The sequence below is a fragment of the Diadema setosum genome, chromosome 7, assembly GCF_964275005.1.
Source record: "Diadema setosum chromosome 7, eeDiaSeto1, whole genome shotgun sequence".
In the NCBI taxonomy this organism is placed as follows: domain Eukaryota; kingdom Metazoa; phylum Echinodermata; class Echinoidea; order Diadematoida; family Diadematidae; genus Diadema; species Diadema setosum.
In genome coordinates this window covers 33,887,838-34,032,016 of record NC_092691.1, presented here as the reverse complement: position 1 = coordinate 34,032,016, position 144,179 = coordinate 33,887,838, and the positions used below count along the sequence as shown (strand labels likewise).

At 37.4% G+C, this 144,179-nt stretch overlaps 3 protein-coding genes across 4 annotated transcripts; all 3 read right to left on the bottom strand.

Moving 5' to 3' along the window:
* Window positions 1-11,891: 11,891 nt before the first annotated feature.
* On the bottom strand, window positions 11,892-19,094 carry LOC140230773 (uncharacterized). 2 transcript variants are annotated; one of them, XM_072310912.1, is made up of 7 exons: window positions 19,014-19,094; window positions 17,506-17,979; window positions 16,241-16,384; window positions 15,287-15,397; window positions 14,279-14,482; window positions 13,573-13,692; window positions 11,892-12,707 (listed from the first exon to the last, which is right to left on the bottom strand). In XM_072310912.1, the coding sequence occupies exons 2-7, from the start codon at window positions 17,969-17,971 to the stop codon at window positions 12,514-12,516; spliced, it is 1,239 nt and encodes a 412-aa protein (XP_072167013.1). In that variant the 5' UTR covers window positions 17,972-17,979; window positions 19,014-19,094; the 3' UTR covers window positions 11,892-12,513. The 2 variants fall into 2 exon arrangements, with proteins under 2 accessions (XP_072167013.1, XP_072167014.1); XM_072310913.1 differs by lacking the exon at window positions 19,014-19,094 and adding an exon at window positions 18,886-18,943.
* Window positions 19,095-26,309: 7,215 nt separating this feature from the next.
* LOC140230741 (ubiquitin-like modifier-activating enzyme 6) lies at window positions 26,310-57,243 on the bottom strand. Its single transcript, XM_072310877.1, has 27 exons — window positions 57,112-57,243; window positions 56,636-56,730; window positions 54,954-54,982; window positions 54,438-54,532; window positions 53,901-54,093; window positions 52,581-52,703; window positions 51,554-51,677; window positions 50,646-50,755; window positions 49,914-50,047; window positions 48,444-48,657; window positions 47,539-47,606; window positions 46,996-47,149; window positions 46,122-46,199; window positions 45,564-45,612; window positions 44,638-44,667; window positions 43,418-43,523; window positions 42,591-42,786; window positions 41,507-41,587; window positions 39,801-39,929; window positions 39,201-39,252; window positions 38,349-38,412; window positions 37,861-38,002; window positions 36,637-36,763; window positions 35,373-35,566; window positions 34,016-34,234; window positions 27,842-27,936; window positions 26,310-26,496 (listed from the first exon to the last, which is right to left on the bottom strand). Exons 1-27 carry the CDS (start codon window positions 57,156-57,158, stop codon window positions 26,358-26,360), a joined length of 3,087 nt encoding a protein of 1,028 aa, XP_072166978.1. The 5' UTR covers window positions 57,159-57,243; the 3' UTR covers window positions 26,310-26,357.
* An 18,285-nt stretch (window positions 57,244-75,528) lies between these two features.
* LOC140230739 (myosin-IIIb-like) lies at window positions 75,529-143,822 on the bottom strand. Its single transcript, XM_072310875.1, has 30 exons — window positions 143,712-143,822; window positions 142,390-142,455; window positions 141,525-141,658; window positions 133,560-133,662; window positions 132,748-132,850; window positions 131,715-131,871; window positions 128,047-128,152; window positions 127,130-127,249; window positions 115,063-115,171; window positions 113,420-113,539; window positions 110,104-110,204; window positions 107,258-107,344; window positions 105,861-105,926; window positions 101,900-102,016; window positions 98,003-98,114; window positions 96,744-96,820; window positions 94,931-94,984; window positions 93,264-93,383; window positions 92,800-92,885; window positions 91,799-91,894; window positions 91,036-91,127; window positions 89,823-89,987; window positions 87,474-87,574; window positions 86,797-87,008; window positions 85,732-85,821; window positions 84,859-84,982; window positions 82,389-82,436; window positions 81,908-81,979; window positions 80,846-81,070; window positions 75,529-75,606 (listed from the first exon to the last, which is right to left on the bottom strand). The coding sequence occupies exons 1-30, from the start codon at window positions 143,820-143,822 to the stop codon at window positions 75,580-75,582; spliced, it is 3,201 nt and encodes a 1,066-aa protein (XP_072166976.1). The 3' UTR covers window positions 75,529-75,579.
* Window positions 143,823-144,179: the final 357 nt, after the last annotated feature.

The window sequence follows — 144,179 nt, the reverse complement described above, 5'->3', positions numbered from 1 at the left end:
TGCCAAATTCGAAGACGGCGGGTTTACTGCCCGATACCAGTCGTCCGAAGCATCAGTGGTGGAGCAGCAATGAGGCCTCCAGAGCGAGCGACGGTTGAGCTGACGACCACTTCTAGCAGCCCAAGAAGAAACGGTGAGGGTCTGGATGGTCAACCAGCCGCCAACCGAAGCCACATTGTCGCAATCGCACAAAGAAACGATGCGGATTCACCTCTAGCTCAACCGAGCATATTAACACTCTCATCTAGTGTGCGGAATACAGGACGCACCCATTGTCGCGATGACAGCAAACACGGCGGGGTGACCACAGAGATGCAAATGATGGAAGAGGATGGTAAAAAAGGAGCAAGGGTGCTCCTCCCTCCGCCTCCACGCAATAACATCGCTTCTCGTGAATGGGAAGATGTGTACAACATGGTAGACGACTTTACAGGTTCCTGCACTGTTCATGATGAAGGCTATGCATCTGCTGCACTTCCCTTGGGTGCAGTACCAGCAGCTTGCCACCAGCCTGTCAATTCAGAGCAGGTTGATCCAGATGCGATTATATACAATACTGTTGGTGACCTGGAAAATGACGTCTTTCCCAACCAAGACAAGTGTTTCAGCATCCCCTGTAATAACTCCTTTTCTCAAAACAACCAAATTCTTGCTGTCAAAAGTTTGCGCGGAAAGTCTCGAGAGGAATGTACATCTTCGGCAAAGAGTTCATCCGCAGTCGAGAATGATTTGTGTGCTATGTCCGTCGAGGCAGAGACGACGCAATTAAGTAGTGACGAACCTTCGACCAAACAGGCCACCTCATCTGCCATGGTGGGAAGCGGTCAATCGTCGAGTTCAGTTCTATTGGGAGACCATTTGTGTCGCCAGAAATCATGCCATGACTATGAAGTGCTCTGCGATACTGACTACGAGGAGCGGGTATTGCCGCAAGTCGATTCCCTGTACTCCTCCATCAGCAACACGACCACGGACCGCGACGCACGCACTACGAGCGGGCGCGACACAGCAGCCGACTACGACAGGCTGCAAAGACCCACATGCGAAGAGCAATTGGGCTCGGACCAGGCTGAAACAGTCGACTGTGTATCACCGGCAACGAGCGAAGCTGCCCAAGAAATGCAAATGAAGCTTTTTCTAGTAGCCGATTACAATAATTATTCCACTCTGGATGAAATGTAAATAAAAGGTGTTAAAAGATGATTTAGCTCATTGTAGCAACTGATTATAATGATCAGTTAGAACACTGCATATCATAGATAATGTTTAAAGGGCATTCCAGACGATTTTTCCTAATTTTACACATTATGTTGTACATAAATCAACTGCTCCATATATGGATTTGTAGAATTTATTGTGGTCCTTGAGCAGAGAAATCAATTCTCTGAATGATCTAGAACAAATGGCACTGAACAGTGTTGACGACATAGAGCCTCATATTTCAGAAATGCAGCAGTGTAATTCCATGACAATGCCGCTTGCTTAACAAGTTCACCTGTGTGGAATCTATGCATGCCTTCTTCTTTTGTTCTGCTTCCTTTCATCATCTTTGTTCATTGCAATTTGTTATAAATTTTGAAAACGTTCTTATTCCCAATCCAAATCACTATAAATTCTGAAACTCTGTATTCAGTATTGTATAACTAATTTATAGTTGTTCAAATGTAAAAGTCTGAAAATCATCTGAATGTCTCCTTTAATTGTTTAATTGCACGCAAGATGAAATGGATATTAAATCCTCCAGTGTTGTACTTATTTGTAATTATGATATTTTGTAGATCTGTGCATACGGACATCTTAAATTTTGCGTGAATATGATATCAGACTTTCACGAAAAGTTACCTACAATGTAATGTGTTAAAAATTTGGTCACCATAATAACTATTTGATTATAATGCCCGCAAATCCTGTTATACATAATCACAATGCACCGTGTTGTAAATAGTTGCAATAGGGACATTCTGTGAGAAAATCAGATTTCATGTTCCTGGTTAAAACTGACCACCCTCTGCAATCCGCGAAGTGGCATGAGTTTCGTTTGATGGATACTCGCGTGTTCAGTGAAATGAGAGAGGATTTACTTCGAAATGTCACTTTGCGCAAACTATACTTCACGCTGTCAATCTGTCAATCAAAGACGGAGTACGTGTGCAACTGCGTGAAGTGAAGTAGTGATTACACACTGAGTAGCAAGTTTGCTTGTAGAGACCAGGAAATAGTTTTTTAAAAAAATCATATTTGTCTGTAATCTTCTGTAATGGTTTCTCTGCCATGTATGGTATTACTTTACAATTACATTAATTTTCAGCAATTTCATTGACGTCATATGTACAAATATTGCATTTCACAGTATGATTATGTTGTACGATATCAATAATTTTCGTGACATGTATGCATCAGTAAACGCATGCGTTATGTCGAAAAATTTCATACAAAACGATCAACAAGAATAAGCACAAAGCTTGACTGTTTGGCAACCGATAATACAAAAGGATGCTTAAGAGATAGCGCGCAACGCTATATAAACCTTGAAATACACCGTATACACTCTAGGAGTAGAACATTAGAATGTCTACATTCTTAAAAAACAAAAATATGCACTGACCCCACCCTATTGTGTATATTTACAACGTCTTCTTAATTGCCAGTTATGTGTTCCAAATTATGCTAAATCAAAGTTTCTATGATTACTATGGCTGATTCAAATAGTGATTGTAATTTAAAATTGAAATGTAGCAATATCTTGTCATCATAAGGCACGTCTATAAAAGATTACGTAGGACACATTCATACTCGTGAGACCACTAGTTGGGAAAGGAGGCAAAATGTCATTACGAAAGTAAAAGTCTAAAAAAAAAAACTAAAAAGACTAAAAGGACTAATCTAGATTTTGAGAGAAAATGCTAAAGTTCGTTAGCCCATTTAGTTTAAACACACACACACACACACACACACACACACACCATCCCTATCTCGCCCCCCCCCGTATCTCTCTCTCTCTCTCTCTCTGTATACAAATTACAATTTATATAATACATTATATCGCCTAAAGATGCAAGCCTGTTTGGGATCGGAACTGATACCACATATTATATCATCCGACAATCTCATCGTTAAAGTCATTTTAATTAGATTGTTTTAAATATTGCAGTTGTCTCGTCCCTGTGGTAATGACTTCTTTCTACAAGTGGTCAAGGTGGAGTCGAGGGGGAAACCGAAACGAATTATAGCCAGCACACATTACGGCCCTGCGGCTTGTCATGTTAATAAGATTGATGATGGGAACGACAATGATAATTATGCATCTCTTAAAGACAGCGATAAAATTAATGTCGTCCTTCTTGACTATTTTGCACCTCTTCAGCGCATTTATTTCTCCTCTGTTAGATTTAAGTAGGTCTCAGTATTATTATTGTAGCACTGCCAGGTACTTATCTATATACCACTTGCTCCAGAGAAAAACTTGGATAAACTATTCCATGTCATCTTAATCAGAACCTTTAAAGAGGAAATCCATCCAAAAAGATAAATAAACTAAAAAAAAAAAAAAATCCCTACAAATTGTTCAAAAATGACAAAAGTCCAGTAGGAAATGAAAACATACGGCCTTTTGAAATTTAATTTTTTTTTTCGGAAAATATTTCTAGACGTGTCCTCATCTAGTTGATGCTGTCGCGCCATGACATTTTTTTATGTATGTAATATATGAAATTCGAAAAAAAAATCTTTTTAGCTAATACAGGTGTAAAACATATTGCCATGCCAACATTATAATTCAATATTTTTCCCTTTTATTTTTGGTGGTTTTTAATTTCTTACATTCTATATTTGAAATGAATAAGAATTATGAGAGCATGACATCAACTTGCTGATTTGAATATTCGTAACTGGTCAAGAAGCGTTTTCTGATTTTTTTTTTTATTTCAGAATGAGTGTCATTACTTCCTTAGCTTTAAATTCGATCATATTTGCATTGTTCTGCAGGGAATTTTATCCCCTTTCTTATGAAATGTATAACATTTTGGAATGAATTTCTTCTTTAATGCATATTTTTCTCACCTTTATTTGTACTTCAATGATATTATAAGCACTGAAGCTGTTCATATTCCATATATAGGTGCAACCTCCATTATAGATAGATGAGAAATACCATCAACATGCAACCAAATGAATTACAATTCACTCGTATACATGTACGTTTTCAGGTAAAAATCGTTTTATATCAGGGACGCTCTCTTCCTTTGACTGCGCGCAATCGAGTACAAAAAAAAAAGGAGAAAAAAATCACATCACAGTATTGCTTTATCTGCGGAAAATAAAGCACGTCATATCAAGTATACCTAGTAGTGGACAAACGGAAGCATCACATAAGATTCACTGTAACTTACTCCCCCCCCCCCCCCCCAAAAAAAAAAAAAAAGAAAAAAAAAAATATATATATATATATATATATATATATATTTTTTTTTTTTTTTGGGGGGGGAGCAAAAACTCGTTTTGCCCCCCCCCCCAAGTGCCCCCCTGTAACAAATTATTAATCAATTATTTAAAGACCAAAATGAACAATAAAGGTATTTTTCTTGTCTAAAAGTTGTCACTTTCATAACTGAAAATGCGAAATTTTCGCCCCTTACGGGGCGAAAATCATAATGGATAATTAATATACATTATAATATCTATACACTAAACTTATGAGTAAATTGAGTGTATAGATGGTAGCCTTGCGTCCTCGAGTGTGCCCCCTGAAACATACCTTTAGTAAACCTTACATTTTTCCTTTTCTTCTATGTTTTTTTTTAGCAATATAAGAATAATTTTATTGCTCGAACAATGCGATCACGTTTAAAGGGGATGGCTAGTAACTGATCAGTGGGAATGTTGGGGGATGATTGTTCCAATCCTTTCGGGGATGATTGTTCCAATCCTTGTGGGATTCATTTAAGAGTACATTTTATCTATTCTTGTGTGAAAATTATTTGCTTCAGAATGGTCTCATATTCAAGTAATGTGCAGTTTAATCGCCCCGTCACTGTACAGGCATGCTAACCTGGAAACATTAAACTGCACATTACTTGAATATGAGACCATTCTGAAGCAAATAATTTTCACACAACAATAGATATATATAATGTACTCTTAAATGAATCCCACAAGGATTGGAACAATCATCCCCAGCATTCCCACTGATTCCCACTGATCAGTTACTAGCCATCTCCTTTAAACTTTTAATGAATACATTTGAGACGAATGGCAAAGTAAAAGTGGCTCGCTCGCTCTGCCAGTACGTATAGTAAAATGAACAGTTTTCATAAGTTCTGATCATAGTCCTTCGCAGTGTTTTTTTACTACGTTCAATTCCCTAGAAATTTGAATAAACGCGACTTTTATACTCTGTTTTTTACAAAAAGTCCCTACTCCCTCCCCCGCTCGGTCGCTTCGCTCCCTCGACAAGGATCTCACACCGTCACATAATGTACCCCCGTATGTTATAATCGTAGTCCTTCACACTAATTTTTTTTCAATATGTTTAATTTCCTAGAAATTTGCTTATAAATGCTCTATAAACGCGACTTATGTACTCTGTTTTTACAAGAAGTCCCTTCCGTGGTACCCCCGCTCGGTCGCTTCGCTTCCTCGCCGAGGATTTCACAACGTCACATAATGTGCCCCCGTCGAGATTTCGCCCCCCCCCCCCCCCAAGAAAAGAAACCCAAACAAGAGTGTTCTGGCGCGCTTGTTTTATTATATAGGACTAATCATGTAAGCCCGCAAATCATCTGAGAAATCTGATTATCTCAGAAATCATGATTGCCGCATCCTAGATGGTAATATTATATCAGGGCTGATTTCACTCTCACTTTTGCTTCCCATGCTCTGAAGAGTGAAGAATGAAATTAAGTTCAGTGCGTGGGTGTAAATCCCGGGGATGGGGTGGGTGGGGGTGCATTCCCCCCCCCCCCCCCTCCTCCCTGCTCGTGGATGAGGAGGATGGCCTGAAGTCCCCCCCCCCCCCCCCATTTTTGAAAACGTGGCGCCGGCCATGCAATATACCTGCTATGACGTGCGCCACTCAGGACCATCTACAAATTACCTACGAAAACAAAACAAAACAAAACTAAACTGGCAGAATTTAACCCTCTCCCTAACCCCATTTCCTGAATCATTGAGCAAATGGTTATTTTAACTCAGTAAAGGATATATCTGAGGGCACCCAGGGATAATCAGGGGCAGTTACCAACTCCTTATGATAATGTTTGGAGCAAATCTATCCCCACACCCCCACACCTCCCCCCCCCCCCCCATCATGTAATTCCGAGTTGAGGAAAAATGTTAAGGTTTTTTTTTTTTTCATGGAAAATTGTCCAAATAGAAAAGCTCCGTCGCTCGGCCCCTTTCCACAGACTTTGTACACTTTTGAAAGTGACAAATTTCTGAATATTTAATCAAAAATGTGCACCAGGATTTTCACTTACCAACGCTCACAAAGTACAAAAGTTCCCTTGTGAGGGAGGGTGGGATCCCATTCCATTTTTCCATTCTGCCTCTCGGTTCCCATGTCATGCTTACATAGATATAGTACACTTTGACTGACGATTTTGCATATCATATTCGATCAAAAATGCGCATGAAAATGCAAAAATCCCCTTCGTGTTGGAGGGGTTGCGATAGCAACTCTTGCTGGAATGGCAAATTCAAATAGCAACAGCCAATCAGGAAGTATTTTATGTCTATCAGTTTTATGTATATCAGTCAATCGATCATATAATTTCTTGTATTACGTGTGGGGGAATGCACCCTACAAGCCAAGCTTTTTAGCATTCCTCCCCATTTCCAACATTTCCGTATACGTTTTTTTTTTTACTTTTTTGTGAACTTTTTATTTTGCACTGTGATGAAATCTATGTATTCAATTTCTGTAATATATTTATACGTTTCTGTTGGAAATGAAAAAATTAAATGAACGAATGAATGAATGAATGAATGAATGAATGGCTATTTGTCGTTATCATGACAACTGACATTCCAGCAAGAGTTGCCATCATAGCAACTTTTTTTTTTAATGAAATGGGGCCCAGATCTCTGAATTTCAAGTCTGAACAAGGAGGTTTTATACATGGAGTTCCAACTGGCTGTAATTATTCAAACAGTTATCAGATTTCAATTGATGTACAAAAGAATTCCACGGGTGCACTTGTGCCTTTGATGATGGATGTTCCAGGCCGCCGTCTAAACTCTTGCTGAGCAATCTGAAGATTCATTTTGAACGTTATCATGATGTTGGCCATATTTTGCTTATCTATCTATTAAATGAAATGAAATTTCACTTAGGCCTAATGATAAACCATGTAAAAGAAAAGTCAGTTCCGTTCAGAAATTTGCGCAAAAGTGTAAATCAGAGCTGTATTATGTGAAAATGATTAAAACTGTACCATCCTGGAAAGCTGGTTTTATCAATTTTCCGCTTAATTTCCACAAATGAAACTAATATGGAATAATCTTCAAGTATAATTCTTTATTGATAGATATATCAGATTAGTGCCCGGGTATGCCCAGTCGAGTAATTTTCATCTTCATTTCAGGATTTTTTTTTTTTTGCTCAATTTCTATTCGCGCATCCTCATGTCTGTACCACCTACCTTTTATAAGAAGGGACAGCGAAAAGTAATTACCATCACAAAGATATTTTGCTTTGAAAGTGGCTGGTGATTATGCAATGAGACACGAGTCAATTGTCTTCGTATCTGCGGGGCAGATCCTGTTTGGCACATGCTTGAAATATTTTTGAGCGGCGGCTTCGAACATGGGATCAAAGAGAATAACTCTGTTGTTACTCCATCTCTTCAACCTCCTTGGTCTGACGATGCCAAATCTCCATCGTGTAGGAGGGGGTACCCTCTCCCACTCGGTTGCTCGATCCACCCCCTCGCACATATCTTCCAAGTTTTGCCCCCTTTTGTTTAATACATTATGATACAATATATATATGACTATTTTATCTATTCAACTTCATTTAATCTTTGTAGTACACATCTATCACGTAAGCGTATTATGGGGTTGTACTCATGATAGTATGTGATGACTATCACCGATCACCCCCCCCCCCCCCCCCACTCTTCGGTAAGGATTTGCTAGTTCGCCTGTGATTCATCGATGTTAAAAATGAGAAAGATAGAAACTTGCGTAGGCCTATGTGATTGCATGAATGTCCACATCGAAGACACTGTACGCCCAGTATGTAAAGACTCCAAAGCTAACTAATGTCAAATACAGCTGTAGGCCTACTTGAGTGAATGGGGTTGTGGTTTTCAGTTGCAAACTTGGACAGCAAAAGCATGTCGCACGTTTACCTTGTGGTAACAGTCAAACTGGTATCGAAACAAAATACCGCCCCCACCTCTCTCACTCCTCGGTTTCCTGGCAGTCATAAACATAATCATCTTTAGTTTTCATATAAATGCAAACATACAGTTAAAGCCGAAGTACAGTTTCGAGAAATCGAACAATGATACCATATTACACAAAATATCATTTTGATTTGGCAGTGCTTCACACACACACACACACACACACACACACACGACACAGACACAAAAATGTGTGTATATATATATATATATGTATGTATAAATATAAACATGTTGGGAATTCACGTATTGGCTCCAATATAACGAAGAATCAAGAAATAAACTGGTAATGCTTTTTTTTTTTTTTTTTTTTGCCAATAAAGAATGAGTTTATTCGACTCGAATTTTCGGTGGCCTCCACCTTCATCAAAATGCATTACCAGTTTATTTCTTGATTCTTTGTTATATATACATATATATGTTTACATCAAATGCATTGGAACATTGTAGATCCCCCAACACAAATAAACAAACTAGAAAAACATACTTTTTTTTTTTTTTTTGGGGGGGGGGGGGGGGGAAATGCATCATGCATTAAACAGCCAGTACTAGTGTTTTATTTGCTTCTAAGCATTGATCATATACATGTACGTACACCAATTCTCCACATGTGACCCTTTTTCACATAATCGAAAATGCCAGTAGTTTCCTTTTGAACTTCGTTTCGCTATCAAGGAGTGCCTTTGGGATTCCATTACATAATCAAGAATGTGATTCTTTAAAACTTTCTTCAATCAGTTGGTGCTTTTCATGTGTTAAAGCAATGATACAGCTTTATCATGGGGCTATGTACCTCCATGGTATTTTTAATTATATACTTTTATCATGCTGCCAATCTTATTGTTGATGTTAAAAAAAAAAAAAAAAAAAAATCTACTCTCGCAAAGAAGCTTGTACACATAACAAAAATAGGCTTCCAGATTTGCGGATTTGCAAAAATACATGTTACCTCTTTCTAATTCTTTGGAATAAAATGAAACTACAAGATGATAACATCAACAAAGTTATGGCTATTTCAGTATACATTCTTGTCTTTTCTTTTCAGTTGGACTGCTCTTGAAATATCCTGGTTTTGTAATATGCGTTGACTTGTGCTTTGCCAACCCAAGCAAAAGTTTTCATGGGAAAGTGGGCCATGTAAATTTGTTCAGATATCAAGTAAAGAAATCATGGGTATATCATGAGTATATACAAAATATACATGCATTTCTAATAGTATGCAAACATATTTCCTTTCTTGCATTGTTAAGAAACTGTGATTGTCTCTAGCTAAGCAAACTGAATGTCCCTCCTCCATCAATTGACAAATTACAATTTAAATGTGTATCGCAATGAAGCTATAAGGCACAAAATAAATTATGATCAACCTGACCATTGGCATACACATGATTACAATGAATACTTTTACTGTACATCCCGTGCACCATTGCAACAGTAAATAAAGTGTTGATCTTTACAATAAATAACTACTTTTCAAATGAATCAATATGTCTTTACTCTTCCTTGAAAATAATACAGGCCCATCTACAGTATATCAAGATAAGTAGAGAGGAGATAAAGAATATTTGAATGTGAGGGAGAGATGTGTGAAAAAATAAGGAAGGACAGATTATGACCATCACACAATGTGCCTTTTCCAGTTCACGATATGACTATATTTTAAGATGAAGGAATAGATTATTAGAGAAAGTGCAAAATATGCCACGGAAAAACAAATTACCATATGTGATTCGACTCAAAATATGAGACACTGCTTCTATCGTCACAGTTTGCAACATCAAAGCTGCTAAAATTCAAGAAGGATACAGAGTTCACCATAATTTATTCAAGTCTTACACTCACTCCCATGTTCATCAAGTCAAGATTCGTGAGTGTGAATCAAGACGTCAAAACACTTGTAGCTAAACTGACAGGAGGTAAGCAAAGTGTACTAGGCTAGGACATGAGACACACAGAAAATCCAACAAATCAGGTAGGTAGGTCAGACGAAGATGAATTTGGCTAGAAAGAATACAGAGCCAACTTGGATTTGGAACGGCCAAGCACTCAAACTTTGGTAGACAAAGACAGTAATTAATTAGTAGCTTGGAAAATTAATCATATTTCAAACTTCACTCAGCTGTAAACTGACAGCAGCAAGTACACATTGGCATATACATGTAAATACTTGATTTTGTATTAAAATTATATATATATATATATATATATATATATATATATATATATATATATATATATATATATATATATATATATATTATATATATATAACATATATAAAACATATCACATACTCTAAAACAAAAACTGGCATAGACAAAGATATACAGTAGGCTATACAAAGATAAATATAAAATTTGTATACAAGGTTCATTTGCATATTTCGAATAGATGGATGAAAGACTGTCCTCTTGTCTTACATAAATTTCTCATAAAAATGATAAAAGTGATACAAATAATGACTTCGATATGTGTCCTTGGGTCTCTGAGGGAATGAGAGGAATGCAGACTATGCAACCAGGCTGATGACAATTACTAGGAGGAAATGGCAAAAAAAAAAAAAAAAAAAAAAGGCCTTAGGAGCGAAACCGGAGTGTGGATGGGTTTCGCTTGCAGAGAGCGGAGCACTGTCTTATACTGACTCGTCATTTCGTTGGATATTCTGGGTAACACGACCACATTGACAATGTTGGTTTCAATGTGCTCAGACTGCAAACCACCAATGCAACGTGTATTTGCAAAGCATACACAATCCTCCGTATACCTGTGGCGTTGCCTTTCTCCAGTATCACCCTCGGTCTCGCCCCTCATACTGCACAATATCTCCATTTCCACACTTTATCTGTGACCCTCCACATCAAAAGGATCCAAAAGTCATTGACGGCTAAGCCGAGAAAACTGAGTTTGAAGTCAGATCATCAAATTGGGCAAAACCATCAACATTCTGTTTTTGACATAATTTTGTTGTCTAATATATTTCATCTGTCATCTGCCGGAATTTAGAAGGTAAATGATCACAGGAAAGGGAAGAAATCAGCGTTTTTCTAAACCATGATTTTAAGAGTTTAAACAGAGCAGTAACATGTCCGAAAATTTGGATTTAGTGCCACAGATAGACTCTGCCCCCAGCAATGAGGGAGTGATATAATTGGTGAGTGCACGGCATCCTGGTTACTGATTGGTTGTGCATAGACCACTCGACATGCTCCCTTAACCCGTTGAGGACGAGTCCCGAGTATACTCGGGCAAGTGTCTATGGGGAATGCGTGTTGTAGCAAAATCAGCCCGTCCTCAACGGGTTAAAATCATGAGTCGTGTTACGTATGCAATGAAAGCCAAAGAGTAAGGGAATAATGTCATATCATTTTCAGGAAGTCAAGCTCCTTCAACTTTCGGATCCTTTTGTTGTAGCAGGTCACATATCATAAGCACAATCAATGCTAGTTCCAAGATTTCATTACCAGGCATGCACTTGTTATGCTGCTGTTTGGTTGCACGTGGTGTACTCATATTTCTTTCCTATAATAGGACCGAGGGGATGGAATGGTAATAGGCACCTTTTTTCATTGCATCTTTCTCAGTGTAGCATTATGACATTAGTGCACTACATCAGCTAGAACTTGAACAGCTTTGAAAACAAGTTTCCTCTTACCTGGTCATCACACAATGAAATGCATGCAAATTTTTACTAAGACTATCAAAGTGACCTGCAGTATACTTCCTTGTCTACTTACTGTCAAGCAACATATGTCTCACATTGTTGTTTCGTAAAATTTTACCTTCATGACTGATTTTGATTAGCGTCGCTACCACTACCATCAGAACTACCATGCCTCCTTCGCAGTACCTTCATCTAAACTGTTCAAAAAGGAGGCACTGTACCATGCTCATATCTTTTCGGGCATTGCCAAATTCAATTCATTCACAAGAACGCTGGTCAAAGAAAGTGAAGACGGCATCAATGTATCTCACCACAGCCTTACATTATGCTCAGCAAAAAAGACTACTACATCATGGGTTGCTTTTCTGTGCCAGATGGTCTAGTCTCATATAAGGAATATCACAGCCTCCACAGTAGATTAAACATCCTTTTCCTGGGAGTGATCATTCAGTCCCACACTGGGTTAAATCCTGATCCTGAGGGGGGCATGAAGGGGGTGTCCTGTGTTATTGCACGCTGGCTCCTGGGAATAGCGCCCTCGCCCTCCACAAGGGCAGTATAGATGCCCGGGTCATCGTCCACCCCAGTCAGAGCCATATTCCGGAGGTTGGGCATCTCGGCAAATGGCAAGTAGTCCTGGCCTGTTGGCAACACAAAGAGTAAACAGTTTGCAATCTTGCATATAAGAAATCAGACATTCCATGACATGGCAGAAGATGGACAGGGCTATATAATACTGGTATGCTGTCCCCCTCCCTTATTTTCATGCAACAGTTGCAACAATAATGGCATGTGAAAAGTAAATTTCTAGGAGGCACTACAAAACATCATTATGACCAGTAGGGTATACCTTATTCCATTGAAGGTCAACCTTTGTCTAGCTATGAAAATTCCACTCAATGTGAGCACTGCACGTACAAAACATAACGCAAAAACAAACAAACAAAAACAAACAAACAAACAAATCAAATAATATCAACTTTTCAAAGCAAAAACGTATGAAATAATTTTAGTTAAATAAGGACTGCAGTTAACTTTGGGTGTAAAATACTAACCTGAAATGCATATCCTAGTTCAAGTGTGAATTAGACTAGTTCTGTCCAATAAAACTGGACATATCATGTACATGCAACTATATCATGCCCATATGTAAATGTTACATTAATTGCATAGCATAACATTTTAACCCGTTGAGGACGGGCTGATTTTGGTACAACACACATTTCCCCACAGACACCTGCCCGAGTATACTCACGACTTGTCCTTAACGGGTCAATATATACGCTTCAAATGTTGGAACACATTGGGCCATGTGAACTTTCTTGTGTGGACCCATTCGAAAGAGTCATAAAGAAGTAAGCTGGCAGGTGTGCGGTGTTCAGGTTGAAGGATATCATAAGTTGTAATGTCATGTCATGTCATGTCATGTCATGTCATGTCATGTCATGTCATGTCATGTCATGTCATGTCATGTCATGAGTTGCATAAGGATGTCTCATTTCTTACCACAGGGGATGTTTTTCTTCATCCTCTCTGTCTCTGTCTCAAACACAGTCTCATGGTCCTCCCAGTGTCTGTCACACGCCGCACACAAGAAGTTGGAGTTGAACGCTCCACAGCCGCAACCTACCACAAACAAAATCAAAAGATACCAGCCATGAAAAGGTGTTTTTCCTGATCTTCTCTTGTTCCGCTGGTGACATGTACCCAATACCTGTGTAGACAAAACTACCAGTGCAGCACATTTTTCTTCACTTTCCTCATCACCAATCTGTTCCTCTTGCTTTCTACTCTCCTTTCATTTCTCAAGCAGTTACATCCACAAATACTTCTCCCATTCTCCAGGCGATGCTTGGATAAGATGGCACCTTCATGATTTTTCTCTCACTTTTTCTATGTGCAAGCTGTCTGGCGTGTCATATCTTTCAGTTAGAATGCAACTAATAGCTGCTAAACTATCAAATATACAAAAGCTTCATCTGTTCAACGTATGTCACAAATTAATAATATAGGAAGAAAAACAATACTTCAAGCAAGCTATACTCTTCAAATTTCCTCTATCTCAGTTTCTTGTTGTTAAATTAAGTGGTATAGGAAGAGATGCCTAATTCTAAATCACATTGTGAGTGGTGGAATGAAACCAAAATACATACGTTCACACCTTCACACTGCTTTTAATAATGAAGGTTGCTTTGTGAAGAAACTGACATACCTCTTGCCCTGCATCTCCTAAGGCCAGTCACATCATGCTGCTCGTGGGTGTGTTTACACCTGCACTTGGCCCGCCACGTGGAGGGGTCAAAGTTCCTTCGGCGCTGAAACCAGAATTCTCCGATATCCTCCGGCCTGCCTGGAATGAATGCGAATGCAGGGCAGCGACAGCCACTCTGCGCACAAGGAACTTTCACACTCCGTCCTAATGAAGTAGAAAAACAAAAAAGAAAGAATATATTGCTTCATCACTCAATACATTTGAGACAACTATTTCATCATGCTTGCCTGCATAATCTGTTAATTCTTCACTGAACCTAATCTTGACAGAATTCAAGTCTCACCCTTTATGACAGTGCTAAACATTGTACTCTTAAGAATTCACGTTTTGTCAGCGCACATGAGCAGATGGTTTGAGTGGAACATTCCTGACACATAGAATTTTGCTTCCCATGAGTTGATATTCAAATCAACAACAAAGATATAATGAATTAATATCCCAATATTGACAACGCTTGCAACACAATGTTTGCTTCACCTAATTAAGTTTGACAAGGATGATTTGTTTTTTATTTTAAATATCACAGCATCCAGTAGCAGGCTGAGAAACCAAATCATCCCAAGCAGTACAACTGTAGCTGTGAAATCATAATAAAAAATCAACAGCAACAACAAATATGCACGCTATACTACCGTAGGTAATTTACAATTAATAACAATAACTATGTGCTGCATTGTCTATTCACAAAAACGTTAAAGCTGATGATGCTGTAAATGATATGATACAAATAGAAGTACATTGACATTATAAAAAATAAAATAAAAAAACGACATGATGTAAAGCAGCACCACTGCATTTTGTTAAAAAGTTTATAGTAGTCCAGCCATTCAACATAGGGTAGTTGATGCAAAGTATCTGAATTTATGGAAAGATTCAAATACTCAATTTGCAAAGAGCGTGACTTTATGGAAAGATTCAAATACTCAATTTGCAAAGAGCGTGACTCACCATTGTAAGGTGCATGTTCCTGCAAGAGGTGTCCGCAGAAACACCTGGACAGACGTCCCACCCTGATGCAATCCCATGTGAATTCTGGACAGCGCCACCCAATGTACACGCCTACACCAGAGAGTGGCCAGAAAAATGATGGTGCATAAGTATAAACCTGTCATGCTTTTGTAGACCAAGCTAACACAGATGGAGATGGATACTTTGAGACTTTGATTACTACAAAATAATGCAGTGTGACACAACTCTATTGTTTGGCTCTCTCTTTGAGTCATAGTTTAACCAACAGCTGTCCTATCTGTGCTTTTGTTCCAGTGCAAAATAAGAGAGTTCGGTGCCAAAAGAATATACATCATCACTCCTAAAGTTATATTTTGTACTCTTCCTCACTCCATCTACCAATGTCCATATTCAATCACTACATAGTCACTCAGAGGCAATCACATGAAACACGCCTGCTACATTTGTATCTGTATTTCCAAAGAGACCAAACTGTGATAAATTAACAGTCGCTCTGCTTTCATCTTTTAAGGAATGAGAAAACACACATTATTTTCTACCTGAGGGTGATGAAAATTAAAATATTCTTACAGCCTAAGCCAACATTGTCTTCCCTTTATTAATGAAGTGAAATACACTGTACAGCTGTACAAATGTGATGTCAAATACATACTGATTAGCGACAGTGGATACTGTACGAGCTGAAATTTTTCGCGTACAGATATTTTCGCGAATTGCTACTCGGAGGACATTTTCGCGTGTTGTTAATTTCGTGGTTGCGAGGGTCTAACTGAACTTACTTATTTGCGCGTTGTTATATTCACGTGTTGTTATTTTCGCTGTTCAAGGCGATTTGCGAAATTCGCGAAAATAAAACCACCGCGAAAATTTCAGCTCGTACAGTAATAGCTTACAAAGACAAAATGACATGTGATGACTTAATTAAGAACACACCTGACTTGATGGCTTCTGTGGCTGCTTGAGTCTCTGGGTCAAAGAGTTTCTTGACTCGGGGCCCAAACTCCTCACGGTTCATCGCCCTAGCAACATCGATGAGCTCCGCCTTCTTGGCAGGAATGATGGGACGCAGAGTGTATCCTGAAATGGTGATCAGACAACCAATTTCAATTGAATGCTTTCAAAGCTACACTGTATCTATGTGTGAATTACTTTCTGCTCGAATCTATTGCATTTTCAGGCCGGAAAAAGTACAAACTGTAGGATCCATTTTGCACAAATTACACAATCTAATGCTTTCTTCAGGCAAACGAGTGATAACTTCTGCAATACCCTTAGTACTTATTGGCACTCTTTTACCTGTGTGGGTAACTGTGGAAAACTGCGATGCTCTATTTTGATTTGCGTTCTCTCTGGCTGTAACACCTCAAATGGATCAGTGCTTGACTATTAGTTTGGATATGACATTCCATTGTATAAACTTCTTTTCACGTAACTATCCATTCACTATATCCTCCTAGGCAATTACAATGTACTGTGTTGCCCCTGAAGGCTCATGATATTGCCCCTTTTCAGAAATTGGAATAATTAATCCATCCCTGCAAATATTACCACCAGTACAGCAGGAAACATTATCAAATAAGAAAGATGGTTTGAAATACTTACAAGTCATAGTTACAGTGCATGAGCGTCTGTTTGGATTAGTGATACCAAAACAGTCATAATGATATTTACATGTACCTACATGTACATATGTATGTTTCCATTGTATTAGTTACTAATTTTAGTGTACAGCCATTATTGTTTATTACAGGTCAGTTAAAGCCTATGGAACTAGCACTTTACCCCACTTGTGAATCAAACCCATCATATCAAGTGCTTAACATGAAATTCAAGCTATCAGACTTCATCTAAATGAAAATAGATGACCTACACTTGTACAATGTACCTTGATTAAACAGTCTGGTTTCACTTGCCAAATATTTTATGTTAATTACACAAAGCTGGAGCAAGATTATGCTCACCTTCTGTTATTTACATGAAATGTTCTATGAAATGTTATATTGTAACAACTTTGACTTGTTTTCATTCCCACATTGACACATTGGCCACTCTTTAAAAAAACAAACAAACAAATTAACAAACAAAACAGAGATATACATGCAGACATACAATGTACATAATGCTTGTTTTTAACCCTCCCCATCTAAATACCAAGTCAGATTCATAAATGTGAGTGCTCAAAATAAATGATTTGCTACCTTTTGGAAAGTACATGCCATCTTTCTTGACTATTGGCATGGCCTCCTGAGCAGTCTTCAGGGCTGCTAGTGTTCCTGCCGACTTTGGCACCACAGCCTTTGACCCAGACTTCTGTCTTGGAGATGTCTGCTTTGCCGATTTCTTCTTGGACGCCGGCGGTGTGACTGGGGGAAGCCTTGCTCTGTTGCTACCTTGCAAGCTGCTAGGGGAGATTCTGTCAAGAGCACTTGGTGATGCAGCCTCAAGATTAAGAGGAGTCACCCTACCATAGATTTGCGGGGCGGGAGAAGTTCTAGTAAATGGCTGGCCACCATGGGGAACAGCTGATAAGTTTCGAGGAGACAGGCGACTACCGCCAGCACTTCGTGGAGAGGTGCTGGTGCTGGATACACGAGCCCTGTTGGATGATGGCCTCCCCATCAGAGGTTTTGGTTGTGCTCCCGACCCTGGCGCACCTTCATCCATGGTCAGTTCTACATAACAGAGGCAATGAAATCCATGGAATTGCAAAAGGTTATCATTACACCTAGAATTTTAGGTTCTACTTCTAACTGGTAAGTCTGGTAGACTAGACTTAGACCTGAAAGACAATGAAAGACTTTGGAAAAGGTCCACATCAACCACATTTGAAGACTCGCCAGTTTTCATCCACTGTCACTCTCTGTATACACTGTGCCAATACAGTATTTACTGGATAGGCGAATTGGACAGGCATTGCATCGAGGGCTCTCGTCTATATTCCTCTCAGACTGGAAAAAACCCCTCCCTATTTAGATCTTGGATGAGTAGAACAAACATCCAAACATCTCAAAGGTGGAGTTTTAACTGGAGCTTCATAATCTTTCTCTGAGCTTTCTTCTTGACATAGACACTACATGTAGATTCTAGAACTTAGAACTCAAGTGTCTACATACCAATCATACAACTGTAGGCCTATAAATTTTAGGCCTAGACCGTAGTATAATTACTATCGGCAATTGTGCATTACTGGCAACTGTTCACTATCATTGGTGAATTTGTAAATCCTGTGACCTTATATTCTAGGTTTCTAGACGGTCTATAGGGTTCTAAGCTATGGCCTAACGTTAGTAGAAATATGGTCTAACGTTACACAGAAAACTAACGTGTTTACGTTAGAGTGTGTCTATTCATTCAGTGACATAAACTCTTTGTTTTTTAAATTCACATTCATAATGATTCTCTAGAAGCAATGAGAGATGTGAGTGTATATAACTCTGTCTGGCAGTTCTTCTGACTGGAGGAATTCAAGCAAAGAAGAAGATGCTCTCAGCCAAAAATCTGTCCCAGTCCTGGACCTTGGATTGGCGAGATAGACGTCTCCAACTTCATTTTAAGTACGTGGGGCTCACGTAACTTACGAACACGGCCTTATGAAACTTCCAACATGTGAATGTGCTATCAAACATCGAAGACGGTCATTTTTACTAACTGATTCAAAATCATAATGATTCTCTAGAAGCAATGACAGCTTTGCGTGTGAACATACCTTGACAATATCATGTAAAAAACAGAAATTCTCATGCATGTTTCAGGTATCTAAGTACGCCATTCTCGTTGCCATAGAGCGCCATCAGCGTTCATGGACGTCGGACAGAGGTTGTATACGGTGCACACACCACAGAACTCTTACGTGAGAGTTCTGTGACACACACTCACAGAACTCGAGTTCTGTGCACACACTGCAGTTGACAGCGCTACTCTGACTATGACGTGAGCTGGCGCTCTCGCCAATTTCTGGACGTCCCTTTCTTGACTGTTTCAATTCTGTGCACAGTAGCGCAGCTTTCACACTGGAGTCAAACTTTATGTCAGACTAAATGCAATATAAGAAGGATCCAAGAATTCCGTGGGGGAGGGGTGGGCGCAAAAAAAAAAAAATATTTCTGGTGCCACTTCCGGGTTCAATCAGCTGACAAGTAAAGAAATGAAAAGGCTTCAGCATAATTTTCTGGTGCCACGACTATAATCGAAAATTAAAGTTAAAGGGTCATACACCCCCTTTCATTTTTTCATTTTTATTTCTTTCATTCTAAGAAAAATTAAATGCCCCCCCCCCCGGATCCGCCACTATAGTGTCCCATAGAAATCTGGTAGGGGCCTACTAGTGCTTCCAAACTAATGGGCAGCATGACCACCCTTCCTACAGATAATTAAATTCTTCATGAGAAATCAGTTACAGGGCTAACCTTAATAGTCTCTGTTAAGCTCGTGTTTCCCCATCCTTTTTCTGAAGAAGATAGAAAGAAGGCGACTCCAGGGTGATTAAAAGATGTCTCCAAATATGGTGAAAATTTTTATTTGAGATTCGGGGGGGGGGGGGGGGTCCAAGGCAGGAAAAGCCTGTAAAAAGCCTAGGGAGTATAGATGTTTTGGTAGTCCAGAGCTAGAAGGATGCTTTCGAAGGGAGGGAGTAAATATAATCTATGTGTACCCTAAGTAACATCAATATATATATATATATATATCTATATATATATATATATATTTTTTTTTTTTTTTTTTGGGGGGGGGGGGGTGCATGTACCCTAGTCTAGTGTAGCGTTCATATACCTCTTGTCATGTGCACCTGCTTGCATGGACATGTTTTGGCCAACATGCTCCTGAGCAACAGCTCCGCAATCCAAATTTTATTGCTGTGCCAACCTAGCCCAACATGCAGCATTTTCCTCCCCTTATTGTCCTGTGCTATTCTCATATGTAACGTATCAGGAAATGTTGATATTTGTACTGTTGTACTCTATTGTTTGCTTCTTGGTCAAATAAGCAATCATGAAAATACCTCTTAATTTGTGCTATATCTCTGTGTACCGTATGCAGTATCCATGCTTCTTCTTATGTGTCGATATTGCAACATGTTAGATGGATAGATAGATAGATAGATAGATAGATAGATAGATAGATAGATAGATAGATAGATGATAGATAGATAGATGATAGATAGATAGATAGATGATAGATAGATAGATAGATAGATAGATAGATAGATAGATGATAGATAGATAGATGATAGATAGATAGATAGATAGATAGATAGATAGATAGATAGATAGATAGATAGATAGATAGATAGATGATAGATAGATAGATGATAGATAGATAGATAGATGATAGATAGATAGATGATAGATAGATAGATAGATGATAGATAGATAGATAGATAGATAGATAGATAGATAGATAGATGATAGATAGATAGATAGATAGATAGATGATAGATAGTAGATAGCAAAGAGAGAGAGGAAGGGAGAGCACGAAGGAGAAACCCCCTGCTGGTACAGGGATTACACTCTGCTGTAGATATCATATTACATTTGTAGTAGATTAGTAGATATTGGGGAGCAGTAACCCGTTTTCTACTCATTTCTAAACTCTTCATGGACTTGCCACAATACCCATCAAGTTGCCAGAAGCAACATGTTAATTATGAGAACCAGGACATTTGCAGTCTTTGTTATGTGTTGTGGTAGTTTTATGTGGAACAGATTATAGAAGGAATCGCACTGCACTCTTCAGTATCATCTTCTGTCATACTTCAGAAAAGGAGCCAAAAAAAAAAAATTGATGGCTCATCACATATACTAGTATTACTGCTTGGTATATCACATGCATATCATACATATTAGCTTCTAGGAAGAAATTTGATGAAAATATTACTGTCATCATTACCTGTGGCACCACTAGAATAATGCACTGAGCTGTACAAACCAAACAGGGAACATAATCTTACCTGCCTTGCCTGCACCAATGTTGATTTGAAGATCTGCACTTCACTGTATGACACCAAGCATGAATTACAGAATAAATGAAGGATCAGTCTATTTTCATTTAATTTGCAGGATTACAATTTTATTTCACTCATAATCTTTTGAGCACAAACAAGATATCAATATAATGCAATCAATACACCAATGCACCCTATACTTACATCAGGTGCAACCTCAGTTTGGGCTCAAATTCTTTGACCTCAGAGAGGATACTAATTAATATATTTTGGATAAATGTATGATCTCCACAGTAATATAACACATACATCATTGTATCCTATGATTCCTGTAAAGGCATTGTATAACCAATGATCACACAATTAAAGTTCCGTGGTTGATATACAGGAGAATTTGATAACTGCTTTACATAATTATCATACAATATTCACAAGGGTACAAGGGTTGTTTTTACCTTTTTTGAGGGATTATACCACACAGCTGTATTAGAAGGCTGCAATTTGCATTTTGAATTGTTACCCTTCCTTTGTAGTAGTTTTATAACTACTGTGATTCTATGGACATACATTTCCTTTATTCATACACATTCAGTCTATCAGAGCCAGATACGATGAGGACATCTGTAATCACTTAGGCAAATTATTAAAAAAAAAGTAAAAAGTGAACAGTTAAAGATGTATAAATGTTCTACCAGATACAAAGCAAAGTTTCTTAAAAGATTTAATCTTTACCACGACTGATAAACTCCCTTGCGACTTGTGAAAATCTTCAAATCGAAGTTTATGAACACTGAGCAATTCCGTTTGCATAGCAGCATTCTGGTAAGGAAGGAAAAGCTTAATACCAGTTGAAAGATTGCAATTAAGGCAAACTGTACTTTTTAACATCACAGCTTTCATAATTCTAACTTGTTCTACCTTCTCAACAGAGAAGAGAAACACAAATAGACCGTTATCCATGTGATTAACCTATAGAATAGGATTTCATTTACTAGAGCTTCTAGTCTTGTCAATTTGCTACAGTATAAAGAAAATAAAAAAGATAAAAACAGTCCATCCTTGATTATTCGGCTATGGTGGGACCGGCAACCATCCCATATAGACCTAAGTGATGTAGCCAGAGTGAGATACACTCAAGCTCGCCACTGTCTATGAAGTTGACTTCACGGTATACACAAGCAGTGTTTAATTTACGATTAACATAATCACTCACATGATATTTTGATGTTTTATCGCTCACACAATGCGTCGCCGGTCACACGAACCGACGAATCACTCGATTTTGGGTCAAATTTTCGATTTTGAGATTTTTACTCATTTCGATAGTAGATATTCCATACTACATATTCTGAAATTCTCAGTGTGTAATTCGGTGTAATTTTTACATAGTTATCACTTTTGTAGAAGTATGTAATTCCATTTGTGAAAATTATCTGTTTTCCCCATAGACGCGTGTGTTAAACAATCGGGCGATTCGACGCTTCGGTGACCGCGCGTAATAGTACGCGCGGTCACCGAACCGACGAATCAGTGCGCATTGACTTACGTGTAGTTTTTGAGATTCAACAGTTCATTGACCGCGCGCACAGTGCGCATACTATGTAATACATGCGTTGACAATGACAACGCTCAATGTACATGTACATATGGACACACATGGAAAATGACCTTCTTTGCAGACCGAAAATACATGCATGCAGCTCTTTGACGATTTCCCGCTTATTTGTTAACAATACAATTTGATAAAAACTTCACAAGTTAGAGCAAGAATTGAAGTCTGATGTACTACAAAAATAATTGGAAATTATAGACATGAAAGTGTAGCAACCATAAGTCAAAAATGGCTTAACTTCAAACGCGATTTTCTTGAATTGTCATTCTTTTGCAAACCTGAGGGATTCGTCGGTTCGTGTGACCGGCGACGAATGTGGAAATGACATGAAATATGAGTAAATTAATACCCTTTCTTGGAATTTGCTCACAAGCAAAGACATTTCAAAACTGGGAGGTCTGTCTCCCTCCCTTCTCCCTGATCAGACCACCCATGGAGGCTGCATACTTTTTTTTTCTAGTAACAGCATTGTGGGCGGTATGGATAATACATCATATCACAGTAACAGGAATTTATGATGGGCACTTGCAAAGTGAATTGCGAGTTTTTAGTGTTTTTTTTTTTTTTTTTTTTTGGTGAGACTCTGCACGGAAAACACACATGTATGTCCAGATAATAGAAATTCAGGAAAAGTGATGGCCAGATCAAAGTGAGTTTGGACTCTTACACAAATAATTCCATTACCACTGTAGAATGGGTCAAAATGCAAGCACGTCTAACATGGGTGCCACATCTGTTGACAATGAAAAAAAAAAAAAGAATAATTCACGGCATGCCACATCTTGATAACAACAGCAGAGTCAGAGCAGCCTTCTACATTGGTTTAGACTATATCCTATACTTACAACTTTATGCAACAATGATTATACAGAGAGGTAATACAAGCACTATTGCACCTTTTCATTTTTCTAACAAAGATTCTGCAGCTGCATTAACAAGATTATGTTGTTTGTGGGATACACCTTCCCATTATGTAAACTGGCAACTTCTGCGAATCAACTCACACTGGACTTCATAGTCTAAATTTGTACCAAAACCATGGACAAAATTACAGCCAAGAGGTGTATGGATCCCTCTGATATAAGCACTTTTGGCATGCCGGCTTGGAATGTTCCACTAATCATTGCAAATGGGGAAATCAACGATGACCTTGTGTTTTCAAGTGCAGTATAAATATCAAGTAACAACTTCACATGGTAACTTATAAATCCTACAGTAATAGGAGGGCAGTTCATTTGACCAACCCTCAATAATGCAGATCTCAACTGTTTGTGGAAATCATCATAAGCAGGAACAGAAGCCAGGTAATAGGGTGAAAAAGAAGAACACACTTCATAAATCTTGGCAGACCTCCCTTCCTTTCCTACCTTATTACATACCATTTGCAAAAGTGCTGTGTATATTTGGGGGAAGGGACAAGTTTACATATCCATAATAAATCATTAATATATCAAAGACAGCAGAGCAAATGAACCCCACGATGTATTCTGCAGAAGAAAAATGTGAGCGAAATTATACATCTCTATTAAATGAAAAACACATATTCATCTTTTAAGTACTCCAAACATTGCATATCACTGTAAACCTGCTCTGTCTCAGCGATTGATATACATAATCTCTCACATTTTTTGTAACCAACTCTATCATGATCATATCACGAGGTCTCAGAGGCAACAGGGCAAATAAAAGCAAAGTTTACAAACAATTGAACATCTTGAAAGATAACAGGAACTAATATGTTCTGCTGTAAGTCACAATTAGACTGTTCTGCTTGGCACTGGGAAACAGTTGTCAATCATTTTCCTCTCTTTAACATCATAGTACCGTACGTACCTATATCTGAAATACAAATCTGTATATCTGTCTTGAAAAGAAATATATCGAGGGCACTCAAGAAATCACTATTAAATACATCAACATATCACAGATCTGATCTCATACAGAGCTTATTCTCTGTCTGGGGAGACAGAGAATGAAGATAATTTTTTCAAACATGGTTTGGCATATACTTCATCTGCCACGCTTACTGATAACATACTTGAAAGCCTTCCAAACTTGCTAAGTCCCACACAGTGGGAATTTTTGTTTCTGTTCCAACAAGAAATCTATATCTTTACCACTGATGTATTCATCATTGCAACATGGCTTAATCTGTTAATACCAATGAGAATCATCCACTGGCATATAGGCATTCTCTTTTGCTTTTTGAGAATATACAGTTAAGTCTTCGCACACTCCAATAAATTAATGTGCAAACTATTTGTTTTGGTTCGATCACACATTTAGATTACAAGTCAGCAGATCTACATGTATCTCTTGGAGATGATTTACATGTTTTTTTAATTTAATAGCATACATTACATAAATTGGTCTCTTAGTACATTTAATCATATTAGAAGCATCTCAGTCAAAATTGACTCTAACCACCAAACTTTGTAGGAATTACGGAGATCCGAGAAGGCATCTTCATTTCACCACAGATGACTTCTCACAGAGTGACAGAGAGCATTAGCACTTTACACACACACACACACAACAGGAAAACATTTGTCATAGACATCATACAAATTATTGTGGCTTTTTTCATCTGTTGATACACTGCTGCATCATGCCAGACTGTTGTTGCAGTTTAATAGCTACAGCGTGGCTCATACTTGAAGAATGGCTTTCCTTTGCAGAGTCATAAAACTAAAAACAAGTTTCTAACTATCTTAAATAAAGGTATCACAGCCAGCCTGCGATACTTACTGTGAACCAGGATATTGATGTTTCCCTATTTCAGAGCATAAAATAGAACAAATTTACTTGCATGGTTTACCAATTGAATATTGACACACCCTCATCCAGATGCAGACAAATACCAATGTCTTTACTCCAACTCTGACCATAGCACTCATGAATTTTGGACATGGCTAACTCCGACACTCGAGGCTCCAAAGGAAATGGCCCTCATGGATGGCACAGGTCTATTAGAAAACATCATGTACAACACAGGACAACCATGGGACAACATGATGAAACATCAGAGCTCAAGCACTAGACAGCAAGGCACACCAGAGGTCTTGCATCAGACAAGACAAACCCAGGCCCGATTTCATGAAAAGTTGATGTGACAGCAACTCTTGCTGGAATGGCAATTGTCATGGAAACAAGAATCCAGCTTCCCGATTTGCTGTTGCTATGGGAAATTACCACCATTCCAGCAAGAGTTGACATCCTAACATCTTTTATGAAATGGGGACTAGATGTCAAGAATGAGACCTCAACAAAAAACAAAAAACAAACAAACAAACAAAAGCAGAGGTCAAACACTACAGACAACATGAAACAAGAGTGGCCAGGAATTCGAGAACACATCACAACAACATCAGGTTCAACATTTATTCAACCAATAAACATGAAACAGATGAAAGCTCTGAGTTGTCGTGGCTTCTCTTGACCTTTTTTTGTTTTTGTATTTTGCAGATGAACATTCTTCAAAAAGAGTGGGATCAACGTTAGAGACCGAAGAAGTATCTTATCGGTGGAATGCCCAAATCCTCCCCCTCCTCCTCCTCTTCCTTCTCTAGCTGCTCAAAGCTGGTGGTGAGGTCGACGTACTTGACTCCCGGCTCCACCTTGATTAGATCCACCATCCTGGAAATGTACAGGGAAGTTGAAAGAAGCAATACACGTCAAGAAGGGTTGACTGCTATCTGTCATGCGTCACTCATGCATGATGAGCATTTGTCAGAGACTTTCATCAGAACGTTTCAATTTGGTGCATAGATAGAACAAAAAAAACCCCAACAAACGAAGGGTATAGAGTACTGGATCTTGGACTTACTTCAGAAAGTTTGGAAACATTTGATCTCCAAAGGCATGAAATTGTTCCATTGAGATGTTTTTATTGCAACTGATTGACAAACTGTCATACAGCGACGTAAATAAGCACTGATCAATTCAGTGCTTAATTACGTCGATGTAGGGCAATTTGTCAATCAGTTGCAATAAAAACATTTGACCCGCTGACAGTTGGGGGAACATTACTGAAAGCCGTTGTGTTTCAAAATACAAAATATGATTTAAAAAGAATCTACAGCATGCTTCATCTATAGACATTCATCCACTACATCATCCAAGTACTGTATACGCCATATATTTTGCGAGTCTAAATTTTCGCGAATCGGAGCTTCCCGACGATTTCGCAAGTGGTTAAGTTCACGATCGTGGAGTCCTGGACCGAATGGAGAAATACACGCGTATGTCACACTCATAGCTTGATCAGAGTCAACATTTTCGTGTGTCTTTAATTTCGCGAATAGAACCCGATTCGCAAAATTTGCGTGTGACTCGCGAAATTTGCGAAAATAAAAACCTCGCAAAATATTCGGCGTATACAGTGCCATTGATACAGAATGTATTTAGGCAAATAGGCAATATGAAAAGTGTCCTTGATTTTCCACATTAGTAAAGAAGACATTTTACCATGCAATTAAGACTGTAAATATGGAATGATTCTATTGCATTTCTCACAGAAAAGAAAACATGCTTTACAGAATTTGAGTGATTTAGAACATTTTCATATCATTTTTGACAAAACTTCTGGACAACTGTTGACAATGAAATGATGGAGACAAGATCTGTAAAAACATTATCTGGTAATTGTTATTCAGGTACTGTATAGGAGTGTATACGCCATATATCTATTAAGTCTAAATTTTTGAGAATCGGGATTTCCCAATGATTTCGCCAGTGGTTATATTTGCGATCATAGAGTACAGTACTGAATGGAAAAATGTATGCATGCACGTCACATTTTATGTCAGGATCAGAGTCAATATTTTTGCATGTCTTTAAATTTGTGAATAGCACCTGACTTGCAAGATTCGCAAAAATGAAAAAACCTCGCAATATATTTGCCGTATACATTAGTCAATCTTTACAGGTTCGTAAAATAGTCTTTAACAAGGAAATGACAACATATAGTAGAGTAACTCACTTGTGCTTGAGTCTCTTCACGTGACCAGGCATAATGGGAAGATAGATTACCTTGGCTCCGATGGCTACCATGGATACATCCAGGTCATACGTTGTCTGGAAGAAAAAAATAAAATTGAGAGAGTAGAAAGTTATAAAATGTTGAAGAGTGCATTTGGCACCACCTTGTGGATCTCTTGCACAGGTATGACTTCCTAATCCTCTGCAAAATGTACCTTTCTCGCTCAAAATAAAAGACCATCATATCAGCTGGAAAATCAGGAATACAGTCATATCCATACAAGCCCACATTGCACATTTGTCAAATAATGAGCAGTCAATGAAAAAAAAAAACCAGAAAAAAAGACACAACTTATTTACATTCATGGCCTTGAAATTGTTAGTCCTCTGTGGACATGGAGTCAACTATCACTTAAGTCGAACTGTTTTCTCTAGTCCCATCAAGATTGATTTGACTTACACAGAGTTCACTGTATATGGCTGTTAGATTTACAAGTCATCACTCAATGAAAAGCATATCTTCACATAGGCAAGCAAAATTCAGGGCTGCACACTGGCGCCGGTCCGACGGTCAAGACCGGCAAAAGTCACTGTCGGACCGGTAACTTTTCAGGAAATCCACAAGTTACCGGTCCGACATGACCAGTAAAAAAAAAAGCATTGGCGGGGTCAGTAGAAAGAAAAAGATCAGCCCCGATCAGGGAGAAACAGAATGCAAGATATCGCATTGTTCAACACGTTTTACGCAAGTTTTCGAATATGTCTACCGGTGCAATTCGTAAAGTAAACATACAATTGTTTATTAGTTTTGAGCACTAGCAGTCGACCAGTTATTCGCGCTCGCTTGCGCATTGGCGCTGCTCACGCACTGCCATGCTATGCAATACATGCAAAGGATGTACGGTACAATGTAACTGTTGAAATGCATGGTTGTTTCCCCGATCCCGTTTTGTTTGTTCGTTTGCTTGCGATCGGCGGTCATGCCAGACAAGAAGCATTGATAGAAGCGCACGCATTTGGGTGGGATTTCACGGAGCACGCGAACGATTTGCGAAGGACGCGAATGACTAAATCATACATTCGGAAAATTGCGGAAATTGCGCAAGAATAGTTTTCGGCTTCATTGTCGGAAAACATTCGGAGAAAAACTTTTCCGAATGCTGGATTTTGTTATTCGCGTCTTTCGCAAATCGTTCGCGTGCTCCGTGAAATCCCACCCTTTCTGGGTCATTTTACTCATGATTTTTTTTTTTTTTTTTTTTTCTTTTAACGCAAGGTCGATCCGATCCCGGCTTCGCAGCTGCGTGGCAGTTGACATGTTAGAACTATTTTACTTGTGCCGATTTTTAGAAAAAGTAAAAACATATTCTATATTCAGCGATACAGTAAATGAATATTTTCATTCGTTCAGAATGGTCTCATAATGAAGATAGGCGCGAAAAGGATCACGAAATCGGCCCTTAAAAAAATGTAAAGAGATAATACAAGGGAGAAAAAAAATCATGAAATCATCGCAGTCCCGCTTACATATTTCAGGTAGAAATCGTCCCAAAAAGGATCATGAATTCGGCCGCGTCGTACACCTTTCAAAAGCTCATACAAGTACGAAATGCGAAGAGATTATAGAGGAGAAAAAAAAATAAGGACATATTAATTTGGTGCGTGCATCATAAAAGATTACAGCCGAATAACAAACAATTCATGAAATCAACGCAAACCCGTTGAAATTTGAGGAAATAAATAGGCGCAAAAAAAGATCTTGAATCCAGTCCTGCATGCCGTGTCGGTTATCAAAAACGCATGCACAAATGCAACGAGATTATCGGGAGAAAAATAAAGGACACATTACCCTTCTGGTGCGTGCATTACAAAAGATTACATCCGAAGTAATTCATGAATTCGCCACAATCCCGCTGATATTTGAGGTAGAAATAGACGCAAAAAGGATCGTGAATTCGGCCGTGTCGTATACCTTTTAACAACGCATGTACTAAATGGTAGGAGATTAGCGGGATAAAGATAATGTACACATTTTCAACCCCTTTTGGCGCTTGCATCATATAGATTACAGCCAAAGAGTAATTCATGAAATTATCGCAATCCCGTTGAAATTTGAGTGAACAATAATAGGCGCAAAAGAATCTCGAATTCGGCCCTGCGTGCAGTGTATAATTTTGAAAACGCATTCACAAATGTGAAGAGATTATCGGGAGAAAAATAAAGAACTTATTTTCAACCCTTCTGTCGCGTGTATCACAAAAGATTACAGCCGAAATAATTAATGAAATATCGCAATCCCGCTGATATTTGATGTAGAAATAGGCGCTAAAAGGACCGTGAATTCGGCCGTGTCGTATAGGCCTACCTTTTAAGAACGCATGTATACGATATGTGAAGAGATTATTGGGAGAAAAATACAGGACACATTTTCAACCCGTTTTGGCGCGTGCATCATAAAGATTATAGCCGAATAATAATTCATAAAATCATCGCAATCCCGTTGAAGTTTGAGGAGACAATAGGCGCAAAAAGAATTATGATTTTTGGTCGTGGCGTATATCTTTTAAGAACGCATTTACGAAATGCGAAGAGAAAAAAATAAAGGACACATTTTCAACCCATATTGGCGCGTTCATCATAAAAGATTACAGCCGAAGTAATTCATGAAATAATCGCAATCCCGCTGATATCTGAGGTAGAAATAGACGCAAAAAGGATCGTGAATTCGGCCGTGTCGTATACCTTTATGTATACGAAACGCGAAGAGATTATGGGGAGAAAAATAAAGAACGCATTTTCAACCATTCTAGCTGGTGCGTGGATCACAAAAGATTACACCCGAAGTAATTCATGAAATCGTCACAATTCCGCTGATATTTGAGGTAGAAATAGGCGCAAAAAGTATCATGAATTCGGCGGTGTGGAACATCTTTTAAGAACGCACTTACGAATTCGAAGAGTTTATTGGGAGAAGATAAAAGGACACATTTTCAACCCCTTTTGGCGCGTGAATCATAAAAGAGTACAGCCGAAATAATTCATGAAATCGTCACAATCCCGCTGATATTTGAGGTAGAAATAGGCGCAAAAAGTATCATGAATTCGGCTGTGTGGTACACATACATCTTTTAAGAACGCACTTACGAAATTCGAAGAGTTTATCGGGAAAAAATAAAGGACACATTTTCAACCCCTTTTGGCGCGTTCATCATGAAAGAATACAGCCGAAGTTATTCATGAAATCATCGCAATCCCGCTGATATTTGAGGTAGAAATAGGCGCAAAAAGGATCGTGAATTCGGCCGTGTCGTATATCTTTATGTACGGAATGCGAAGAGATTGTGGGGAGAAAAATAAAGAACGCATTTTCAACCATTTTAGCTGGTGCGTGCATGAGATCACAAAAAGTTACACCCGAAGTAATTCATGAAATTGCCACAATTCCGCTGATAATTTGTTTGAGGTAGAAATAGGCGCAAAAAGTATCATGAATTCGGCGGTGTGGAACATCTTTTAAGAACGCACTTACGAAATTCGAAGAGTTTATCGGAAAAAAATAAAAGGACACATTTTCAACCCCTTTTGGCGCGTGAATCATAAAAGATTACAGCCGAAGTAATTCATGAAATCGTCACAATCCCGCTGATATTTGAGGTAGAAATATAGGCGCAAAAAGTATCATGAATTCGGCGGTGTGGAACATCTTTTAAGAACGCACTTACGAAATTCGAAGAGTTTATCGGGAAAAAATAAAAGGACACATTTTCAACCCCTTTTGGCGCGTTCATCATGAAAGAATACAGCCGAAGTTATTCATGAAATCATCGCAATCCCGCTGATATTTGAGGTAGAAATAGGCGCAAAAAGGATCGTGAATTCGGCCGTGTCGTATATCTTTATGTACGGAATGCGAAGAGATTGTGGGGAGAAAAATAAAGAACGCATTTTCAACCATTTTAGCTGGTGCGTGCATGAGATCACAAAAAGTTACACCCGAAGTAATTCATGAAATTGCCACAATTCCGCTGATAATTTGTTTGAGGTAGAAATAGGCGCAAAAAGTATCATGAATTCGGCGGTGTGGAACATCTTTTAAGAACGCACTTACGAAATTCGAAGAGTTTATCGGAAAAAAATAAAAGGACACATTTTCAACCCCTTTTGGCGCGTGAATCATAAAAGATTACAGCCGAAGTAATTCATGAAATCGTCACAATCCCGCTGATATTTGAGGTAGAAATATAGGCGCAAAAAGTATCATGAATTCGGCGGTGTGGAACATCTTTTAAGAACGCACTTACGAAATTCGAAGAGTTTATCGGGAAAAAATAAAAGGACACATTTTCAACCCCTTTTGGCGCGTGAATCATAAAAGATTACAGCCGAAGTAATTCATAAAATCGTCACAATCCCGCTGATATTTGAGGTAGTAATAGGCGCAAAAAGTATCATGAATTCGGCGGTGTGGAACATCTTTTAAGAACGCACTTACGAAATTCGAAGAGTTTATCGGGAAAAAATAAAGGACACATTTTCAACCCCTTTTGGCGCATGAATCATAAAAGATTACAGCCGAAGTAATTCATGAAATCGTCACAATCCCGCTGATATTTGAGGTAAAAATAGGCGCAAAAAGTATCATGAATTCGGCCGTGTGGTACATCTTTTAAGAACGCACTTACGAAATTCGAAGAGTTTATATCGGCAAAAAAATAAAGGACACATTTTCACCACTTTTGGCGCGTGCATCATAAAATGTTACAGCCGAAGTAATTCATGAAATCGTCACAATCCCGCTGATATTTGAGGTAGAAATGGGCGCAAAGAGGATTGCGAATTCGGCCCTGCATGTCGTGTACCTTTCAGAACGCATGCACAAATGCGAAGAGAGTGTCGAAAGAAAAATAAAGAACCCCTTGTAGCTCGTGCATCAGAAAATATCACAGCTAAAATAATTCATTAAATCACGGTTATGCAGCAAGTTCGTGCGCCGATGTTTAGAAAAAGTCACAAACGCATGATACAATCTGATTTTTTTTTTCATTATCATTTTACACTGTAATTCACGAACAAACATTCTATTTTTTTTCTCATTTTTTTTTATTTCTTGTGCAATAAATAATTCAAGTTTAAAAAGACATTAATCAGTAAAATGTACATGGGGGGGGGGGGGGGTTACGTCCATAAAAACAAGAAAATAAGTTTGCAAGTAATCTAATGTTTTTTTTAGGTTGCCGTTGTTGACCGGTAAGTTTTCTGTTCGGACCGGTAAAAAATGGTAAAATGGGGCATCTACCGGTCCGACAGAGACATGTCGGACCGGCAGAAAAAATGGGTTAGTGTGCAGCCCTGCAAAATTGATATCAAATAATCTGTAAATACAACATTCCCTATTACCCCTTCATTCCCAACTCCCTCCCCCCCCCCCCCCCCCCAAGAAAAAAAAAAAATCTACTGACAAGGGAACAAAACACATAAGAAAGGATATCGTTGTGATTCTAGTACTCACGATGCACTACAAGAAAATGGGTTCATTGTATATAGGTTCCTTGTTCAAACAGATTATAATGAGGCACATATTAAACAAGGTTCTAGCATTGTAACACTGCCAAGTTTAAAAAGTGGTATTTACATGTATGTAAGATTGGCAGACACATATGATGCAATATTTGGTACCCTGGGGTACCAAATGAAAATTCGCCATTTTGTTGAATTGATTATTTTTTTTTCAGCGCTGTACCCTGGCTTACAAAAAATGTGTCAAAATATGTTTTAGTATTATTATGCACAAAAATGTTTTCTTATTTGTGATTATGCATCAATTAATGCATGCAAGTGTACTTCGAAAAACACCTATGGTGCTAGTTCATTGCTACGACTTTGCCGTATCCGAATTCGGAATCGGCGTATCTGAATTCGGATACGCATTATAAAATAATGGGCATGAGATGGCGCTGTACAACGCGGTACCCCGGGTTACAACGGTACCCCGGTGTACGGCGTGCCGAATCATATTACTATTACAGCACATACTTTGAATGCAATTTAAACTACATGATTTCTACATGATCCTTGATTGGAATAAAGCTTGCCAGTGAGTTCGCCTAAGTGGATACCACCTCACTAGGATCCTGATTTGACATACAGCGGAGGCGGAGGTGGCGGTGACACTCACCTTGAAATACTGGTTGAAGTCCTGCAACTTGAAGTCTGGGGTGCCCTTAACGGTCCATCGGTCCCACTCGGTGTAAGACAGGCCCTCCCTCAGCGTGGTCCGTACGGTCCGGGCCGGCTCAGAGAACATCATGATAGGCAGGGCCAGGTTTAGGAAACAGTTGTGGTAATCCTCTATGGGCGTTGACCCCTTGATGTATTTGATCATCTCAATGGTTGACTGATAGGTGTGAATATGACAACAATTCTGAATTTTTCACAACATATGTCTACAGAGAAAATTTCTTGTATAATCTTCCCCAAAACGTTTTGCCCGGTTTAGACACACATTCAATAAGTTTTGGACCATTTTACCAGATCAATATCCATGGATCATGAAATAAGACATCCATACAAATCCTTAAATGGGGGAAGGGGGAGGGGGGGGGGGGAGGAGCATCAAACCACGATCGTTCAGTGCAGTATATTCTGCCATAAACTATGGATTACAATTTTTCTCATTAAGCCTTTCATGCACTAATAGTAGACTACACAAACAGAAGAAACTAAAGCTATATCTTGGGACTTTTCAGAGATATGTTTGCATGACTCTGGCATGACTATTTTTTTCTGATGCTCCTAATCACATTTCATATCATCTGTACACAGGTAGAACCCTCACTTTGTAAGATGACAACCCAGGTTTTGACTGAATGTCTGCACAGGTAATTAAACTATCATACAGTTCAACCTCGATTATCCGGCCATGTCGGGACCAGCGCTCATCCGGATTAGCGGATTGGCCGGATATGGGAGACACAATTAATGTTAATGTATATAGCTGCCATCCAAGCTGCCGTCCCAGTGCACTGGCAGCTAGGCAGGTAGCGTACCCCACAACGGTGGTGTAATCTACACTAGCCTGCGCAAAATTGTTGTCCCTTCTTCACAAAAATAAAGTATATCTTTATGTGAAAATCATACATGTTTTACCTCATTAGATATTGAGAAACCTATCATGCACATCTTATGAAATTAGTGAAACAGATCCATGGAAGTCACTGTTTTCTTCTCAATTTTTGGATGAAAAAAAAAGTCCTTCACTGCGTGAACGCATCCAGATAATAGAGATTTCCGGATAAAAGGAGACCGGATAATCGAGGTCACTGTAGATATAATTAAATGACATAAATTAAAAGAAAAGAAAAAGAAAATGAAAAAAAGAAGAAGAAGAAGACACAACCTTAAAACAACAACAACAACAAAACATACTAGTCCTGTAGAGTGTTTTGTCCCTACATGGACCTGTATGGTCTTGATGGGGGAGGGTCTATGTCATCAATCATAGAGACATCTTCATTGCTTGTTTATTTATTTACCAGCCCAGCAACAGCAGCAGTTGTTGTGGCGATGGCGGGCACGATCTTGCCTGCGATGAGTTTGGTCCTGAAGCGGTCAGCGTTCTCAATGCTGTACATGTTGGCCCTGAGGTTTGAGGCCGCCGTGATGAAGTCTATGTGGCCGTTGGAGTCATCATCCTTCTCAAATTCTGCTGGAGTCACCCTCAAGAAATCTGCAAATGGAGTAACATGAATTTCATGTCATAACTTCATTATAATTGTATATAGTGTCTGTTTTTAATCTCTTTAAATATGTCAATATCATTAACCAACCTTGTACAGTGCACTCCCGTTACAACGAACACGGTTATAACGAAATTTCGTTATAACGAAGTAAACCTGCTGGTCCCAAAATTATCACCATTAAAGTCTATGGTACAAAATTCGCTTATAACGAACACGGTTATAGCGAAATTTCCGTTATAACGAAGTCTCTTCCGAGCACCACAGACAAAGAAAAACAAAAGAAATGTGCTCCGTTATAACGAAATGCGAATTGCTTTCGAAAATACGTAGCGGAACAAGCATTTATAGCGTCTCTGCATGGGTGAACGCTTCACACCACTGTGTGTTCGCTCCTTGTGTCACACACAGTTTTTGAGGGGAACTTGCGTTTATCATTGTAATACAGTTATCCCATCACATTTCACATAGCTTTGTCCCAGTGTATGATGAGTATTCAGCAAACATAATATACGTGGTTCCTTGTTTTCGTTATATATTGTATTTGTTCGGTTATAACGAAATTTCGTTACAACGAAAGAAAACTGCCGGTCCCGAGCATTTCGTTATAACGGGAGTGCACTGTAATTAGACTTAAATCTCTGACAATAAAGTCATCCCTCAGAAATCTGCAAAAAGAGTGCTCATAAACTAAATATAGAATCATAAGCCTCATCATGAGAATAGAATTAAAGAAAAAATAAAAATGGTGACCTTTAATTCATTACAAATACTCATAAACATCAGCATTGCATTGTAATATGATGAAAATCTATTTAAGAAACAGATGAAAATAAAATATGTGGTCAATGTCAAACAGAAACACAAATTCAACAAGCAAATAAAGGGAAAATCTAAACTGAAAAAGGTACCCTATTTTGATGTTGTTTTTTGACTGAAATTCTGAAGTCCCTGTAAAGATACAAGAGGGTTAATCAAAATTTTCAGTACAAAGAAACTGAATTTCAAGCACATATCTTTTGGCCATCATAATTGCTGGAATCTCATAGAAATGACCCACCTGGGGTGGCCCTTCCCGCTTTGACCGCCGCAGTCAGCTGACCGGCAGCAGCCTTCATGTCCATGGCATCCCCTTTCTCCTCCTCCTTGGCGGCTGCCTTCTCCTCTGACTCATCTGTGACGATCCTCTGTCCAGAGATACAAATGTAGCAAGCACAGCATGATTACAACATTAGATGCAAAACCTGATTCTTTCATCCTTTACTGATCTTGTCTGATTCTGTGATTAAAACTGCCCATGTACGAGCAGGGTCTGAATTTAATGAACGTGCGAAACACACAACTATATTATATATAGTGTCATTCCAGCCAGGCTAAAGCTTGCATACATTATGTGAAGTGCACAGCGTGAGGTACACATTATTGCATATTATTTTATTTATTGTTCATCATTTTGTTCATGTTATTTGTCTTGTCATTCTCACTGGTATGCTAGTGAAGATCATCATCATAATTATCAAACTGAGAATATTGAGGAAGAGGCTCTGTTCACCAAAAAGAGCCTAGTGTTGCCACTCTTCTCATATACATGTAGGACTCTGCCATCATCATTATCCCAGGATTGTCAGTTACGATTTCTACACCTGGGATATGTGGAAAAATAACAGAGAAAGACCATGCCTACGCTGTTTTGCTGTGGGGAAGTCTGAGTCCAGAGCTCTGATGTTACCAAAATGCTTTCATCCACTTCCACTTGATATCTACCATCACTGCTTTCATCACTGTTTGCATGACTTGCATTCATCACAGTATTCGTCACTGCATTCATTACTACATTCATCATTGTATTCACCACAGTATTCACTTCAAAATCCCTCATTCTATTCATCACTGTACTCATTACTACATTCATCATTGTATTTATAACTACATTCATCACTGTATTCATTACGACATTCATCATTGTATTCATACATGTATTCATTTCTACATTCATCATTGTATTCATTACTACATTCATGACTGTATTAATCAATGTATTCATCGTTGCATTCACAACCATCTTCATAACTGCATTCATGACTACATTCCATCACTGTGTTCATCACTGTATGACTGCATTCATTACTAGATTCATAATTGTATTCATCACTACAATCATCATTGTATTCATCACTGTATTCATGAATGCATTCATCATTGAGTCATCACTGTATTCCAGACTGCATTCATGACTGTATTCTTCAATGTATTCACAAGATCAAGGTGAAGTTTCATCACATACCTTGGAGGAAGGCACAAAAGCTGGAACAGCTACTCCTGCTAGGATGGACTCAATCGTCTGACTCTCAATATCTGCTGCACTCACTGCAATGTTACCCACTGATGCTAAGAGGCGAGCGCAGCTCACTACGAAGGACATGTGCCTGTTTGAAAAAAAAAAAAAGAGAGAAAAAAAAAACCCAGATTTTTAAAATCACTGTCATGAATACTCTTTAGCAACAGGAGCATCCAATTTTCAGATCCCTTTTGGTTTCATAGCCTTTGAGTTTCTTGGTTTTTGGCCTCTATAAAGACCACTCATGTACAAAATACAACATAAACAATAATAATCCCTGCAGTAGCACTCATTTAGACTCTCTTTCTTTTTCTCACTTTACTACTGAGTTCCTTCTAATATGGCATATCAATTTCAAAATTACAGAAAACCACATCTGACATCATTTACAACCTTGAGTATTCATACATGGGCGTAAAAACACAAAAACTCACAATTCACACTTGAGGTTAAATTCCTGAGGCGTGGGGGGTCTCTTTGGTGACTGCCAGAACATACCTGCATATCAAAGAATAAAAAAACCAAAAACCACACATTTTAATGAACAGTGCACAGTCAAATTCTACATAGAGTTATGTAGAGAACTAATCTGTGCATGCATGAACCAAACTACTCATCATCCTCCTGATTTTCAGGACGGGGATCAGCACAATTAGCATTTTATTTGTCCATCAATTTCATGAAAGCAGTACATGTTACCTTGTGCCATTCTAATTTTTTAGGGTCTTTAAATGTTTGTGACTGAAAACTGATCATACCAACTTAAATTACCCATCACTGAGTATTGTTTTCAAAATCTACAAAATCTGAATCTAAAGTAATGAGATCTACAAAATTCTACAGAAATTTGAGGATTTCAACCCTTAATTCAGAATTCTAATGTTGAACTTTAATTCATTGCAACGCCAAATTGCAAGGTTACATGCTACTACCATCCCCACACATTGCTTTCTATGTCTCTTCATCAGAACTGCCAAAATTTTTAAATCATTAACAAGATTTGGTCAATATGGTACATCTGTGTGAATTCATATTTACGCATATCACACATACACATATGAATGGCCAACAAAGAACAAACAATGGGAAAAAGGTGTGTTTTTCATGTAATGCATTCACTCAAGCAAGTTCTGAATTGCCATTATAAAACCTGGTTTATTACCTGACACAGCTTATTTACTCTGTTCTCTATCCTTTTTCTATTTCTACAAAATTATTTAATTAAATATGAAAAACAAATGTGAAGTCAAATAGAAAATAAAAATTAAATATCTGCATTGTTTTACCTCCATCGGATGTTTTAGCATCAAGAGGGAAAGCATGGAGAAGTTGTTTGGCCTGAAAAGAGAGAGAAAAACAAGGACATACAAAGAGGCCATTATTAATGAAATACACAGCAAACATCCCACATATGATTGCGGTACGTTTCAAGCAGCCTGAAAGCAACCTACGCTCTGAAAGACATGGACTAACAGTTTGTGAATCCTACAGACTGCAAAGGACACAGCTTTGATTATCATTATGATTTCAAAGAAGTGTATAACCTTTCCATACTTTGGAATAGTTCAAATAAAAGTCAATGCCTTAGCAGGTGACTGAGCACACAGAAAATGTAAGGAGGACAAGGTATTTCATAAAATTTTCCATAAGCATGATTATTAATTTTTTTTTTAAAAGAAATATACACCACATTTCTTCAGTAGATGAAAGCCATGTGCATCCCTACTTTGGACACATCAACCTGACCTTTCATACCTTGCACAACTCCAGAAAGCCTAATATTAAAGCAAAGGATCATGGCTGCTATGCAAAAATGTCTGTACATTGTCACATAATATCGCTAGTGAAGTCGGGATCATAGTGTTGACACCACCATCCACGCTCACCTTATGATTGAAGTACTTCTCAAATTTGACCCTGGCAATCCTGACGCAGTCCTCCCACGTGACGGCCCTGTTGTTGAGGTACTTGACTACCGGTAGAGTGTTCTCCAGGACTTCCCCTCCTTCCAGTCTCTGTTCATGGGGAGCAAAAATGTTGCGAAAAGAGAAAACAAATAACCCATTGTCAAGAATGTGTCATGCCATGTTAACATTCGACCAACAAGGAAAAGTAGAAATTACGCGGTGCGTAATATATGTCCCCGCCGGAAGTAGCATTTAGTAGCAAAATGTACAATATAGGTAAAAAGATGAAGGTCAAAGGTCAAAGAAGTCAAAGGTTAAAATTGTATGTAGAAGTTTTGAAGCCCTCACCTAGTGCCATCACATAAAGCTAACGGAATCGAAATCGGGTTAGAAATGGCGAAGGAGTAGCATTTTGTAGCCAATGTACAATATAGGTAAAAAAATCAAGGTCAAAGGTCAAAGAAGTCAAAGGTCAAAATTCTGTGTAGAAGTTTTGAAGCCCTCACCTAGTGCCATCACATAAAGCAAACGGAATCGAAATCGGGTTAGAAATGGCGAAGGAGTAGCATTTGGTAGCAAAATGTACAATACAGGTCAAAAATCAAGGTCAAAGGTCAAAGAAGTCAAAGGTCAAAATTCTGTGTAGAAGTTTTGAAGCCCTCACCTAGTGCCATCACTTAAAGCAAACGGAATTGTAATCGGGTTACAAATGGCGAAGGAGTAGCATTTTGTAGGCAATGTACAATATAGGTCAAAAATCAAGGTCAAAGGTCAAAGAAGTCAAAGGTCAAAATTCTGTGTACAAGTTTTGAAGCCCTCACCTAGTGCCATCATATAAAGCAAACGGAATCAAAATCGGGTTAGAAATGGCGAAGGAGTAGCATTTTGAAGCAAAATGTACAATATAGGTCAAAGGTCAAGGTCAAAGGTCACAACTGAAATTCTGTATACAAGTTTCAAAGCTCCCATGTAGTGCTATCATATAAAGCAAACAGAATCAAAATCGGGTTAGAAATGGCGAAGGAGTAGCATTTTGAACATTTTGATCACACACGGACGCACACACGGACACACGGACACACGGACGGACGGACACACGGACGGACGGACACACGGACACACACACGTACGGAGCCCGTTTCATAGTCCCCTGCTCGAACTCGTTCGGCGGGGACAATAATAACAAGAACAAGTACTTGAAAGTTTATTTGGGTGACAGTTTCAAAGCCTGGTGGTGGCTATAATGTGCAGAGGATCTTTTTTTTTTTTTTTGAAGAGCGATTACATTTTACTAAAATTTCCTCGAAGGGCATGGACTAGTTGCATTAACAACCATATGGCTAAAAAAAAAAAAAAAAAGAAAAGAGGGAGGGGGAACAGCATGACAGGTAGAAGAGGAGCTTAAGCAGGCTGGCTTGAAGAAGAAGGGTCCCCGAAATCGGGAGAGATGGTGAGAAGGTGTGAGAGCACTAGCTAATAGAGTGAGGTAAATATGGCCACCGCTATTATTGGGGACAAACCCCGGCAACATTGGGTGATAAAGATGATGAGTGTTCAATTTCTTTTGGCTCTTCTCCACCTACAAATGTAATAGCAGCACCATAATGCATACTAGGTGTTGCTATGACTGAAAAAAAAAAAAAAAAAGAATCAGCAACATATACTAAATGTCATAAATCCAATACCTTGGCAACTGCTGCTGGATTTCCATTGACTTCCCAGTACTTGTTGTACATGCTAGGCTTCTGGGCAAACAGGCTTTCAAACTAGAGAAAAGGAGGAGAAAAGCATGTTAGGGGTGTGATTGAAAAATTACCCTACATCAATGTACATAATTTCATGCATTTGAATAAGTTAGAGGTCCTTGTTTGCATTCTCTTATCAATTAGGAGCACTTCTAGAAGAACTGTCTTTTCTGTGTCAGGTATTTGAAACAAAGTCATCTCTATGATGAAAGATGATTGCTTGTTCAAACCACAATTGAGAATTCAACTTCATTCCACCCAGTTCAACTCATTTCAATTCAAAAAAGTGCCCTTCAACCCAATCTTTGTTCATCCATATGTTGGAAATGTGAATAGGTCACCAGCTATATTTAACATACATTTCAACGCCAGGTGAACACAGTAACAAAACTTAATAATATTGCATTTACAAAGTATATGCTTAATCATGGCAAATGCGCATGTATCATACAAGCTACCATTAATCCATAAGATACACTGTTAATGAAGACCAATGAGTTGAGACTCTCTCTCTCTCTTTTTAGGCCTTGACAGAGAGTGTGACAGTAAAAGCATGCAAAATTTACGTTAGTTGTAGTAAAGGTTACTTATGATCACATTTCAGAAAGGTATGTAACAAAAAATGTAGTGCTTTCATCTCCTTTTATCTCGATTAGAACTGCCTTTTGAAGAAATATCACACTGAACTCATTCTGTGGCCAGGCATCCAGATCCAGGTGAACTTGCAGAACTTTTTCAGCAGCATTCAATAATCCGTCCAAACTTGACCTAGAAGGTTAGCTAGCCCACTCATTTGTAAACAATTTGCTTCAGTCAAACAGGAAGGCCATGGTGTATATGGCACAATAGGGATTGGGTAATCTCTATTCACTGGCAATCGCTTTCCAGATATCTCTGCCAATTGGCGAACAAAGCAAGGTAAAGATTACTGCTGCGTGATTAAGAAACGGTATCAGAGAGAAAATCAACTGTGGTTGGGCCCAACCTGGAGTCCGTGGCTGCTACACACACCCCAAAACCTCACCTTGTCCCTTGCCCACTGGATTGTGTGCTCTATCTGAGCAGGGAAGGACTTGAGGGTGCAGTACGGCACCGACTGCTCCGGCGGGTCCTGCTTGCTGCCGTACGACTCCGTCAGGTGGGGCACGATGACCTGCACGTGACCTTTGGCCCCAAGGGTGCCCGACTCCATGAGTGGTTTCTGATTTGTGACACAGCGACTGTAGAAGGTACAGCATAAGTAAGAAGATAGAGTGCCCATATTTGTTACACATCATTTCTACACTTGTAAAAATGCTTTTAAAATGGACCTCCTCATTAAACCTCTTATAAGATGGACCTCCTCATTAAACCTCTAATAACATGAATGAATGGGAATGGCAAAAAAGGAATTCTGATCAGTATGATACCCCAAATCCATCAAAATTTCTTTAACACTAGCCTCTGCAAGAGGAAAAAAAATCACAGTAGGAATTTTGTAATACGCAATGGTAATTTTTCATTAAGAAAAAAGAGCCCTTGTACAAGTGTAGGTTACAGCTGTATTTATGTTGCAAAGTTGCAATTCAGCTTTGACTAGCTTAGTACTACTTAACCAGCATATTATATACCAGGGGATCATACTCCATAGCCAAACTGCATCAAGGCAAGGAGCAAAGCTACTAGCTGGCATCAAATCAGTTCAGAAAGCATGAAGCATACCATGTCAAAAATGTACATATCTCACACTGAATACCATTAACTTTGTTTAAATGACTGCCAAAAGAATGTCCAACACCATATGAGCAAGACTAGTCCACGACAAACAGGCACACACAAACAAACAGACACACACACACACACACACCCTACCTATCCACGTATCTCCTGGCTTCCACATTGTCCAGGGCATTCACAATGACGTCCATGCTCTCAAAGAAGTCATCGGTATAGATGGTGCTCTCCGTCTGAGGACAAACTGGTTTGTTAAAGAGAGGCTTACGGTGAAACTCCACTCTATGATCAAGTGAACTTTAAGAGTAAAATGAAATAAATAGAGCATTTAAAAGTGAAATCACACAGAGTAAAGAGTCATGGAATTCCAGGAGTCCCACAGTTTCATACTAAAGGTAACGGCAGTCTTCAAAATCACAAACATGCAAATGAGACGGGATGATGTCATCACTATAAAAAAAAAAGTATTGTCTTGAAATGCACGCTGTAATCTTCACAAAATTTCTCCATTGTAAATGAAACAACAAAGAATGAGTCAAATGTTCTGAAATAAAGAATCATTATAGACAAGTATACAGATAGTGAATGGTCACTAGTGCAATGGTACAAGATTTCACTCGAGGTGAAAGATAAAGTATTTTTAACTGAATGTCACGTGATGGGCAATCGATCAACTGGATAGCTACATTCTTTTTAGATGTTGTATAATGTTAACTTGAAATCATGACTTCATAGGAGGGGATGGGAGGGTAGCTCCAAAATTACCAATTAAAAACATGATTTCTATAGTATTTTAACATACCCACTGGAGCTTATTGATGTTATGGTATCACTGCTTAATTTATCTTATTTGCATAATGTCGTCGCAATCAATATTACTCCACAGTGCTGTGGCAGTTAACATGAGAGAAGAGTGGCCATCTATTACCAGAATAGGATGATCACACATGTATCATGACAGGCTCTGAAATTATTAATTGCTGAAGTTTGAACACGTTTTCATGAAATCCAGAATACTTTTACCAAGAAAAGCCAAATTACAATGACATTACACTGCACTATTATTCATTTTCACATTCAATCATGGATTCAAAGAAACTTCATCTGCTGTATGAATTCCCTTCAAGCAAAAAAATAAGTCGTCTTTAAAATATCAGATCTCATCCATCTTGTTTATTTTGTATATTAGTATTTCTTAGTATTCCTTTGTCATATTTCTCTCTCATTTAATTTTGATAGATTCATCACTTTGTTCTTCTATTCGCCCATCTATCCCTCTTTCTCTTTGTATTTGGAATTCATAGATCAATGTCATGAAGTGTTTTATCTTTAAATGTAAAGACTGAAATATTTCTTACTTTTATTTTGATGAGCTTCAATCTGCATCCCTGAAAAGCAAAGAAAGGATTGAAACAATTGTCACATGAAGTTACAAACCTTTGTTGATGGTGATGTCATGACACTTTGATTCGGCTGAAGGAACAATAATTTGGGCTGATGCCTACACAGCACACATGAATTAGGTGAATTTTATGGTACAGTGGACTCCCATTATAATGAAGTCCTCGGGACCGGCAGGTTTCTTTTGTTATATCAAAATTTTGTTATAACTGGACAAATAAACAATAAAAATACATAGAGAGGATACTGTTGCAGCCTGAATTTTTACTTCGTTGTAACTGGAATTTCGTTATATAACCGTGTTCATTATAACGGGAGTGCACTGTACTATGGTTTTATAGCAAGCTCTGTGTTTTAAGCCTATCACTGTGCTGGCAACTGATTGCCTCTTTGGTGTCAGAAGAAGGGATGTGCTACATGGCACCTGACTGCAATGTGAACTCATGCCAAGCATTGTCCCATCTATGCATATTAAACTGTGAGGGCAATTCCTTGTTGTGACAGAGCAATATGGGCTGTGTGACAATTTCATACAGATTAAATCATCAGATTAAACAGTCTGACATGAAACTGAGACTAAGAGCTTTCTTGAAGCCCTAGATACAAAGTCATACATGTGGCCTCAAATTGTTATGACACACAGTTGAGCAATGTGTCAGCGATATAATTGGGTTTGCACATAAGACAGTAACAATGCCCTGCATGATATAGCCTGCTGTGTGTTGCTGCATCTTTTACTTTGCATTCTGAATCCATTTTTCCCGTGTATCTAGCAATAATCAGATGTAAGCATGATTTTGAAGCTCTGTACAGGGACCTCGATTACTTTGTAGGCCTAGGGCCTTTGACTGTAACAATATCCCTATCAACTGTATAATCATACCTGGGTTGATGTCTTTTGTGCTCTGAGCTGCTGTCTCCGATTTAGGTTTCTACATGAAGGAACAGATATAACACTTAAAGATGAAGGAATTTCTAAAACCTGGTACCATGCAAGTGAATGATATAGAAAATGAATATGAAAACAACCATGTGTAACATATCTTCGCACACTGATATATTGAAATGTTCCACTGCAAACCTCACTTTAAACGATTATCAATCTAAAAGCAAAGAAATACTGCTTGGTTCCAAACAAGAAAACATAATTTTTTACCATCATTGACTAAAACAATGCTAGAATAAGTGATTCAGAATAATGTACGTATGTACACTGTAATGCCTGCGTAGCGATCTTATTAAACTTTATCAAACGCGATTAATCATGACCAATGAATTACTGCACGTTACATCATCAGTGAAATGCTCCCAACACAGCAGAGGGATTGATAAAAATGTTCACTGCAAAGTTTTTTTTTATGCTTCCATCTACTGTTTATTGAGCCTGGTCAAAAGAAAGTATTAAAACATCGCCATGGTTTCCATGGCAACACCATCACACCTGTATATGATGCGGCCTGAAGAGGAACTGGCGGTTCAGGTTGGACTTCTCGATGATGTCATTGTCAGTGACCGTAATCTGTTGAACAGACGGACAAACCACTGCACATGACTGTCAAGAACAGACTTTTGGAGGTACAACATACGTATTTGGATTTTGGAAATCTGACGGATGGTCATATCAGAGCAAGAAATATGCCACTTGGTATCTAAGGTCACATCTACTGTTTTGCATGCACTCAGATGAAGTCATACTATGGTGTAAAATGAAGACAAAACACAAATGGTACGGCAATAATATCTGTAGGTTGGGTTTGCAATGTACACACATACTCTCCTACAAGGCTGACTTTTGTAAGTGCTGGAAGACATCATCATATCACCACTATATACCACCAATAAATTGATACATTACTCATAGCATTACAGACTACGGTCAAGGTTTATACTTTATACTTATGCAGATAATATGAGCTCAACATGAAAACTGAAGCAGCAAGAGCAGGTGAGTCCATAACTATCAAGATACACACTGCGTAGTCGTCTAGTACTGCATTTAGCATGAAGATACAAGGCAGACTACTCAGAAGGAGTTCACTGACCTTTTGACCTTGTCACCAAACTTTTTCTTTTTGATTGCACCTTTAAGTTCAATAATTTTATCTGCACATTCATTACAGCCAAAAGATGTGTCATTGGCACAGGAAATATTTCCCTCAGGTCGAAGATATATTGGGAAAGCTATGCATGTTTTGAGGACAGCTGGACAAATTGAGCAAATTGGAAATAAACACTTCAAATGCCATTTCTTGTCGAGGAATAACACTCAGGAGCAAACAAACAAACAGCAATGCCATCCCTGCCTCTCCACTCACCTTTCCACCGTCAACGCCAACACCGAGCATGGCAAAGTTCTTCATCATCTCGCACCCAATGGCGCCGCATCCAACCATGAAGAGCTGCTGGGATGCGATCTTCCTGCACAGGTTGTCGCCAACACAGATCCTGAGGGCGTCGTAGCGGTCCCCTCTGAACAGACAACAACAGACATCACACACTTTGCAAGTCAGGGGGGGGGGGGGGGAGGGGGTAGGTGGTGCAGCCAATTGTCATCATACATCGTGCAATATCAAAATGGCAATTCTGGAATGATCGTGCATTCACACATAATCTCTGGAAGCTGCTCTTTCCCAGTCCCACACATGCTAATCATTGATGTACTGATAACATTGATGCCCAAGTTTGAACATATTCTTAGTATATTTTGAGTTGCAAAGTCACACTGTATGCACAAACAAGTTACTGAATTCATTGCCCCATATGGGCATATTATGATACAAATATGAGTTGATAAGCCCAAGTTTACAGTGGTACAAAAATAAATTGGTTAATTCAAGATGGCATGTAATATGACTCACTTGGCCTGGAAGTTTTCTGGACTCTCATTCTCTAGGCCTTTCAGGACTTCTGAGGCATCCAGGTGTACCTGACATGGAAAAAAGGAAAGACTTTATAGTATGCTTATAGTTGCCAAGAAAAATGAGAGAGTTACACTCTATTTTTAATAGACATCAGAGGAAGAATCTGCAGAAACTGTCAGACAGATGATAGTAGACTGCCACTTGACTTTTTATGATGCATGCATAATGTCATATCATGATGAAAGTAAAGAGAATATTCATGGCCACAAATTTTGACTCCCAAACATCTTGTATCTTTAGCTCAAAATCTCAGTTTATGTAAGTCTTTGATACAGTCCGACCTCTCTGGTCCGGCCTCCCTTTATCTGGATCTCTCTGTTATCTGGGTGGGATCTCGGCGTGATTTCTGTTTTTTCAATCTAACAATTACAGAGAAAAGAGAGACTTCAAACGTAAACCAAATTCCTACAAAAACTCACATAAATGACATATTACTCCCAACATATCTAACATTGTGTACATTCATATCTAATTTTCATCTAAATAACACGCATTCAGACATTCACTACCCTCAAATCACCACAGGAACGTGGACAGAAAACTTTTCATTAAATCAGGGTACACTACAGGCAATCATTCGTTGAGCAAATTGTAAGAGAATTCTGAATGCAGAATAGCTGACGAGGCCGTGACATGTTCACGCAACCAATACTCGGCCAAATCCTTTATCTGGATGAGCGCCAGTCCCAACATATCCAGACAGGAAAGGTCGGACTGTAGTCAAAAGGCAATACTTGTTCCAAGCATTTTGAATGAAGGAGATCAGCAGAAAATTTTAAAAACCAACAAAAACTGGGGATTCAGTTGAGTCACAATGCCCATCTAACTGGTGCTACACTCACCCACTGGTTCAGCGGAGTGAACTTCCCTGTCAGTGCCTTCAACACCTCCTGGGCAACAAAGCCCCCGAGGGCAGCACACAGGGGAGCGAAGCACCCCTCCGCGGAGTCAGCCAGGGCCACCAGCCGCTTGGTGTCCAGGGGAGTGGCAGGGTTGGCCAGTGTGTCGTTCAGTCGCGCCGCAATCTTCAGGAAGACATCTTTGTCCTCACAGTTCCTACTCAAATTGGCACATTTGATTTGAAATTTGATGTTAGCTCATTACATTCGTATATATCCATAAATTAAACCTAATTTTGTATTCATATTGTTACATGTGTCCCCTAGCTAATTGAATCAAAGTATGGAATGGCACTCTAACACCTACAATTAAATCTGACAGTCTGACATTTTCACTGCTATTCAGATCTTTGAATTCATTACAAAGACATAAGGATGAACATCGTACTTTCATTCCTTATACTATACCCCTACTTTGTGGGCCTACATGCACGGAAACGTAATAACCTCATCAAGTTCTACAGATCACATTTCTGTGATTTGGTGCTCTATACCTTATATCATAATTTCCACTAGAATTTTCCTCATTCACTGTTAGTGATTCATAAGGTGGTACAAAAAATGTCTAATTTGAGCTTTTTGTGGTTCTTTCATTACTTTTGCTTAGGTTGCAGAATTTTCAAAAGCCCACAGCTTCTTATCTATATCTGAGTTTTAAATTGGCAATACAGTCAAGGAGCTGAAAATTCCTATTTTTGTTTCAAATTGGTATATCTTTCTAAATTTCTTTCTTATTTTGTGTGGACTTAATGGACTTCACCAGTATTACCTATTCCTTCTCCAAATACGATATGCAGCAAAATTCAGAGTTGCCAATTGTTATGACAAAGTAATAATTGCATCAGCTTCATCCCCTGGACTTGATTGGTTTGTAGCAAAAGCCTACTTAAATTTGGTTCTCAATTCACACTGCACATGAATGAGGGGTAAGAGATGTACTGCTACACATGGTGTTGTCTTGATGATGATGCTATAAAAATGGCTGCCAAGGAATTAAAGTTCTAAAGTATGCCTTACTCTCAAAATACTTGGACACACTGTGACCTTTTATATATATGGTGCAGACCTTCCAACCTTTCTGCCTGAAAAATAGGGATGGTTTGGCTCAAAAGTAGGAAAGAAAGGGCAGTTCTCATAGGAATGTGTAGTAAAATTATCCAGAAAAATAGGAAACTTCTGTTGACACAAGCTGGGAATGATCAAAATTCAGATTCTTTCCTAAAAATTCGGAATGGTTGGGAGGTCTGCATGGTGAGTTTTGCTGTCATGGGGCTTGAAATGTTACAAGATACAGTTAAATGCTCCTTGAAATTAATGTTTCTTGAAAGCATGTTACACACTCTGGATGAATCATTCTGTATGTTCCCTCCCCTGCCATTTTACATATTTTATGATATCACTTGTGATACTCACCTGACTCGGGGTAATCTACCATTCTCTTCCCTGAACTGATGCAGGGTGTACATGGCTAGGTGAGACAGCATGGTATCCTTGGCAAAGTCTACCAATATAACTGAAGGGTTGGTCAGCTGTTCTTGAAGCGATTGCTAAATGACAGCAAGAGACAAATAAAAATGAATAAAATAAAAACAACTTTACTGAACTCAATACATAAACTACAGGAGAAAAATATTTTTGCAATTGTTGTAATATATATGAGGAATTGAAATTATAGCTTGTGTAATTAAATTGAGAAGCTTGTGTGCTGAGAAAAGAAACATTTTCGTAAGATTATTATTTTTTCTGTGCTCCGTTGAGAAAGATGACTTTTTTTTTTATTATTTCAATGTCACTGTTGACAAAGCACAGTTATGAAATTGTTCATGTTCACCGTATCAAAATGCAATATTTAGTACAAGTCTGCGAAACAGATGAAATTCAGCCATGTCTTTAGAAATCCTGCACATAAGGTAAGAGATATGAACTACACTGAGATTAAACTGAATTAGATGCACAGGGTGAATTGTAGAAAAATTTTGATACAGTACTAAGAAAAACAAAAAAAAAAATTCAAAAAGAAATTGCACTGTACTTCTGATATCTCACAAAGCTTACACAACAAGTTTAAAACTACAATACTGCCAGTTGACAAGCTGTGTGTTTTGAAGTTCATCAAAGCAGAAAAGGGTCAATGGGATTACTCACAAACTTGACCTTGAAAGGGACCTTCAGCTCAATGGCAATGCCTCCAGTCTCATAGGGCAAGAACCCATCACTGCTGGTGTCCCCGATGCTGAACTTGTACGGAGATATCACTGTCATGGCAACCGATGGCGGAGGGGGGTGGGGGGGGGGCAAGGGAGAGAATGCAGGTAGATGATGAATTTTCATTCAGACTTTGGTAATAACAAAGTTATCACAGGGTACCAAAGGTCTCAATGTCTTCTCATGTGAATCACAAAATATGACCTGCATCAACATAAATGATCATTTCGTCAGGTGAGAATGATTAGGGCCTTACGGTGCCTCGAACACTATGGTTTAGTGGTGACTGAATGCCCTTATCATTCTCAACCGACAATTTGATGATTACTAACAAATCAGTACACTCGTTACTTTGTCATAATGATAATGCAACTTGAATCTTGTGAAATTTTCTTTCACAGCTTCTCAATCTCTATCTCTATCTTGAACTTCAACTATCTTTCTATGTACTTCATATCTACCTGTATCGGTATCCACTTATAGCTCAAATTTAGGCATTCATTGAATACACCCACAACTTTTGTGGAAGATCTATGATTTCTTTCAAGTTGTGTTGCCACGAATAGAACTGAGTGTTTCATATGATCATTCTCACTTTGCACCTTCTGGTGGTTCCTCATGCAGATGACGATACAGATGAAGCATTTCATAATATATGAAAGAAAGATACTGCAGCTCAACCATCATACCATTACTTTTTTTCTTTTTTTCTTCCAAGTCTGCAATCAAATTGGCTTGGCACATTTCCACCATAATTCTTGAGTAAACTTCAATAAGCTTGAATCAGTAGTACTGCAGGCTCCACAAGCCCTCATCATCTCTCAGATGACATTGTACAGTTCACTGACCTTTGACCTCTTGCTGAGAGCCATTAAGGACCGTCATGCCCTTGACCTCCTTGAAGGTCACAAAGTCACCGGACTCCAGACCGTGGTACTGCTGGTCCAAGCAGGTCACAACCCCAGGATTGCCCTGTGTAACAGTAAGAAGTAGCAGAAGTAGAAGTTGAAGAGGGCACCTCTGACCTGTAGCTGCTCAAGAGCATGAACAATGTCTGTAATGACCCTGTGGTATTTGCGACATCAACATTTCCCTAAGAATTATCGGGAATCAGTTAGGGAATTCATACCCCCTGTAATGCAAAAATAGTGGCTTCCTCTATTTACCTTTCATCTTCTCTACTTGTCAAGGATATTATGCACCACTTTTAGCCACATTACTCAAAGAATGCATGCAGTAATGCATAGTCTCAATATCAAGACTTACAAAACAAAATGCAGCATTGATACCAAGATGCCACTCAGCTATTTGCTGCCATGTTCTCTTTTTTTTCCTCTACATTTCCTCCAAATTGGATGCTGGGATTGGGATGTGGCTTTTATATGGGTGTGACCTTACACCAGCAAAAACAGTTCGTAACGCACCCTTTATATCACCTCTCAGTTACATTTCATTTAGCTGCATATTTTTTTCAACTGGATTCTACTTTTGATGCAAAAACACTAAACAAAAACCATGTTTTCTGTACATATCATTCGCATTGCAGTCTTATTCTTACTATAGTATTTTGTTGTCTTGTATTCTTGTTTTCTCTCTCACAGCTCCATGAAAATTTGACTCCAAGACAAAGAAAAGTATTAACTGTACCCCAACGCTATTAACTTTTGTTGCCCTATCAACTACTGTCGATATCTTACACCACATAAGCCTGTATGGATAAGGCATTTGCATAGCAGCTTCAGTTTTTCAGTTTCATTACTTTTTGTCTTTCGGCACACATGAAACATGACATGACATTACTTAGGTAAGAATACACAATGCAGCCACACTCTGTTCTTCCTACACCAGCTGAAACCGGTCATGACCCCTGCTAACCTTAGTGATGTCCGCGACAAACGTCTGTGTTGGCTCCTCCCCGTTACGGTCCTGAACACTGAACTCGTCGCCGAAATCGCAGAAGCAGTAGCTAAACAACCCATACACATCTGCAGCAATGAACTGGCAACAATATAAGATACAGAAAACCATTGGTCAAAAGATGCATATGTACTTTGATGCAAGTACATGTACATAACACCTACACTCACTTACTGACAGACAGACAGAGACACAGAACACAATCACAATTACTTGCTGAAACATCAGGCAGACATAGAAAGGCAGAGTAGGACATGCAAATTTTCAATTACAAAAATTCAGAATTTCACAATAAAAGCTTGCTGGATTTATATATACCTACGTGGTCATGGAAATAACAAATTTTCAAAACACACATTGAGTTCATCTTGCCAACAGTAAATTTTACAAGATTTTGTATTGTTGACAATTGTCTTGTAAATTTCATTGAGATCCAGTGCTTTTGCAGGTAGCTGATGACAAATATAAACAGCTATTACTTTCATTTAACCCATGTTATCACACAGAATACATTCAGCTTAAATAATGGAAGGACTGTCACGAACAGTCACTGGAACCTGAACTTTCTACAACTTGAAAAGTTACCTTATGACCATGAATTCTTAATGATGTACCACAGCCTGTATCACATTTGTATTCTGAAGTACAATTTTCAAATTCTGATGATGATATATAACATCGAATCAAATACAAAAATGATAATGGTTAACTTATAATATAATCAGAGCTTTTAATTCAAAGCCTTTAGCACCACAGCACTGTAGGAAGGTGTTGTCATTATCATCAATAATAGTAATAATGGTAGTTACAATACACATTACAAATGTTGTTGTGCTTATCATCAATATCACTGCCATTATGATTACTACTCTTGTTATTATTGCTACTGTATTACTGTTATTGTCGTCATCATTTAATAGCTCAGTGTATTACTTCCATTAATATCACCATCACCATCAGTATGAACCTTTACTAATCTAGAAATTATTTTATATCACTGAAGAGATTCATCTGATTGGAATTTCACCTGTGTAACATTTCAATTTTGCACAATCAGTGAAAATTACCTTTTGATGACACTTCTGCCCACAAAGAATCTGTAAGTTTCATCAGATCTTACTGCAGGAATGAAGCTCTCCCACTAGCCTACATACCTGGTGCTTGTCAGAAATCTGATGAAGCTTGCTGATCCTTAGCAGGCAGAAGTCTTATCAAATGATAATTTTCGACTGATTGTGCAAAAATAAACTTTTACACAGTATACACAGTGTGCAGTACCTTGACTTGGGGAGACTGTGAGCGGCAGAAGGCATTAACTCTCAGCTGGACGCTGAGGGGGGCGTCTGTGAGAAGGACACATTGGAACTGTTGCAAGAAGGCCAGGTCCGAGTCAACGGTGAGGGGTTCGAGGCTGCGTTTGATGCTGACATACGGGTTCAGCTCCGCCAGTCGTCCAATGCAAGCCTCGGCTCTATTATGACGTTAGAAAAGAAACAGCATGCAACTAGATTTACCACTGGATTTTGCAACTGGATTCTGAAACGCTGTAGCCTGAAGACCGTGAATCACATGAAATTCATGAAGACTGATAATTACAACACATAAAATTTTAACTGGTCAATGTACATTGAAGTGCTTTTCCCAGTGTGTAACAATAACCATTTGCCTTATTTTACAGACATCTGTTCATAGTCCCAATTTTGCTCGTCAAAAATGTTCATTTGTAGACCCTGGCAGATTTCATAATATATTATGTTATTACAAATTCTCCAAAAAACAAACAAAAGAGAAATAAACAATGAACAATCCATGTACCTTGTTTTGCCTGCTTTGACATCCTCATCCCTCAGAAAGAACTGAGTTCCGAGATCTCTCACGGTGCACGTCTTATTGTCATGTATAGTCAGAGACTGAGAGAGGAGACATAATGACAGTCAAAACAGATGAATAGAACTGTTGTGCAACAACACATTTCATTCCTTTAAGATAGTACTCACACACGCACAACATATTCTACTGGGCATAATCATGAATTCTTGTTTAGGGATGAAATGTGATGACAGACAACAGGTCTGTATAAGCAATGATTGAATGTCACTGAAAGGCATGCTACGTCATGTCTTTTAGGCACACGCACACAAGAAGGGCTCTAGAATCAAAGATCTAAATATACTTCTCCACTTCCTTATAACACATAAACAGGATTTATTTAAATTGGTGTTAATACGTAATGACAAATTGTATTTGTGAAGCTCATCAGAAAAGGCAGGGAAGTGAAAATGAAAAAAAAAAAAAAATGAAAAAGAACCGTCTGAACATAAGGATGCTTACCTTGATACCTGCCAGAACAATATTTTTGGCTGAAAATAACAAAGGTTAAAAATCCGTATATTAAAACATGATATTATGACTTTCACACTTCCACAGCCATGATGATACTTTAACAGTGTGTATCATGAAATTCTGGTCTAATTTTTGCATGATATTGATTGACTACATTGAAGAAAAAAAGAAGAAACAGCTGTCAGATTCCTCTAAAATCATGCACATATTACTTGAACAAAAACAAAAATACTACATGTAACTGTAGAATGATATGAATGCATTGCTCACTTTTCCATCTCATGACATAGTCTTTCATAGTCAAGAACATCAGTAAACGGGACCTATGGTTTGAGAAGTGAAATATACACCAAATTGAGCAATGGAAATATTAGCAGATTAAAAAAGAAATTCTGTGAGAAACACTTTTCAGTCAAAAGTCATTTTATTTTATTGGATAAAGAAGTAAGAAATCACTGTAAAATTATGTCTGTTGCATGGAGAACTAGAAATGTCGCTATGGCGACTGGCATGCCTCCACCATAATGCATGATTCTCCTAATACATTGTAGGTCTAGATAGTACATGTGGACAATGTGTGATAATATTTTCACAAAATTGGCAAAATATTAAAATGACAAGTTTGTCACAAATGTGTTGAATGTTCACCTTCCTTGACCTAGGTTTAATTGGATGAATAGGAGAGCATGTATTTGGGATTTAAGGACTTCAACTTGACTTTGACCCATTCATACAATGTACGTTTATGCATTGAGTAATTTTCAAGGTATGGAGAAAAAGTGCAATTCTGTATTGAATAGTAAATTGTTACCATTTTCATCTGGCCTTTGACCCTAAAATTCATAAGATAATCACTGTCAGGCAGAACATGCATAAATATGTAGTGCGTTTCAAGATAACTTGAGCCACTTCCGAGATATGGAGGAAAAACTTAGTTCAGCACTTTCACTTGATCTTTGACCTTTTGACCTTTGAGGCAAAAACAAAAGGAGAAAAAAACCTTCCAGAGAATCTCTATTAGGTTATACACACATTTTGTACACCAAGTGTTACAAAAAAATAATCCAGCTGGCATTGCATAACATGAGGGAAATAGTAAAATTTTGAAAGTGTAGCCCTTGACCTTTGACCCCATGAACCCTAAATTCACTAGATAATCACTGCCAGTCAGTACATGTATATATACTATGTTCCATGAAGATACCTTGAACAATTTCCAAGGTACAGAGAAAAAAGGTGAAGTTTTAATATTTTTACTTGACCTTTTGACCTTTGACCTTTGACCTCATGACCCAAACTTTCACCAGAGAATCTTAATCGGGTAATACATGTATACACTATGTTTCAAGAAAATAACTTCAGGCATTGCATAGATATGATGGAAATAGTGAAATTTTATGTACTTGACCTTGACCTTTTGACCTTTGACCTTGAGCATGTGCACCCAAAAGTTGATAGTCACAACTTCACCCCCTAATACACATACATGCCAAGTTTCATTAGGATACCTCAAAAGGTTTTGATAGTTACCCTGTCCACAAAATTCATTACGGACGGATGGACGGACGGACGGACGGACAACCCGAAAACATAATGCCTCCGGCACCACTTCATGGCGGAGGCATAAAAATGGGGCAACTGACTGCACTGTTCTGTGCACAAGTACATACCAATTTCTACTCCTATTCCACCAAGTCCACTCAGAAAAACATTAGAGTGAGCCATCTGCTTCATGGCGCTGTCACCAAGTACATAGCGCTGACGACTGTGGGACAAGACAAAAAGCAAAACTGTCAGGAAATTCTGGAAATCCTGCGCAAAGTGTCATTCAAAAGACAAACAATTTTAACCAGCAGAAATCCTTGTGGGGCGCTTTTCCTCCTTTTTTCTTTCCGGATCAATTTATTTTAGAATCATAAGTGAAGTCATAAAATTTGATTATTTCTTAGGTTTTCAAGAAATCAGCATAAAATCAGGACCAACTAGTTATTGCTAAGCGAGAATATTTTATCCATTTAATCTCTCTCAAGTGGTAAAATGCTGATCTAACCTTTTGAAATTAATAAAGCATAAATAAGAAAGATATTTTCCATGCAATTTTGGATTCATAGTTGCAAGGTGATAATCACTGGTCTGCAACAGATACCTGTAAAGACTGTCATCAATGTCGGTGTTTTCAGCAGTGGTTGCCATCTTGCAAGTTTGGATGGTGAGTCTTTGTCTGGAAGGGGATGATGAGGCTTAACTCCGTCAGTGCAGGAATGATTTTCTGAGAAAACTGGAAGGAGAAACGCACAACCCAATGAAAACAAGATTCATTGAAGAATATTATCCCCAACACTTATTGTAAGAGTTTATGATAACCCATGAAGGAAACAAAGAACGATTAGGCAGAAAGTAAGAATAATACAAAATTCAACAATTTAGACATAAGGAAACCCACAAAAAATTATTAAGAGAAGAAGAAACTACAACCGCTACTGCAAGACTTGGCCGAGGAAAGGGGAAAAAATTCTTCGCTTTTCAAAAGACACCACAGAAAAGGCCACTGAGATCCATTCATTCAGATCAAATGATCAACCCTTACTGCATGCGCTGAACGTATTCGTACTGTGCCGATTGCTAGAGCAGCATTTCAAGCGATCAAGATTTTTTGACACTTGTATAAAAGTGTTGAAACTGAACTTCTATTTGACTTTGAAGACTCAGACGCAATTAGACTACTGTAGATCTATATTTTTATACAGCGTAGCATTTCCATGTGCATAGCATTGCAGAAGGACCATGATATGTTGCACTCCTGGACAACAAAATGGCAAATGAAGTTCAACACCAGCAAGTGCCATCTCATGCGAGTCTCCCATCGTCTAAACATCATCAGTCAAATATATCACCTTGGTGAAGGTGTCTTAGATTCTGTCAAGAAATACCCATACCTAGGCCTTACTCTCACATCCAAACTCTCCTGGAAAACACACATTTCTAATGCCATTCTGAAAGCCAACCAAATGTTAGGACTCATCAAGAGAAACCTGAAACGTCGTCACCCAAACCTCAAAGAAAAGGCGTACATCTCCCTTGTCAGCCCCCCCCCCCCCCCCCCCCCCCCGAATACTGCTCAAATGTCTGGAACCCCCATCGTACAACTACCATCAACCAGGTGGAAGCAATCCAGAGGAGAGCTGCCAGCTCCAGGTTTGTGCAGAATGTATACCAGTATAGAGAGCATGTCTAGCTATGCTGCAGAAAATGCAGTAGGCCACACTGCAATCCAGAAGGGAAGCTGACATCAAGACAAATGATGTACAAAATCACCAATAGACATTGCCATCAACAAACGCAAAGACACATATCTGACACCAATAATGACTGACATCAGATTGCGGAATTACCATCCTTCCAAGTACAAACGTTTCTGACAACTTACTCCACTGAAAACGTAAACAACATGTAGAAATTTATGTAAAAGTTTAGGTAGAGTTCTATTCCTTCGCTCATGCACTCCCTGCAGACGCCATGACCACCACATCACTGGGCGTCTTCAGGACTCGCATCTCTGCATATTAGCTCCACATCATGCACATGGGAGATTACTTGCATCATGTACATTTGCACAATCGTCCACCAGCCAACATCACTCTCTCTAGTCCCTACTCCATCTGTCACTCAACATGTGTCATGCATGTAAATTACTGATTAGGCCTACTATAAATTTAAGTGTCATCTGTTTATGCATTGCAGGGGGCCATCCAAATCCAGAATTGGACTTTGCCGAGTACCGACATAGATGTAGCCACCACAAGGTTCATTTGTATGTCCTAACTGTACTTTCTCGTCTATAAATGTAGGCATTATAATTATATGGCTGTAATCTGCTATAATATGCCTTCAGTTATGCCTTATGCGCGTATGCGTAGATCTACAATGTTTTATTATTAAAACATTATATTATTAAACATTATTATTATTTAAACATTATTATTTTATTATTATTATATGACCATCGACAATCAACATCATACGCAAAATCTTCAAGAGGACCTAAACAAAATTGGTGACTGGGCGAAAAAATGGATGATGGATTTGAACACAGATAAGTGCAAGGTTTTGACAATATCCAGGAAAAGAAGTAAGGTGCAACACGTGTATCATCTAAATAACGCCCCTCTTGAATCTGTTGAATCCGTGAAGTACTTAGGTGTAACCATTACTTCTGATTTGAAGTGGACCCAACACATCAATAATACTGTCAATAAAGCCAATAACGTGCTTGCATTTCTAAAACGCAATCTTCGCATAAAATCTTCTGATGTTAAAGCCACAGCTTACAAAACGTTGGTTCGACCAATTGTTGAGTATGCTTCTACAGTTTGGGACCCATCCACCAAGAAGCTAATCCACCAAGTGGAAATGGTCCAGAGAAGAGCTGCGCGATTCACTTTAAATCGCTACCATAACACCTCAAGTGTCACCAAAATGCTACAAGAACTTGATTGGACCACTCTGGAACAGCGCAGAGAAAATGACAGGTTAATTATGATGTACAAAATACACAATAATCTTACTCCTCTTTCAGCACAGGACTATATTATCAAACAGGCTACTCAGTTAACGAGAGCCTCGCAACCACACTCCTATCAGGTACCATATTCGAGAACTGAATCGCATCGCCATTCGTTCTTCCCAAGAACTGTAAGGAACTGGAATTCCCTGTCGTCAGACATTGTTTCTGCGCCATCTGTGGGATCATTTCGAAACCGTCTAACGGTTGATCACAGTGGCTAGTTGTTTTCGTCAAATGTTCTATGTGCTTGTAAATATCTGTAAATAAATTGTATTATAATGTAAATAGCACCAGTCTGCAAGAATCTTCAGGCTATTGAAGGAGGCAGACTTAACCAGAAGAAGAAGAAGAAGAAGTGTTTACCTACGGATGAACTGACGGGTAAAGCCAACAAAATAATCGACATGTGGGACTGTTATAGACGCAAAGGGCGTCTACCAACTCTTTTCTGCGATCGAATAGAGGCCTGGATTTCCCTAAGTTTTTGCTTTCTTTAGACCGATGAAAAAGAATTAGCACTCATAAGCACGATGTAGAGTAGGCTAAATACGCGGTCAAATAATCCGTAACAAATTATAGGCGGGAATTCCCCCTTTTTAGGCACTCACTTCACAAGAAATTCTTCCGCGGCGTCGCTGAGTTGGTGCTGTGTGCCTGCTATTGCTGCCTGAGTGGGTGTGCTGGCTCAACCTGTATGCAATGCATGGCGGTGGGCTCGGCTATGGGTAGGTCGAGGTGGTACACATGCGTGTCGTGGGCGAGGGCAGAGACGATCGCGGGGCGAAGGTCGAACATGTGAGGTTATCACTGATCTCGTATGGTGGGAATAATGAACTAGCTAGATGTAGCAGCGATGTTTTGCAAGAGTTGTTGTTGTTGTTGTTGTTGTTGTTGTTGTTGTTGTTGTTGTTGTTGTTGTTGTTGTTGTTGTTCTTGTTCTTGTTGTTGTTGTTGTTTTGGTGTTGTTTTGGTGTTGGTGTGTTTGTTTGTTGTGTGTGTGTGTGTGTGTGTAATATGTGTGCATTCCAGGTGATCATCTAGGTGTTCTGATTGTGTTCTTTATCCTTCATCTTTTATCACATTCTTTAGTCTGTCCAAATCCTAAAATCTCAGAAATTAAGCTATTCGTCTTATTACGTTTTATTTACGTCTCTTATACTTCCCTTTAATATGTCTAATGACCTATGGCACAACTTCTTTTTTTTTTTCTATTTGTCAGTGATCAATTAACTATGACTTCAGAATGACGTCACTTTCTAATTGTGATGTTATAAATTTCATTTCTAAATGTCATTTGGCAACGAAATTTGGTATTTATTGCATATTTCATATTGAGATCTATAAATGTATGTAAAACAAAATTTCTAACTGATCCAAATAGGCCTATCAAGTTAGAAATCATTTTGCATGATGGTTTCAGACCATTTTGATCATTTCAAAATTATACGCGAGTATTATAGGGCCTATACGTCCGCGCGCTCGTCATTTTGCACCAATATGCACCCGGCCCGTAAAGCATTTTTTTTTTTTTTTTCATGGAATTGGTTTCTTATATCATTGAGCTATGATCACCAAATTTCAAGCCTATTCGGCTTTGATATGACGTCACGCGGGAACGTCAAAGTTAAAATTCCGTGCGTGCGTCAGTAGCGTGCATATAGTTGGAAACTTGCGAGAAAAAAAAAAAGTCGATAGGGCTTATGGAGTTTTTATTATTATTAAACAATTTTGGATAGTTGCAACGGCCTACTGTTTGGAAGGGCAAGCACAGCTATGAATGTTGCTGAATGTGTGTGTGTGTGTGTGTGTGTGTGTGTGTGTTTGTTTGTTTGTTTGTTTGTTTTTTTAGTTAGATATACATACTTCCACATTTTTGTCAGTAATTTGCCGTACTATTTTCATTTCAAGTTTGAGTGTTACAATGTTAAAATGAAATATGCGTCTCCATTGTTACCTCTGTTAATTTCTATTTCCAGATGCGGAAATGTTACTAAAGGAACCATTTCTGTTACTTTGCACTGTGAAAACCAAATTGAATCGACGTTTTTGGTATTGTTTTTGATGGAAGTGAATAAACATTATTAGGGAAAAAACAACTGTCATCATTGTCTTAATGATATAAGACTAACGTATAGACGAGTCTGCCTATGTATTCAAACTCTATGTATAGACTGTATACCTAGGGTAACTTTTCATAACCAAATAGCTTGCCCGAGCTTGCTTGAAGAAAATGATGTTATATAAATGCAGTTGCACAGTTTTTAATGCTGAAATTTGCAGTGATGATAAGAAAAAAAAAAATGTTGAAGGGCAAAACAAAACAAAAGTTAGGATGGACGATGACCCCCCCCCCCTCCCCCGTTTGTTTGTTTGCTTTTTTTTTTGTTTTGTTTTGTTTTTTTTTTTATATTCTGCAGGGAAGCTGATGAGTTGACGATCTGATTTGAGGGGTTATTTGAGACTTGAAAAGCAACTAAATTCCTGAATGAAATAAAACGTGAAATTTAAACGATTATGTGACGTCATCAAGTCTCAAGTTCATATCAGAAGTATAATCCTTGATAGATTTTCGTCTAGATTTCAATATTTTGTATACAGCCTATACTCAATTCTCTTTTTAAGTATTATTACGGCTTTTCAATTTAACTACGTCATAACAGAAGTTAATCCTATACAATTCGATCATTTTCTTTTGCAAATTTCTCTGTGGTAGCCGAATTTTTAAGCCAATTGACATGACTTATTCCTTAAGCAGGAGCTCTGAAGAAAAACCTGAAGGACTTGTCCCGTAACCACCAAGTTCCATATCTCACGTTTTTCTCTGAAATACAGCTTTCAACCCCTTCTTTGGTCTCCATATTCCAACTCTATATGGAAGAGCGGCTTGGAGCATGGCACTTGAAATCCAGAGAAATGCTAGGCATTCAATTGCCATGCTATAAATAGAAAAGAACGTACGCATACACAATAGTACAAATCTATTTTACTCCTTAACACTTCCCTTGTGGGACTAAAAAGATTCAAGAGATCTTTACAGTCTTATTCCGTTTGAACCCACGTTCAAAACCGCCACTCATAAATTTTGGATGTACATGTATATGCATGTGTCAAACTTGATCCGCCTCACAAATTAAAAGATAATGATCCACGTCTTATTCTATACTAACAACCCACTCTCTAAGGAAGATGTGTCTTTGTTTTGGTTACTACACGTACATAGACTTTTTCGCCATATACTGTACAAAAAATGGGCGATAAGACGCGGGGATGCGCGAATAGAGGTAATATTGCGCAGCTGGGCACGTCCGGGTGCCAATCTGAGTAAAGTACTGTATACACTCGAAGATTATACCATTACTTTAATTTGTCGAAATTGAGCGGTAAGTGATAAAATCAACTCTCCAAGATGGTATAGTTTCAAACATTTTCATAATATTATACAGCTCTAATCTGGATATACACTTTTTTATGGAGATACATCGGGACGGGTTTTTACTTCGTTCCATCGGGTGATCGCGTTCGCGTCGGTGGTCGCGTTGCACGACCTTTCGTAGCACGACCTTTCGGTAGCACTTGCCCTATAGTCCAAGAGCATTACGTCAAAAAAGGCCTAAACCTGGACATTTTTGGTAACAAGCTGATTTTTTTCAGGATAGGTCCACGAAAATGTCTAGAATAACATACTAAAAGTCCTCATGAATCCTCCTTGAGCGTTTTCCGCAATCCAAGATGGCGTCCAAAATGGCCGCCATTTCCAGAAATTCTTGTAACTTTTCAACCAGAGAACCCAAATACAAAATTTAAATGTCTAAATATATGTTTTGAATCATGAAGAACTCAACAAAACACATATCAAGAGATGTTGATGCACGCAAGTACCGAAATCCAAGATGGCGTCCAAAATGGCCGCCATTTTCTGAAATTCTTATAGCTTTTCAGTCAGGTAACCCAAATACGAAATTTATATGTCTAAATATATGTTTTGAAGCATGAAGAACTCATTGAAACACATATCAAGAGACTCTGTTGCACGCAAGCACCGAAATCCAAGATGGCGTCCAAAATGGCTGCCATTTTCTGAAATTGTTATAGCTTTTCAGCCAGGTAGCCTAAATACAAAATTTAAGTGTCTAGATATATGTTTTGAAGGATGAAGAACTCAATAAAATACATATTAAGAGATGTTGACGCACACAAGTACCGTAATCCAATATGGCAACCAAAATGGCCGCCATTTCCTGAAATTTTCATAACCTTTCAACTAGAGAACCCAATACAAAATATAAGTGTCTTTACACGTTTCGAAACATGAATAACTCAATAAAATACATATTAAGAGATTTAGACACACGAATGTGCTGATTTTAACGCTCGAGCTCTTCCTTATATGGAAAATGGGGTGCAAAATGTCCCAATTTTATCTCACAATTATGTAAATTAATGTCAATATATTTTATAAGAAAAATTTTATTTAAAATATAGTTCTTATGTGTAAAGTATACAAATAAAAGCATTTGCATGTTAACGTCAAGGAGTGTGTCCTTGTTACGAGAGAAATGTTTCACCAACAGATTTGTTGCTAAACAGAAAGCCTACTAGAAGGCAATATCCGTTTACCACATGGTCTATTTTCGTCACCTTAAGCACATGAGATGAAAATTTAGTGCTAGCCCCTTTTTATTACCAATGCATTTGATGTCTATCATGAGGTGAGTTCCAGTTGAAACTGTCAGTTATCACTTGAGAAGTAAAAACAATTCTTTGAAAAGTAAAGTTATTTGAGCATGGAGGGGGGATACTTCTCCACCACACGAGGGACTTTTTTTCTTTCTTTTTTTTTTTACTCGAAAGTGAAATACATAGTGCAAGCGTTTGGTAAGATATTGAATTATTTCCATCAAAGATATATTGGATATAAAGTAGTATTCAGGGAAATGGGCAATATGATTAGGGAAGGGTGTGGGGGGGGGGGTCCCCTCCCCCTCCCCCCCCCCAAAAAAAAATGAGGGAGATTTTGCATTTTCAGACCTGATATTCAGACATCCTGATGCACCCTATTGGTGAAATATTAGATTTTTGTTTCCATCAAAAAAGGAACAAAAAGATATACAATCATGGAAGTGCGCGGTTATAGGGTTGCCTGCTCCCACACGAGGGAAATTTTCGTATTTTCACAGAGCTGTTGCATCCATTTGGTGAAATACCCGATATTTGTTTTCTATTTGAAAACGTGAGGAAAAATATATATTCAGGAAAGTGTCGGGGAGGGAGAAGTGTGAAAGGAGAATACTCCTTCCCATACCTCAGAAATTTTTGTATTTTCCCATTTGAAATTCAGAGATTTAGCGCACTCTTTGGTGAAATATCTGAGATTTGTTTTTGTCCTAAAAGTAAGAAAATAATACTTATGGAAATATGCGGGGGAGGCGTATGAGGTGATGCACCTTCCCACAAAATGGAGATTTGTTGTTTTTTTTTCAGGTTACGAGTTTTATGGTGCGCTCTGTTGATGAAATACTAGATTTTTGTTTCTATTAAAAAGTGTAAGTAGAATAAAGACTAGTATATTCAAGGCAATGAACTAGTAGATGATGGGGGGGGGGGTCACTTTCGACTGGAGGGAGTTTTGCGTTTCGATGATCGTCATTAAACGGCCTAATGCACCCTTGGTGTTATATGGAGAAAATTATCCATTCTCGAAGAGTAGATAATGATAGTCTCATTATCCCCATCCCCCATCGAAAAGAGGGAGCTTTTACACTTGAATAGAAATGAATTAATTATATCATTTACACACATTTGATGGAATATTTGGGAATTGTTAATCAAAAGGGGAATTTAATATATATTGGGGGAAGTGAGCAGTTGAAGAGTTAGGGCAAATTACCCTTCAATATGAGGGAACTAACTTTTGCATTTTGTAAGTGGAAGATCTAGTGCACACTTTTTGATGACAGATTCGGAAATTTGTTAATCTCAAAAGTGTACAAAGTCTATAAAAAGGGGCCGAGCGAGGGACGTTTAGCATCTTTATGATTGCAACTGAATGACAAAGTGCAAATACTTCAGGTTGAATATTTGGAAAATAATGATTGTACAGGCCACCACCTTCCCCACGGAGAAGGGGGGGGGGGGGATGCATCCAACCCAACCTATACCCGTTTTGTGCACATTTAAGGGAAAGATTCCATTGGACCTTCTGAGTTGTTGAATCTCGAACATTATGTTGAATTTCTTTGTCTCTTGAAACAGGCTAAAAACAGCAAATTTTGATGAACAAACGGCGGCCATTTTGGGCAACGTTTGGTTTTCGGGAAGAACTCACGTGGTTTCATTTGTACTTATGTGCTTCATGATCTCTAAATAAGTATTTCGTTGGGTTCCTTATGTCTTAAAATATATATTTATACATTTAAGTGCGTATCGCAATTACGTAGTTGCAGGGTTATGAGAAAAACAGGAAATGGCAGCCATTTTGGACACCACTTTGGATTTCTGGAAGTGCTCAAGTGTTTTATTTGTGTTTCAAAATCTCTGAATTTGGTTCCTTGAGACTCAAAACGTATATTTCGACATTCCAAGTGTGTATAGTTGACATCTACTTGCAAAATTATGAAAAAAAAAAATATCAGAAAATGGCGGCCATTTTGGACGCCATCTTGGATTACGGTACTTGTGAGCTTCAACAACTCTTAATTCGTTCTTTATTGAGTTCTTCATCCTTCAGAACATATATCTAGACATTTAAATTTTGTATTTAGGCTACCTGGCTGAAAAGTTATAAGAATTTCAGAAAATGGCAGCCATTTTGGACGCCATCTTGGATTACGGTACTTGCGTGCATCAAAATCTCTTGATATGTGTTTCAATGAGTTCTTCATGCTTCAAAACATATATTTAGACATTTAAATTTCGTATTTGGGTTACCTGACTGAAAAGCTATAAGAATTTCAGAAAATGGCGGCCATTTTGGACGCCATCTTGGATTTCGGTACTTGCGTGCATCAAAATCTCTTGATCTGTATTTTATTGAGTTCTTCATGATTTAAAACATATATTTAGACATTTAAATTTTGTATTTGGGTTCTCTGGTTGAAAAGTTATAAGAATTTCTGGAAATGTCGGCCATTTGGGACGCCATCTTGGATTGCGGAAAACGCTCAAGGAGGATTTATGAGGACTTTTAGTATGTTATTCTAGACATTTTTCTGGACTTATCCTGAAAAAATCAGCTTGTTACCAAAAATGTCCAGGTTAAAACTAATACTCTTGGACTACTAATAATATACGAAGGGTCGGGTGGCGCGTTTGAGAATTAAACCCCTATTATTTACGAAGTATATATCGGATATAGCTAATTTCCCGAATCTTTGCGAAAAAGCCAACTGGTGCGATACCCGACGCGAACGCGATCACCCGATGGAACGAAGCCTATCTGGACAGGATTTCATTTGTGTTATATACACTGTGTATGTTATCATTAGGTGAAATTTCATTTTATTTACGAGCAAAATATACCCCATGTTATAATACGGCAGAATTCAAAACAGAGAATTTTTAGATTGTCTAGAAAGAAGGCGGCTTCCTCAACACCGAACATCAAAGGCACAAAGGTACCTGTGGATTCTTTTACGCATCCATAGAAAACTGACAGCTGTTTGAATAATTACATCCAGTTAGAACTTCAGTTCTTGAACTTAATCGGAAGTACCTTCGTCTATTAAATGGGTTGCAATAATGTAAACTCTAATATTGTTGTCTTGTACCCCCATGTACGTGTCTAAACCTGCCATTCGTTTTGAATGAAACGGTGGACCTGGTTCTTTTGTATACTTGTTATTCTCACACTTTCTTGAACTTGAATAAAGTCATGATTAAACAAACATTAATCTCAGGAATCTTATCAGGCGCGAAACAGAATTATTGATATTTTAATGACAAACGTCCCTATACTATACCGTATAAGGCAAACGCACGCGAAACTAATGCTAATTTTTGGCATCGATACTGATTATCCGTGAAATGCGTTTCATGCCCTTATTAAATATCCTTTGCATGGATGCTTATCTTGCGATATTTCCGTCAGAGCGGCCAGAAAACTATGTACAAAGTTTTTTCTTCGCCAAAACTTTGCAAAATAAGACGGATAGCGCGATCTAACCCTTGTTCGACAGTTGTACATTTTCTCCTGCAATGTAACAAGTGATGCATCATGGGAAAGGTTTTATTATCACTTTCAAGTGTTTAAAAATGGCACGTCACCATTTTGACATCAAACTCTTTAAATGCCTTCAGATAATTACTGTAGATGTTGTCTTCGTGTTATTGTCATAACTATTGTAGGTTACTTTATGTACTTGCAACCAGACTCTTCTGACATAAAACCTTATGAATACAATGAAGGACACAAAACATTTAATATATTTGTATGTTTGCTGTTTTTATTGTGATTCCAAAAATTAGTCGCATAAGATCTTTGTAATCTAAAAATCAATAACATTTCTCTTCATCTTTTCATCTTTTATTGAATTTCTGCTGCACACAGAGTAAGATCAGAACATAAAGAACAATATACAACACTATCAAATTTTATGGAAATAGCTTTGACAGAGAAAGACAGCTTAGTACAAAGACTCAATGAAGGCTGCAAACAATAGAAATATAAATATGAATTATTAGTACATGCACTTTCTGGTTGCACAAGTTGACAGTATAATTACAGTGACAACAAAATTTGCCATGCTTCATGTCTGTGCGATTGCTCAATCCTTTAGGATTGAGCAACGCCAAAGAGTAAGACTGAATACCACTCAAGCACTTTAATGAAAGACAAACAATGTGGAATATGCACAAGGAAACTACAAAGAACTATTTGTGTGACCAGCACGAATATACTATGCACCTGCAGATTATTGGAATCTACCTCTACAAAAATATAACATCTACACCGCATCTTCATCCACTCTCACGAAATGTAATCTATCTCCCTATCCACACATCCAAATCTTCACTCTTTCTGTGCATAAAAGTTTTGTTTTTCTTTGGATTCCATCTGGATTCCATCTAATGATGAGGAAGATGAAAGGATTACAACAGGTAGTACTTGAATTCTAAGTAAAGTACTGATATGAAATGAAAGCCCACATCATCTTTTTGTTTTTCACAGTTGGTATCACAGAGATTTGTGTTAGTTGTGCACATGTACACTGTTAATTGAGTAATCTTGTGACAAATGCCATAAGTGTACTCACAATACTCTCACACTGAAAGACTGAGAAGATAAACCTAACAATTTCTGGCTGAAAGGCACAATACACCATATATATATATTATATATATATATATATATATATATATATATATTTATTTTTATTTTTTTAAATCTGTTTCTTTAGCATCTTATCTGGAATACTCCTTGCTTTTTTTTTTTATGTAAAAGCGTTCAATAGGTATTATCACTGGTACACATGTCAACTCACACACCTTGATTTTTGCATGATCACATGTCTAACTACAGTCTGGAGGTGTCATGTGGATATCATACTGAGCCCTGAACTTGCTATGCATACAGTACATGTATTTATATATCTGCAGTAACTATATTGAAGTCATGATTCATACATATATCAGTAAGTATTTCCATCAACATAATATGATCCTATATCATTATTGTCTTCTCTAACAGCATTAACATATTTCATTCAAAAATAAGTCAGTCAAGCTTAAAGCATAATATCATAATGAAATACATGTATATGGTACATCAAATCAAAACCTGCTTTATTTGTCATATATGACCAAATGTTCAATTCTTCACCCCTGAATAATAGTTCTCCTCTCCTCCTCCTCCTCCTCCTTCTTCTTCTTCTATTTATACAGATGTATTTCCAAGCCATCCTCTGCAAGGCAGTGAAATGATTATCAATTATTAGAATACAATCTTCCTCATTAACAACTAATGTTGATATCAATATCAGTGCAAGCAAATTTACATGAAATGCACAGTTAATATCCACATATTTTCCCTGATAAGATCAAATTCTTCTTCCAGTAGCATCAAATGATTGTGGGTCTTACTCATATCATAAAGAATAATTAAACATATTCACATATCTTTTACTTCCCTTTAAAAATGGGAGAAAGAGAGAGAAAAAAACACTTTTCTTAAAACTGCTTATAAAGTGAATCTACATGTCACTTGTGTAAATTCACTGATTTAATGTCATACCTTGCAATATTTCCTAAGCATTCATACAAGTATCTTATGTTTCTATACCTACAGGACAGAGTGAACAAAACCATGATACTGTAAGTTCCACACAAATATCTTACCAGAACTAATGATGACAAGAAACAATATCACAAATAAAATGATATACTTGAATTTTTGCGACATGGCAGTTATAATAACCCTAACAAGAGCAACAATTTAACCTGTTGAGAACAAGCTGATTTTGCTACAACACGCATTTCCCATTGAAACCTGCCCGAGTATACTCAGGACTCATCTTCAATGGGTTTAAGGACTACATTTTCATGTTACAGGTAAACACATGAATTTTTTCAACATTACCATTAAAGAATTTATTCAACAGCCCTTTAATATTTGCTGTCATTCGTGTCCATCCTAGAAGAAATATAAGCAAAGAGTTCATAAAGCATACCTCTACATACCAAAGTTAATGTCATATGATATAATAAAAAAAAAAGGTTTATGCCAATAATCTCTACATCATGAAATGATATTGAGAAAAGGATAATAAAGTAATGGTAATTTTGATACGTTATTGACATGTTTACATTAAGTACAATAAATATGAGACTTAAGTTAATTGACCCTAGAATAAAATCATTTAATTGTCATTACAACCTCATGCACTTACACTATATAAGTTTCACTTTGTGAGTTCAAATCTTTTGCATATTGACAATTTCAGTATTTATCAAAAATTCTTTGATTTCAACATACAATTCATGCAATTCTTTCCTGTTGAAGTGCCATTGACTTATTGACTTCATCTAAAACATACAACCTTGCTCAAAATATACCATACATGTTCAAATTGAAAGCATATTTACTTATCTACATAACAAAGAACCCACAGTCATTACAATTACTTACATATATATATATATATATATTTTTTTTTTTTTTTTCATGGGGAAAAAAAATCACCACCATATTCATTGATAAAAACTTTCTATAAAATTCAGACAAGCTTGAGCTTTCACACTTGTTAAAGTCAGAAACCATCTTCCTATCCACCTTCCTGTATATCAAAAAAAAAAAAAAAAAAAACCGATCTAGATTTAACCATGCTTTCCCCTACTGATAAGTTGTGGAGTCAAAAGCAAACCTCATTTTTGACCTCATCCTTTTTGCAGCACTGAGTGAGCTTTCTTAGATATCCTCCCAATTTTCACATAATACTTGTGTTCTCCTATTTCTTCTATGGGGATTTACAGTCCCATTCTAAACTGCTATTGCATACTGACTATGATTCAAAATGTCCTCGCAAACTCATCAAATGGTGACTTCGTTAAGCCAAAATGAGCCTTCATCTGTCTACAATCCCACAATGCCTAGCAAATCAGAGCTACATCCAACACCAAATGAAAGAGCAATTTGATTCATTAGTTGATTTAAAGCAGACAGGGCGAAATATATTTCAGTGTTTGGTTTATGAGTCACCCTGCAAATAAAATCTGAGACCACAGACCTATAGAACCACAATCAGAACATCCTGCCAAGACACTGTGTAGACAAGGTGAATTAAAAAAAAAAAAATGAAAAAAAAATGCTTGTGAAATTCTACGTGATACATGATTTCCAAGTCACATTTGGCATCACATTGTCAGAAGATGATATTGAATACAGACAATTATTGCTAGGTGTAATACAATATGCCAATGATTACTACTTACACTCATTACTCATTTACTATCATTATGCCTATATTCACTGTGTAGCAATTTACATGTAGCATACCAATACTTTCTAGATGTCAAAACCTGATTTTTTTAAATCAATGAATACTGTGCATCCTTAAAAAAGGAAGAGTTGTTCATCACTCTTACTCCACAAGGTGTTCCATCATCAAATTTCAAACACAATTACAGCAGTCTTCATTTCAAAATCTCTTCTAAAATACTAACGCACAAGTAATATTACAATGCATGATGTCAATTTTGAATACATGTATGAGTCTAAAATTTCTTTTCAACTTAAAGGAGAGTAAATGAAAAGAGAACCTCAAAAATGCTCAGCAAATATGAACAGGAATTTTCTACAAAGTCAATATAGACTGCAGCATCGAATTAAATATCATTAATAGATTGTGATGCTTTATACCTTGAGGAGGGCAGGCTCATGAAAGACAAGATTCATTATCATGACTGCTAATACAATACAGGAGTCTGCATATATATGTCTATGTTAAATTTCCAACAGAGAGTATAACATATTTCAACCCGCATCTATGTTCCTGATTCCTCACTATTCATTAGATATCCTTTCACTTACCGTACATTCAACAATACATATATTCCTGTTTAACAACTTGCAGAGAAGTGCTACCTCATATCTTATTTCATAACTTTTGTTTTGAAAACAAAACTGATTTCATGATTACTCTCATATTTCAGACCTCACCTTGAGAACTACAAAACTTTATCTTCAATTCTTTTACTTTCATTAAAAAATAGAAAATAAACATCACTGTGTGCCATTGCATGTGTAGTCACATGATCTCGACCATTCAACTTTAATATAGGCTCAGGTCCTATGGGAAAAAGGTGTATTTCAAACTGCACCATATTGAGAAGAGTACAGTCTGGTGTGATGGACTCTGATTAGAACTGAGTTGAGGTGGGGCGACTGGGTGAGCGCTGGCGTATTGCCGACCGGCGAGTGAAGGTGCTACCACTGGTGTGCTTCAAGGGCTACGTTGGGAACCAAGAAAGTAAAAGAGAACTTTAATCAATCATTCATTAGCATAAGAGAGTGTAAAAATGGAAGTCAATTATTTTAATGACTTAAATCTGTTTTTTTTTATGCACAATGATTTTCTTTCAAACATATCATAAGTTAACAAACCTCATGAAAATATGATATGACAAAAAATATTGCACTGAGACATTTTATTCGCATTAAGGCATAGAATACTCTCTCACTATATTTTTCATAATGTCCTCTGATTACATGATGGATATGCCTTTAATAACTTCCATGTTAAAATAGCCCCCATTACATACACCTGTACAAGAAGTTGTGTAGCCTATACTGCTTTGATGTTGCTTTGATTAAGCATCAGCTGAGGAATCATCTTTTCTTACTGACTTGACAATTCACATGTAAGAAATCACAATGCACAAGGTAAAAATCATGTATAACCATATACAAATGTCATAAGGCGAAAAACAATAAGACCCACTAAATAGCTTGGTAAAAGTCAATGGTCCAACTAGTGCTCCCAGTAATATGGGGATTGGTTTAACAATGTGATGCCCATTGGGAATGCTGGATACATGGGTGTGTATGTTTTGATATGATGAGCAAAGACAGAAATAACGCTGCAAAATTGAGGCATTTCACATCAAAGCTCTTTCGACTTCAGTTGCTAGAAGAAAGTGGATCAAATGTCAAGATTTCTTAAATGCTCATATGAATGCATGTATGAAGCAGTGTGACTGGTATTGAAGTGTAATAGTAGTCACATAATTTGAACAATGCCATACGGATAAAAATGTCCAATATGAGCTAGAATAATATTGAAGTTGTAACATAAGCATGCCAAAAATCATATTGGTCAGGAAAATAATGAATGCTGTTGAAAGAGTGCACGTTTTTGCCCATTTATTTACTTATTTATTTATTCATTTTTTATTTTTTAATTTTTTAATTTTTTTTTTTTTTGGGGGGGGGGGGGGAGGGAGGGAGATGCTTCAGTTTATGGCAATGTATATCATCTCTCACAGAAATACCAACATGATATCATGTCAGGGATCTAATAAAGTGTTGATGACACTTTAAAATAGAAGGAACAATAACACTTGATACTATGTAGCTTACAAGCAAAACAATACAGACAAATAAGTTGGCAAATATATGAAAAATAAATGTAAAAGCTAGACACATCAGGATAATAAAAGCATTTTGTATGCCACTTAAATACACAAAAACATATCATTTGGTTTGTTTATTGATAGATTCCTTTTAGACAATTGACAGAAATTGACAAGTCAAACAATGTAATCAACATGATTCTACAAATGCACCATACTGGGCCACCAACTTGAGTTTTGAGACGCATTGGAGAAAAGACATGGAGAACAATCTACGCGTAGCCTCCTGGAACATCTACAGGGGTACATCAGGGCCCCGTTTCATAAAAGTTGTTATCAGTGACAAGTTGTCATAGTTGTTGTAAGCTACTGAAATCCTTGCATCTGATTGGCTAAGAGCAAATTTGTCATAGAAATGTGGCAGTTGTCACTGATAACAAGTTTTACGAAACACGGAAGGTCTCGCGAGGTTGTAGATCTATGTGATGAGAAAGATTGCTATCTCTTGCCTGCAGGGAGTCTGATGGAATGGCAGAAGTGGCAGCATATAAGGAGTCAGGTACATGCAAAAGTAGCAAGGCAAAGGAGATGACACAGCTGGAGTAGGCATCTTAACTCCTAAATATGCCCAGGCACTTCACTATAGCTCACTAAGCTGTTTCATCTGCATTCAAATCCCTACAGACTTGACATAATTGTCAAGTTGCAAGCACACTCAGGTGTTGCAATGTGCCAAGGTTCAACAGCTATGTCATGGTGACATCATGGAGATTAGGGGGATTAGCAATCCATATTCATTGACAATATTAGTTCCCCCCTTCCCCCCCCCCCCCCCCCCCCCCCCACATCTGCACCAATTAGCAAAGAACGCACTCTGGGGAATGTTCATGCCAAGTCACTGCGAAGTGGCATACAAGGCACATTGAGGGTCCATCAGCAAGACTTGGGGTTTAATTCTCTTAGGTGGCCAGTGTGGACAGGATTGGTGATAGAACCACAACTCAAAGAATGGTGATAGGGAACAAGCTAGTCAACATCCTAGCTGGTTTATAGTATGCAGGCAGGACACAGAGGAGAGGATCTAGAATCATGCAAGGGGGAAAAAAATTATGAAACTCACAAGCTTGTCATGAGAATCTTTTGCCATGTGATTTGAGGAATCCCAGAAAGCTTATGAAGGAGGTAATAGAAGACAATCAACATAATCATGCTGCACAAGATCGTGAAGCAAATGGCACAAGTGCAACCTTGGGCGTGATCAGCCAAATGTGTGTGAAAGGTGAGACTAGTAACATTGTTGCTAAGGATGCCTCAATCAGAGGAGTCTGAGAAAGCTACATGAAAAGTCAGAGCCAAGTTATGACTCAGCCTGAAACAAAGAAGGGTCCTAGATGTTTTATCTCAAAAGGTAATGCTGCTGGTGCCCTTTCATCTTCCAAGCAGGGCGTGGCCATGGGGTTCCTCAGGCATGGTTTCTGGACTACTACAGGGACCCAGGGAGCTAGCATGGTGAAGGATGGATGGCAGGTCTCAGCACTGACATTCTAGATGATCAAGGTCACATCTCATCAGACTGGACAGACGGAATGAGTGGTAGTTCTATTCTATAAAGGAAAAGGAGACCTACTGACTTGCAGACCCTACCGTGCTATCAAGCTACTGGAGCATGCCATGAAGGTCTATGAAACAGAGCTCTTGAGAAGAGGATCCAGGAAATAAAATGCAGATTGGCTTCAAGCCAGGAAAAAAAAATTACTATCAATGTCATAATGATGTGTCACATGCAAGAAAAGTTTCTTGCAGAGAAGGGACAGCTACACTGCTGACCTAATGAACATGCTGGTAAAGAAAGAACTCATATGGGTGTTCATAAAAATTTCATTCACATCCATGCATAGAATCACAGGCTTGCATGCTTTATTGAATACCAAACGTGCCTTACTCTAAGGAAACAGTTGTTCTGCTTCCAGCTAAAGCCATGGTATCTCACTTCTCACTCGATGCTTGTAGCACCTGCAGACAAGACATATATAATACAAGAAGACATCTGCTGAAGGACCATGACATTCAATTCACTGCAGTATCGATGACGCAATGGCTGGTACGTGGTAGCATATTACATGAGGGTGAATATGTGTTCACTTGTGTATAATAGCCCAAGACCCACACGCATGCTTGAATAAAACAAAGAGATGCAATGCAGTCATATGAAGTGATGGATATATAGCCACTGTGCATGAAAGCATTCAGATTACAAAAAAAACCCAAAACAAAACAAAACAAAAAACAGACAAAAAGGACCAGTTTCCAAATGAGATGAAGAGATTATGTGATAATACCACGGTGAGGTTTTATATGCGAATGACGTTACTTGACATTTACTACATGAATTCTCCAAAACCTTTGAATGAAATAAGCATGGGCCTTAAAAACAAATCTGGGTGGTAAATAAAAAGGGGCAAAGATTTGGAAGCTGATGCTGGCTTTCCACTATCATAATATTCAGTCTTTATATGTGCACTTCTGCTTACAGGCATCCTTCATAGATACATTTCTATAACATTTTAATGTCCATTTGTAGGTAGCTAATTTGATGATAAGGAATGAAGGGATTTTATTTTTACACATTGTTTCCCACCATGTTTTAATACATACTGACATTCTTTAGATATCAAATCATGATTTAGTCTAGTTTCTATAAGGTTCCTCATTATTGTGTATGGTTCATAGGTACACATTTTTGCTTTTGAATCTTCAAGCTGAACTTCCCCAAAAAGAGAAAAGAAATGTGCTTGTTTGGATGCACATCTGCTTTTTATGATTTTGGGACATGTATAGGAAGCTGTTGGGGTTCAGTGGAATTTGGCCACAGACTCTCAGTTTTGGGCTTCTCAGTTCAAATCTCATGAAAGCAGCAGTAGTGCACTTCATCCTTTACAGGCTAATCCACCACAGGGGACTTGTCTTGTGGTTGATGGCTAAAGAGAACTGGATTTCTTCCTGAATAACCACAAACTAAAGATTGAAACTCAAACTCAAACTCAAAACTAAAATCAAAATGATTTTTTTCCCCCGAGAGTATGTTGTTAAAAGTTAACATTGATATAGTTACTTCATCTATCAAAATCAAAGGATGGACAATAGAATTGTGGCCGTATAGATGCAGGTTGATGAAAATTTTCCCCTGAAAGTACATGTATGTTGTTAAAGTTTACAGTGATATGGTTTTGAGGTGAATTTTTATCTATCAAAAATAAATGATGGTTGATAGAATTGTGGCCATATAGATGCAGGTTAAACATCGAGGATGATATTCTCCAGGGAAACAAAATGTGTGGATGAAACATTGATATTACTGAACACACATTAAGCTGTTATGTCCACTATAGTCATAATAAGAAATAGTTTGATTAGCTCTCTGTAGAACCTCTAAGTTATTTTATTAAAGCCCACCTTCAATTCATAACTTTGTACACATGAACTGCTTCTTCCCAATGTTATAAGAATGAATAAACATATATAGTATGACCCATCACCATAAGTTGCCCTGATAAAGTCACAGATGAGTTAGTACACATGATAATTATGTGGAGAACAAAACTCGCTGATATGTAAATATAAATCATGCATACAGGATGAAAGGCAGACAACATTCCTGTATTATGAGGTAGTGTGGCTGAATGATAGATAAGTTACAACTCTGTTTTTACTCTTCTCTATGTTTGTGTAGCACAAGATATTGCACACATAATGGCATGTGAAAATGATTGTAAGCTTGTGTGTGTGTTTGTGTGTGTATGTGACTGGGCATGTTTGTGCACATAACACATATTACATGGTACATTTCTAGATGTATTTTATCATCTCTGAATCTTAACTTTAGGACTTAAATTTTGCGTGTGTTGATTTCCTTACTGAAAAAAAAAAAATTAAATGAAATATAAACAAATGCAGTGAAAAGGTATGTTTGGGTGGATATGTTTCTGCATAATATATGGAGGATCAACAGCACTGGCATTCAAAAGAAGTCTTTCATTGTCACTCTGTTCTGACAAAGTATGTAATAATAGCAATAATAATGTCTTATTTATCCAGGGTAGCCTCTTCAGTGTTACTAATGCTCTAGCAGAAGACTCTGCCATTATTATTACCCCGGTATTGCCATGTACCCAGTTATACGCCTGGGTTGAGAGGGACATAGTAGGTAAAAACATTTTGTCCAAGGACGTAAGCACTGGGCGGGAATCGAACTCAGGTCCTCCCATTGGGAGTCGAGAGTCTTATCCACTATGCCACAGCACCCCCACCGTATGCTGTAGTTACAGTAATTATTTACGATATTGAAAGCAATTTACAAAACCATATTCACATTTGTTAAGAATAATTGACTGAATTTGCATAGTGTAGGGTCATCCACAAGAACATTATTCTTGCATGGGGAAAAATATCAAATAACACCTCATATAGCATCAAATAGCATATCTTCTGTCATGCATTATTCCCAGCTACAAACACTCTGAAAGCTTACATCGTCACTTAATTCTATTTCATCCTGGCCATGGACCCTAATGCTGATATAAAACTTGACTTTTTCTACTAATTATGCATTTATCGTACAAACAATCAAATGGTTCATTCTGGATCACGCTCTGTTTTTCACAATATTTTGATCCATTCTTAGGGAAAGGAGGGGAAAGTAGTACACATTCACCAGTGGGGCATGAAATGTAAGTATGAATATGAATATGAATTATTAGAAACACAACCTCCATGATGGTTGACTATTAAAAGGGTGAGGACTTTTATGTGACAGAAAGTGGACATAAATAATAATGAAGTCATATACATTAGGATGAAATATGAATGCAGTAAAAAAAAAAAAAAAGCTGCTGAAACTGCTTATCTAATAGTCGTGAGCCAATGGAATTAAAATGGAATCAAGAGGGGCCTGAGTTGTCGATCCTGGCGGAATCTTTGCCTGGGGGGAAAAAAATAAGTTTTTGCCTCTGATGAAGATTCTGCTCGGATCAAAAGCTCAGTCCCCTCTTGAATCCAGATATGATAGGAGTCGACAAGAAGGTCACCTTCAAAGTAAAACATGCAATACACCAAATCATGAAAATGATTTTGACATCTAGTATGACAAAATATTGAGCACAAGCAGTAAATGTGGCATCAAAACAGACCAATCTGATCATGTATTTTAAATAACCTTTCTGTCATTATCATTGACATAATAATCAATTAAACATATGCCTAATAACTCAATACACGAAGACTTTTTTTTACAATAGACATGCATTTGCATGTTCTCATAATTTTGTGTGTACAAAGAACATATTCAAACATAGCAGACAATGCCAACATATCATCCTATTTATATGATCAAGAGTGAAGAAACTAAACTGAAATTGAGTAAAACTGTACAAACAAGAGGGCAGGTGAAGCCAACTTTAAAATCAAAGTATCACATGCAAGAACATGATCTTTCAAGTATGATAACATCATGATTGAACAATTATTTGAAAATTTGGAAAAAAAAGGTTAAGCTTTGTCTTTCCAAGAAATGGAGCAAAACTGCATGTTTTGGTATGTCTGCTTGGTCACAGAAAACATAACACTCAATTTGCATGCAAATGGTGCAAACATTATTGTCTGTATAATCATGGGTTATTGTTTTTTTTTTTTTTTGAAGCTGCAAAGTAAATGCTTTCTTGCTGACCTTTCTGCATACAGCAAACCAAACCACAGCAAACCAAACCACAACAAACAAAAACACACATCACAGACACAGTACATGCATGTACATGTATATGGCACTATGTTCACACATGTATAGACATATTCACACACAAATACATGATTCTTGCACCATCATACACACACCCACATACAGGCAAACAAACACACACTCAGGGGGTTAAAGTCCAATTCCACACAACATTCAAGTTGGCTTTAATAATGTAATTAAAAAATAATCAAACAGAACAGTAGAGATCCCATGAAAATGTTACCTGGAATAAGGGAAGGTATGAAATGTAGAAGTTTCACATATTTTCACGAAGGAGTGATTAGTATGAGTCATTATTATGTGACCATGCATCACAAAACCAACACAAAGTTGCATGACTCGACTTCATGTGAGGACTCAAAATAGATAAAACGGGTCAACCTAGTCAATCTTTGGTTTTTTATGTTCTGAAAGAGCAATACTCCATCATAATGCTTAAGTTTTGCATCATAAGGCAGATAAAAAATTGTTTGTTTTTTGCAGTTTTTCTTCATCAGCTTTTGTAGAATAGTGTGATAGGGTACGTCTCAGTGACCTCTTTTCATTTTTTAAAAACCCTTTACACACTCTTCACTTTGAACTCATATAACTTTTGAAAGGTAATGCTACTGCATTTAAAGTTGGCAGTAGTCATGAATAGAATGTGCTTAATAAGTGTGACAAATTGCAGCATAATCTGATCATCTTTTCATTGTGGTTTCTCCAGTTTTATATATTTTTTTTTTGTCCCATTCATTGCGCTCAGCACACATTGGATGATATTAAGCACTTGGGTATATAGACCCTCAACTTCAAAGCCTCCTTTCTCAGTAACACTTTTTCAGAGAATGTACTTTCTCTTTGTTATTTAGGGAAGTTTGTTAAATCCATTTGTATTGAGTTACACATGTATACATATATGTCATTTTGAAGCTTAAAGTCTACTCTTTCAGAATCTGCCCAGAGCGAAATCCATATTTGGTGACTTTCTCTTGGTTTTGTGATGCAGGGTCACAAATGCAGATAAAGTGAGGTCGTGATGTCACGGTCCCTGACAATTATACGAATCTGCAATAACTTTTGGCTTTTGGCATGAGATTAAACCAAACTTGTATTCTTCATCTGTAAATTTTGTCGCATAATGCAGTAACATACAAGTAGCAATGATGACATTTTTGGGGAAAGAATTGTAGATACTATAAAGTACCAATGAAAAACATGATATTTTTGGCAGATTCAAAGGCAAGAGCTGTGAGTAGATATCGACCTGAGCTAATTTGCATATCATGTGGTTGGAACCAAAATCACTATTTGGTGATCAATGCGTGAAACTTCGACATCCTCTAACTTTTTGACTTCCTAACTGGAATCAACTTTCATAGAACATCTCCCATTCATCGAGCTCTGGAGGTCCAAATCTGCTCTATTTATTATGGTCATTTTGGGCAGTGTGGAGTTTGTGTTTGTGGGTTTTTTTTTTACCTGAGGAGGGGGCGGGGGAAAATCGTCACCCTGAATGCTGAGATAAGACCCTCTGTCGCCCCCCTTCTGGTTTGACACTGTGGAAGGAGAGTGTGATGGACCGCGGGGCCCAGAAGTCAGCCTGCGCTGGAACGACGGGGACTTGGGCCTCACACTGCCTTGGGCCTCATGGGCGGCATCTGGCACGAGGTACGGGTCAAATGTCGGCGACGGGACACCACGAGACTGAGCAGGTGATAGGGAATGGAGAATATGAATGAGAGATGATATATAAATGAATCCAAAAATGCCATTTCCGGCCTTCAGAGGAAATGCCTAATAAATGGTGGTTGAAGGGAATTTTGATATCAAAATCATCTGACAGCCCAAACATAACTCCTTCTACAACATTCCTTATATATGCATCCCTCTATGTCCTATTTTTCAAGCACACCATGCAGATAAACACATCAGTTTTAATGCATCGCAGTAAATCTTTCCTTCATTGGATGAATGATACTAAATGGAGGGGACAGATACTATGCACTCTGAAGTCTACTTTGGTATAGTCTTAACCCGTTGAGGACGAGTCCCGAGTATACTCGGGCAAGTGTCTATGGGAAATGTGTGTTGTAGCAAAATCAAACCGTCTTCAACGGGTTAAAGCTTCAGAACAACTGTGACACATTTTTAAAAGCCGTTGAAACCATTAGGGAAATCAAATACATCCCCTTAAAAAAAAAAAAAAAAATCCTTGATACCTGTTTTTTATATTCCTTCATATATTTCCCCTCAATATAGTTTTACATGTTACATAATATATTTGTTGTAAAACATACAGTGATAAACCTTCACTTTCACAACCAATATACACATTTAAGAATTGGTAAATGACAGTAACAACACTGAAACAACCTTTGACCAACATCAGTAGTTAGTATTTGGCATTCTTGTCATGGACACACCATGACAAGGTCACATCCCCTACACAAGCAATAGATTCACCCCTGGAACACATTATTCAAATATGACTCCTGGGACATTCCATTTTCACACCAGGGGGTGACATGTCAAACTACTCACAGGCATGGATGACGTTGAGCGTTGGCTGCCCTCCCTCTCAAGCAGGTCTCCGTAGTCGCATTCACCTTCCTCCTGCAAGTAGGGTGAAAAAAAGTTTTAAAATCCATCTTTTTCATTTAACAACATTATTCATGTTAAAAGATTACAAAAGGAGAGTCATTGGTACTACAAACAATGTAGAGACATTTTATAAACTAGAAAAGCATTCTGAGAGTGCAGACCTCCGCCAAACAGTTGCTTGTGAGTTCAACCACTCACAAGATCGTCGAACAAGGCCTGATTTGCAAAATATTGTAAAATATTGTACACACAAAATATATGCCGTGTGCAGTATACGCTTCTATCACTGTCATTACATATAACACAGCTTTCTGTTCAGAAATGCAGGGAAGCCTATAAAGCTGAAAAATGCCCCAGGATTAACCTGCTTCATACTACTGCTTAATTTCTACTTCTTCTCCCGTGAAAACACTCATCTTACCTGTCCACATGGTTCAATGAGGATGTCTCCAAATGGTGAGATGGGATTCTAGATAAATAAACAGATGGGTGAAGGGTGAGACTTTTTTTTTTGATACACTACATCGATTGGCATTGATATTTCACAAAGTTATTACCACGACCCTCCACATACATGCACTGCTCAAAGTCCTTGGAATAAATACAAATATCAAACCATCTCTTCTCATTCTCTGGTTCATAATGAAAATACAGCAGAGATTGTATTGCAGAGATTTTTTTTGAGTACAACACATATTTGTTGACATTTTGACACCATGCACTTGTATGTGCATTAATACTGAATGAACTTTGCAGCTATGCCTAGTATTCATAGGGAAAAAGGAACAGAAATAATCCTGATTTATCTTTCTTTCCACATTACTCTCACCCCTGTTCTTTCTCTCTCTCTCTCTCTTTCTCAACCTCATCCCAACCTCGTATATATCTTTCAGTTCATCTGTGTCTTTCTGTCAACTCTATCCATAGGATTATTTAACTTCCTTTCCATTCTATCTTTCTATTTCTCTCTCTCTCTTCTACATATTTATATACTTGACCTTTCCTTCATCTACCTTTATTTCTCCCTTTCTTTATTCTGTCTCTTTTTTTTTTTACTTTTCCATCCTTAGTTTTATATTCTGTCATTCCTTCATTTTATCTCCTATCATTCCTTCATTTTATCTCCTATCATTCCTTCATTTTATCTCCTATCATTCCTTCATTTTATCTCCTATCATTCCTTCATTTTATCTCCTATCATTCCTTCATTTTATCTCCTATCATTCCTTCATTTTATCTCCTATCATTCTTTCATGTTATCTCCTATCATTCCTTCATTTTATCTCCTATAATTCCTCCATTTTATCTCCTATCATTCCTTCATTTTATCTCCTATCATTCCTCCATTTTATCTCCTATCATTCCTTCATTTTATATCCTATCATTCCTCCTTTTTATCTCCTATCATTCCTCCATTTTATCTCCTATCATTCCTTCATTTAATCTCCTATCATTCCTTCATTTTATCTCCTATCATTCCTTCATTTTATCTCCTATCATTCCTTCATTTTATATCCTATCATTCCTCCATTTTATCTCCTACCATTCCTTCATTTTATCTCCTATCATTCCTTCATTTTATCTCCTATCATTCCTTCATTTTATCTCCTATAATTCCTTCATTTTATCTCCTATCATTCCTGCATTTTATCTCCTATCATTCCTTCATTTTATATCCTATCATTCCTTCATTTTATATCCTATCATTCCTCCTTTTTATCTCCTATCATTCCTCCATTTTATCTCCTATCATTCCTTCATTTTATCTCCTATCATTCCTCCATTTTATCTCCTATCATTCCTCCATTTTATCTCCTATCATTCCTCCATTTTATCTCCTATCATTCCTCCATTTTATCTCCTATCATTCCTTCATTTTATCTCCTATCATTCCTTCATTTTATCTCCTATCATTCCTTCATTTTATCTCCTATCATTCCTTCATTTTATATCCTATCATTCCTTTATTTTATCTCCTATCATTCCTTCATTGTATCTCCTATCATTCCTCCATTTTATCTCCTATCATTCCTTCATTTTATCTCCTATCATTCCTCCATTTTATCTCCTATCATTCCTCCATTTTATCTCCTATCATTCCTCCATTTTATCTCCTATCATTCCTTCATTTTATCTCCTATCTTTCCTTCATTTTATCTCCTATCATTCCTTCATTTTATCTCCTATCATTCCTTCATTTTATATCCTATCATTCCTTCATTTTATCTCCTATCATTCCTTCATTTTATATCCTATCATTCCTTCATTTTATCTCCTATCATTTGTTCATTTCATCTCCTATCATTCCTTCATTTTATCTCCTATCATTTGTTCATTTCATCTCCTATCATTCCTTCATTTTATCTCCTATCATTTGTTCATTTCATCTCCTATCATTCCTTCATTTTATCTCCTATCATTCCTTCATTTTATCTCCTATCATTCCTTCATTTTATCTCCTATCATTTGTTCATTTTATCTCCTATCATTCCTCCATTTTATCTCCTATCATTCCTTCATTTTATCTCCTATCATTCCTTCATTTTATCTCCTATCATTCCTTCATTTTATCTCCTATCATTCCTTCATTTTATATCCTATCATTCCTTCATTTTATCTCCTATCATTCCTTCATTTTATATCCTATCATTCCTTCATTTTATCTCCTATCATTTGTTCATTTCATCTCCTATCATTCCTTCATTTTATCTCCTATCATTTGTTCATTTCATCTCCTATCATTCCTTCATTTTATCTCCTATCATTTGTTCATTTCATCTCCTATCATTCCTTCATTTTATCTCCTATCATTCCTTCATTTTATCTCCTATCATTCCTTCATTTTATCTCCTATCATTCTTCCTTTCATCTATCTTTGTCACCAGCCATACGTTGGACATCGAGTGGAAGCGGATGAGTTCATTCAGGCTCTTGTGCACTTGAGGCTCTCCAACCACAACATACTTTCCATTGTGGAGCTGGTCTATCATGAAATGCTTGCACCGATCTGCGCCTCTGTCAAATCAAATCAAATCAAATCAATGTTTTTGTTTGGTCAACACAGTACGCTTAAGAAGAAAATAGACTTCCCTTTCTTTCCAGATAGTGGGGATGGTGGGAACGTGGTTACAAAAAGATGAAACTGATCACTGTAAAAGTGGATATTTTCGCATGACTAATTTTTCGCGCTCAGCCCGGTAAGAAGAGTTTTGCATGTTTTTAATTCCGTGGAATCATGACATCAACTACTAGAAGATATGGCAAGGAAAAATATTCAGGTGCATTTGTTTTCGCGCTAGTTTCTGGTTGCGCGAAATGCGTGAAAATTTCTACTTTTACATTATTATATTTCCATCACAAGATATAGATTAGCGAGTTTTGACATATTGGACGTACAGTACTTGATTTCCCTTCAAGAAAGCGTAACTCAATTTTACTGGCCCCCTTCCCCACAATAATCTCTGTGTTTACCTTATGATCGAGACTCTGTAATGATCACTGTTTTAATGTGGAAATACAATGTACATAGGCATAAAATACAGACAGTCTGAACTGGCACTTTTTCTAAGATTTCACATCATCATGGCATTGTGAGTTAATGTATATACACAACCATGATGAAGAACTAATCAATGGTTGATTTAATGAAAAATAAAACACACATATAATACATCACATTTGGCTGAAGTGTATATTCTTATAGCAAACAACACTACGCTTTGCCTAGGAGGAAAAAAAAAAGGGGGTTCATTTACTTCCTTTACCTCAGTGACAGGGAGTAGCCAAAACGGCTTTCACTGACTCGGATCAGGTATGAGCCAACAGGTTTGGTCCTGAGCAAATCTTCTGCTTGCCTGTTGAAAAGAGAAAAATAAACAAACAAGGTACACTGTAGTACCGAAAAGCAAACTCTACACTCCTGAAATTAGCTTATACAGAGCTTAGTCTTTGAATACCATTGCAAATGTATATATGATTCCTAAATTTTTTGCAACATTCTTCTATGTTCTTCAGAAATGAGAAAGGAGGGAAAACAACTATCAATCTTTGTTGCAGGTTCATTATGCATATTTCAAAGCCTGTTCATTAACATTAAGTAACAAAAAATATTTGTGTACATTTCAACTAGAATTCAGTTTCCACATTATGTACAATTGCAATAACTCTTAGTTTTGTATCGAAATATCAAAATTATCTTTGAAATTACTTCATATTCAATTTTCTGCATGACAAAAATTCTTTTACATTGTAAACAGAGAAAAATGCAGAGTAAAGATGGCCATACTCTATTATACCTTAACACTTGTAAAAACTCGACATATTTGAACAATGTGGTGGATGACCATGCGACATCAAATTAAAATAATTATATGTACATCTTGAAGAAAAACCAACAATACAGTGTAGGTGTACTTGAAAAAAAAATAGGCTTACTACAATTCCTTTTAGATTTTCTTTTCTTATTAAGCCTACAATCCATACAACACATTTCAGCTCACTTCTCCCACAATAAGTATACTGTACAAGCTGTTATTTTCATGAGGGTTTAATTTTCGCGAATTTCGCGAATCATAGTTGGATCGCGAATTTAACAACACATGAAAATATTGCCATGCGCTAGGGTAATAATGCATTTATGTTAGCGTTGGCGTCAATTCGCGAAAACAACATCTCGCGAAAATGTCTGTGACCTCGTCATTCCCGACAATATCTGTATGGGAAAATAACAGCTTATACAGTATCTCATCTACAAAAAAAAAAAAAGAAGAAGAAAATCTTGGACTGTAATGCTAAGCCTTGATTAGAGACTACCCAACTCCTCTACTGACCTTCGAGTGATGATGCCATGGAACCACGGGTAGAATGCTCCACCGTCCTTCCTCAGCTTGGTGGACTGCGTCTGTTTGAACCACATGACCGAAGCAGAGCGAGACCCTGGCTTCCCAAATTTGGCATTCTTTGAACGGATAAACTCATCGTCGAGCACATCGTCTTCGTCATCGTCGTCGTCGTCATCATCATCATCTTCATCATCTTCTTCCTAAGATTAGGACAGTAGGGTAACAAGCATTGGGAGGAAAGACATAGTTCTTAGTGTACCACAGCTAGACAAAAATTGCTTATATGAGACTGAGGGGACGTGAAATTCATGGAGAATTTAAGCATATTCAGTAGCACCAAGGTGTCTTTACAAATTTTCTAGTCTGTGAACTGTGACAACATGGCAAGCATATCCACAAAATGGCAAAATTTTTATTACTTAAAAAAAAAAAATGACATCTTGCACTGCTATAGCAATGTGATGGAATTACTTCATTACATTATCAGTAGGTTATCCAAAGGCATTTTGCCCTATTTATTTTCTAATTTCATTGGATTTCTTTCTATTACTATTTGACACAGAGATGGCAGGCAGAAATGTTCTGAAAATGTTTCTGATTAAAAGATGACAAAGAAATAGCAGATTTGGGAGCAATTCTTTCAATTCTGGCAGATTACTATTTACCTTTGGCTCTTCCTTTGCAGGTTCTGGCTCCTTGATTTCGGGAGGAGCGCTGGCATCGAAGGTCACAACCCCTGTGGCATTGTGGAGTTTCTCCACAAATTCTGGGAAAAAAAAAGCAAGTGGTGTAGAAGGTTTTATTGGCTTTATATCCCTTTCAAATTATTTCTTGTCCTCTGATTGGTTGAGGGCATCGAAAGTGAAAAAAACATATTTCAACCTTGACAATCCTAGTCCAACTGATTCCGTAGGGAAATAGTAAAAAAAAAAACCAAACAAACATATATATATATATATATATATATGTATATATAGTTGAAAGAAATTGGACTGAGGCGGGACGTTGCTCTCGATCTTAGTCTCCCTTTTATTTGTCAAGCTTTCGGCCCGTCATTGGGCCTTCGTCAGGACCTGCGTGGGACTCGTGTGGTTATCGTGCATCCCAGCACCGTGTGCTCATATTCTGTATGTTGGGCTGTATTTTGTCCTGTCTGGTCATGGCCAAGTTTTCTGCTACGGGTGTTTTACTGTAAGTCTGAAGTTAGAGTCTTACAGTAAAACACCCGTAGCAGAAAACTTGGCCATGACCAGACAGGACCAGACAGGACAGGACCATGACAGGACAGGACAAGTTAGAGACTTACAGTAAAACACCCGTAGCAGAAAACTTGGCCATGACCAGACAGGACAAAATACAGCCCAACATACAGAATATGAGCACACGGTGCTGGGATGCACGATAACCACACGAGTCCCACGCAGGTCCTGACGAAGGCCCAATGACGGGCCGAAAGCTTGACAAATAAAAGGGAGACTAAGATCGAGAGCAACGTCCCGCCTCAGTCCAATTTCTTTCAACTATATGCATCCAACAATGCGGCACCGCTTACGTTCGGGACCCAGGGAACTATTTCTCACATTATATATATATATATATATATATATATACATACATACATATATACATATATATATCCCACTGCCATGGTGACATTTGCTGAGCTCATGTGTGCCACTCTAATCATGAGCGCATATTTCAGTGCATGAGACATCATGTCACTGTGATGCTTCGTGAGAAGACAGTAAACGGTATTGCACAGATGACGCTTACATTTTTATAAGTAATTTTGTGCATGGAAAAAAATATCTCCAGATCAGTCAGTGACTCACTTAACTTTGCTGTTGCTCTTAAAATTTGTTGGGAGTGATAAAAGCAAATATACTAGGCTGTTGTTCGAGGATCTGGTTAAGCTTTTTGCTTTGGGTGACTTCAATAGCACTATTTTCTTTGGGGCATAGTACTTTGGAAGTCACCTGATGCACATATAGTTTCAACCAGAACCTCTCACGACTGGTATATTTGTGTACTAACCAGGATGGAGAGAGAACCAGGAGAAGCTCAAACAGGATGAGCATGTGAGGAGGGAAAATGAAAAGAAGAAAAGGGAAAGGAGGAAGTGGAAACAAAGAAGGGGAGGAGAAAAAGCCAAAGAAGAGGAGAGAAAAAAAAGGGCAGAGGAGGAAGATTGGGGAAGACAAACAGGAAGAGACACAGGACCAGGAGGAAGAAAGAAAGAAGGATGGGGGAAGCAAAGGAAATGAGAAAGAGGAGGAGGTGGAAAGGTTGGAGAAAGAGGGGATGGCAGGGAATAGGAGGAGGGAGAGACAGAAGGAAAGAAGAGGGAAGGGGAAGAGAAGAGAAGGATAAAAGGGAACAGAGTGAAGATGACAAGGCAAAGAAAGAGGTGGAGGAAGAAAATTACTTGGAGATTGAGGAAAAAGAAGAGGAGGAGGAAGAGAAAGACGGAGATTGGTTAGGATGAGAAGGTAGAGGACTAGAGGGGGGATGCAAGATCTGGAGAAAGAGAAAAGATGGGAAGAAGAAGAAAAGAAAAAGAGATGAAGGTGGAGAGGGCAGAGGAAGAGGAGATGAAGGAGGAAGGAAGAAAGAAGAGGAAGAATGGGGAAGGAGAGAAAGGGATTTTTAAATGGGAACAGAGGACAGACAAAGAGGAAAGGAAGGATGAAGAGGAGGAGAACGAGTTGGAGGATGAGGAAGATGAAAAGAAGAGGAGGAAGAGAAGAAGCAAGATTGGGGTGGACAAAGAGGTAGAGAAGGAGAGAAGATGCAGGACCAAAAGGAAGGGAAGGAAGGGGGAGGGGAGGGAAAGAAAATGAGGAAGAATTGGAATGGGGAAATGGAAAGAAGGATGAAATGGATTAGGGCAAAGACAAAGGGGCAAAGAAAGATGAGGAGGAGGAGGAAAATGAAGAGGGGAAGACAGACGAGAAGCACTAGCAGGAAGAGCTGATGAGGAAACTGAGGAAGAGATGTAGGAAAAATGATTTTACCGTGGGGGATCATCTTGTCCTTCTGGAGTATCGACAGTATGTTCTTCTCGTGCTTGATGCTGAGAGAGGCTACCTGAGCCAGAAAAGCCTCAGCATCAGCCTTCTGTTTGACGGCTTGCTCCCTCAGTCTGCGGAACCTCCTTCTGGCCAGGAAGCCACGTACCACTGTAGTAAATCACACACACAAGAGAGCTCATCTCACATCACTATTATTATCTGTACAGTTATCACACATTGTTAAAATACTGCATTTAATCATATATGCACCATAACTATGGTGAAATCCCAAGGAAATCATATGTCTGACATTATGCTTTTGCTTTCAGTGGCAGTATAAGACTACAAAAGAATTTAAAAAAGAGAGAGAAGAAGTTATGTCTGGAATGCAAGGGGTGTCAAAAACCAACATTCATGTGAAGTTATTCTTGTTCAAATGCTTGATACATGTATCTTAGAATTAATCACTAAAAGTTTGAGCCAAATCGGGCATGGAATGAGAAAGTGGAATGAGGAAAGGTTGGCATGCCTGTACAGTGACGGGGCGATCGTTCACTGGCCGTTAACGATCGCCCCGTCACTGCAAAGGCATGCTAAGCTGAAAACATTAAACTGCACATTACTTGAATATGAGACCATTCTGAAGCAAATAATTTTCACACAGCAATAGATATATAATGAACTCTTAAATGAATCCCACAACGATTGGAACAATCATCCCCAGCATTCCCACTGATTCCCACTGATCAGTTACTGGCCATCCCCTTTAAACCGTTGAGGACGGTTTGATCTTGCTACAACACGCATTTCCCATAGACACTTGCCCGAGAATACTCGGGACTCATCCTCAAGGGGTTAACAGTGAGTGAAACTTCTTGTCTGACAGTCCAAATATGACACAAAGGAATGCATTTTGCAAATGCATACAGCTGTATAATGAAGTTGAACCATGTCTATATGTGAATCAATACAAAACTTAAAAATAGTGAAATTTTGTGCAGAAAATGAATGGAGAGTTGTCAACAAGTTCCACCCTAAGTTTATTTGTTGCCCTCTATGGTCCATTTATTGAAACAGTTGTGGCTTCCTTATTCCTTGATCGATTTAGCTCAAATTTGCAATGAATAAATCATTAAATCCCCCCCATCCTTTTTTTTTTTTCTTCTAGTCTGTACTAAAAGGAGCTGTATCATCACTAGGCAGGTATGGTACTTACACCGGGTGAGGTGTACGGCAGATTGCCCCATTTGTCTCATCTTCTCCTCCAGTTGGTCCTGGTGGTAGTACTTCAAGAAAACCTTGGTCTTCCTGTGAGACACAAAGGCCAAAATAGAGGAAAAGTATGAAATCTGAGCCTCAATTTCAATATAATGATTGCAAAGCCTGGCATTTTCTTACAGGGTAAAGGAAGAGAAACAGAAAGACATGTGTGCAATGGAGGCTCAGGAAACAAAAGCATAAATTAAGAAAAACAGCAATATGATAATCTGGCATGAAAATGCATTCTTCAAAGTACTATAATCATGGTACTTGTCCTATGGTACAAAGTTTTATATACAATAGTATAACACTAATGAGATGCCATTTTCTTTTTTCAAGTGAACTAACAAAAGCCTTGGAAGAAATTTTTCAGAAGTCATTTCATAGCATATACAAAATCTACTTCACACATCTTGAAGAACAGTCACAGCACTAACCCGTTGAGGACGGACTGATTTTGCTACAACACGCATTTCCCATAGACCCCTGCCCGAGTATACTTTGGACTCATCCTCATCGGGTTAAAGTTTGGGAGCAGTATTCAAAGTGTCACGAGAGCAGTATATTTGGTATACGATATGCCACAAGCTAGACTGATAGCATTCATTTGTTCATATACAGATGAAATTTTGAGGACAACGAGAAAGGGAGATGTATGCATGGGGGTTCTACGCCTCCCCTCCCCCCAAACTTTTGCCACTGAACCCAGCTCCACTTACCCCACCCGCCAGTCCTTGATGCCAACTGTTTCCAGGATCTTGGTGCAGCCTCGCTTATCCATGGCCAGTTTAGGGCTCAGGGCAAGGACCTTGTACCTGGGGGAGGTGATAAAAAGGGTTCACAGAGGTGTGACACCCGTGCCTCTCAATTCAATCTACCAGTATATCAAGCATGATCATAGATCATCATCACTTTCACCACATCTGGAAATGAGTGAATTTATTATGTAGATTTTTGTTCCAATACTTCATATACTTCAACTTCATGTATGATTTCCATGGATATAAAATGAAATCAAAACTAATTAAAAAAAAAAAAATCAAATTCCCAATACCCTTTCCAACCTCAAAATCATAGGCACCATTTTTATCTTTTCTGTCATCAGTGTCATTATCTTCATTGTTATCTCCACCATGTTTACTACTAACATCTTCATTTCTGTTTTCTCATCATTACTATAAACACTAATACCAACTTCAATGTTGTCTCCATTCCCACTGTATCATCTCCATTATCACCATGTTCATCATTATCATCATCATCATCATCATCATCATCATCATCATCATCATCACCATCATCACCATCATCAACATCACCACCATCACCACCATCATCATCATCATCATCATCATCATCATCACCATCATCACCATCATCACCATCACCACCATCACCACCATCACCACCATCACCACCATCACCACCATCACCACCATCACCACCATCATCACCACCACCACCATCATCACCATCACCACCATCACCACCATCACCACCATCACCACCATCACCACCATCACCACCATCATCACCATCACCACCATCATCATCATCACCTTAGTCATTATTGTCAAAATGACCAGCACCATCATCACTGCTATCAAGGCTAGTTCATTCCCTCTGGAGCCCAAGGTCTTTGTGTCACCTATTGTACAACATGCACACGATACCACTGTCAAATTAAAAACCTTTCATGAAAATATTCAGACACTTTTACCTCCTCACAAAGTCAGCAAAGAGAGGCCGAATAGCGTATCCCAACCTCCTGATTTTTGTTGTCTCCAGCATACCAGTGTAACGTAGCTGTTTGGGAGGAATCAAAGGGAATTTTCAGCGTATAAAATGAACATAACAGAGTCGGAGGAATTACGTTTACCAACAATGTCGTGCTCTGACCATATCACAAGAGTGAACAAGTTTTTAGTGTTTCTTGCTGGATACTCTTTAACATACATGATCACAACTTCAGAAGGATAAAACATTATTTTAATAACTACAGCATGATGTTTTTTTCACACTACTTTATTGTGCCCTCAACTTTTTCCTTTCCCCAAGATATGCACTGGATTGCGCAGACAAAAACTTTTGCATGCATTTTACTTTTTGTGAATCAATACTCCTCGCAAAATTAAGGGAAGTTTTAGCACACAAAAATTTTATTTTACAGTGCACTGTACTGACCTGTGCCGTGACATACTTGTCTTCAAAGACCCTGGCAGACTTGGCTGTGTTTGGCTTGACACAGCGGACAAAGTGTGGGTTGGACAGGTTTAGCAGTTCCATCAACACACCCAGAGAATTCTGCAAATTGTCAAGAGTCAAACAGCTTTCAGATTCATTTTAATAATAATAATAATAATAATAATAATAATAATAATAATAATAATAATAATAATAATAATAATAATAATAATAACAATAATAATAATAATAATAATAATAATAATAATAATAATAACAATAATAACAATAATAATAATAATAATAATGATAATAATAATAATAACAATAATATTAACATTAATGTTAATAAAAATAACAATGATAATGATAACAATCAGTTATATAGCGATTCATATAGGCATTTCTAAATACATTGATACAGAACAGTAAACTTGAATTAAAATACCAAATACATTGTATAATTGCAAACATTGTGATAAACATAAAGCAAAAAAAAAAAAAGGAAAAATATTACAATTAACTGAATATATATGTTTTGAGCATTGATTTGAGCATTTGATATAAAGGTCCTATTGCACAAAATTTTGTAATTGATTGCAAAGGGATGCCAACATCAATTCAATCATCAAAAACAAGAATGTTCCAAAAAGCAATCAGGGAGATACTTATGTCTAGCATGCTTCTCAACATGCAAAGTTGACTCCCACGATAGGGAGGTTTTCATATCATTTTGTTATCAGGACATGAAGAGATATATTAAGGTTTGAGGGAGCCTCCTGTGCATTTAGGGAGACACAGGTAGCTCTGCTATAATTGGGTACAATAATAAAACATTGGATCACTTACACATTCACACTGTCTTTAACCCGTTGAGGACGAGTCCCGAGTATACCCGGGCAGGTGTCTATGGGAATTACGTGTTGTAGCAAAATCAAACCGTCCTCAACGGGTTAAAATTTAAAAAAAAATGAAATATGCACATATTATAGGGAAGTTTACCCAAAATATGCATGTGGGTTCAGTACTGAATAAATCACATATTTTTCATTCATTGAATTCACATACACATTTGGGGCAATTTTCCAAAAAGAATCTCACTTCATGAGACAATTCACCATGCAAAGGCAGTCCCTAAGAACATGCAATACATTGTGTACTGAGCATGTGTGAAGTATGATGTATATGATGGGTTAGCACCCACTGCTGTCTATGCCATATATCGTGTACTTCTTGAACATAACATTTCATGAATCTGGACTACAAGAGACAATTTCACAAGTCACTGAGAACCATGGCAATGGAATGGCATACAACATATTTTCTCTTTTTAGGATGTAAACCCATTGAGGATGGTTTGACTTTGCTACAACATGCATTTCTCATAGACACCTGCCCGAGTATACTTGGGACTTGTCCTTAATGGGTAAAGTTACTGATTTCACACCTTGGAGATAATGGAACACTGCATATGTGGAACAAGAGGCCAATATTGGCATGCTTTTCACTCTATATAGGAACGTCAGCTGACTCGTGAAATTTGGCAAAAATAAAACTATCGAGAAACATATGGCATGAATGTGGCATATACAGCGTGTCAGTACGCACTGTGTCCGTCAAATATGATTGTCTGGAAGTGGAGATGTAACGTCAGTGTTGATTCTTACCTTAAACTGTGCCCCCACTGTGACTTTCTTCACTGTGTTCTTTGCTCCTCCTCTCTGTAAAATATTAAGAAATCGGCGAGCGATGGAACACATTCATACTGCACACAAAATATTAAATGCTACTACAGGCTCGTCTACCTAAGGTGATGCAGAAATATCTCTCACAGCAGTCATTTTGAAAAGCGGACTTGCGCTCATCTGAAAGTGTCCAACAAATCATCGGCAAGTGCTATGACGAATGATAGTGATCACTTAATATACAAGATGTACAGATTTGCCAAGTAATAGAAATGGACAGTGGCACTGCAGTAACTTTTCCATTATTTTTAAAAAGACTTTTCCCAATATCAGCACTCTACTTATTGGTCCTAGTGCAATATTGCTTTACAGAGATGATCTTAAAGCATAAAAGGACTAGTTTGAAATGAAAAAAAAAAGTAGAATAGCACCATTAATACTTCATACAGTACTTCCATGCATAACTGAAAGAGAAATGTAAACTTTCATATGATTTTTAATAGCTTTACTTGGAGCACATCAAATGCAAACAATTAGGAGGAAGCATATTTTCAGTTATAGTACTATGTGAGAGAATAAGCCAGTTTGTAGCTCATGGGCACATTGGTCCGTGACCCTTTTTTTTTTTCTCAGTTGGTTTGGGCACTTCATTCATTTTCGGAGCGACATAATGCATATGATTTACTTAAAATTTATGGGATTCATCAATCCTTTCAAAACAAAGAATGAACTTGCGTAGACCAGATGACCAGAATAATCCATCAATTAACACTTGGGAAAGCATCCATTTCATTATTTTGCAGTGAATGTATTAACAATCTCTTTCTACTGGTACTGCCAAACACCACTTTTGCTGTGAGGTGGATGTGCTGGCAAGCAGCATTTATAAGGATTACATGAATAGTTATTACATTACAGATGCTTATGCCAGTAAATAAAAAAACAACAACTAACATGTGTGTTGGTAAGAATGATCCTTTTTTTTGCTCATGTGCAAAGTGGAACTCCAAACTGGCTTTTAGGATGACATTGTTTGCATGATTGATCTCTAACAAAAACTTCAACTTGCTATGTGATATGAAGTCTTCCCTGGAGTTGAGACTGTAGCATAGATAACTCTTCACCATGGTTACTACAGGTATACCAATCACTGTAACTACGTTACATCAATCATTAAAACAACTATCCTTTGAAGTTTATTAACTTAAAGTTTATTAGCTTAAAGGCAAGAGTGCTTAATACAGTACAAATACATTCTATGTATGTACCAAGGCATTCAATGTATGCATGTTAACAAAACAAATTTCCATAAATTGAATTGAATAGAATAGAATTGATTGGAGTTGAATAGAGTTCAATAGTATAGAATAGAATAGAATAGAATGGAATGGAATGGAATGGAATGGAATGGAATGGAATGGAATGGAATGGAATGGAATGGAATGGAATGGAATGGAATGGAATGGAATGGAATGGAATGGAATGGAATGGAATGGAATGGAATGGAATAGAATAGAATAGAATAGAATAGAACAAAACAAAACAGATTAGATTTGATTTGATTTGAATTAAACTGAATTAAATTGAACTGTATTAAATTTAATAGAACAGAGATATGTACATACAATAGCACTGCCATGGTAAATCTGTATAGCATGGGGCAGATACGACACTGGTACCTGCTGGAAAACTCTGCCCCAACGAGAGAACAGATGTCACTAATAAGTTTCTTAAAAAACATTGTCTTGAGTTACATCTCTGCTCTTTTTCATTCATCCATGCCTTTGATCTTTACCTTCTTCAACGATTTTCTGGACCTCTTTTTACTAAGCCTGTTTTGCAAGGCTAGGGTGCCTGTCCTGGTGATGGTGCCTGTAAGAATACAGAACAGCAAAATTTGTCATACAGCCACCAAAGTATCAAATTACTGATTTCCTATTTACGTAGGAGGTTAATTGCAAGAAACATCTAATTTTCATGAGGAATATAAGCCATATCATGAAAAATACTTACTGCCGGAAGGCACGCACATATACTTATCTTTTATACATAGAATTACTACCAGCACTTGGAAATGCATCCAAAATTGCTATGAAAACCTGTTTTTTTTTCTTTCTTTCTTTTATGCCAGCCAAGCTTCATTTCCATTTAAACTAACATGTACAGTGGTGGCATACAACCGAACTATCCTCTTGTATCTTGTAAAACCATGTAGTTTACTTCTTTCTCTAACATTTGAAACCATCTACTTAGAGAAAAAAAAATATTAATGCAGAAGATGACCATTTGAATAGCTCATGCAACATTAGACACACCAAATTGAAATTGTTACTGAGAAGTAGATGAAGAATATACAAACAGACCAAAAAAAAAAAAAAAATAAGGATGGTCAAATCTAACCCTTATCCATCTACTGTATACGCCATATATTTCGCGAGTCTAAATTTTCGCGAATCGGGAATTCCCAACAATTTCACGAGTGGTTAAATTTGCAATCATGGAGTCCTGGACTGAATGGAGAAGTGTACACGCGTACGTCACATTCACATTGGGATCAGAGTCAATATTTTCGCGTGTCTTTAATTTCGCGAATAGCACCTGACTGGTGAAACCTCGCGAAACATTTGGTGTATACAGTATCTGTAAATTTGTGCCATCATCTAAGCCACCTGCAGGGCCGGCGGAGCGTTTTCAAAAGTGTGGGGGCCCACTTCCGGGTTTCATGAGCTAACAAGAAAAAAAAAAAAAAAGGTCTTCAGCTCATCTCTCCCCTTCCATTTCCGGGTTTCTTCTGCTGACAAGCAAAAAATAAAAAAAAACAAAAAAAAAAACAATAGAGGTCTTCAGTGGAAAAACATAACCTTACCGCGCTCACACTTCAAGATCTCTATCTATTTCTATTTAGTGCCACTTACTTACTTCTGGGTTAAAAAAGTGTGGGGGCCCAATGTGATGACACCTTATGTATTCCCTTGTATGGTGCACAAAAAGTGTGGGGGCCCATGACCTGTCATTCGGTCCTATCATCCCACCACCAGCCAACGCTGCACTCACCCCTGAAGATGCGGGCAAGAAGGTCGAGGCTGCTATTCTGCAACATGGTTGTCACACCGTTGGGCAGAGTGTCGCGATTCTTCTCCAGAAAGCCTGTTGCATCGTATGACACCTGATCAAAATCGGACCCACACGGGAAACAGATGTAGTAAATCATAGTGTAGTACTAGAATATGATTAATAGACAAGTACATGCACATATATAATTATATATCTGACTCAGAAATATTATCACACTTCATCATTCACATTACAAACTACAAAAGTCCAAGTGGGAAACAGAATAACTGAAGATAATTACAGCATTCTTGCTTTTCGTATCCCAGCAAAATGCACGATAAGTCTCTTTTGTTGGGGAAAAAAAATTGGAGCTTTAGGCAAAACTGTATAATAAACAGGCAATGCCCAATGACTGGTGCCAGGACAAGCCTTAATAATGTGATGGATTTAGCAAAAGAAAAGATGACAAAATTTTATCAATGCTCTAACAACTGTATCTAATAGCAGAGTCAGTTTAACAAACGGCTAATGCAGTCATAGTAAATCCTCTGAAGTCAATGTCTGAAGGGTAAAACAACCCCAGAAAAAACTTTTCAGTTTATGGTTAAAGATACCACTAAGTACGACAAACACATACTATCAAAATGCCATGAAGAGCACTTTAAGAGCTCTTTAGTAAAATAAGCACATGATAAAGTTTTATGTGTTACTCATAAAACAGTTTAGAACAATGTTCATGTCACAATATATGCACTGGTATGCCCACATTAAATGGCAGTAAATTTTACCTTCACATATGCATTTAAAATGCACTTGTTAAAATGTCCTTCAGAATTACATTTGCGATAGGTTTATCATTAGAAGAGAATGCAGTCCGCCATCCTACAGTGTATACACGTTGGAATGTCAAAGTATAACTCAAATATTGGCAATCATATTTTCATCATATTTTCTTCAATATTTGTTAAAAACAGCATTATTCACATCTAACTTTCAAGACAGAGTGGACCCTACTTTCCCCCTGTTCTTGGTAGGTTCCTCACATGACATATTATTCATCGATTTCCTCACTTATTTGTTTCTTTCCATCTCAAATCGACTATTTTGTGTTGTATTTCACTCTTGAAATCAAATGTAGTGTAAAATTGTATAAAACGTTTAATATGGAATAAATGGGGGGAAAAAAAAAGACTGGTCGGTTGTTCGTTAGGTCTCAAAACCCAAATCTATCATTTTGCAAAGCAGATGGTATGCCACCATCAGAGCTGCCATCTCCATCCAATTCAAATTCTCTTGGAGGATAAACATCTCCTCCTTTGAAACTCAAAATCCACACATCATCACAGTTAATTTTACCAGCCCTTTTGATCGCAGTGAAATCTCACACTACCTGCAACCATGTGTTTAACCTACAATAAATGATCAATACCCAATCCCATCAAACCTTTGTCAGGGCTATAAACTTCAATACAACAAAAACTACCTATTACAACTAGATCATATTCTGCTTCCTGTATATTTTAAGAAGAAAATTTGAGGTGGATTCCGGTAATTAACCCTGTAACCAATGAAAATTTATGGATTTGATGAATATTATCAAATTTCTTTCAAAAGTACCCTTTTATCATAAAAATAAACTGTGTGTATAGCTATTTCTTCTCATTATGTTTGAAGCTTTGACAGCAATTAAATATATCAGAATGTAAAAACCATAAAATCGTATGAAAATTGGCACGCAAAAAGTACAGGGAAAGTGGCTGACTGATATCAGTGACTTCCTGTCTTTATCAGCCCTTTGGATTTCTGTCAAATATTATCCATTAAATACAAAAAATAAAACAACTAAAAAAGCATTCAAGGAGCACAGACTTTAACAACCAAGCAGCTCATATCCACCCATATACATAATGCTGAAAATCACCCAATTTCCCATCAAACCCATTGAACCCAATTTCTGAATATAGAAGCCTTTTATTTACGTGATCTGTTTCCAGCTATGTGGTGCCTCCGAGCAGAGCATGCCCTTTTGTATGTCTGTGTGTGTTTGTTTGTTTGTTTGTTCTAATTTGGAGGCTTCTACCACAGTATGAGAGGGTGATCCTCTGGAACCAGGCACTGAAAACATTACAGTTCCTCCTTGAACGCATTTATGAATTGAACTGAATTTACTTCGGATATTCAGTTTTCACTTGCTCTTTTTCAATAATGAACACACATACTGTAACCATGTCAAAAACATATAACATACAATGTAAATAATAATAATAATAATAATAATAGAGAGACTCTTATAAAGCACTCATTCTACCTAAAAAGATACTCATGGCGCTTTAGAACAGAGTACATAATAGGCCCGTTCACACACAAGGGAAAAAGTGAGATTTAAAAATCGATTTTCTTATCGCGATCAAAATTTCGAAATTTTTTCCTGTGTGGACAGAAAAATTTCACTAATTTTCGCGATCCTAATCACGATGCAACTCGTACTATTAGTGCGATTTTTCAGAATAATCACAATTATTTTGCCAAGCGTCATGTGTGTCAGCGCAATCGAGATTCGGAAATCAGTATTATTAATCCCATCGTTCGTAGCGCGTGAACATCAACATTATTGGGACCGCAGGGTCAGTCTTCGGTCATGCAAGTTTCGCACATGTGCAATTTGGCCACTGATCGTTCTTTCCTTGCTGCAAAGTGCGATTTTTCCTTGTGTATGAACGGTCGAAAAAAAAAAATCAAAATTTGATCGCGATTGTAATTTCGATTTTCGTTGTGTGTGCACGGGCCTAATGTGTCATGTTACAACAGTATCACAGAAGATAATAAGAGCAATAAACAAACAAACAATATATATACACATATACATACAGGTAAACAATTGTCAATTTAAATTAAAAAGGTAGGTCTTGAGGTTCTTTCTAAAACCATCAAGAGAAGATGCTTATATAACATAAGATATATAACATAAAGACATCTACAGTAAGAAGATAAAAGATATAGACAATTAAACAAATTGCTTGTGTAGTTATTGCGACAGCCAATAAAACGGTTATGAAGTGAGGAAGACTTTGCCAGAATTATTTGGAGATAGAAATACACGCATCACCTCTTTGTCAAGAGTCTACAGAACACACACTTGCTCTCTGTTAATTTTGCATACAGTGTATGTGTGTGTGAGTGAGTGTGTGTGTGTGTGTGTGTTTTTCTGTGTGTATCTGTGTGTGTGTGTAGAAAGCTGGGGGGGGGGGTCGACTGTTCCAATCAAGAGTGGTAAATGAGAGGGTGATGAAGGGGATTGGACACATGAACAGACTACATGGTTAGGAGGTGCAGCTGCGGAAAGCTGCTGGGGAAGTGGGCTTGTTTTGTCGATACATATGATTCCACTCAGTTTCACTGTTCAATTGTATTTTAATTTCAAGTGTTATCAATCTGACAAATAAGATGATAGGTGTTTATATCGTCAAGTTACAATTTCTACTTCTGTGAAAAAAATGTACACATCAAGGAAGGATATAATTACTTTTGTTACTAGTGTCAAAATTTTGTTACTATGTATAGCAGCACCAGTTTATGATATTGCCTTTGTATTACTTGAATGACAATAAATCAATGCCACTGAAAGAAAAAAAATAAGTGTGTATGTGTGTGTGTGTGTGTGTGTGTGTGAATGTGCGTTAAACTTAATGATCAATTGTGGCTAGCACGTACATGTGACTTCATATGCACATACATTGTAACATCATGAGCACATGACTTCACATACACAAATCGATATAGTATGGTGTGATTAAAAGTTTGTGTGTATGTGTATGTGTGTGTGTGTGTGTGTGTGTGTGTGTGTGTGTGTGTGGGTGCATGCATGAGTGTGTAAGTAGACAAATCAACATATCTCACCCGTCCAGCATAGTGGTCGATGCTGAACATGTTGCTGGTAGAGATCTTGGCCTTGATGTAGTGGTGGTTCCGGGCAAAATTCATGTTCATCTTCTCCACCAGTGAGTGGTCACTGCCCTGTTCAGTGGGAGGAATTTTCACAGAGGCTGCATTCGCTTTCCATTTTTTGTCCATTACAAGAAGAAACATACAGTAGCATTACGAGTGCACAGACACAACAACATCCACACACGTGTGCACACATGCAAGCACAGACAAACACACAGACATATAGACACAGACACATACACACATGCACACAGACACAGAGACAGACACACAGACACACACATACACAGAATGCTCTCACTATTCAACAAACATTCAAACTTTAAAATCTGAGCTGCACCATGGAGACAGCTCTGTCAAACTCGATTTTCAACAGGAAATAATGGTGAAAAGCATCTTCTTCACGTTCATGTTATCGACTTTGGAGTGAAATATCAAGAGTTGAAATAAATTATATATATATATATATATATATATATATATATATATATATATATATATATATATATATATATATATATCCCCCATCAATGACAGCTATTGTATTTTCCTCTATTTTGCAATACATTTAACTGTGTGTGTGTTAGCTATTCTTGTTTGGGTGATAGAAGTGAGGTGACTCACCAGCGTAGATACTGTCTCCTTAAAGACAGTATTCATTTATTATGAGCTCTTTCTTGAGATATGACTATTATTTCTGTTACTGAGTAATATTACCATAATAATTAAAATTTGTATAAACTTCTTTGTGGAGATATTCATTACGAGCTCCCTTGCTGAGACATCCAATATGAGCTCCCTCGTGGAGACTTTCATTAAGAGTTCCCTCGTGGAGACATTCATTATGGGCTCCCTTGTGTATACATTTATTATGAGCTCCCTTGTGGAGATATTCATTATTAGCTCCCTCATGGAGACATTTTATTATGAGCTCATTCGTTGAGACATCTATTATGAGCTCCCTTGTGGAGACATTCATTGTGAGCTCCATTGTGGAGGCATTTACTATGAACTCCCTCATGGAGACATTCATTATTAGCTCCCTCGTGGAGACATTTTATTATGAGCTCCCTCATGGAGACAATTATTGTGAGCTCCCTCGTGGAGACTTTCATTATGAGCTCCCTCGGTGGCGACTTTCATTATGAGCTTCCTCGTGGCGACATTATATTGTATATCTGATAGTAATCTTTGATTTCCTCAAGATCTACAATGGTCTGACTTCATGTCTGTATTGTCTAGGGCAAATTATTTGTCGAATATGGTCCTATTTTCTCTCTCTCTTCTTTTCTTTAAAACAACAGTCAAAAATCAAACCAGAGGAAAGATAACAGTTTCGTTACAATTTGATTTGAACCAAGAAAATTACAGGATTCGTGTGATGACAGTAATATTTGGATAAAAGGAAGTCTCTAATACAAAAACACACACACAAAAGAAAAATCTTGTGAAGTACAGAAAATATCTCAAAATCTATGAATAAATCAGCCATCCTTCTTAACCACACAATGCTTTGTCAATGGGTAAATGGATAATTTGACCTTCCATGTTGAATGAGATATGGAAAACATATAAGATTATTGGGTATTAAACACAAATGGCCTTGGTAATTCTGTACCAGAAATTTAAAAAAAAAGACAAGAAATACCGCTCTATTGCTCCTTTTGATGTTTATTGCTGGTATGGGAAGTGAACTTTAGTGCATTAAAGAATGGAATAATTGCATAAAAATACCCTTACCTGCAATATGTTACAAAGCACTTTTTGGAGTGAGAATGAAATGAAACAAAAAGCTAAACATCTTTTTTTTTTTTTCTTTTTCCTTTTTTTTAATGGTTGGCTGCATGCACTTAGAAGTCTGTGACGCAGCAAAAACTATCTTCACTGAAACTACAAAAGTCTCATATAACATCAATCTACTGAATGCTAAAAATAAGTAGTAACCAACCACATGCAAGATCAAGGCAATGTGTAGAGGATCTGTTTTTTTTTTGTGTCTGTTTTATTTTTCATGAGTACACGAAATGGTAATATCAGTCATTCAATGTCAAACTGCAGGTCTTTCCATTACTGATTTGTGGGAAATATTTTCTGCAACTGAGTTTGAAAAGTTTTCAGTATTTCTTATATTTGGTACAAATTTATCGTAAAGCTCTCCAGTCTTTTTGTATTCTTAGAGCTTTTTGAAAACATATAGAGACTTTACGAAGAAGAAAATAACTTGATCAATTTTTCTGTTGCCTGCATGCATATGCTAACAGACACATATTTGGCAAGCTGCAGCAAAAGAAAGACATATGACTTTAATTACTGATGATATGACATTGTAGTCAGTGATGATACGTTTGCAATTTACCATGTGCATCTGTTTGATATCACTGAAATGTGAGCATGTACATTACAATAATTTTTTTTGGGGGGATAGGGATACTTCATGAATGTCTGAGTGATGTGCTTCTCGTTTCAATTTGCTAGAATGGATTCTCACATAAGCAACAGCATGCAATTAATTCCACTTTCGTCTCATGAATAGACATGTCATGAACATCACCCCACTTCCACATTTGCTGTTAATGTTTGTTTGTTGTTGTTGTTTTTTGTTTGTTTCATGATTGGATATTTGAGGGAATTCTCAACAAAGCATCACAGATGGTCATTCCAATCATGTGCGCATACGTTTGAATGATGATAGTTGCCAGAAGCATATTTCGGTGTTCCCCCTCCCCCCTCATTTGCAGCTAGACTCCACTCTTGTACATTCATTCTTACCAGAAAAATAATGTTTCAATATCAAATCTTTGGTCCCCATAAGGTGGAAAGGTTCTTTAAAAAATCAAGATATTATGTTTTGGGGTTTTTTTTCTGAATATTTTGTCTCTGGCATGCAAGAAAAATGGAAAATTATCAGTAGAAGTTTCATGTCTACTGTTCATTTTCTACTAGTTTAACACTCAATATTTGATGTATATCAGCAGTACAATAGAAGAGATTCAAGACTAGGAATCCTATCTTATACTACTTGCAAAATTTATTTATTTTTTTCTAACAATCATAGATCATAGAGGCCTGCAATATTTTTACCTTTGTGTGAGCTCAGGGATTTCAAATGTATTTTTCACAGATTTTTCTAAAGTTTTCTGAATTCACCAGACATCTATAGTATCTGTTCTCCCTCCATTATAAAGAAATTTCCAATTTTATCATCCTGTGGAAAGGTCTGAATTACCAGGTACCTATCTCTATCAAATATAACACCTTATTAAAGGAATCTCATTTTCAGGGTTGCAATAGGATCATGCAAACTTTACGACACAGCTAGAACTTCCTCAGTATTTTGGTGGGAATTACCTTGCCTACACTTACACTGTATGTTCCTTCATTGTTACTGCTAATCAAGTTTTGAGTATTCTTGATGAGTGTTAATGACAGTTACGAAAGTCACATTACATGAAACTACGCCTATGTAGTTTCACTACCCTGCATATTGCTTCACATTTTTTGGGTGGTGACATCGCAACATTCTCAAGAAGTCACCAGCAAAACTTTGTGCAAAACTTCCTGCATGTATATGGGAAGTTTCTCACTTCTTGCAAAACTATGCATAGTTTTGTGTATTGTGACTGAGTGCAAATTAAACTTCAAGAAGTTTGTAACATGACAATATATCCATTCGTGGTGTTTACGCTGACCGTGCATTTTTCTGTTTGCAGTTGCATTTTTTTTTCCTGTCAGAGACCAAAACTATCGGTAGTTTCGTATCACTGACACTACACACATTAGTTTTGGTGGTAGTGTGACAGCGTGCCAAAACTTCTGGAAGTTATCGGGAAGTAACCTACACATAGTTTCGCTTGTTGTGACTAGTGTTGTGACAGAATAAGATGATGAAAATTGTTCTACAAGCATCTCTAACCTTTGGAAACATTGTCTCCTCATCCACCAGGGCAAGGATTCCAATGGGCTTGGTAAGGAACAGGTTCTGGAGTACAAAAAACATGGGGTAATAAAAAATAGATTTAAAAAAAAAACAAAAAAACACACAGATCATTACACCTCATCCCTCACTGACAACCACATCTACCATATGATAAAAAAAAAATACAATGGGACCCTCTGCAACGATAACTTTAAAAATAGTGAATCAATCCAAATACAATTTCATGGTGTGAAACTATAATTTGATATCCACATCTCACAGAAAACCCAATCCAATTTGCTTCAGGGGTCATAGAGAAATGCGGATCTTTGCAGAGCATGGAAGGAATGCTTTCTCTCCAAGTTCTGTACATTGTGTTCACACAACAATATGCAGTTCCAAGAGCATCCAAGTGTTTAACTTGGAAGAAACAGACCCATGACATGTTGTACAACGATTCACATTTCTCTTTGAACACTTAAGCAAATTGAAAGGGGCTTCCTGAAATAAAGGTAAGATGATATATTTTTAGACCCTGAAATAGAATTCTGACAGTTTAATCATATTGAAAGTTATCAATGCGGAAATCCAATTATATATATATATTTTTTTTTTCTTCTTCTTCTTTTTTTTTTTTGGGGGGGGGGGACATACTGTACAGCATTAGTGCGCTAATACCAATTTTTATAATCCGATCAGATACTCATGTTAGAAAATATGATAACAATTTCAAAAAATCATAACATGCATCAAAGCTTGTTCCATTACTGTTACTAAATCAGCCTTGTTCTCTCCCCCCCCCCCCCCCCCCGCAAACAAAAACAATCAAGCAAGCACAAGATTTCAATTGCAGTGTGAAGGCATTGGGCTTTAGATAATCATGCTTTATAGTGAAGATCCAACATTTAGAATACCCAATAGAGGACAAACGAAGTAAATAATTTTGCACTGCATTGTGTACAAGTATATTTAAAATTGCAAAGACAAACTGCTTACTACACATTCAATCTTTATTTCATTTCCTTGAAAAGCAAGACATAAACTTGAGATTTTCCTAATATTTTTTTCTTGAATTGACTGATGACATAATATTTATTTCAAACAAACATGACACAAACGATTTTGAAGAACTAGCAAAATCAAAGTTTAGGTCAAAGTGAATCTCAATGAATCTCGATGAAGGCAGCATTGTGTAAAAAAATCAACTGAGTATGAACTTTGTTTCTCCCAAAGTAAATGCTGCAACTGTACCTTTTGGGAACTGAAATGTTATTTCAATCAAAGATCTTCAGCAAAAACATTAGTTTTCTACCTGAATATGAACCTGTATTGTCCTGCATAAAAGCAAGAAATTCTATTAAGAGAGAGATGACAATTATGGACTATAAACCAACCAGGAGGGGCTCATTGTTGACAAAGGGAATGTTGGACCAGTCAATGCCTTCATTCACGTACTCAGCCTGTTCTAGGAGGAAGATGTGCTGGAAGAAAGAAAGAAAAATAAAAGAAGTAAGGGGCAGTTGTCACCTCATTTCATTATTGCCAACAGCATCAACAAGAATTTGAATTTTATGGATGTAGTTTACCAAATGTCACTGGTACAACAAAGATGCATGATTCATGACTTTCTAGTACAAATACATTCTCTACATAAAAGATCCATGTCTCACTTTGCAGTGAAAGGTGAACCACCAAGCATGCACTTGAATTGAATGTGAAATTATAAAAAAAAAGCACTGCTCTGAATGATGAATAATCAGGCAATTAATTTGAAACATATGTGTCTGTGAATATGTTAATGTCGTATGTCAATACTGTATTTGATCTCTGAACTACTTTCAATTCAATTCAATTCAATTCAATTCAATTCAATTCAATTCAATCCAATTCAATTCAATTCAATTCAATTCAAATCAATTCAATTCCATTCAATTCAATTCAGTTCAGTTCAATTCAATTCATTTTAATCGTCCAATAAAAACATTACAGGAAATTCAGTGTGGGATTTCTACATATAAATTATGAAACATAACAAATACAATGTATACATAGAGAGAAAACAACACGAAATAGTACATGATAGATAGATAAATAACCGTACATGTATGCAAAGTCAAACTGTAAAGAACAATCGTATAAAAAAACGTGGCATAAAAACTGACTCCACTGGAATGAAAAACTCCAGACACCTTCCCTGTTGTTACATTCCCAGTCTCTACCCCCCCCCCCCCATGTCAGCCTGCGATGCGATAAACTGAAACAACTCAAATCAACTCGCCCTAAAGTACAGCACAACATACAAATTGACACATACGAAAACAATATCAGTGATTATATCATCATATAAATTTCTTTCTAAATCCCACCAATATTGCACATAATCACTTTACAAATTCTGAGATGTAATAATGATAACGAATGTAATCATTGTAGTTTGTTAGTCAATTTGACAGAAAAAGAAAAAAATATATTTATATCGTCGCTGGGGCGACAAGACCTCGTATCTACAAAATGTCAAATGCTCAGGAGAGCCAAAAAAACATGGCGGCCAAAGCACTATACCGAATGGGACAGCCGTTCCTTTGATGTGCCATGGTGGCTTCATTTTTGGGGTAAAACACCTAGGACTTGGACAGGACATCACTTAACCGATTATTTGACCATAAATGCAAAAAAGTCATTTTCACCAAAATTGCAGATACAAGGTCTTGTCACCCCAGCGACAATATACAAAGGGAGGATAAGCGGTAGAGAGAAAGAAAGAAAAAAAAATACGAAAGGAAAGGGAAGCAGAGGTAGACAACATATATCAAACATCATTGCTATGACATCATAGATCCACAAACTGTAAAATCCCAAGATGAGGTGATGATGATAATGACCAGTCAATGTCAATGACTATAAAAAAAGGCAATGATTATGATGGTAAAACTGATAATGAAGGAGGCGATAATGTTGTCGTGGAGATGATAATGATGATGATAATAATGATGGAGGTGATAATGATGATGATGAAGAAGGTAATGATCATAATGATAATAAAGGTGATAAAAAACATGAGATCTTCAGAACGGTTTTACTGTTTTACAATACCCCCCCCCCCATCCCATCACATCCCATCCCAACAACTTTCCAGTCCATGCAAAATAAATCACCACACATTTACCCCTATCACAATTCATCCATTTAAAAGCCCAAGACTCCACCAAAAGACCTGCTCATCACATAAACAATTCCGACACATCCCTGTTGACCCGCAACCTTCCTCAAATTACTCAATACTCATCACATATTCCACGCGGAAACAGTTAAACAAAAAATTATCAAAAAGCGGACGGGCGGCCTCGGGTGGCCTAGGGGGGCAACCTCACGGGCGGCCTCATGTGATTCAGCTACATATATTAGTTAACGGGTTCTATTGAAAAGTCTAATTGCAAATGAAATGAAAGAATTCAGATATCAGTTTGTCTCGCATTTTGAAGACTGCAGTCGCTTGCCAGATCTTAACCAACAGAAACATTGATGAAGAGGATGTTGGGGGTCCTTCAGAATATTCTCTACTTTCCTAGGAATACGGACAGTGCACATGTCATCAAGGCTGAAATTTTCTCCAACTATTTTACCATGCATAACAAATAATTTTTTTTTTGGTTTCATTTTCCATCTCAGAAGATGGCTGGATAGCCCATATTCAGCTGCAATAGCTGGTTTTACATGGGTCCAGTTGGATGTAAGGTGGGACCACTTCACCAGGTGAAATACCCCGCTCTTTGCGAAGAATAAATGAAGCGAGATTTTTTTTCCCCCTTTTTTACGTGCACGAGTTGTTACTCTCTCACACACGAGACCTCCATTTTATGTCCTATCTGAGGGACAGAGTGTTTTGACTCTTAATCGAGGGGACAGTATGATTACACACAACATTCCATGCCAGAAATGACCCACCCATGAGCTAAAAATTCAATTGCTCTCCGAGGACAACTTCATTGTACATGTATGCAAGTAAAATTACACGCAAGAATATGATCTTCTGAATTTTGTATGTTCAAAAAGGATCATACCACATTTGAATCTGATCATCAATTTATTATCATCTATGAACAAAAAACAAAACAAAACAAAAGAAAAAAATCATTCACTGGCACAGAATGCCTTTATTGTGACAATAGCCAACAGGTCTAATGCTATGGAATCTTCAAAGCATAAAAGACTAATTCTAAATTAAGTGAATTTGGCTCACTTGGTTGAAGAAGTACTGAAGCTGCTCATTGGCCAGATTGATACAGGCCTGTTCAAAACTGTTAGTCTGGAGGTGTTCAAAGCCAAAAATATCCAGGATACCTGTAAACGAAGTATGGAATACAATTAAAGGAAAAGTTATAAAGTTCTCCTGAAAACACAGTTCCTGTTTGAGAGGCATAACTATGCGCGCGCACACACATGTACACACACAGACACACACACACACACTTACACATAATGACTGTGCAGCAATAATGGCCAAGATAATATCCTTGATAACATAGGCAACAACAACAAACATACCACATACTGTATACCAACCATCAGTGAAACCTTCAAGTTGTTTACTTCACTCCTGAAACTTTGCCAAAAAAAAAAAAAAAGTGATATCAAAAGAAGGAAAGGATACAGACATTGTCCTTTATTTTATTTCATTTTATTTTATTTTATCTTATTTTCCTCTCTTTTCAATTTCAGCTGAACACTTCAGATTGCTAATTGCTGACATTCATAACTCTCAGTTTAGAGACAGGGCTTCACGCATCTAGACATTTTGTAGGAGAAGATACAAACATTTTCCTTCATTCTATTGTCTTTTTCCCCTTTTTTTTTCAATTTGCACTGAACACTGCAGATTGCTCATTGTTCACATTCATAATTCCCAGTTTAGAGACAGCTAGGGCTTCAGACATCCGGACATTTTGTAGGAGGTAAGATACAAACGTTGTCCTTCCTTCTATTTTCTTCTCTTTCTTTTTTTAATTTCCGCTGAACACTGCAGATTGCTTAATTGCTCACATTCAAAATTCTCAGGGCTTCAGGCATCTAGGCATCTCGTAAGACCAGACCACACAATGTGTGTGGCTTCTGAAGCTGCATGAGTGAGGTCACTGAAACGAGGCACTACATAACCGAAACACAGACACACACATACACAAACACAAGCATACGATAACACATAAACACATACAAACATACACACAAACATGCACATGCACACAACCATCATAGGTATCTGTCATCTATAATCATCTCTGATTGTGCGGCCTATGATTGCCAGCATACATGTAGACACAGCATGGTATCACAAAAAGATGTCAGTGTGAAACAATCCTGAGACTCAATGATCTGTAAATTGCAAGAAAAATGTTGTAGGGATCGAGTTGGCAAAATCTGAGCTGGAAATCTCCATACTGATCTTTTCCCTGGGGACATGGTGTCTCGTTCTTTTCACAGAGTACTGCTGTATGTCCTTTTGATAAATATATCTATGATCATTAATATGTTGTTGCATCATTTATAATAAAGAATTAATGTGCTTGGCAATATTTCTAGATTGACCACATCATAGAGCACTGTAAAAGCTGGCTATGAATTCAGAAACATCATTTATGAAAATATCTCTGGATACAAAAGAAAAAAACAAGAAGATAAATAGATATAACCTGAAATCATACTGCATTCACAAAGAATCTTAGTATTGAAAAGATCAATTTTCTCATAACCTGATTAGCTTAGAAATGGCATGTTACACTGCAAATGGGAAATAAAAAGCATTAACCAAACGAAGTGAATGCAAAAGAGCAAACAAAATTATAATAATCCAGAAGTTATTAAAACTGAACTTAAAGTTGTTTGCAAGAAATCATCACCATCAATACAAAAGTTCAACTAAATATAACAGTGAAACTTCATTTTGAAAAATATTGACTTGTGACCTTTTACACGCAAAACTGAGGAGTTTCCCATCAGAAAGTTCACTGACCCATAATATCTCCAGTTATTAATACGCTAATAAACATATCATGCCAAACTTACAAAGTTTAATCTAGCATGCAATACCGGTCATTGTAACTCTCTGGGAAGTTGTCTACTTGCGCTCATAAACTTTCATTCCTGAGTTTCTCTATTTCACCATATTCTGTAATAATAAAATGAAAAGTAATCTAAGTAGGCCAATCTCGTTCTGTTCTTTGAATCCATACCAATTTTCTATGTTTACCTATGTTTAATTATGTAAAAGTTCTGTATGTATCATTAACAATTTTCTTCCATTGAATGTATACAAACACAAGAATATAAAGAGAAAAAAGCAAATAGAGATATGGATGGACAAGACATGGAGAAGGGAGAGAGAGATAGAAGGAGATGTGGACATGAAGAGACAAAACAAAACATCACTGGGGTGACAAGACCTTGTATCTCAAATTTTGGTGAAAATGACTATTTCAGATTAATGGTCAGATAATCGGTTAAAGGGATTGTATAGTTTTGGTTGAGACCTAATTTCAGGTTTCTAAAATTTTTTGTGAGATAATGAGAAACCTCTTATGAAATATGAAAGAGCATGTAATTCCATGAAGAATTCAATGTTTATTTGATGAAAATTGGTTTTGAAATGGCTGAGATATCCAAAACACAGCGATTCTAATAAAGTGTGGGACCCACACTTTATTATGATCGCTTTGTTTTACATTGTTTTTGGATGTTTCAGTCATTCCAAACCCGATTTTCATCAAATAAACTTTGAATTCCTCTTAAAATGGTATGCTCTGTACTATTTCATAAGTGTATTCTTGGTATCTTGGAAAAACTTAAAAGCCCAATTCTCATCTCCACCAATATGTCCTTTCCAAATCCTAACCTTCTTACCCCCAAAATGAAGCCACCATGGTGTATGTTAAAGGAAAGGATATCCCATTCAGTATAGTGCTTTGGCTGCCATGTTTTTTTGGCTCTCCTGAACATTTGACATTTTGTAGATACGCGGTCTTGTCACCCCAATGACGAAAAAACTTCTCACACAAACAGACTGACAAGAAAGACAAAGAGACAAAAAGATTCAGAGAGGAAAAGACAAATACAGAAGCAGAGAGAAAGAGACAGACACATGGAAGAAGAGAAAGAAAAAAAGAGTGATATATATATATATATATATATATATATATATATGAAGGGTTTGTTTGCAAAAACCGATAAGTCCATTTTTGAAGATTTTTAAGTACGATCTCTGTCATACAGTACAAAATAATACCTTTTAAATTATATATTGGTCACTACATATAAAGGTATATTTTTGAAGTTATGGTCAAAAGAAGCAAAAATTTTCTTATTATTCTCTTTATTTTTCTTAACCTTTAATCGCAAATATCTCCATTTGGCAAATATGGACTTATCGGTTTTTGCAAACAAACTCTTCATATATTCCTGGAAAGCAGAGAGAAAGAGACAGACACATGGAACAAGAGAAAGAGAAAAAGAGTGATATATATATATATATATATATATATATATTCCTGGAAAGTGCTGCTCACCAATCTCTGTTGATTGGCTGGATTCCAGCTGTTCCTCGGGGGCCAGAAGCTGGTTAATCTTGTTGACGATCCAGCTGAAGAGCCGACCGTACAGCGTCTTCGTCATGGCGTCACGCGCATCTGCGGCACAAAGTCACCTCGTGGTAAAACTTTTCCATCACATCAGTTCTATAAATAATCTCTTGTACATTTGATTCAATACTAATGAACAGATATATTAATTATCAGCCAGACATCCACTGTCATCATCTCTTGATTAACTAATATCTGCCGAAAGATTGTAATCGGTCACAATTTCTTCCTTACGCTTTGTTTTCAACTTCATCTGACCTTCTGCTATTAGCCAATAAGACAGCCACTGTTAATAAGTATATCTCCCAAGGCTGTAGAAAAGAATATCAGCCATGTTCTTAAGCCATGTATGTTGAAAAGCTATGTGTTGTACTACCCAAATACTCATTATTTCATTTTAAACCAAAGAGAGATCTGACTTAATAGGCAGAACCCCGCTTGAACAAACTGTTAGAATAACACGGAGCAAATGGGGTGGATATTTGCAGCAAAGCAGATAAATGAAAAGATAAAGAGTTCAACATACAAATTGCCAGGTTATAAATGAAGAAATAAATAAACAGGAAGATAAACAGAAGAACAAACAAACTTACATGTGCATACATCTTGCAACTTGGAACAAATTCTCAAAAGGGCTAGTCTAGTGCATTGGGTACGAAACATCTCAGAACTGTTGGGAGTCATAAAATACTTTTTTTTACTCAATAAACAGAGGTACATAAGATCTTATGTATTACAAAGATTATATCTTACATGGCATTTAGCACTAATAAAACACATCATTAAAGGAGCAACTACAACCATTGCATGTTGACCACACAACCAATTACATGCAGATGTAGAAGTACAACAGCACAACAGTAGTGTGTGCAACTACAAATCCTTGCTGATCTAGAGAAGCACGCTGAGAATGCGGACCTCTGCCAAGCAACTCATATCAGTTCCATCACTGATCTAGTTCTTCCATAGAGATCAGTTATTTCTATCCATATGCATGCATGCTGAAACTCGTCAAATTTCCCAATATAAAAGCCTTTTGTTACGTCATCAACTTTCAGCTGCATGGCAGGCCTCACCCTAGAAGAAACTAGAGCGCGCACTCTAGTGCGAGTACATGCAAACTTCAAAAAATGTGCAGCTTTAACTCCCAAGTTCCCTGACCCTACCTGCCAAAATATTGAAAATCCTTCATAAAATCCATAAAAATTCCCAGATCGCTACCAAAATTTTATCATCTGTTCCATGTGTCATTCTCAACCTTTCCTGTAGGTTTCACCCAAATCTTTTTTTTTTGTTAAGTTATTTTGCACTTTTCAAGTTATTTTACACATGGACAAACAAACCAACAAACCAACGCTGATGAAAACATAACCTCCTCCCTTGGCGGAGGTAATAAAGCAAAACATACAAGCTTGTTTCCCACCCCCCCCCCCCCCTATATCTCGCGATGAGCCAGATGAGAATTACTCTGGCCCAGGTTAGCCCTGCTCTGTGAGCATGTGATGGCAAACAGGTAGGCCAAAACTGACAGCCCTGATTCTTACAACGACAATCTACTCTCTCTCTCTTACCGATGGCCTGGGCTTTCGTGTAGTTCCTCTGAAACCTCTCCCCATGAGCGACGCTGGTTGTGTACGTCAGCTGCGCAATCAGGTCCTCCTTAGCAATCTCAAGCAGATCCTGGAAATATCACCAAACATTCCATTCAAGTACTGTAAAAGTGGATATTCTTGCGCGAGTAATTTTTCACGCGCAGCCAGAGGCAGGATGAACTTAGCACGTCCTTGATTCCATGGAATCAAAATATAATAATAGTATGATGATGATGATGACGATAATAACGATAATGATAATAATAACAATAATAATAATAATAATAATAATAATAATGATAAGAATAATAATAATAATAATAATAATTAATGACGATAATAATAATAATAATAATAATGATAATGATGATAATAATGATAATAATGATAATAATAACAATAATAATATGATGATAATAGAAACAGCAATATGATAATAGTAACAGTCATAATCACACTCATAATAATTATGACAATTCACAGTGATATACAGCATACCACAAAAAAGGTATTATTTACGGCTGTACAACAACCAAAATATCTGCATGCTTTTATCTATACTGTGCTAGTTTCATGTTACGTGACATGTGTGAAAATTTCCACTTTTAGAGTATTCACTACTGAACAATTCCTCTGACTTTGGTATGAATATAAATGTCATTAGTATATTTCCATGCCCTATGCTGCTACAGCTTCTTCATGCTGATAGAAGAGCTTGAAAATGAACATGCATGATACAGCAAACTGGTGCACATAGAAAACACAAGTCCTTTTAGGTGCACAAAAAAACAAAATAAAATATCATGCCTTCACACATGCAGAACTTAGATTGTTCAGCCTACCAACAACCACTATTCCAGTATCAAGAACATACAATTTTTGCAATAACCAATCCTTTATGAGAATAAAGGAAACTTAGTTAAAAATCATTTGAAATCATAGCGAACATAAAAGCAAGCCCAATGTATTTGCTGACTTTTCTCACCCCACACATTACCCATTACTCCCGTTGACAAGATCATCTGCTTTCACAATATATATATATATATATATTTTTTTTTTTTTTTTTTTTTTTTGAAGAGGGCGATTAGCCGAATTAATGAATTGAAGCAGTACACAGGTACTTATTATTTGATACACTCTGGGAAATGTTATGGCTTTACTATTAAAAGTTGACTGTATGTTCAACTCAACACAATATAAAGTGACTGATAAGAAATGCTGCCATCAATGGTCCCAGAAAATATTTTTGCATGTTTAGGAATAAACAAACACAAAAACAAACAAACAAATCATCCTCAAATGTAAGATATCCAAAAACATTAAACAACTGTGGCAACAGCACAATGATAAAATCATAATACTGGAATGCCATACAGGATGAGCTAATTTTGCTTTAACACATATCTCCCATAGACAACTGCCCAAGTATATTCAAGACTAGTCTTCAACAAGTTAAACTAAACACAATCAGAACAATCCCTCCAAACATGAAAAACTTGATATGTACAATTTATACTTTATTAGTTTTCATCTCATACCTTCCAGAACACAATTATAAATAAACCATTTCAATCCTTCATACTTCAGACTATTCCCTTTGTCTGAAACAGTGAACTTTTAGGTTGTGATGATAAGTTTGTATAATCTGGGAAAGCAGACTCAGACATGAATTTGCAGGGAAGTACATGCCTACATTTGTAGTATGCATGCTACTACTCAAGATGAAACTTGAGTCAGGTTTTTTTAATGCACCAGCATTCACGTCAGTAGACAATGCTAGGTAACACACAATCTTTTCAGGGATATTCAGTCACTAAACATGTACATATGCAAGACTGTAAACCTCTTACCATTAAATTCAGGGAAATTCCATAAAGCAGTCAGGCAGATATACTTTTGTATCACATGCATCTCAATGGGGACAATTAATCCCAAATCAAGGAGAATCAGATATTTTCTTATCCAGACATAAATAGATTTGGTTTGTTTTGTCTTTCTACACACTAAAGCTAATAACTTACCATGCTTTGTATGGAAATGTGATTTAAGAAACGGTGCGCAGCATAATAAGGTGCAGTACATGTGTAACGCACAAAAGCTGTGCTCTGTGTAAAGTCAACTTTATGATGATGCTTCAAAAATGGATATTGCAGGAGCTGTAATTTATGATCTCATGTATTTTTATGTATTTTCATGTATCTTTTTGTGCACATGCACAAACTAAAAAAAGAAAATGTTGGTACTGTATTAAGCGTGTTAGTATTACATAAATGCAATTTACTGCTACTGTTGTCATTGGGTGGAGTCTATGCAACTCCTAAATCCCCCTAAAAATGGTCCAACCTCCTTTTCAAACATGTGATAGCTCCTTGTAACTTAAGTTTAAATCTCTAAAATGTGCTCCTTTAAAAGGGTGAACATGTGGTCTGAATTTTTCGGCAGAAGTATGAGTTCACAGTAGGCAGCACACGCCACTCAATGAGTGATCACAATGACAATGGTTATCAAACATCTGTCCTTGCCTCATTTGAGCTAAATATGAAAATAAGATAGTACTGCAGCAGAAAATTTAGCATCATGAAAACACTTACAATGTAATGCTATATATATATCTATATATATATATATATATATATATATATATATATATATATATATATATATATATATATATATATATATACTTCATGTGGATGTCATTGGTTTTGCCCTAATTAGTGCCATATATATCTACACCAAAATACAAGTCAACTAAAAACAAAACAAAAAAGTGCAAGGATGTAGATTTTTTTTTCTTATTTGCCTGTTTCTTGGGTACACCCCCCCCCCTAAATGTATACAGAGAGACAGAGAAAAACTACAAGGTCCATTAACTTGGACTTGAGTTTAAGGAGCATTTGGAACTGGACCAACAGACCAGAGTACCAGCACAAATTGAGGGATGGAGAGGGAAAAACAGGGAGCAGACTGGATGTGGGATGCTTGGATGTGCACAAAACATGGAGTGGTGATCGAGTTTGCAGTGGTCCTTCTCAAGTCAAGGCCACGTATAGGGGAAAGGGCATTATGTTTCATCCTGGTCTAACCCTCAAGATTTAACAGTGCTCTGCACTATTCTCAAGGACACAATATTCAGATTGTTCATCACTCTGATTTATTAATTTATTTGACATTTATGGGCTGTTGTTTCTTTTTCCTGCCCCAGTAACCATGGAAAACATCCATGATGACTGTTGTTTTCGTTTTTTGCATTTGTATTCGTTTTGGTTTTTTTCAAAAAACCCTGCATGGCTTGCTCAAGTCTCCAACAATCAGGATAACCACTTGATTATTTACTGCTAAGACGGATTCAATCTAGCTTTCACATGTATACCGAGAGTGCTTCATTTCAAACAGAATCGTAATCATGATGCATCACTAGAATCATGTTTCAAGTTCAGCATTCTTGACGTGTGAATTCAAACTGGAATTACAGAGGGTGACTTGAATCGTAATTCCAATCTTATTTCAAATGACGGTCTGGAGGTGTTTTCTAGACATGTTTTGACAAAATTAAGCAGCGAGATGACTGCGTGATTGTAATTGACCTCCAATCACATTTGAGGTGGAGCTTACGGTGAACTTTCAACCTCTTCCAGAGATTAAGACAGCGCTCCTCAAAGGCTCCCACTGCAGTCAAAGCGCACACTACTTAAATAGCGATTACTGCTCAAGAGTGATTGATGGGAACTTGAAAAGAAGCCAAACCCTCCCTCCTCGCTCTGAAATTCAAAACAGCAGAATCTGCGACGCCTTCCACAGTCATGTGAACGAACGATGATTTGAATCACAATTGCAATCGTGTTTGTAATTCAACATTCTCTCGGTACGTGTGAAAGCAAGGATAGAGATAACTCAGATACCCATGAGCAATCTCTGGTCAGCTTAAAGGACAAGTCCACCTTCATAGACATGTGGATTGAGTGAAGGCAACAATATTAGTAGAACACATCAGTGAAAATTTGGGGAAAATCGGACAATCCGTTCAAAAGTTATGAATTTTTAAAGTATTTGTGAAGTCATTGCTGGATGAGAAGACTACTACAGTGTGTGATGTCACATGCGTACAACAATATAAGGAAAATAAAAAGAGAATTTCACAAAACTTTACTTTTTGAATGAAGTGCCCATTTCTTCGACTTGTTACTGACGTATGTTAAGGGTAATATTATTCCCCCTGCATTCTAAAAGAGAGAAGTCGAGCGTTCTTTTGTTATGCGAGAAAAATGGAAATATGTTGAATTTTCTTTATTCTTTCTTTATAACGTTGTACACATGTGACATCACAAGCTATAGTAGTCTTTTCATCCAGCCGTGACTGAGCAGAAACTTCAAAAATTCATAACTATTGAACGGACTGTCCGATTTTCCTCAAACTCTCACTTATGTGTTCTACTAATACTGCTGTATTCACTCAACCCACATGTCTATGAAGGTGAACTTGTCCTTTAAATCATCAAAGGCAACTTAGTTCAAGTTCACTTTGCAATCACTGGTCTTTGAGGAATTGCCTGGGATCATGGCCACAAAGAATTACACTTCCTTCTCATGCGGAGTATGATGTGTATGTGATGTGAATTTTGAAAAAGGCAGAAGAGTGTCCAAATTCACACCAGCATAATGCAGAATCACTCCTGCACTGCGGTATCATATTAGAACAGTGCAGTGAAGACATATGAATATCAATCACCATTCAACTTCAAAAAGACTTTGTACAATAAAAAAATGCTGAAATACTCTGCCATATAGTCTATTCTTTACAGGTCATTACTCACAAAATTGGATTGGAGCAGAAAAACTTAGGATGTCAATCACAAAATAAATGGTTTCAAATTTTAAAAAAAAGGCAATAAGTCCTCTAATTTTCCAAAATATATGTATGCAGAAATATTGACTGAGCAAAACATATTTTACCACATGCACTGAAAGCAACAAACCAGCAAAGAAATCGTTAGGCATTCTTTAAAAACAAAATACAGAAATAATAATAATAAAAACAAAAACAAAGACATATCTGAGCAAGTTGTACCAGAATGTTCTCTACATCATCCCTGAAGCCCCACCTGGAAATGACAAGATTCAGTGAAAACACTTCAAATGGTCATTAGTTAGCCACATCTGCTGTTCAAGAGAAAAACTTTCTTGACCACATACATGTATCACTGAAACATGAACACAGTAGCAGTGGCGGATCCAGAGGGGGGCGCAACCGGCTCACACCCCCCTTTATTTTTCGTTAAAAACAAAAGAAGTAAAAAGAAAAAAGTGAAATGAAACCTGGAAGTGTCACCAGAAATATTAGTTGTGCCCCCCCCCCCCCCCCCTTTACAGAATTCCTGGATCCGCCCCTGAGTAGGATTGGTCTCTGGCGTGGAAGGACTACCACGCTCTATATATGTAGTTGCACTGACATCACATTTCTGATTTACAGAGTTAGGCCCTCAGGAGGCCTTATCAAGAGCAAGCTGCACGATACACAAAACACTCCACGTCGCAAGTCAAGGGCTCTTTTGAAACAGAACCTGGCGTTGTCAAGGAAGAAGACAAACTTTCAGGATATGCGCAAGAGACACCATGGTGTTTGTTACATGTCTTCTCTGGAAATGGGCAAAATTGGACTTGATGTTGATGTATCAAGAGGTACATGTATCAGTATCAACAGCTCAGTGGTATTAATGGGTGCTTCACGTTGCCTATGACTCCAACAATACTGAGGAAATTTTTCTGACCCCAGGCAAGATCTGTTGCACAAATTACTGCACAAATTGTAAGGTTTAAAAAGTCCACAGCCTACAGTGTCAGGATTTGGATGTGATCTACGGTGTTTCCTTCACAATTTTCTATAATTATGGTTGTAAGGATGACAATGATAATGATTATTATGACAAAAACAATGACAAAGTGCGATTGACACTTTCAAAACAGTTACGGTAATAATAATAACAATCATAACATGCTTATCAAAAAGTAGGAAGTGTTGGTCACAATATAAACTTTTAAAAATTATCCAGAAAGTATTTTCATATACAATATGTCTAGTAACTGTAACAAGCTTTCATCAGAATCAAAACAATGACACATTTATGGTAATTCAACTAATTTAATACATTTAACAACACATGTCCACTGCCTTGAACATGTTTTCCTCATACCATTCGAGAGGCCAAGATGTAAACCGTGAAACTTAGTGAGAGACGCATTTTTTTTTTTCAGTCTTTTCCAATCCAATCATCCCTTCTTCTTTCTGTGTCTGCTACACAAAGACACACAAATACACATACACACTATACACACACAGACATTGAGGAAGAGTATGGACCATATGTGCAGAAAGTGACTTCTGGTAACATGACCAGCACATTTGTGCTTTTTTCACAACACACGTGTACACATATAAAAAATCACAAACTGTTTTTTTTTTTTTAATCGCAATAAAAAAATAAAAAAAACATTGAAAAAAAAACATTGAAAAAAATATACAAAAACCAGCATGGGATATATCTTTGGATAAGGTGTTAGGTATTATATGCAAATATAAAACTCAATATGCCCTGAATAGGCAGAAGTGGTTGATTATTGATTGATTGATTGATCGATCGATCGATCAAGGAGAGAATACAATAGAAGACAGTAGATTGTTCTGACTTGATGTATGCTATGTCATCTCTATTGTTATTTGGAATCAAAGGCCAACGATACAGTGGAGGCAGTTTTGAAAGATACAGTTTTGGTGATGGGATGCTACTTTCTCAATGTATAGCAGCTGATTGTGTTGATGAAGGACTAAACAGGTCACTTGCACAACAAATTACAGAGAACACTATATTAAACAGCGGAAAGGTTTCAACGAATTCATGGATGAGAGCATCTATGTACAAAATTTGGTATCCTCTAGAATATATTTGGGTTACCATACCTTCACCATAGTTTGATTGAGCACAAAATTTATGAACAATTTTGACACCATGAATCTTTCCACTTTAAAATACCACATCTTGCACCATGCACAACATGCACTGTTAGTTACACTGATCATCCTTTACAGTCATCTATTCATGGGTTATTCAGCTGAATCATGTGCTGCCTCTGCTATACAGTATGTTTTAAATCTCCACAAAATGTGCTAATTTCAATCTTTGATCATCTCTTTGGCTATGTGCAGATCATGAATACCTGTGAGCATACTTCACTCGGTCAACAAACTTTTTTTTTCTCTTAATTTACATATATTCTATCTCAGATTTGAATAATCTTGTGTGTGTGTGTGTGTGTGTGTGTGTGTGTGTGTGTGTGTGCTTTCTCTTCCCTCAAAGTATCAAATGTCTATTCTAAGTCTGATTATTTTCATCTCAGTTCAGTTTCGGTTGATTGGTTCAGCTTTAATTTACCACTTGTCACAAGTGCCATAAAATGCATATAAGAGGGCATACCAGTCACGCAAAATTTGAGAGTGTATCATTTAATTTTAAGGACACCAAAATGACTGTTTAGGAAGGAATTATCCCTGTCTTGACTTTCATGATATGAATTTGAACAACTGAATGAAATTGGTTTCATTTCTATTGTCTCAAGCTGACAGCCACATTTAAAGTGCTTTCTATCATCCATTTCAGGTTCCGAGAGGGGACATACAGTATCCAATGGAGTGAATTGCCCATACTGTTGGTATCAAACAAACCATGTGAACTAATAAGCAATAGTGGTGACTGCATTTCTTTTTTTTTTAAAGTGAAAACACAGTTCTGGTAAGGGTTTGAGAACCTGTCTGGCACCGTTTTCATATTTAGTTGCAATATGTGTATTTTTACAATACTGCAACCAAAAGTGTGACATTGTACTACAAATTAAATTCCACTAGAATGACCTCAAAATAAGCTTCATTTTAATGAATAGTGACTTCTTGATATTCAGGGTTGTACAGAGAGATAGTGCACAAAAAAGCTCTGTAAAAAATTAAATCAGAAAAATGTTATTTTGTGTACATTCCTATAGGGAAATCCATTGAAAATGCTTGGTGTCCTATGTAACATCCGTTACATAGAATATTGAAAATAATTTTAAACACATATTGTTGATCACAAAATATTTATAAACTTGATTTGTTAATAATGTAACTAATGTATTGTGATAACACTGCAGAATTTTACTGTTTGTACTTATTTAGGCATTTTCCAAATATGCATAACGCGTGTCGCAACGCGCGTCGCGATTGGACACTAAAGAGAAAGAGGCAAATAGTTTCTTCCCAAATATTTTATATAATTTATATTCTTTTCTTTTGGATACCTATCCTGGAAAGGAACTCAGAAAAATCAGAAAGGCCAGTAAATAGTATTGGAAATGTACAAAATAAAAGATCAAATCTTCATGTGTAACGGTGGTTACATTGGACACCAAAAAATTGCTGATTTACCATTGTTAATTTTGACATAAAGATGTAAATATTTTGGAACAAAAGTCACATATTTTTCATCCCCCATTGAGCTCATTAAAACAGCAAAAATGCATTGATTTTCAGAATTCCGATCAACCTTTTCTAGGATCTCTGTGTAACGGTTGTCGCGTGGACACCAAGCGTAACACGCATTACGCACTGTTTATAATGGCATTTTAGGAATGAAAAAGGTTTATTAACAGGATTTTCTTTACATGTCATTCCAAATAGGCATGTTCTGGAATAAGATCAGTCAAAAACACTTATAGAAATATATAATTTAGTTGAGTATGATGCATTTGATCTTAGGGGTACTAATCATGTCACAAATTTGGTGTCCTAAAATGGCCAATTTTTAAGGCATATTGTATAAAATATACATGAAAAATGTAAGGTTTCATATTATTTTATCTCCACTGTCTCTCATATATGTGGGCTACATATCCTGAAAGTTTTAAGTCTTAATTATGTTTAATTTTTGAATTAGGGCTAATCAAACTTAATCACCTTAAATCTCTGCAGTATTGTAAAAATACACATATATCGAAAGAGTCTACCAAGAAACTTAACTGGCTGATGCGATTTGGTGGGACAATTAGTTGTTTTGGAGTATTTTGAGATCAAAAGTGTGTTCGGTATACCAGGGAGGTGATCCACCTCCCTGGGTATACCGACTTTTATTCTAGAAGGATCCAGACTAACCCGGTCTCAATTAGGAAAACTCTTTCCCTATTTCAGACAACCCTACACGCAGTTCCTGATAGCCATATTCTATACACAGGCGCTTGATAGGCACGTATTAATTTTGCATGCACACCAAAAAGGTTCTTTGATGTGCGCGTTGTACGTGTATCAACTCGGCCCATAACTGCGACCAGCCAGGATGAGAAGTGCTCCCATAGTAAAACACTGTATAATCCAGAGGGACAACTCGGCCCCACCATCAAAACGAGGTCGGGTTGTCCCCGAGTCCCAGTTAGCCTGACCCCGATCAGGTGAGTTCTGAGATAGCGTCTCCAGTGAACCTTTTTGGCTAATATTTCGCATTCTCGTCGTTACCCAACGAATATCTTGTTATTACAGCGTTATTCCACACATTTACATTCAATGTAGGTATACATGTACATTTGGGAGCGAAATCTGACAATTTTTGCAGGTATGCCAGAACTATGTTTTGGCTTTAAAGGAACCACCTTCATCTTGGACGCCAAAGGATGCTGACTGCACACAAAAGAATAGACATTGTAAATGTTTTCATTGATCACAATGAACAAAATGGCTGGAGAAGCTAATCCCAATGCAAGCTATGCACCACTGCAGTAGGCCGTACACGGATGAGAAAATGATTCTTCAGAATCTTCACACTTGTACAGGTCTTCAAAATGGCAACACAGAGTTTTGAGATGAGACTTCCCAAGTATTGTAAGAGTGAGAGGAATGCTTTCAAAAGAAATCGTAAATGAAAACTGCTAATAACCGCATGAACAGCAATATATCAGATGAATGAATTGATCATCATGGCTGATAGAATGTTGTTTGAGCCACAGCACCTTCCTGGCAAATCAAAAAGGCTTTCCTGGTCATGTGATCTTGATCTCATTTGTGACATCACAACTTTTGGTTCGTTCAACGGACCACAAAAATCGCTTTTTATATATGAAGTTTGTGTGCATACTGTGACTTTCATTTACTTGGAGTGAATGCTGTACAAATAAAACATTCTAGATGTAAACTGCAGAGTTTTCAATCTTCTTTTTTTCTTTCAGCTGTGACTTGCATGGAAGACATGAAACATGAGTACAAGTATCACCTAATGTGTAATACTATAATCCCTTTCTAAAGAAAACATGCTATTTTGAGATTGTGAAAACTTGCATATTTTTCTAGACATTTTTCAAGTTGCACTGGGCAACAAATCATATCTGTTTTCTCTGCCTGACTGCATTGAAGGAAAACAGATTTACAAGTCTCATCTACATAATTCTGCCCTTATAGCTCGCATGATTTTTTTTTCTCCACATTTTCATTTTTAAAAAAGTAGGCAATCACACTTCCTTTTAGCCTCACACCTCCATGTTAAAATGAATAACAGCTGAAGCTGCACAATTCACCACTTTAATTCAGAGAGCACACGGAGAAGATCACCACCTTTAAAGATCCTTTTTAACCTTTTTTTCTTTCTTTCTGGTTGCTGACGTTGGAGATTCCTAACAAGGTGTATGTACATCGCATCATTTTACACTCTTTATAATGGGCTTGCAAATTTTACAGGGGAAATCAAAACACTTCCTACTCTGTGAAACAAAAATTGGCTGCTTGAGAAACAATGATACCAAACTTAACAAATCACAGCGAAAATAAAAATACACTGGGCCTTGGAGAGTTTTGATAGCTTATCAAAATATTTGCTCTAGATATACCAGGAACAAAAACTATACATGTAGTAGAAACATAATAATCCGGATGTTTAGGTTCAGAATACTTCAGCTGCCTTATCATATTACACTGGTCCTCACTTCACATGTTTAATTTGACTTGCCCCATTTCTTGAGCCACATACCACTTTATTTACCTCTAAAAATCTCAAGCATACATTGTAGCATGCACGTCATGAATATATAAAATCTGTTCAAATTTTGTGCCTACACCCTGTATGACTGTTTGTAAATCAGTAGACAACTGCAATGAATTTACACACTCCCTCATTCAGTACATTTACTTTTTGACACATGAACTTTTGAAACAACATTCAGCATGGTAATTTACAGGAGGTCAGTAACCCACTGGCAAACTGGCAAAACAGAAGAAAAACTCACAAATATGTTTTCATGGCTTCACCAGAGACTCCACAACATATTTCATTGCTATGTTTATTTCTCCTTTTTGTCATTGTAAATGAAACTTTCTTTTTTTGATTGGTGCTCACAGCCTGAATGTGAATGAACTGGATTACTGTTTCATATCTCTTCTACACTGAATCACAAAGTACCCACTGATATATCAAACATGCATTAATTTCAGTACATATTTCCCTGCTTTAAGATTGAAGCACATGTGAACTTGCTTAAAGACATCTCACTCATCTCAGTAACTTTTTCAAATGTATTGTGTAATTGTTGAACAAGTGTCTGTCACAGACAAAACTTATTCTACATTATCACATGATGCATGCAAAAGATGGAAGGGGGAGGGACAGTTATAAACTATTGCTCACTTATTAAATTTTGAAAGAAATTCATACCAAATGGAACATGACCATGATATTTTGGGGAGCCAGACAAAAGGGAAAAAAACAAACAAACTCACTTTTACTTCCTCTGACATAAATACAAAAATGTCACCGTCTGTGGCAACATCTGCACTGTGAATACTTGTTATCAACAATACACTTTATGATTTCTCAAAGCTTATCATAAATGAGAACCTACAATTTACTGAAAAAAAAATCAATTGCAGTTACAGAAGGGAAATTTTTTTATTGAATTCTTAGTAAACATAGCTAATCTCTTATTTGCCAAATTTTCACAAGGTCTGGCTCACAAGCTTTCATCCTCCACTGTCCACACTTACCCCGACTCTTGCCGCAGCTGCTTCATTGCTGACGAATGCGGCATCGTCGTCATTGGCGTCGATCTTGAGCTGTCCCAGGGCGAGCACGCCGGCTAGGATGTGGAACATATCTTCTTTCTCCTACAGCACAGAGAGACATGTTTAACCACTGTTATATCCTTGGTTTTCGAAAATATTTGGAAAATACACCAAATTATATTTCAGCCTTCAAAATCTATTGCAAAAATGCCTTTGTGTTCATGTATACATGCATATGCAGACATACATGTGCAACACCACCTTTAAACACACTGCACACATATTTTATTTTAAAGTATATAATATTATATTCTTTTTTTATATTAACGAACAAGAACATATCATCACCACGAACACTGGCTGCTTAAATTCTTACCATACCTTATCTTGGGGAAAAAAGAAATGCATGAAAAAAGAAACAAAATATGTTGAAAACTGGGAACAGTATCTGATTTCCCTAGGCAATGCTTTCATGGTGCCAACAGAAGAGGAATGTGCCCACATTATTATCGTTAAAACTGTCTAAGATAATACTGTATAAGCTGTTACTTTCGCGTACAAATATTTTCGCGAATCAGAAGGTTACAGACATTTTCGCGAGATGTTGTTTTTGCGAATTGACACCAACGCTATCTTGCATGCATTGTACTCTAGTGTATGGCGACACTTTCGCGTGTTGTTAAATTCGCGATCCAACTGTGATTCGCGAAATTCGTGAAAATTAAACCCTCGCGAAAATAACCACTTATACAGTATTATGGAAGGACACGGTAATATTTCACATCATGGCACCTTTATAGTGTACATACACATAGGGCTAAGAGAGGGAGAAAAAAAAAATCTTTAGTATCTTTTTGAACTCCGATTTTTATTCCCTCCTTAAATGGAACTTTGATTACCTCTTCTAGGAATCCCACAAGGTCCATGGCATTCATGAGCTCCTCAAAATACTTTTTCATTCCTGAAGGGTTGTTCTTCAGACAAGATGGCCCATTCCTCAGGTAACTGCAAATAATGACAATGATGATGATGGCGGGGATAATGGTAGTAAGGATGATGATCATGATGGTGGTGGTCGTCACGAGGATGATGATGGTGGTGGTAGAGAGGATGTGATGATGATGGCAGTGGTGGTGATAAGAATGATGATTATGATGGTGATGGTGGTGAGGATGATAATGATGATGATGATGATGATGATGATGATGATGATGATGATGATGATGATGATGATGGTGGTGGTGGTGGTGATGATGATGAGGATGATGGTTGTGGTGTTGCAGATGATGATGATGATGGTGGTGGTGGTAGTAGTGGTGGAGATGATGATGATGATAGTGGAGGTGGTCGTGAGGATGATGATTATGATGGTGAGGGTGAGGATAATGATGATGGGGAGGTGAAGATGATGATGATGGTGGTGGTAGTGAGGATGATGATGATGATGATGATGATGATGATGACAGTGGTGGGGATGACAATGATGGTGGTGGTGGTGAGGATGAGTAGATGAAAGAGAGGGTATCAGAGTGAGAGAACCAGTGAGATAGCAAGTGAAATAGACAGAGAAAGATTATAAGAAGAGAGACAGTAAGAGTATTATGAGGGAAAGTGTATTACACTTTCCCTCAGAGTATGAAAGAAAGTGAGATATATATAATATAAAATCATCTTTTGTTTTTGTGCTAGTACTGCCGAACAATATTCTCTAACTTTTATGTTTTTCTACACAAAAAAAAATCATGTACATACAACTGTAACAACTCATGTTTTAAAGCAACGATATAGTTCTGGTTGAGATGGGGATTCAGGTTTTAATGTTTTGCAAGATAATTAGAAACCACATACGTGAAATATTAAAAAGCGTATCATTCTTGGAGTTAAGTTTATTTCATAACAGTTTATATGAAAACAGAGTGATCCTAATAAAAGTTGAGACCCATATTTTATTATGATCCCTTTGTTTTACTTTGTTTTATTTAAATCTCAGCCATTTCAAAACCGATTTTCATCAAATAAACTTTGAATTTCTCTTAGAGTTGTACACTCTTTAATATTTCATATATATGGTTTCTTATGATCTCACAAAAAGTTCAACCAGAACTATACCATCCCTTTGATTATTGTGGTGCAAACCACCTGACAAGAGGCATTGATAATGTTCAGATACCACCTTGCATTAATTTTGTCAATGTACTGGTGCATACGTACAAATCAATCAATCCTGAATACTTAAAACAAGAATAACATGCACTGCATTTAATATCATCACAGGAGACAATTTTCCTGAATGACTCCTGGAACACAGTGTCATACAGCCTACCAGCAACACATCCCCTTTTCATAGACTTTGAGAGCATTTCATCAAATAAATCACACATCTTCACTCTGCAGTAAATATTGCTGACGAGATGGTCTTATGGATGTATGCATCCATCTCACTTATCGAAACATTCAAAAGTGGTTATCTCAACAGCTGTTACAACATCAAACCGCAAAGCATAATTGCAGAACATTCCAGGGTTGCATGTGCTATGCTTTTCGTGAGTGCAATACGATCACATAGATCATACTTCCGCATGATAGATCTACAAGTAACATTATCTGTCCATAAATTAAATCAGCCAGCCGCAATGAAATATCAACTTTGCCAAAGTGAAGTGGCACGTACGCACATCGAATCGCAATGTTGTCGTATGCGCGTATTCGGCCAATGTTTTCAATGATTAGAAACCCAAAACAGAAATGAAACCACAGAACATGTATATGTGCTGCTGTTACAACACGCTGTTTTTTCTTTGCTTTCCAAGTCTGGTATTTTCTACTTTGTAATACTGTAAAAGTGGAAATTTTCGCGGTGTTGAAATTTTCGCGCATTTCGCGCAACCAGAAACTAGCGCGAAAATAAAAACACGCGAATATTTTTGCTTGCCATACGTTCCTGTGCGTGATGTCTTGATTCCGCGGAATTAAAAACACGCGAAACTCTTCTGACCCGGCCTAGCGCGAAAAATTAGTCGCGTGAAAATATCCACTTTTACAGTAGTCCTCTGTAGTAAATGATCATCCTCCTACAAACATGTCTCTTTTCCCTACTTCTATAAAGTCGCATCGATTTTGTTATAAAAGCACAAGGACAAAGTATGAACAGAACTGGGTTTTTTTCATAAACTGTAAATCATTCCTTGTAAAGGGATGCCAAGCTCTCCACAAAAAACAGACGTTCTGATACTAGACAGTAGAAGAGTTATTCTTAAAAGGCATAAAGCATACTTTGGTTCAAAGGTAGGAAAATTGCACATATCAAGTATCAGAATCAAATTTCAGAAAAGAGCATTATGCATTGTACATCAATCTCGAAGACATACATACTCTTATTTAAATTTATATTATGAGTCTGCTTCAGTTTGTTTTCCCTCTACAAATAAAATTTGTCAGATTGCAACTGCTGATCAACATTTTAACAAAGATGTTGGAAAAAAGGATTCATATCTTCATCCATCAGCATACTAATCTATTTCTTTCAAAATATTGCTTAGAAAGATATCATTTGAAAGCCCTACTTGCATTTATACATACATGTACGCTCTATGTGCACATTGTATGTGTACATGTGTATATCTCTTTACTTTACCTGGATATCTATCTCTTCATCTTCTATTTTTATTCAGAGAAACTCGAATAAAACTATAAACCACAATTTACAGGCAGATTTTAAACTTTCATGAACTTCCACTGTATGGGTAAATTACGTGAATCGGTCAGCTCTCTAGAATTACAATCTCCACAAATTTGCACACCTTTTGGTAGTAATTGTTACCTGCTTCAACAGCATATTTGCTTAATATTGATCATTTTGGTGTTTTTGATGATTTAAACAGGCCACTACCAGCCACTGTTTTCTTGTTTCCCAGCCCCTTCTGACTAATAAGCAAGATCCACTGTACCATCAGATCATGGTTTATGTCATGGAGCAAGATGTAGGTAATAATGCACCATGATTCTGAACTCATTTCCATAGCAACACACACATCTTGGTAATAAAGGGGTGGTACAATTTCGTTTGAGATGGGGCTTCAGGTGTCCAACGTTTTTTGATGATGGTGTTTTGAGATAATGAGAAACTTCGTATGAAATGTGAAAGAGCATAAAATTCTAGGAGGAGTTCAAAGTTTATTTGATGAAAATTGGTTTTGAAATTGCCGAGATATCAAAAATAAAGCAATCTTAATAAAAGGTGGGACCCACCTATTATTAGGGTTGCTTTATTTTACTTTGCTTTTGAATATCTCAGTCATTTTAAAACTAATTTTTATCAAATGAACTTTGAATTCCTCTAAGAATTGTACACTCTTAAACATTAGGGTTGCTTTATTTTACTTTGCTTTTGAATATCTCAGTCATTTCAAAACTAATCTTTATCAAATGAACTTTGAATTCCTCTAAGAATTGTACACTCTTTAACATTTCATAAAGTGGTTTCTAAGTATCTCACAAAAAGTTTAAAGCTAAATCTTCACCCCAACCAATACTATACCATCCCTTTCATAAACAAAGATACACTTACAGGTATTCGGAGGCATTCTGGAGATGCAGTTTCTGCCTCATCTCATCGCTGAGCCCGGCCAGCATGTAGTAGAAAATGTGAAAGTTCTCCTCCCCGGGGTTCTGGAAGACGACCCTGGACTTCTCCAGCAGGTACTCCGAGATCTTGGCTCCCATCACTGATTGGGGGCAGAGACAAGAGTCATGCACAACATGTTTAACTCTGTCACTACCACTGTTAAATCTGCCTGCATGCAATGTCATTGGTATATTGAGATGCTGGGCTGGAAAAGGTTAAGGGGAAAACTTGTCTTTTATAAGAAAAGCCACTTTCACTATGAGAAATGACATGAAAGTAAAGGAAATACATTCTAAAAGAAAAATGACAAAAAACAGCAGGACTTGGTGAAAGATGGCTAATAAGGGAATAGAAATATTGGGTTCATCTGAATTTCAGTATTGTGGCTATTTCCAGGAAACATCAAACACACATTTGCATACTGTGTCTTGATCACAACAATAGAGGACATTTCTCACATAGTATTGCTTATTGCTTTCAAGACAATCTCAATGAACATGTTCCACTAGTGGTTCTTGCAATACAAATGCACTATTAAGTGAGGTGGAGTACCACATTCAGCTAGTTGTAAATAAATTGTCTTGAATCTATAGGAAGAATTTGTCTTCTTCCAGTATAGATGTATCCATGATTATATCTTGAGCAGATGGTGGGGTGGAGAATATTATTAGAAATAATGTAATACGAGTGACATTCAATCAACAACACGTGTGGGTATAGCCTTTTGCAAGCATCATCACATGACCACCGCAACTCTTTCACATATCTTCGACAACTGAAATTCTCATTCTTTTTACGTAAGTGAAAGGACAGAAACTGCATCAATCTTAAATACCTGTCAAATGTAATTTTGAGCAAAAAAGCATTTTGTTTGTTTCTTTGTTGTTGTTGTTTTTTTCAAGAGATTTCTAAAAGACCAAATATACCTAGAAGTCATTTAATCCTGCAACACATTGTGGTTTGAAATTACATGTACCTGCGCCATCCTGGAATTTCAGCTGAATGTACTTTCCAAATCGACTCGAGTTGTCATTCATCACTGTCTGGGCATTACCAAAGGCCTCCAAAAGGGGATTCACCTGAGAAACAGGTAAAACACACACAAACACACAAACAAAACAAATGACATTCGATTGGGGTATACAATAAAGGTCATCTTTCCAGCTAACTTGCATTCAATAACTGACTGAAGTCCTCCAAAGAAATTGCTGCAAGCATTATGACAACTCTTCCTTACTTCAACTGGCAACATTGAATCTTATTGTGTAACTAATATTTAACAAGGAAGATTAAATATAACTGGTTAGATTGATCATATCTGCTCAAAATTACCTGAAAATGAACAAAATTTTGCCAATTTCAACTAGAAACATGAACTTTTATCTTCTAAACTGTCTTACAATTACTAGAAACAGCTATAAATTTAACCACTTACAATGCACAGGCTTCTGATTAAACTTTGCAATCAATAGAATAAACAATTCAACATGACTAAAATAGAGCTTTAATGAAAAAATGAGCAAAGTTCAAACAATGGCAAATATCACAATTTGACATGTAGCATCACTTAATTAATCCACCAGTTATTTTGTTGAGTTGAACTTCTTTCAAGCAATCACCCCATCTGGCCGTATTTACAATCAGTGATAGAAGGCACATTTTAATTATTGAGCGTCTTTTCGAAACATGCTCCGCTGCTTTGCTACTTGAAAAGCTACCACGCTACCAGGAAATCCAAACTGAGCGGCCAGGGGAAAATCAGGAAGATGGCTGAGCAGAGCTACTAACCTGTAGAATCTGCTGCTCCAGCTGGGACTTTCCCTTGCACAGATCAATCAGCTGTTTGATGATGAGTTTGGTGCTCTCTGTCTTACCAGCTCCACTTTCACCACTAAAGGACAACAACAACAACAATCAGTAATGATAATAATAATAATAATAATAATAATAATAACCTATAATAAAAGTATTATCATTATCATTATTATCATTATTATTATTATTATTATTATTATTATTATTATTATTATTATTATTATTATTATTATCATTATTATTATTATTATTATTATTATTATCATTATTATCATTATTATTATTATTATTATTATTATCATTATTATTATCATTATCATCATTATCATCATCATCATCATCATCATCATCACTATCATCATTACAATTGAGGCAGTGACAATCTCACTTCTACAACCACTAATACTTCAAGTTGCACTACTAGTACTTTTAATGATGATAATGATGGTAACAATGATATCTAGTAACATTGATAATAGTAACAATAATGATGACAATAACACTGTATAGAAATGCCATATATTGTGCAAGGGCAATATTTCATGAGTCAGGGCTTGTCGACTTGAGATATAATTTTGTGAGCGGTAAGTTTCGTGACTGAGAAGCTCAGTGATGGAAAGATACGTGTATTAACCCTTTTCTGGAAGGAAAGTTGCAATTTCTCCCATAAGAGATGATATAGAACAGTATATTGCATCTGCTTCACAAATGGTAGAAAATGTCTATTTGGCCTGTTGATGATTTTGTGATTTACTTGTAAATTCACAATATAAAACAACTCTGAAACATGGCATTATCTACTAATAATGATAATCACTGAATAAAGACAATAATGATGACAACAAAAATCAGGATCATGTCGACATACACATCAATATCGTACCATTACTTCTACAAGAAATAAAAGTGACAAGAAGAAAAACAAAATGATAGAAAGAAGGAAAGGCAGAAGGAAAGAAAGAACAAGAAATTACATGCACTGCCTTTAACATGTGCAACTATTTCAGTACAATATTCAGAAAAATGAGAAAGAGATTTTTAATCAAGTCCAAAGTCAAAAAGCCAACCATGCATCCATCATGTTACACAATATGCCCAAGTCCCTTTCATGCCTATTCATTGAAAGACACAGTTTCAAATGCAGGACAATAGCTCAATCTATGTCAATATTGTTCTACACGTATATCAAAATGCACACACATTCAGTTTCGAGGTACAGTGCAATAGTAACCAAAGTGTCAAGTTCCCATTGAAGACAAAACAAATGCACAATGAGGTGTACAGAGACAGAGCTTCCATATCCACACTCTTGACCCGAGTCTTTCACTTTGTCGTTGCTGTTTGATTGTTTTCAAAGTGGTATTGAAGACAAAAGTACAGTCTATAGTGATGGCTATCTTGAATCATACTGGTTAGATGTTGTTCACACTTGATGACATTGAAAATCATTATAAAATCATTCTCAAAAATGCATTTCTATGAATATCTAGTGATCAAAAAGAATCAAGACATACAGCACTTTTATCTCAGATCAATACTAAAGGTATGCTTGCTAAGTATCTTTTATGTGTCCATCAAAATAAATAAAAGGCATTGAGGATGAATTAAGGCTTGCATGTAATATATTGTTGCTATGTTATATTACGATTGTTATGAAAGCGATAAAAGCCTGTATGCATGCACACCCAAAAATGTGATGCTACAATTTGCCTCTGTATACATAGTACTGAGAAATATATTGATGCATTGTTTTGTTCTGTTTTGTTTGTGTGGGGTTTTTTTCAGCCAAAATCGGATTTTTTTTTTTTTTTTTTTTTTTTAAATGGGAAAACTGCACATAACAACCAAGCCAAATCAAATTTCAGAATAAAAATAAATGCCATTACATTTACAAAAGAATATTTTCCTGGTTTTGATGAAGATTATACATACATGTATAATATAAAGCAAGAATATATTAGTTGACAGCTCTCCACTAATTGCTACTTAAAAGCTAGTCCATACTGTAAAAGAGGAAATTTTCATGCTTTTCACGCAACCAGAAACTAGCGCGAAAATAAAAGCACACGAAACTAGATCTTCCAAAATTTGAAAATATCCACTTTTACAGTACTATAATATTCCTTGTTCAAGTAAGAATATTTATCCAACTACTGGGTCTATCAAAATCATTGTGAGGATTGCTGTGCAGTGTATGATGACAGTTCTTTCATTCATTAGACTACAATCGAGTTTGCCTCAATTAAAAACTTGCAGTCATTTGAATCAATACTCATCACGGGCATAAAATGTTCATTGAAGGTTCTTGAATCTTGTAGACCTACGCACATATCTACAGTATACCAATTTATACCATTTTAAGGATGATGACTTTTCATCTGCAATGTTCTACCTGAAAGGTATGCAACTGCTTTAATAGAAACCAGGCCACTTTATGCATACTAATACGCAGTCACAACAAACTGAACAAAACAGTAGAAATATCAAATGCAACATGGTAGGCACTATTCGAAAGTAACCTGGTAACATGGGAATTTACGGGTTGCCCGATTCATTCGCTGCCCACAGGGGTACACTCAAACACCCCGCATAGCACTGGTCAGAGAATGTGTGCATCGAAGTCTACGCTCATTGGCAATGACCCACTCCAGTGGAGGTTCTTTTGCTGTGTGTGTACTTACACAGAGATTAGTGATAAAGCTGACCTGTACACAATTTGTTTAATAGTATTTTTACTGGGATTCTCAAATACATCCAAGCTGGGGCAGCCCCTTCATTCTACAGTACCGTACGAGTGGAAATATCCTGCATTTCCTGCAACCAGAAGCTAGCGCAACAATAAAAAGACTTGAATATTTTTGCTTGTCATAATGTCCAATTATCATTGTCCTGATTCCACAAAATGAAAACACACAAAATTCATCTAACCCACCCGAGTGCAAAAAAATTATTCACGTGAAATTACTGAAAATATCCACTTTGACAGTACTATGCACTCCTGTTATAACAAAGTCCTTTTGACCGACGGTTTCCTTTTGTTACATTGAAATTTTGTTATAGCCAATAAGTAAACTTCGTAAATCTGTAACAGTATATTGATTATAATCTTTTGGCCTGAATTCTTAATACTTCATTACAACGAGCATTTCATTATAACCGCATTCATTAAATGGGAGTGCATTGTATCCCCAGGCTACTGGGTCTTTACACCTTGATGGGAAGGGGGACTCACTGGTTTACCAGTGAACTCAAAGTCTTTAATAACATCCCTTTTAAAAACAACTTATCACTGATAATCAAAACAAGCCTAAAACTATGCTGGGTCTGCCAAAGGTTGGCTAGATTATAAATGTTGTTTAATACTACACAAACATACAATTGTACGTCTGTATATGTACTGACACTAACATGAACAGGCACATTGTGTGTATGGTAAATATTATGTTGGGGTCAAAAGGGGCCTGAGCTTTCGATCCTAGCACAATCTTTGTCAGAGGCAAAATGACAAACAGGCAAGGAAAAGCCTCTCTTACATCCCGTCGAGCGTGTTTACAGATCGTGCGGACTCGGAGTTCCTGTCAGGCGTGGAGTTGTTGCAGGGTGAAAATTACATCGGAGGGGAAGTATGTAGTAAGCACTTAATGAGTGGGTGTGTCTTGCTCAAAAAGTGAGGCCCGCAAGTGGTCTGTACGCCTTTTTGGAAGTAGGAAGAAGTAAGGAGCACGTAAGATCTCTACTTCTGTCGCACACAATGACTGGGATAATTGTACATGAATTGCAAGTGAAGCGTACGTTTTCAGAAATCGTACTTATGAAGTAAGAGAAACGTAAGGAGCACGGAAGTGTTAAGCAAGACAATCGTGCGTCAAATTGGAAGAACGCACGGATAATCACAATAATATAAAAGGGTGCACTGAGTCTCTTCATCATTCACTGTTTCAGCATCCAATATGGCACTACCTCTCTTCCCTTCTCCTCCTTTCTTCTGATTCCTCTTCCCTGCTCTTCTTCCCCTTCCTGCTACCTGATTTTCCCTTGGGAGCTATTGTGCACAAAATGTGGACTCACTGCAGAAAATGTCGACGTGGAACTGAAAGCACACTGTCCGTATCGGCTTTTATATAGGAGCACGATGCACCTGAGCATGTCTCAACATGTACTTCTGACGCACTTTTTAACATGCTGATCACGTTCATTGTCTGAGTGTGACGTACTTCACAAGTACAGTAGTAGTACTCACCACGCATTTTGGAAGTGGGTAATACGCACGGAGGAAGTGTGCTCACCCCCCTTTTGTTAACACGTATAGCTGTACATTGAAAGCAAGTGGAAAGTAAGAGCCTCTTGTGTGGTAACTTTAAGTACGCCTTCGTGGGAAAATACCCCGGAATTGTTGCATGCTTTTCCTGCGTTACACGCATTACACGCATGCCTATCGAACTTACTCAGTACTTTTGTATTGCGTACTCCGAGCGTGCCCCATGCGTACTAATTGTCGCCCCCACGCGTACTAATTGTCGCAGCCAGGTCGTAGCGAAAAACTGGCCGGCCAGTTTTCAGGCTGCGTGCTATGCGTCGTGTTTGCGACCACCAAAAAAAGTACTTTCCACTTGCGTGCATCTCACTACTTGGCCCATTTTTGGCACGCAAACCACTCGTAGTACCACGCAAGACCGGATGTAAGAGAGCCTAAAGCAATCACATAAGGACTAAACATGACAAGAACAGTCAGGGACAGGCTGGGTACACAGAACAAAGAAAACAAAAGGAGAGGGTGGGAGGTCATGGGCAAGGAGCCCAACAGGTAAAGGGAGGGGGATTAGAGCAGGAAGGTGGACAGACAAAAGGCAGCGGAGGGTCAGTGATGGTCCCGAGGACAACGGGGGCAATCTGGGAAGGATAAGGATGAATAGGGAGGCAACATCAAACAAGATAAGGAACAACAGAGGGATAAAGAAAGGAAAAGAGTGAAATAGCAACAGCAAGGGGAAGGGGGGGGGGGGGCTGAGCAAACAGTAAGCCCTAGTAAGGTGTACCAAGAGGAGGCAACAAAATGAAAGTGAGAGTCAACCAACAAATGCAAATATAATCAAACATATCAAAGTATATACACATAAATATACCCACAACATAATATAAATATTATGTTGTGTGTCATTATCTTGTGTGTCTTCCAATGCAATGACTTTCACGTGCGAGGTACATGACAACAAACTTGTGGTTGCTATCACATTCGTTCACTGCTTTCATTGTTTCCAGATTTAGTCTTACTTCCTAGAATGCTTGAAGGTTCCGGCCTAGAAGTATTCTGAGCAGTGTAACCGAATTAGTATCATCATCATCACCTTTCAGCACAATGCTGCAAAAAGGGGACCGGTAAGTACTACTTTAACAAGGAGTACAATTAGATCTCATTTTCTAAACATATTGATACTCTACTTAAACTACAAAGCAACATACAGTTTCTGAAGCCATCTTGTGCAGCCTCGAATAGTCTTTTTACCTCAGTATAAGCACACAGCATATGACAAATATAACCTTACCAATCAGGTTCTGAAATCACCTACAGGGGGTGGTTTCAGAGCCTACTAAAGCCACCTCAATGAGGCTTAGCTGAAGCATATATATAATGCTACATGTTTTGAGAAGCAGCTTGTTTTGCTGACCGACCAAGAAGTTCGCCACTGCAGGTTATTACCCGCCAACAAAAACAGACTAGCTGACATGACATACCAACACGGATAAGCTCTGCACATAATGCACATTTTTGTGAGCACCACAGAATTCTGCATTGTTGCACAAACATGGATTCAAAAATGTGCACCATTTATCAGAGGGGAATTCAGTCACTTCGAGAATTGAGTCAGTCAGGGCCTACTTGGGCAAAATTTGAGCAGGCGGCCAGAGCAGTACAAAAACTGACAAACCATCAGTTTTTGGAAAGGGCTTTCAAAACGGTTCAAGGTTTAAAGCTTTATTTAAACTGTTATTCTTGGGTACACAAGTGTAGAGCATATTCTTACGGGTTAATGTTTTAATTTCTTATTAAAAAGACTTTGTGGTGTATACTGCAAGATTTTATACATCATGCTGGGAGAACTTCTTCAACCATGCACAATTTGTGATGTTTAACCTTGCTGCACAATTTGTAGCACAAACTATCATCCTGTCATCATTTCATTGACACCTCTAATACCCCCTTATACTTAGTACTATGGGCGGGTATCAGAGCCTCCTTGAGGCTGTTTATACTGCTCACGCTGGTTTTGCCAAAGCAGGCCTACCTGGCTCCATTCCCAGGTAACCAAGTTCCCCTCTGATACACAGTGCGGGCTTTTGAATTTCTTACATAACCTCAAACGTGATCGAGCATGAAAGTGTGAAAGTTGTGCGGCATTCATCAGCAACAATTGGTCACAACGGCTGGTCATGACAGCTGGTGTGTTCACATTAGCTGGCGATGACCTTAAGTGATAGCTTCTGGGTCAGCAAGAAAGCAGCTTCTTGAACCCCCTAGCATTTATATTGCAGCAAAGGCTCTTGAAACTACTATGGCAGGCTCTAAAACCACCCCCTATAGGTTTCAGAACCTGACCTGACCAAATCTCCTTTATATATTTCTGAATTCTGTTTATAGTGAGCTGAAAGGCTGTTCCAGGCTGCCAAGAGGCTTCAGAACCCCCTTTTTGCTTTAATAGCATAATCAGGGTCTTAACTTCACTGGCACATATCTCATTCTGCAGAGAGATTAAATGGAACTTGTTAAATTCATTAAATTTACACAACATCAGCAGGAAATTTAAAAATATTTGCCAATTCAACAGGAAAAGGTACTTTATTCTTGTAAAATGGGTTTCCTTTCTAAAAATTAGACATTTTGCAAGTACATGAGAGCTATTTAAAAATGGGAGAAATAAAATATTACACCAAAAAACAAGGAGCTAGAAAGATACAAAGATCTTTTACTCAACCTTACACAACACTAATAATGAAGTAAAAAGCATTTTTTAAAGATGCACAAACCAAGCCACAGATATGTGGTATCTAGCACTTGAAGGGTTAAAGGGAAATTTCACTCCATACTCAAGTTGATCTTTAATGTAGTGAAATCAAACACAAAATTGAAATTTTATTCAAACTAGACTAAATACACAGTTTTCCAGGGTTCAACATCAGTGGTGGCCCAGTGACCCAGGGCCACTAAAAATTGATGTCGAGTCACCAAGCTTACTTTTTGGTGGTCTGATCAGGCAGCTGAAATTTAAAATAAATTTTGTATTTGCATTTGTTTTGGGCTAAGTTCTACATTTCTTGGTCAGGCCACCAAAATGTCAAATTCAGAGCAAAAATGTTAGTGTCAAACCCTGTTATCTTATCAATATTGTTTGGTGTTTCAAGAAACAGTCATATTGCACACAATCACACAAAATATGCAAATGAGATGAGGTGGAGATAACATCACCTCACAACGCTTGTACTGATTCTCCATTAAAAACAAACAAACAAATGAAACAAAAGAGAAAAATTCTGCAGCTCATTTTTTTTTTTCAATGACTTTCAAACTATAACTAACTCCATGAAAAGGTCATTAAAAAAAAATAGATAAATAAATACAACTCTATCACTTGATCCCAACAAAAAAGTGCAATCACAATTGAGACTTACAAGCTATATGGGGAAGCCAAAGGAAAACAAAGGAATGACATTATCTTGAACCCACTTTGTAAATGTGACTGTGATGATCACCACTGTTTTATGAAAATATGACATTTAAACAGCTTACAGTTGTCTCATTTTTGTTAATGCTTAAAAAGGAAATGTCACTGTTCTGGGTACTTGACTTTTGTTCTGAATATCAAAATCATTGGGAATATGAAATGCAGTTTGTTGTAAAGCTCTCTCGTCTACCAAACTTTAATACAGCAAAACAGTTCTCACCTGATGACAATACACTGGTTCTTCTTTCCGCCAACGGCACTCCCAGATCGCATGAATTGATATGCGCTGTCTGACACTGCGAAGATGTGCGGGGGATTGTCGGTGCGCTTGGCATGCTTGTATTTATCCACGTACTGTGGAGTTAGTTGCAAAGGAAATCACATTCGGGATTAAAACACTGGCACAGTTAGTACCATTCCCCAAGTGCCACAAGTACAGCCAATGTCAACAAATCAAAACAGATATGAAATCATTCATTTACAACTTTCCTTTTCAGAAAGTAAGTTTAAAAAAAAATGTTTGAATAAAAAATAATTTGATTGCAGTTCAAATGTAAAGTGAATTGTATGTTTCAATCAATCAACTGCAAGAAAAAGGAAGATGAAAATACTGTTGAAATGTTTCACGAAGGCCAGTTTACATATCCACACAACTTCAAAGAATAATTTAATACCATCACAAATGTGCCAATTCAATTCATAGAAACAATTTCTAAGTAACTTCCCTCCCCCTAAAAATAAAAAAAATTACATGTCAAATATTAAAACAAATTCAGTTCACATGTACTGGTAAACCAAAGGAAATTGGAAGTTTCTTCAAAAAATGATACAGTATAAGAAATAATATAATTAATTCCCATTGACCTCCGGTACGCACAGATCAAAATAACTTTTATTGGCACTGACATTGCTGTCACTGTGCTTTAATTGCATCCTTCATCTTGACTGTCTTCCTGCCACCCCCCCCCCCCAAAAAAAAGAACATAAGTATGGTTTACACTTGTATGCACCTCAGGTAAATGTATGGTATTAATCAAAAGGATTATTGGCAAGTAGAGCCAAGGTAAAACGAGTCAAAGACTTACCTCCTTGCCATAAATGCCAAGGTCCCTGAAAGGGTTGATGGCAACCAAGATATCACCTACATAGGACTGAAAAGACATATCAATACCTGTATATTTAATGTGTATTTTTTATAAATGAATTCATCATGTGAATTAGTAAAGATCAGAGTGGTCAATAACAATGACAAAAATGCTATATATATCCTAATCTTCATCAATTAAAAGTCAACTTTAATGTCTTGCACTGTAACGCAAGCCTCCCATAATTCGACCACAACGCCTTCCAAAATTTGACCACCTGCTAGAAGTAAAAACCTATGCTTTCGCGCACAGTTGAACCTTGGCAAGGGAGGTCAAACCTTGATGCAGATGCCGATTTATTACTGACGGAGTGACCATAGACTTCTAACTCAACTTTCTTGTTGAGTGTCAGGAATGGAAAAATTTCTGCCACTGATATTGATACCATGAAAAATACACCAGTTACACTCTTTGAGACTTTGTAAAGTAAAATGTTTTTTGTTCATTGCATTTTACTCAGTCGAAGTACAGTACATCTATTCAAAAGACATGTTTATACCGACAGTGCTTTTAAAAGTATGATTTATTGCAGCCTAGTAACAGACCAACAAAATTTGAGTGGCACAAAATTTTACTGTCTATACCAATGCTTGTAAATAATTTAAACACTTGTAGAACAAAAGTAAAATTGTTGGGTAAAGCAAGCCGCCCATAATTCAACCATAATGCCATCCAAAGTTTGACTGCCTGACACATGTAGAAACCTATAACGCTTTTTTTTGCTCGGTTGAATTTCAGCACAGGTGGTCAAACTTTGGTGCAGGTTTTTAGAATAGATTGGTAGTTTACTGTTCATTCATCATGTTCATTTACATGGGTCTGTTATAATTTAGGAGTCAGAGATTTTGTCCCCTTTGACATGAAACTATTTTGTGTGCGATACTGTTAATAACCACCTATTAATGTCATAACTCTACTTTACTGTTCATTCACTTACAATCGCACACGAACTTGCGCTTCATTCTTGTTATATATAGTTCTACAGTTTACTGCAGAAAAGAAGGGTAAAAACAAGAAAACTTTTGTTTCCTTTTCTTTAATCTATCTGGACTATGTAAATAGGGAAAGCTCCTTGTCACCATGTTGTTATACTGTATATCCTACAGCCACAGGCTACAAATAGTTTCATGTCAAAGGGAACAAAGTCTCTGACTCCTAAATTATAACAGGCCCATTAACCACCTGTTAATGTCATAACTATACCGGTATAACAAACACCAACTACAACAAATGGGACCGGGGATTCCGGCGCGCATACTTACGTAGATCTGATCGGAATCGTATCGATGCTTCAGTTCTGCCAGAAGAACCTCTTCATCCAGATACGGCAGACTTGCTAGATCATGCGTCTGCCCAAGTGGAGCTCGAGCCATATTGGTAGATTCCCCTCCTACTTTAAATTATGAGTGAAAACCACTGTAGATCCCTTGTACCTATCTGCGCCCAGTATGTTGTGATGTGCGAGTCACGAGTAAGGATCGGATCCAATCGCGAATGCTGCTGATGGGGGGTAAACGGGTGCGGTGGTGCGCCAAATACCGGTACCACACAAAAGTTTGACGCCACTGGTACTGTCGCTACACTGTACAGATGTGAAATCACCGCTTCGGTGCATGGGCGTGACCGTCCTCAAAAGGAGCCAGTGTTTACATTGTGTACAGGCTTGGTCTTACTTGGTGTTTATTTTTAGCAATATTGAAGATCATCATCTTGTGACACAATCTATTGAC

Bases quoted from the DNA above. Each gene is read 5' to 3' on its own strand.
- LOC140230773 (XM_072310912.1), bottom strand. From the start codon at position 17,971: ATGGATGAAGGTGCGCCAGGGTCGGGAGCACAACCAAAACCTCTGATG. The intron at 16,385-17,505 runs GTAGCAAATCAT...TCACCATTTCAG, and splicing joins TGGCATGTACTTTCCAAAAG to GATACACTCTGCGTCCCATC. The intron at 14,483-15,286 runs GTGAGTCACGCT...CTACTTCATTAG, and splicing joins GGAACATGCACCTTACAATG to GACGGAGTGTGAAAGTTCCT.
- LOC140230741 (XM_072310877.1), bottom strand. From the start codon at position 57,158: ATGGCAACCACTGCTGAAAACACCGACATTGATGACAGTCTTTACAG. The intron at 52,704-53,900 runs GTACTGCACACT...TATTGTTGCCAG, and splicing joins CACAGTCTCCCCAAGTCAAG to TTCATTGCTGCAGATGTGTA. The intron at 50,048-50,645 runs GTGAGTAATCCC...GCTGTCATTTAG, and splicing joins TCCCTTTCAAGGTCAAGTTT to CAATCGCTTCAAGAACAGCT.
- LOC140230739 (XM_072310875.1), bottom strand. From the start codon at position 143,822: ATGGCTCGAGCTCCACTTGGGCAGACGCATGATCTAGCAAGTCTGCCG. The intron at 131,872-132,747 runs GTACATGTAATT...GCCCCCAATCAG, and splicing joins GAAATTCCAGGATGGCGCAG to TGATGGGAGCCAAGATCTCG. The intron at 107,345-110,103 runs GTGAGCCAAATT...TCTTTCTTCCAG, and splicing joins TTCAGTACTTCTTCAACCAA to CACATCTTCCTCCTAGAACA.